We start from the raw sequence: 144,179 nt of genomic DNA, 5'->3' as shown, positions 1-144,179 counted from the left end.
ATTATACAAATATTCGCTAAGTACTGATTTCAGTGATTTGTTCTTCTATATTTCCAGCTCAGAATTATCTAATCATGTATATTATAATTTTTAATTGCATTGCAATGAATTTTACTGAGTACTTTAAAGTTTTTATTTTTAAAGAAATATTTACAATCTGTATTAAAATAAACAATGAGTAAAAAAAACCGATGTTTATTTACAAGACTCGATAATAATATTGAAGGTTTTTTTTTAACAAGATGTTAAGTTGATAGGCCATTAATTTTTAAAGTGAAGTAGAAGATTTTTGGGAAGATTAATGAATAAGAGTTTAGATGTGTGTGATAATGGGTGTTAAAAATAGTGTAAGTTTTAATACGTGTGGGAGGTCATATGTCGTTGACATTTGTAAATTGTTATATAACTCACATACTTACAACTTACATACCATGAAGCATTAGAGATTAGATGTATTCTTATGAAAATAACGGAACATTTTGATGTTAGAAGTTTTAGCTACCTATTCCCTTTAATTGGATGCCGTAAGTGGTTATTGTATGAATTATTCATTCATATAACAAAGGTTTAGTGTTAAGAGATAAGTTTTTCACTACATCGTTTTCTTTACCGATAGAGTCTGAAATTAAAAACTTTTCTTTTTAGTTTAATGTAAAAAGCTTATTTTAGTTTTTTGTCTAGATCAGCGTTTCCCAAACTGTAGTCCTCACAAATACCGGAGGAGGTCCGTGAACGTAAATTAAAAATACACAAAGTACCTATATATAAAAACGAATATATTGATGTAGTATTCGTATTACATGCGAAATACTGTTGATAATAAATACATTGTTGAAATAGTTATCGTTGAAAAGCAGTTAAGATTAGAGACAGACTGATCGCGTTGGTTTATCGTTATTTATCATAAAAATATGTGCATTTATTTCAGAAAATAAAACAATCGATTTAGTATTATTATTTATTATTGTTTTTAATTTTTATTTGTATTAAAGGTTCCTTGATCATTTATATTATCTTTAAAGAGTTTGGCGGAACAATAATTTGGGAAACGCTAATCTAAATGAACAACCTAAGTCATTAACCTAAATATCCGGCAACGTTTTTAGTAGGGATTATGTTATTATTCATTTTTATCGAGTAATTTATACTAGGACGAAACGTAAAATTAATGCAATACGAACTTCTTTATATTGATTTTCATCGTCCAGAGTTCAGACCCGTTTCGCAATTAGTATGGTTTTGAAAATACCCAGCAGCCAGAGTTAAATCAGTGTTTGATACGATAATGCCTGTACCATAAAGGAATGTAGTTACTATAGTGTCAGCTGCATGTGATATGTAAGAGGTAAAATGTTGAACAGGGTGTGAACTAGAGGTATGTTTGCCTTATGGTACTATAAAGTTAAAATAAAAAAAATTTCAAATGTTCGTTTCAAGCGCTATCCTTTATCGTTACTCATAATATTATTCATCACTATGACGCTATCCTCGTTCTCTTTACTTCTATAGTAGGTTTGAGCGTTTACAGGAATTTTTTTCGGCACTGTTACGCGCGGCGTCACAAGCGTTCGGCCGGCCCGACGTACAGGTACCGGCCACACGTATCCGATTGCACGTCGTCGTCCTCTACCGTTTCTGTCATGGACGACGGCTGCGAAGTACCACGACGACCACTGCCAGCTCCACCGCAGCCGGCCTTGCCGGCAACCGAAATATTGAAGCCATCATCAGCACCGCGATCGACCACTGTACGATCGGAACCACCATCGACCACCGAATTATCGAAGCGGCCACCAACACCGTCGACCACTGAAGTATCGAGAAAATTACTGTTGCCACCACCGCTCTCCCGCCAAGGGCTTTACAAACACTTGTTACTGGTCACCGGGCAGGTGCACCACGAGTACATCGGCGAGTGTTCGATCGCGGCACAAGTGCGCGACCTTCAAGACCTCGGCTCAATGTTGCCCGTTACCAGTGCCGGTGATTTCGTGCTGGTCCAAGTGGGCACAGGCTGGCGTCTCAACATCCGGCTGCTGGACGTGTTGGTCGACCGGCTGGGAAACGTATCCGTGTACGTGGACAAGAAATACTACAGCAAAACGATGACCAAACACTGCCGGAACATCGGCCCCCGGTGCAAGTTACTCGTCAGTCTTGTGCCCGTGCTCGAGCAGCTCGAATCTGGTGCTGTAGCACAGTCCACATCGGAAGCCGATGACGGTTTCCGCATGTATGACCCCGACTGGATTCCAGTGCCCGCGTTGCCACCCCTGCCTCGCAACTTCACTGGCAACACTGAGAAGCAAATCGAATATTTGACGTGGCGGCTGTGCGTCCGGGACAGACGTCGTAATTTCTACTACAAAATCGATAAAGATTCACCGCTATCCACCCTGAGGTACACACACAAGCACCAGCTGTTCCTGGCTCTCCGCAACCTGTCGCCGTCTCCCTAACCCCGCGCCACTTATCATCGCACGGTCCGTTGGCACAATTAGGTAGTGTGGTGGAGGGATTGAACTCGACCGCCTTCGCCTTAACCCATGTATAACCTCGCACTTTATACAAACAAACAATTCGGTTTAGTCCGAAGCACCACTATTCCATCACGATGATCCCTCGAAATGTCAACCCTATTTGCGCCAATGGTAAACACGCATTTTATACCATGCTATATTGTGTATAGTCGAAGGTTCGCCGGCATTTTCACGTTACAAAACATTATCTCTAATACATAAATACTTATTACTAAGATTTAACGATGAATTCTCACTAGCTTCATAAATTTCATGATATGCATAACGTACAAAATACCAATGACCACGTGTATACAACAATCATATTATTAAATATGAGTCTAGATATTTAAAAAAAAAAAGGAGCGTGCGTGTTACAAATACAAGTGGTGTACGGTCATAATAAGACATAGAAACACCGGGTGTTCATAATTTATACGTATACTTTAATGTACTTATTTAATTTCATTATGTGTTATAATATTGTGCTTAATGTTATCCTGGAGCACTTTTTCCGAGAAATGCATGCTGCGTAATGAATCAAATTTAAAGCAAGCGCATCTACATACGTGCTACAATACGTATTATTTATACATAATATAGAACGTGGATGCACGTGTAACCATACAACATAAAATCGTGCAAAATATTAAAATATTTTATGTACTACACGTTAACATTGAATTGGTCATTTTATTATGTTTTTTACCGCTATAAAGTACGATTTAGAAGAAGCCATTAGCCAGCTGCGTATTCACTTGTTTATGTATAACATTAATACTTATTTGTTGTAATTATACCTTTGTAAACCACGAAACATGGTACTACATTACAACTCCTAAATCGTATACCTATTGGTTACCTGTAATATCTATTTAAGACTAATTTATATAGTTAACATATATTCTTAGATATGGCAGTGCACAACGTAAATATGTTATATGAACTAATAATAATAACATCACAACTATTGACATAGCCGTATATCTTGTATCTAAGCTGCTTATCTGCTTATTGTGTTTAAAGTAAAAATATATGTAAAAATCAATCTGTTTAATTATCCTTCCTAGACTTACGTATATACCATATCTTTCTAATCTGTAACAAATTTTTAATCGACCTACCTTTAGTTCCTTGTAAAATATCTTTACTTCGCCCAAAATAAAAGGCGCTACCTATTTAAGAAAAAATTTATAAATTGTTTTCTAAACATCATGCACATTCATGTGTCACCATGTTACAGTGATCAGAGTGACATTACCGAGAGCGAAAATGTCGTTTTTGAGACTAGCTTGTCGCTCACGGATATATTACCGATCAATCCGAAGAATTATGACAAAAACCGCGCGCCCAAAGTTCAAGGGCAACCAACTATTGTTTACTTTCATGTGACAGTGCTGTCTTTAGATTCAATCAATGAAGAATCGATGGTAAACAAACATTTTAAACGCACAGAGACATTAGTTACAGCAATGCAAAGATAAATAAAATAAATATACCTAAATAATCATTTTTAAAATGGTTGATTATGTTTGATATGGTCATATCATAATAAATGGGTACTATTAATATGATCATAACTATTTTGATAGATATAACATCATTCCAATCACGTGTAATCTATAGCTTGTCACTCTTCTCGTATTATTTAATAGTACCTAATGCAATAGTGTATGGTGTTTATATTGCCCATTTTCAATAGAAATAACTACAAATATATTTCTTGGGTCTGCTTGTCCTCTGTCGATACCACGTAAAAAGACTCTCACATTGCCCCCAATGTTGGCTGGGGAAAACTTATGAATAGATCAAATTTTTTCTAACTTAAATTATCTAATATACATTTTTTTAACATTTTCCGGATAAAGTTGATATTTCTTAATTATAAACGAAAAGTTATACATTAGTCAACATGTAAGGCTAATATTAACATTACCCATAATGTGCTGCAGGTGAGTGAACATTAAATATATTACCAGACCTATCTATTTTTTATGCACTATAACGTTACCAAATTATATTTATATAGTTATAATTATATAGTATAGTTATCTGTAACTATTAAAACAAAATGAAAATATCCATATAAAAATAAATTAGATTTCAAATAAGAATATTTCCACCAATATAAATCGACTAATGCTGCTTGCTTCAATATTTGTCATAATTAATTTCAATGATGTTCCCAACAATTATTTTTGAAAGTATTAATAAATAATCATAAATTCCCGACCATTAAAATTTTATATTTTTCACACCAATAAGTGTAAACGACAACGAATTAAATTAAAGTTCATTATATATGTTTTATATTAGTTCCGTAAAGTATGTAATAAGTATACAATAACATTATATTGTAATAATTTAACATTATTTGGTCAAAATATCAACATACCTCTTTTGAAATAACAATTTTTATTTTCTTAATTAGTTGAAATTTTGTTAAAAAAATAATACTCCGAACCACGTCAGTATCAAAGCGTTTGTATAGGTATATATGTATAATAAATATGTACAATAAGTATACAAAGCGTATCTTGGTTTTAGACATACGTGGCAGACATATTTTTGGCGCAAAGTTGGCGTGACCAGAGACTTCGACTTCCAGAAAATATGAGTGAAGATTATCGTATACTTGATGTCGAATGGTTACACGAAATATGGAGACCAGATTGTTTTTTCAAAAACGCAAAAAAAGTCACGTTTCACGAAATGAGTATACCCAATCATTACCTATGGTTATACCACGACAAGACTTTATTATACATGTCCAAGTAGGTGTCACGTAAAGCGAGGGTAGTAAAAGGAAATGAAAAAACTATAATCAGTATACGTTTTCATGGTACTCGCATTCCGACATTATTATTATAAATCAACTTTACAACTATTTTTAATAAATAAATAATTAATAAATCATAATTACTTATTATTACTTCATAATTAATAGACAATTCGTCCAATTCTTATTTTACTTAATTTAAAAATAGAAGAATAGCGTTCTAAACATATTTTCTATAAAATACATTTATGTAGGTCAGTGGCGTTCTCAGGAATTTTCAATGGGGGGGGGACTCTGAAAATTTACTAGAATACAAAAGTGGGGGCTCTGCCCCCACACCCCCATAATCATAATAATTACAAATTTTGTACTATTTTTAAAAACCACATTATCACAAATTTTCACCAAATTGTTAAATTGATAGCGCGGTCGTGTCATAGAACATGTTCTATGGTCGTGCTCCAATTCAACTTGGTAACTGTGATACTGGTAACTAATGACGTATAAACCACTAAATTATAATCAATAAAATCAATAATCAATTATTAATAAACTATTGAAATAATTTAAAAAAATACGGCCAATGGGGGGGGGGGTTCAAACCCCACGACCCCCCCCCTGTGAGTACGCCACTGATGTAGGTACATTTTCTTTAAACTTGCTCTTACTGCATACATTTTTTTAGACGTTTAGATTTGTGTAGGTAATTATATTAAATAATCGCAGTATTTTTTTTGCTGACTTTAGATTGACGCTGGTATTATCGTGTGCAATGAAATTTGAATCATATCCACATGACACACAAATATGTTCCATGATGATCGAAAGCTGTAAGTGCACAAATAATATATCAACTATAGTGGCGCCGAACACATACTTTTATGGGGCAGTTCGCCCCTTCATTTAGCTATGGTGGTGGGTGTCTGGTGTTTGGGAGGATAAATTTACACTCAAGTAAATCTTAAAAATGTACAAATTAAGAGACAATCGATCTGTAGATGGTAGAATGTTATGATACGATAGAGAAATTCGCCTATCAATCCATGTCTTTATACCATATCAAGTATAAAGACGTACATTGTCATTTATATCTATTTCGCACACATGATGAAGCTAAACGCCTTTTGATTCCCAGTGTTTAAAAGTGATTATACAGCATGCAAATACATGTTCAATATTATTAAAAAAATATTGACGAACATTGACGATGACCATCAATGTACCAATATTATTGAAAAATTATTAAACATAATATCATTATCAAATTACCAGGTCCGTCATCAAATAGTAAATCAGATTTAAATTCGCTTTAAATAATTTATTCATTTTAATTATAAACAATTATGTCTGATAATTTAGATAATACTATAATAGCTCTTGCTCTAGCTATTTCTTTTCTTGATAAAAGGAAGAAAAACGGAAGCAGAGGTTTTGGGCTAATGAGAGATTGCAAAAGCAAAATAAGTATAATTGTGAAAATCTGTTATCTGAGCTACGATTAAACCAACCTGAAGACTATTGAATTTTTTTTAAGAACGAACGAGTCATGCTATGATGAACTTTTAACTTTAGTTATTCCATTAATAAAGAAACAAAATACAATAATGCGAGAATCGATTTCAGCCAGCCAAAGACTTTTCTTGACTCTGCCTTACTTAGCCACTGGTAACACATTTGAAGATCTCAAATTTATTTTATTAATTTATTTTTATTGACAGTGCATCAATAAAAATCAAATATTTTTAATTTGTTCAATATTATTGATCAATCCTTCAATATTGCCAATACACGATCAATATTATTGACAATATCAAATACTGATCAATATAATTGACCGTGTATGGGCCGCTTAAAGCATGCAAATACATCTTTTAAATATTTGAAAGTAGTTACTTAAATTACCAATAGCCCAGTGAAACATTTTTAAATAACAGTTGTTTAAAAAATGAAATAAAGCATTTTTTGTTTCACATTTCTTTAATTTTAATAACGTATTTAATATTTAAATAATTAAATCTATATTTATATACGCTTCAAATTGATATTAAGTGTTTTTTTTTCTAAAACTACTATGAAGTAGGTAAGCAATACGTAAGGTAAATACGAATAAGTAATAATTAATACCTAATTTATAATTATCATTTTCAGTCTGTATGATTATTGAATTATGATAAAATATGAGGCATTTTACTCGATTATAATTTATATTATTATTATTATGTGCTGTTTTAAGTGGCACATTTAACAATAAATACAATCGTATTCTAAAATAGACTTAATAGTTCCGTCTTTCGGTTATAAACCCCCTAGATACGTCACTGCTGAATAGTACCTACCTAATAGATGAAATTGGAGTAATAAATTGCGAGCGAAGTGAGTGACTTCATGATGAAATTAAATTAACAATATAATTATTCAATCATATAACCAGTCATTATTTTGCTCTAACTTTTTAGGTGGTGGTATTAACAAATGTTTATACTTTGCTCCACTAAATAAAATTCAAGTCGGCACCACTGATCAACTATACTTAGATTTAAAAAGTCTTTTATTTATGTAAATACAGCAATATTTGTTATTAACTCTGTAATCTTGTGTTACTTTGAAATCTCAATAATTAATTCAAGTTTCTACGGCATGTTATTCAGTATAATTCAGTTTGTTTTTCAATCATACGAAATGTATTTACGCTTTAATATTAAGTACCATAATATGGAGTAATTTTTTTAATTGTTCTCAATTTATTTAATTTTTTTCGTTTAACTTTTATTACAATAAATAAAGATACCTATTCAGAGACGGATTTCCCATTAGGCATTTTAGCTGCCTAGAGCGGCAAATTCTGTAGTGTTTTATTAAAAAACATCAATCGTATGAAAAAATAATTAGAAAATTAATTACTTTATATTTACGAAAAATAATTCTACGATAATATGTGCATTTTGTTAATATGTTAAAGGAATTTTGGGGGAAAATAAATACCCACACTATTACACTATATTACTAATTTGACTGTAGATTTATAATACTATGAATTTATTATGAAAATCTGTTTTTATTAAAATTTAGTGGATATTTTTTCAAAATAAACAAATTAATAAAATCAAAAAAAAAATAGTCTAAAAATTCAAATGGATATAGGTACATATGTTTATATATTTAATATTTAGATTAGGTATTTTGGAAGGAGTAATATAACTTCTTCACCTATTATAGGGGCGACAAATTGTTGGTGCCTATATCCGTAAAAGAGATAAATCCACCTCTGTACCTATTTTTTTCTAATTAATTAATTTCAGTTAAATTATATATGATTTCCTTTATAGTCTAAAAAAAATTTCTTTCATTATTTTTTTCTTGTAGATTTTAATTACTTAATATAACTAAAAATGTTTTCTTTTGTATTATCTGAAAAAACATGAAAATTAAAATTAATTTAGGATACAAAAATTTGACTTAAAAAAATAATATATTAATTTTCATAACATTAAGGTATATTATTGAATACTAATTATTTTGTGTTATAATTAATCTAATTTTCTTTATAAATATCAAACGCGTTTTTGCATTAGGCAACGCATTTAACGCAATTATTTTACTTTTCAGTATCTCACACAACTCACGATTTGGTTTTTATATGGAATATGACAGATCCATTAGTGGTGAATCCAGAAATTGAATTACCTCAACTCGATATATCAAATAATTTTACTACTGACTGCACAATAGAATATTCAACAGGTACGAAAAATTAATGTATCATATCTACGAGTATATAATAAACGTGTAGGTGCGAGTTATATGCGTTTTAAACACTACTGCATTCTTCAGAACAATTTTAACGATTATTTACGAATTTGTTTTAGATATCTCAGATAAATAATTATGTTTTAAAATAGTTATTTATAACATTTAGGAAATTTCACCTGTTTGGCCGTGGTGTTCAATTTGCGACGACGTTTAGGGTACCATTTGTTCCATACATACATTCCTTCAGCACTAATTGTAGTCATGTCATGGATTTCGTTTTGGATAAAACCTGAAGCTATCCCGGCTAGAGTAACGTTGGGCGTGACTTCGTTACTGACGCTCGGTAATGTTGATCAACAAAATAAAAATTATAACTTTTTAACCTAAAACCAATGATTTTCGATCAGCTACGCAAAACACTCAGTCACAGCAGTCCCTCCCACCGGTCTCTTATGTTAAGGCTATTGACATATGGATGTCATCGTGTTCAATTTTTGTTTTTTTGTCCCTGATGGAATTTGCCGTGGTCAATAACTATATGGGACCAGTAGCGACTAAAGTGATGAAAGGATATTCAGAAGAAGATATTAGAGGAGGAGACGAATTCAAGGTAATATACAGACATACAGTATATTTAAATCACATAATAAAAACTAGAGGAATTAAGTTGTTTTTAATTTTGATGACCAAACTAAATGGTTCCTACAAAATCGATTGTCTTGCTTCAGTATCAATTTCTTCAATACATATAAATTTATATATATTATATATTATATATATTATACTATTATATATATTATAAATATAAATTGAATAAATATGGTGAATAATAACTTAAAATCAAATAAAATTACATGTGAACACTCAGTACCATGACAAAATTTAATAAAACATTGATCACATCTGATTATATTTCGAAAAAACTTAAAATTTTCTAAAAATGCTAAACTATATATCCTGAAATTAATTTACACTTTAAATGGGTTTTGGGACGATCAAAAAATATCTTTGAAACTAATTTCGTAATTCCTCAAGTAAGTTGTAAATTAAGTTTTAACTTATTTATTTTAAACATAAAAAATATACAATTAATTTTACAGCTAAAGTACCTATATGATTATGGTTTTAGGAATTGGACCCTAAAAACCGAAGTCCTATCAGAAGTATGGCTACTGTAGCCACCGTGCCACAGTATCCGACTTTCTGCAATGGTCGCGCAATTGCATTGTACATAGACAAGTTTTCCAGGTTCTTTTTTCCGTTTTCATTTTTCCTACTTAACGTCGCCTACTGGACTTCGTTTTTATAAGTAACTGCTATCTAAGTATTTTTCTGTACATACCCACAGACTTGCACTATATGACGTCAGTTTCACATTGCTGCTATAATGACAATGCACTAAACATTATTCTGATATGAGTAATAGAAAATAAAATGTAGGTACACTACTTGTATTGTTTATTAGTTGATAAGACATGTCATATATTAAGATAATATAATGACAAAAAAAATATCAAATATATGTTAGTATTTATATGTGTATAAGGTTTATAAGTTAAATACTAGACAGTTATTGATAATTTATGTATAAGCCAATAAATGATCTACACTTAAAAAAATGTGAGTTGAACATAAACCTTAAAAAATAATGATTATATCAATGTATAATAATTAGTATATTATACATGTGCATGGTTATTAATTTAAATTTAATTTTACTCGATAATACTATTATGTTAATAGAAAATACACTTATTAAGGGACTACTATTTTAATGAAAAACATATGAATAAATTAATAATGTAGCAATAGTATATTGTAACATATTAATATACCTGCCGATTATTGTGTAAATTAATTAAATTATTATTATAATAATACATTTCGTACTTGATTAAGCGTTTATATATTTTTTTTTTATGGATTTCTCTATATGTTGCATATAAATAAATATACACAAAAATATTATAAGTATGGCTTTTGAATCTATAATTTATTTGTACATAATTATAATATAGTACCTACATTAATTTATAATTACATACCTATATAGGTACCAACTATTAAGTAAAATCAAAATCAAGGATAACAATATCTTATGGACAACTAAACAGAACTATGATTGTAACAATAGAGCTAAAACTTGCAATAAACATAAATGCTGAAAGTATAATTGACATTTATTAAAAATTAGATAATTATTTACGCCATATAACCTTGTAATCATTTTGTTATAATTCATAATAATAAATAACTTTCAGATATATATTTAATTTGTATCAGATTGCTATGTAACGTAAGATATATTGTAAATAAGTAGTTTTTTTTTTTTTTTAATAGAGTTGTAAATTAAAAAATAATGAATTGTAATATATATTACAATATAATAATAATGAGTCAATGTAATATTAAATATTACATTAACTCATTAGTATTAACTACTAGTGGTAAGCTTTATGCAAGCACAAATAACCTGAAAAAAGATCTAGTAAGGCCTATAATACTGCAATAAGCTCTTCCAAGTACAAAAGTATTTATTATATTGGTTTCTGCACTAACAAGAATTAGTTCTGAAAAATATGTTTCCTTCAAATGTTTTAAAGACAAATCTCTTGTTTTTTGTCAGAAACATATAATACATCTATTCTATTTGAATATAATCATAGCCTTAGATTAAATTTACTAAATTGTAATAACTATTAATAAAAAAAATTTAAATTAACATAAAGCAAACTCACAAATTATCAACAAATTAAATAAAATCTAAATAAATTAAAATTAAAATCTAAAGCTATGAAAAGTACATTAGGAATATAGAAGGAAATATTTATCAAAATATGAACTGTTGTAGCTTTGAATATAATATATAATTTTTCTCTTTAAATAACATAATTTTAAAAATTAAACAAGAAAATCTTATTGTAAGTAATTTCCTGTTTAGTAATTAAATTAAATTAAAATAATAATAATAAATAATAATAATAAATTAATGATAAAAGTAATAATAATTATATAATAATAATTAATAATTGACAACGGATAATGACAAAAATTAGTAGTGAGCATGAAACATTAAGAACCAAAAATGTATTAATATACGTATACAATGAAATTGATTATGACCTAAATTCACTAAAATTTAATACAAGCCGCGAAATAGATATTTTAGTTTTTTGGAATAGAATATACCATGTAAATATATTTTTTATAACTAAATATTGCACGTTTTAATGCATATTTATAACACAAAAACAAATTAATTGAAAAATCTACTACGAATTAAAAAAAAAAAAAATTAAAAATGTTGTAAACATCATTCATTAGAATTATACAACATTAAAATCACATAACCATCACCCAAATTATTTTTCCTAATACAGCAATTTCTGGTATAGTTTTATTTATATTTATTGACAAGCATTATATATAAATATATATATATATATATATATTATATACTCACATACATTAATAAAATATGTACATATATGTGAACAGAGTCGTGGTATTTACCTAATAGCCTAACAAAAGAAAAGTGATCACCACTCAAAGACACTCTGTATGCATGTAACCATACATTTTGTAATTAGTTAACAAAAATTACTTCTGTATATTAATAATATTTGACTATACAAATACAAATCTGTACATAAAAAAGTATAATAGTGGTAAGAATTATCTAGTTGTTTTCTTATTACAATGCATAACATTAATATTGTTTTTCAAGAAAACAGTCAACAACATTTGAAATTTATGTAAAAACATAAATTTTGATTAATAAATTTACAATATTATAATTATGTTAACAAGTTTAATTTTCATTACTTGAAAAATAATAATTCATAACATACTAAATGTACGAAATAAACTTGTAATACTTATACAGGGTAACATAAACAAATGCAGTAATAAATATTTTTTTTTCTTTAAGAGTAAGTATTTTTTTACAGTAAAAACTATAATTAAGGCTATTCAAAGACATAAATTATGAACATATGAATAAAATTGTTTTAAAATTAGCAGTGGTTGAAAATATGGTTTTCTTACTAAATACAATTATGATTTTGAATAAAGAAAATAAAATTTTTTTTTAATTATAATTTGTAATAAAAAATTAAACTGACAAAATACTAAACTTAATTAAACATTTTGAAACTTTAATAAACCATCAGTTTTTGTTATTTGAATTTTATAACAGAAAAAACATGTGATTTGTTATTTTTATTTTTAAGTTAAATAATAGTAATTCACTTAAAACCCTTAATATTGATTGACGATGTATTTTTATCTTTAAATGCATATCTTTTTCTTTCCAAACCTATTTTACGTAACTTCTGGGTAAATTTTTGTTTGTATTTAACAAAAGTAATAAATTAAATAAAAATACAAAAATAAAAATTTTACTTCTATAATTTAAAAATAAAAGGAAAACTATTAGATACGATCAGCGAGAGTAATTTAACATACCGTTTTGTACAATTTTTCCTAATAAATCAGTTTAAAGGTACTAAAACTTGTAGATTGGTTTTCTCATATTTTAAATATTTCAGCAAGCATAAGGACTTACCAAATAAGTCTTTTGCATCATAAAAATAAAACAATGACTACTAATAATTTGATTGGTCATTGAGTTTTAAACTCTTTAGCAATGCTGTAGGAAACAATTTTGTTCCAATCAATTTTAGTTCTGGTCACAGGCAATTGGCGACGAAGTGCCTTAAATGTCGTTTCTGACATGGTTTGATAATTTTCTGTGATAGCTATTTGATATTCATTCTCTGCATCTTCTGCTATTTTCAAAACTTCTTTTACAGCTAAATCTTCAGTCTAAATTAAATATTATAATATTAAAATTAAAATTAAAATTAAATACAACAAACATTTTATAAATAAATAAACCATACTGTTAATGGAATCGACTCCTTTATTTCTTTAGATGCCACAAGTTGAACATTACCATTTTCATAATAATGCACATGAATTCGCAAAAATCCAAAAATATCAATATTAGTTGGTCCAACAGTTAATGTCCACTGTGATCTCCAACGGCCATTCCTTAAACCCCAAAACAAAAAAAATATATTTAAATATAAAAATTTAAATTAAATTAAATTTAAATTTACAAACCAAAAATTTTTAGCTTGAAATTCATGATCTTCAATACAAGCTGTTATAACAACAGAAGAATCTTCTTTTTTTGAAAATACACTACATGTACCATGCTTATAATGAAGTGATGTATAAGAAGTAAATTCTGTTTCAAAAGCTGAACGCCAAGTTTCTGTTTCTGAATCTGGCTCCCAACTCTGTAATTTTTTTTAAATTTATATCCTTAAAAATATTTCTAAAACTAATTTGTTACAAATTAATTTGATTTATTTAGTACATATTTATTTAAATATTAAATAACCTAAAACCATAAAAATAACTAAAATAAGAAGTAGTGTAATATATAATATGTTTTTAAATTAATTAAACTAAGTTTAATGAAACAATTCTATAATATCTATTTTAATTTAAACAATTAAATTAATTTAAGTTCTAATATTTTTTAATAAAATTATTCTTTGCATTTTTGTTTAGTAAAATGTTTGATAAGATTATTTTTTAAGAAGAAAACCCATAGTAAGATGTTTATAAAATGTTAATATTTAATTGAGACAAAGTTACAATTCATTAGAACTAAGGAGTGTCAACTCTTTTATTAATTTGTATCGGCTTAATTATAAAAAATTTAAAATCTAATATTTTATAAAGTAAATATAATATAATTAGTTTTAGTAAATTTAAATGATAATTTTTTTTAACAAATAAATTTATTCAATATTTTAAAAAACTTAAATGATTTTCATATTAATTTATTAATATTCTGTTTATATTAAAATATATAAATTTTATATAAGTATTAAACATAATTTGATTTTATTATGGTAGAGAGGGTGTAATAGAATACAATAGTATGAAAGGGGTAACTAAAAAACTTAGTCTGCATTGAGACAACAATTTATTTTATTTTAATTTAATTAAAAAACACAAAATAAAATAAAAAGGTTGTTTAAAATGTACAATTGAATAATATTTAAGAATATTTTAAATAAATGTTTCTTTATTTATAATATTTTCAGTATGGAAAATTCTCACATATTTTAAGTAACAAATAATACTTACATAATATATTACCTTATCAATGTAATGAATAATAGTTAATCGATAATTTATTAGGTGTCTTAAATCTATTTAAAAATAAAATTATGGTTTCATATAGTCTTTTATTTTCTTTATCGTAGTATAGTACATATAAAAAAAATATATCTCATTGTACCCTATCCCATACTGCCCTACATAGTAATTTCTAGTTGATTATTTAAAAACATACCTAAATTCATAGTTTTATATGTATAATAAATCTAGGAATATGTATTTTTTTTTTTTTAATTAATATAATATAATAAATATGTATCATTAAAAATTGATTGGGATTATATTTATTTTGTTTTGATAACAAAGTAGAGGAACTATTAATAAAAATGATCCATGTTATCAAAATTAAAACTCCCTCTCCCATATTATACAAGTACTTGCCTCATAACTTGATGGTTCTTTTCTTAGATGATCAAACTTAAATGACTGTTTTGATCTAGGATCATAAAATCTATTGGATCCTAGATCATTAAACTGCGTAATAAGAACTGGATATTCACTATTTTCTATCTTAATAGGTAATGTCTGTTCTTTATTGTACAAAGCAAATGCCCTAAGTCAACATAACTGTATTAATATAAAATATTTATACATTGCAATATTTATTTAATAAAGTAATTGCAATGATTACATACCAACATGTTCCTTCTTTTAAAAGTGCATCATTATTGACCAAGCCCCGGACATCTTAAATAAAAAACAATTATACAAATAATACTAAATAATATAATTTTTAATAAAATAAATTATATATTACCATTGAATACTTCATTAAATTCACCAGGAGGTGAATGCAAAATGAAATCCGAAACAATTCTGACCTATAAATACCAAAATTGATATTAGAAAGCTTATTTTCTTATAATTAATAGTTTGATAGCTAATATAGAAGTAATAATAGCTAAAAAGGATGAATTACTTCATAGTTATCATCGTGTATTAATTCATAATAAGTAGTACTGCATTAAAGAATAAATTTCAAAAATATTTTTTTTTGTAAAAATAAATAAAAATAATAACAACTATAACTAACATTGATCAACTCATTTATTCTAATTTAATCTAAAATACATTATAATATTAATATACATACCTACCTACATTTTAAAATATATAACTAATATAAATAAATTGTAATTAGTATTACATGATTCATAAAACTATTTTCAAAAAGTTGAGATTTTAACTACAGTAAGATAATTATAGTAATAGCTTGTTATTAAAAATAGAGCTGTAATAAGAAAAATTAAAAATTATCAAATTGCAGGCACAGATTTTTTTTATTATTTTTTTTTTAATTATCTGAACATAAATTACCATTATAGACATCAAATATGTAAAAATATCTAACATAAATATTAATTTCAATATAATATAAAACTAATTATTAGTAATGATTGTAAACACAATTAGATATTAATTATTTGTCGTTATACAAATAATAATACGTGTACAAGTGCAATATTTTCAAATATTAAACATAGATAACTTAAAACTCACATTATTTTATTTTAATATTGGTTCTATGTCAATAAAAATATATAAATAGTATCTAGATAAGTATTTACAATTATACATAACTATCTAAATGTCAATAAAAATATTTAAATAGAATCGAGATAAGTATTTACAATTATACATATTATATATTATATATTAAAAATTATAAATTTTAATTAATATAAAAAAAAAAATATATATATATATATAGAAGTGTTTTTACACTATACATTTGAATTATCTATCTTCGGTAAGCTAGGTAATAAGCTTAAGATAGAGAATTACAGAATATACATATATATCACAGATATTATAATTTTCTCAAAATTTCATAATTTTGAAATAAGAAAAATAAATAAGTTCTTGCTAAATGTGCTGTTCATTATATCACCAATAACAATTAATAAAAAAATTAAAAAATAGGCTTTTTACTCAAAAAATATATTATTAATTTTTTTTAATTGATAAGAAGGTTAAGTAATTATTTTAATTTATTATACTAATAATAATTTATTTATTCAATTAATTTCATTATCATTGCTGACAATACAAAAATTATTTAATTCCATAAGATAACTAATGATTCTAAATAATTAAATAGCAATTTTAATTATAAAATCATTTTACAGCAAACAATTGATAAAAATAACCAGCAATTGTAGAAACCGCAACTTAATAAATTATACGCTGAACAATACATTAATTCCAGGGCATTAAGAATATTATTATTTTAATTGACTACAAATAGTAAAGCATGATATATCTATATGCGCACTTGATAAAATTAATATATTTCATAACCTATTATTATTATACTCATCATTTGTCCATATTATTTAATTAACTTAATCAAAATAACCTTTTGTTATACATAATATAACTACCAAATTTAAGAAAGAAAATATTATCAACCACAAAAAGAGATGTATTTATTATGTCTTTCGATATAATTAGCTTCGAGGGCAATATAAGTAACAATACTGCAAACCGTCAAGACAAATCGCACAGGATTAGAATCTGACTGTCATCAGAACGACCGACGGCATTATTAATATAGTGGTTGGAGTCAAATTGCAAAAACGGTTCTAAAGCGACCGCGAAAAACATACGTCTAAAACCACCCAAACGGGTGGTACATAGTATTTAAAATTTTTCTAAAACCAAACAAAAACCTACCTTCTCTTGGTCTGAGATGAGCTCCTCTGCTTCCATAGCCATAGCGATCGCCGGACGAAAAACACGTAACACAAGAACACAGATAGAGCACAGCCGACGAAAGGCGGACGACGACGGCAGCAACAGCCACCCGTGGTACGACGATAACCCAAATTCCACACGCACCGTCACCGGGCACAGAATCCGTTTATTATCACACACACGCACACGCACACACACAGACACACACGCGCACGCGCGCGCCGAATACACAATCGACACGGGACAACGGGACTGAACTGCGGATTGTGTGTAGGTTAAGATGCGTGTGAGTGTGTTATTCTATATGTAGTTGAATGTATGCGTATATCATAAATATATATAGCTGTACGTATATTTTGTACGAATAAATAATATTGTTAATATTGCAGAATCGTGGATAATTGATAGTGGATAACGCGAGCGTCCGGTCCGCGCGTGCGTATGATAGCGATATTAAAACGAGGAGAAATTATTATTTGTACGGACTGTTCGAAAAAAAATTAAAAACGTTTCGGTGTAATGGAAAAACACACGGGCTTTTAGCGATAACACGATACTAATAATAAAAATAAAATATAACAAAAACGTTGCTTGGAAATACGATACGAAATCGGCGACGACGAATAATCCGTAGGGTTTTATTTGTTTTTTTATTTATTTATTTATTATTATTATTATTATTATTATTCTCGTGCCAGGTTCCACCGAGAGGTTATACTGAGAATGTGGCGACGTGAACGTAGAAAAAAGTAGTAGTAGCAGTAGTAGTAGTAGTAGTGCACGCACGCACGCAACTCATTTGTTATCAACATGCGTATTATATGGCGGCGGCATTAGTAGAAGTAGTGTCGATTGGATGTAAGAGGGGAAAACATCGTTACGGTGAGACGGCGGCTACGATATAAAACGCCGCCCGTCGATTCGAGTATTTATGAATAATAATATACCATTGTAATGGCATTCTCGTTTTTTTTCTAATTTTACCAAATCCAGTCTTCCACCGATTGACGTTTATTAAAATTACAAACGAGCATGTTTTAAGACGGACTAAAAAATATAAAATATTCTACGATTGTGTTTTGTTTTTTTTCCTGTCATTGGATAATAGCCGCAGCTGTATGTAAACATAGTATGTCTGTCTGTACCGCCTATTGGTAGCGGCTGCGACTGACATGTAGGTCAACGAACGATTGCTAACATTATGGGCGTTAAATTCCAAAGTTATTTATCACGTTTTTATATTCTACTTCGTGCGTGTTGGAAAATTGTTTTTTTTCCTCTACGCTTATAATTACCAAGAGAATATTTATACATAATAATATATTAATGATATATGGTTCATAAGTAGGAAATCATTAAATTAACAGATCTTTAACAGGGCCAAATGCTCATGTTACTTAACGTACACGTTGAAAATACTTATAAGTTAAACATTTATAAATAAATAAAATTAATTATTTAAATTATAAATTCAAATATATTTTTAAAAATGGTGAACAAAATGCTTAAGAGCAATCGTATTAAAAAAAAAAAAAAACATGAACGTATAGTTCTCCTAGACAGTGTTGAATACAAATACATAATTATTGATCAACGATGTATTCGTATATCATACATAAGAGCAGTGCTGTTAGTCCTAAAAAAGGCAGAAGGTATACTATGAATTATAATATTAAACATTTATACTATCATTAGGTATCATATCAAGTAGCTAAAACACATAATCGTCTTTCCATTTTCTTTCTAATAAACTTCCCGTTTTTAACCAACTATCCATATTATAACTGCTTATTAAAATAGATTGCAAATAAAATAAACACGTACCTTTTTATTTATCGACTGGACATAACTAATACACAAATATGATATACGAATCACTGTCAACGGCAAAATGAAAAATGAACGAATGTATACACTACACAGTATTATGCGACGGCTGAACGTTTTATATTTATCTTAAATACAAATACTATACAGTTATTTGATTGTTATATTATCTAATCTACAGTACATGCCCGTCAATCGCCCAATATATATAATTTCACTACAACAGAGAATATACGACCTGAAGATATACGGAGTTTATTAGAAATAACCAGAAAGTATACGGCGTTTACCGCCGTATACCCTCCACTACAGCACTGCATAAGAGTACATTATATTATTTTTTACAATTGGTACGCTACTTCCTCCTTTAATATTTAACCTACCTACATAATATGAAATATGAATCATCGTTTCTAATCGTTATAATTCTCATCGTTATATTTATTATCATCAGTAGTCAATAACAATTTTGTAAAAATAATAACTTATGTTACAAACCTGAAAGTTCATTGCCCAGAATTGTATAATTTTATGTAATGGGCAACGGATTTCCATCTTACACGGAGGGGAAGGGTGTTACGATTCCATTGTTACGAACAGTATATTATTAATCGGGTTCCAATCGAATCAATTTGTAAACATTGAACCATTGGTTATAATTACTAGTATGATTGAACATTGTAATTATTGACGCCGGCGATTACAATAACTCTATATTTAGTCGATATAATATATTTAGGTTTATGCCATATACCTATATAATTATATTGTTTATATTAGCCATGGTCGGCAATCGACACTGACAAGACAAAAATCTAATTAATGCTCGCTAATCGCTGTACATTCGGCCTTAATGGCAATAATCAACAGTAACGTAAACATCTACTTATTATTATTAGTTATTGGTATTGTTAGTTGTTATGGTCATAGGGCCCAAAGCGATTAGCATCAAAGTGTGTTGTGGCCTGTGGGGCAGCTTAAAATTAAATAAAATTGAGTCATGAAACCAAAACATCTTAGTGGTGCAAGAGAAAAAGGAAAACGCAACAGAAACAAAATATATTACAAACAAATAAAAAAATTAAAAGCTTTTTTGATAACAATCGGAATGGTAAATTCAAAATACTTTTTTTTCTAAGGTGTATTACGGTCATACGAGAAGGTACTGAGCCCTTGCGGGCTGTTCTCCTCAAGTTCAAAGTACCTAGATAAATTATTATTATTTATTACCTATTTATATTTTATAATAGACAATAGTTGTTTCAGTTTAACCTTTAACACCTATTACCTAGTATTTTTTATTTCATTATTCTTATAATTCAGTTTAATTGATGAACTATGGACATTTTTTTTAGGGGAAAATGTAAATTATATCAAATAGGATTTGACAAAAAATTATAACAATTTAGGTAATTATATTCAAAATAATTACAAACTGATTAAAATTGATCAATTAGCATCTTCTAGTCAAGAATAAAAGAGATTTTTGTTTTAAATAATATTATATTATATATTTTATTTTATTATTTAATCATAAAAAGTATTAATTTAATATTAAATTTATTTATGCATAAGTACACAGAAAATGCAATTACCTTTATATGTTATAAAATTTATAAATTTAAAAAACCTTTTTTTTTTTTTTTTGTAAAGGGTCTATTGAAAATTACTGTGCTGGAGGCTCAATGATAAGCCAAATCGACACTGAATACCTATATTATTATTCACGGAAAAAAAAATTACTAAAATTTTATAGTCACGGAAATGTAGTAAGAATCACTATTTTATAGGTAAAATGACTAAAGCAGTATAGTTATTAAGACTAGGTATATAAAAATAGTTGGTTTCAATAGTGAATATTACTATTTTATTTAATAGTTTATTTTTTTTATATGTTTTAATCAACTATATTTTATAGCTCAGATAATTGAATACTATAGCAATATATCAAATCACTATAAAATATAGTAAGTCGTAACTGTCGAAATGTAATTCGGCGAAAACTGAACACGCGCGAGTAGCTAACACAAAGGAATTAAAATTCTTAAGAATTTTGTCTCTTACAAAACGTATTATGAGTTAATCAAGGCCGGATTAGACAAATTTAGCCCACCGAGTTTTCTGTATGTTATCAGCCCACTTACTAACTGGCGGCCCTTGTCCAAATTTTTTTAATTGCATATTTCAATAGATGCACTGATATTCAACTTTAAACTATTAATATTTTCTGTTAGCGGCCTTTCACAACTTAAAAGGTCAAAAATTGTCGCGGCCCGCCGAGTTTTGCTCGGTAACTCGCCGGACCAATCCGGCCCTGAAGTTAATGGATAGTGGTCACCAATATCCTTTTGTCAGTCGTTTATTAATCATATTTTGCAACACTTCTACAAGAAAGTTCGACGCACGACGAGTCTCTATATTTCTATGAATTCAAGTCAAAACGGTAAGTTTTTAACACTATATACTATATATGAAGTAGATTATTAATGCATACAGTTATTTTCGAGTTTTATTCAAATTATTTAAATAAATATCGACTTACTACATACTCCTTTAGTTTATTCATTATAAAACTTATTACAAAGATGTCCTAATTATTTTAAATCTATATTTTTTATATTATTTATTGTAAAAAAACCCATACTATTTTTCGAATGAGAACGCACCGCGACGCACATGGAAGACACCAAGATAAGACTTGGAACAATTAAATACTCCATCACTTACAATTAATTAGTATTAAATTTGTTGTATAATATACATGGGCTCGACCAGATTTGTGTCCGCCGCCCATGGTGAATTCTAATTTGAAAAAAGTATAAATGTCTTCTTGTTATTTGTTTTTGGAATATAACTGTATACAAAATCTTAAATATGTTGTTATTTTAATTAGTAACCAAATAACCAGTAAATCTGTTACATAATTGAAAATAAAAAATAAAATAATATTTTTTTTACATAAACGAAATTATATTTGGATACCATATTTAACAACGTTCTTTTAAATTTTATAAGTAAAAGCCAAACTTTTTGTACTAGCCAAAAAAATAAAAATTTTAATAGGTACAATTTGAATGAATTAATATTGTAATTTTATAGTAAAAAATACTATACATGACAGCAGGTACTGCTAAATATATAAAATAATTAAATATAAAACTTGGTTATGAATACTTAATTTTATAGTAGTGGTTATTACGGGTTATACTTTGCTCAATAAACTGTTAATTATAGTAAATTAAATTTCTGCTGCAGTGATATGAACTAAACCTCCCAGTTCTAACTATTATAAATTCCAGTATGTACTACTATAAGTACTGTTTGGACGACTAAATTAAAATATAAAGTGAACTATAAAATTTTAGTAAAAATTACTTTATTTTCTTGTAACAATAACTATAATAACTTAACTAGAACATTATAGTAAATATCACTAACATTATAGGTATCCCTATAGCAATTATAAAATACTGTTAAAAATATTATTTTAATAGTGGGTTGAACTATTTTTTTTTCCTTGTTGTATTACTGCGATATTGTTAAGGCAGTAGGTAGAAGAAGTATTAAATGAGTAATATGTTCGTTCGAGCTTGCACAAATAGTATAAGTCAACTACAATAAAAAATTTGTTTAAATATAACCAGTACTCGAATTGGGAAAAATTAAGTAGAGAAGCTCAGTCCAACGATTTGAAAACTGCGTTCCACGTGCGCAATTATTTGATACAGACCCATGGGAGGCATCGTCCCTCTTCCGCCCTCCACCAACCTTAAATATATTTTGAATACCATTTTTCAGCTAAACAAAAATTTAAATTCCAAATATAATATATTTTGAAAGCAATACTAACATCCTATATGTTACAATAGAAAATAAAAATAAAATAATACTTAACATAGGTACAGTACAATCTCGGTAATCCGGCCGTTCGATTATCCGATACATCCAGTAATCCTGTATTTTAACCTATACGTATCAATATGTATTTTTATATAAAATTACTATCGTATTAACTATATAATGTTAGATAAAATTAAGTAATAACAGGTTAAATACGAATAAACCTATTAGATATTTTATTTTGATTCAGTTAACGTTGAGGTGTTGTTCGTGTTCATTGTGTATACCGGTTAAGTATAGTATATTACAAATTACATTAAAATGTCGCAAAATTTATTAATAAATAATAATAATAATTCATTTTTTTATGTGTCAGTAAAAATGTAAAATTCAATAAGTAATAACGCGTTTTTATTTGAAACCTCGTTAATCCGCCGTTTTCGTTAATCCGGCAGTAGCGTGGTCTGATATGTGTCGGATTGCCGAGATTGTACTGTAATTGTAGACGATCAGGCAGTCTCATGAATCGAATGATATAATCATATATTTGGTTTTGTTTTTATCTATTTTTACTCTTAAGTACGGGCCACGGCCTTAGAAGATTAGTCTAAGGTCGTGGTGAGGGCATTTATTTTTTTCCAAAATGACGATATCGTCGATCGCTAATATTAATAACAAACCGTACAATGCAAAAAGTATAATACACCAAATTCACAGACATTACTATTTATATTTTTCCAGAAATGACAACGTTGTCCCTTATCATAACCACCATAAAATCTTTAATTATAAAAATAGTTTTGATATTATAAATCATAAAATTTATTTTCCAATCGACGTAAATTGAAATTTACATAAAAATTATTTTGGACATCAATTAGGATGAACGTGGCATCCCCCCGTTCCGGTGAAAAAATATAGATGGGGTACGCAAAAACAAAAAAATAGTAGAGGGGCTCCGCCCCCCTGCGCACCACCCAATTCGAGCACTGAATATAACATTAAAAAACAATTATGATTAATCTATAGGCACGCTACGTATAGAACACTGTACACGAATTATATAATGATTACCAAAAGTGGGCATTATTAACTAGTTAAAAAGTTAATTGTGTAAAGAAAAACAGAGTTTTTATTGTATAAATATACACATTTATTATTTAAATAATGGTGTTGGAAGTTCGTCCTTAGTCTCTTCGGTCCTCGAACTGAATAATAGTAATAGGTAGAGTTTCCAGATTTTAATACCCCTAAAGATAAACCATCATATTGAATGACTCGTTTTTTATTTTTATATGAAAACAAAATAAGTATATAATTTTGTAATTTAAATATTTATTGGCTAATGCAAAAATACATTATTATTGTTTATAACCTACCGATTAAATTACCTTAATATAATAATATAATGTACAATAATATTTTATGTTTTATTATTAAATAATATAATATTAAAGGTTATTTTCCCTCACTTTCTATTAACCAGGACTAACTGAATGATCGTCCAGGACACCGGGACAAGTAACAAGCCTATTATAAAAATATTGAGTTTTAAAGAAATTATAAGTCATTTCTTTATCAAAACGATTCTGAGCAAAGGTTCAGTATAAGAATTAACCATTTATAAGTATATTATACAATTTTTAGTCTAATTATCGGTAAGTTTTTTTTATTTTTGTATCCACCTGTTTAAAATGTTATTGTTGACGAAGAAAATTTTTTTTAACCAAATATTTATACTTATTCAAAGTTGCATTATGATTGGATGGACCAAATATTTTTTTAATAAACATTCAATGTTAAAAATTGATGTAAAAACAGTAAAATCCGTAAAAATCGCAAGTATAATAATTTACTTAAATGCTTATGAAATAAATTTTAGATTAACGATTTTTACAATTTTTTCTGTATCGGTAAATAAATACTCGAATATAAGTAAGGTGATATTACATTTTCACCAACTTTATTATTTTTAACCAACCTTTATGTAATAAAGACTTTAAAAAATTAGGTATTTTTAAATTTCTATATTTAAATCAAAAGCGCTTTTTGAAAAATTTATCAAATACAAAAAAAAATAAAAATATCTTTGCTATAGAGTAAAAGTTTCAAGTTTCTAGCCACATTAATTTTGGAATTATGATTAAATAACTAAAATCTAAAAAGTAAAAGTCTTATTTACAGCCTATTTTTACTGTTTCAGGATAGTTTTTTCCTGACATTTGGAAAGACTATTAAAGATTTAAAAAAATGACCTATCTAAAGTACCACCGCATGCCAATTTAAAATCTAAAAAGTTCATAGAAAAAACTTTTGGACCAGTATTTCTATTCGAAAAAGTATTAAAAAAATAAAATACAAACATCATTATAAAATCATAATATCCTTCACTTCACTCAGAATCTAAAAGTGATCATGTGATGAAGTATTTGTGTTTACAGACGGGTCCCTAATTCGTTATACACGCTATAAAAATATAAAATCAAATCAAACAATTTAAATTTAGAAATATTCAAATATTTACCAAATATTTTAGTAACTTATTGAATTGTACGCGTTGTGGGTGTCTATAACCATGAAAAATATAGAAGGGCTTCTTCAACACCCCAGTTTTTTCATTGAAATCGCGCCCCTGTTAACTAATTAGTTTATTTTCTAATAAACTTTTTAACTTAACTTATTTAATTGGCAGTTGAAATAACTTAGCTTTTCACAGTTGATTTAAAAATGATCTATTAAATTAAAAAAATTTAAAAAATTTTTGTTTATACGTAAATATTAATATAAAAATTAAATTAGGTAATCCAATACTATAATAACACTTGTTATTTTTCTTGATAAAATAATTTTATATATAGATATATTTTAGTATATTAAATAGATATAAAACCATAAGATGTACACAATATTTTAATATTTTCCAAAGAACAATTCTTTTTCTAAGAAAGGCAAAAACCTGAAGCAGAGTACCCCACTTAAAGCAAAGCAGATAACAATTATCGATAAGATTCGAGAATATTTATAAAAGAAATCGTTATCGATGATTTTTATAAAAAAAATATCTAGCAATATACAATAATTTTGAACTCAGTTCCTTTTCAGATTGCCGTGTTTGTAAATCCTTTTCCTTTTATTTTATTTACTTTTCTTATTTATTGATTATTTTACAAACTATTTTTCTATTTTCTGTGAAAATGAGTAGAAAACGATTAGGTGATGACCAATATAAAAAAAGTCCGTAACTAAAGTGATAATTTGCAAAATGTTTTAAATCAAACACAATTTGATTGATTATTTTTTTTAAATAAAGCTTCTACTACTTCTAATAGTAAAAGTATTGTATTGACTACTAGTGATGGGTAGAAGTGTCTAATTCCTGCAGACTTAGTAGTACTGTATGACTAATTTAGTTTCTCTACGTGGTATAATTAGTCATTAGACTAATATTTTATTCAACTATCTATGATCGTCTCAAACTGATGAAAAAATTAACAATTTAGCATTGTTACCAATAAAGAATGATATGTTAAAAGAATTTAATTTTGAAGATGAAGTGAAGAACACTTTTGCTACAACCAGATGTCAACGTAGACTGATATAATTTATAATTATATACAAGTTTGAAAAATTTATTTTATTTATTTTATATAGTTATTAATTATTAGTAAAAAATTTTAAATTCTTAAGAAATTATGTTTTATTATTTAAATAAAATGTGTTGTTTAATTAATGTATATTTAATAGTAAATAAACAATAATTTAGTCTAATATTTTAGTTATTTAAAGTTGGCAATTCACTAAGTAGGAAATAAAATAATAAAAATGTTTGAAAAAAGTGCTGATTGGTATTCAACAATACGTAGGTCATAAAACGTGACATATCCTGTATTGAAATATTATTAAAAAATATATATTCAAAAAACATTTTAAGCATATAATAGTTTATTAAAATTAAACAAATTTATAATTATCTAAATATTATGATTTTCTAAATAGAAAATTAACTTTTGTGAGGTAACTTGTAAAATTTAACCAAAAGCCAATATTTAAAAATTATTATCAATTTAATAGTATACTACTTTTCTATTTTTAACAATAATATCAATAACCATCAAATTTAATTTTAAAGACTGTATAAGATAGAAAAGCTGTGTGTCATATGCAATGGCACACGCAGGATTCTTTCAAGGATGGTATCATAATTTACATGAATTTATAACGTTTTTTTTTCGCTTATCACTTAAAAAATCTTTTCCCAATATGTTATAATAATATAATCTAAAAAAATAAAATAAATATAATGAAATAAGAAAAAACATTAAAGTATTATATATAGAATCATAAAATAAATATAATGTACATTGTTATAAAATAGTCAGTAATATAAGTTTCATTAGAAATTAGAAAACAAAAACCAAATTCAGAACTTTAAACTATATTTAATAATATTATACACTACCTAGTCAAATTGATAAAACTACCTATACACAATAATATTCAGATTTATTTTGAAAAAAATCCAATAAAGATATTACTATAACAAGTTGTATATTATGTCAACTCAACACATAAATACAAAATCAAACATTTAAAATTGTTGAATAGTCAATTTGTGAAATTTATATGAATATTATAAATTTTAAATATTAAAATTATATAAATCATAATCAAAAATCGAGGATAAGTGTGATAACTTATCTTCAATCGGAGTTCTGTCGATATCGTTTGATTAAGCTCCTGGCCTCATCACGCGTAGGCAAAAACAATGTATTTTTACCGATATTTTTTTTCCCGCACGTTTTCTCATCAGGTTGTTACTAACATCATTGTCATTGGCATCTCGCGGTTTTGTACTTTGTATCCGTAATCGACGTATTGCGATTTGACAATCGTCTTTAGCTCATGCGACATGGCGTCAACTGTGCGTTCAAAAATCTCGATCATTATTGACCCATCGTCGTAATACGCGTCGTGCAATTCTATGGTTATAGCTTTTAATAATAATGCGTTCTTAATAGTTTTCGGTCCGTCGAATCTCCTCGTTTCTTGTAGTAGACTGTCTCGTGATTAGATTAATATTCGTATTGTTTAACAGTTTAGACTTGCCGTCATGTCTGCTTTGAAACCGGTGTTGCAAGTTATCGAATCACACCCTATATCAAATCAGTTGTTTCAACCCGACTCCGACAAGTTTGGTGGCTTAATAACCAACAGTCAATATGCCTGGTTTACTAATGGAGCTGATATTACTCTTTATTCAAAACAATTCGGATCCATTGTTTCATCTAAGTCATTCGCTATTAATCAAAAGGACAAATCTTTAAAGGTATGTAGTTTATTTAACATGATAAACATTATGGGTTAACTAAAATTGTAAATGTATTTACTATAAGTTATTTATGGAGAAAAATAACGAAGATTTTAGTGATTAGTACCAAAGTTGTTATATTTGGCATTGGAAATTTAGATTTCATTTTGCACTCTTTTTAACCCTTTGTCGACCGACGGTACTCATAAGTCCACTAAAATAAAATACGTATAAAATATTAGTGAACAATATATTTGTGATTCTCACTGGTCGGTATTTAAGAGTACCATCTACCGATTAAATAAACATTATTTTAAAATTGGTTGTGCTATTATTAAACATTTTATCGACGATTAATTTCGGGGACTGCAGTATTCAACACATGTATATGACTTGGTGTTTTTCCTTTCTATTTATATATACATATTTTGTAATTTGATCAAAATAAATAGTTTTGTATGTTTAGATATATGTCTAGGTGTATTATATTGTTCGGTTAGCTCGAATTCATTATCGATATAACGAAACACTGACAAATAATAATATGGACTTATAAGTACCATTGGTATATCACAGGAGAAATTTAGTCTGTTCTCAACTCGTCTTTGTCGTGTCGTGTTGCTAACTACCGTCGTGCTTGTGAAATCGTTTTTTTTTACGTACTATATAAATAATTTTAACAACAGCCCGAATTATTTAACCATAATTACTATTATTTTTTAAAATTTCAAATAATAATGACAATGTGTTACTTCAGTGGTTAAATGAAGACAAATATGGAATCATAATTTTTTTCAAATTATTCAACTAACACATAATTCAAAATTGTACCATTCATTCTCACAAAAAAATAAAAAATGTATAACAAATAACAATATAAAAAAAAATTATATTCAACCAACAAAATAATTAATGTGGTGTTGACCTGATAATATTGCATTTTTCAGACTAAAATACTTAATTTACACCTTAGAGCTATTGAGGTTTTTAATTTAGAATTAAATATTTTAAAAAAAATTGTAATACTTATTTTTACAAAAAAATATTATTTAATATTTAAATAAGAGAAGAAATCATTTTTTCTCTAGTTGTAAATTAATATTGTATGTTCCACATGTTAAAAAAATATGGCAAAATGACTGTTGGTACTTCGAAGTACCAATAAAAATAATGTCTAGATGACCAATGGTACTTCCAAGTACCAGGGTCCTAAGTAAAATTTGAGTAAGAAAACAAAAAAAACGAAAAAAAATTAGTCTTATATAGGTCAAATATAACATGTTTATGCAAAAAAAAATTTAAAAAATATCTTAATTCGATGCTTGGTCGACAAAGGGTTAATATGTATATAAGACTTGTATGAAATATTTATTTATTGTATTTGATTTAATATGTTACTGTTGTATACGCCATGCAAAAGGCTTAATGTATATAACAGATATTTTTTGTTAATCGATTCCCAAACAAGTAATTATTGATCCCTGCGGTAAAAGCTTATTTAATTCTCTTTTTGGTGACCACGATAACAACTACCGCATAAAAAGATAATTAAGCAAATTCTCTTAAGATTTATACTTGATAACTTAAAGTTGCTGTACTTTTGAACAACTAACCACAATGACGAGTACTGAATGTTCAAGGGTATTGTACTCTTTTTTTTTTTTTTTTAACTGACCACGATACTAAGTTGTTGCGTGCCGGTATTTGGGTACCGGACAGTGCAACGAGAGATGAGCACACTCAACTGTTAAGCTTCATAATCAATGTAGAATAATAATAATGTTAAAATAAATAACTCAACTTCAAGACTTTAAAATATTAACTTTATTGAAATATTTCTAAGTATAATTTATTTAATTTGTAAAATTATTTTGAGTCCAAATAATTAATTTATAAAACAAACTGGCGTTAAGGTGTATGCATTAACGAGACTAAAACACATCTGAAAAAGAGCCTGTTCGGGACCCCCTTATATCCCAATCTCATGGGAATCTCTAATCGTTTGGTCATTTTACTTGTGTGTACCACCGGATGTATTGATATGGTATTGTTATTTGAATTCCATATATGGAGTTTTCTATGTTAGATAAGAATGTGGCCTAAGTTTAACAATTCATGCGTGTAACTTCTGATTATTTGTCTCATATATATTCTAATATATTTATCCATATGATTATTATTATATACATAATTTATACCTATCATTAACTGGTCCATTCTGTTAGTCATTATTTTAATATATTTACTATTGTCCACTCCTGTGTTTCCCACTTGTGTGTATTCAAGCATTGAAAATAAATGCATTGACTGTAACACCCTTATGTTGTGGTTAAGAGTGCATCCTGATTGTTATATTCCTAACTGTGTACCAAAATGTGTAATTACTATAAATGCCCGCCATAGTGGAATCATTGTTATTGTAATGCAATCGATATAGTATTTATATATATCTGTAACATTATGTAATAGAATGTATGCACATAACAAAGTACTAAAAGAAAATGTAAGTATAGTATTGTCTTGTTATCTCATAGAAAAGTGTTTTCTTGCAGCAAATACCTTAGTACACATTCCAGAGATTAGATACTCAAAAAAAAAAAAATGTTTAAAAGGAAAAACAAATAACTTTTAACTAAAACGAAACTGGAATATAATAAACTCAGTATTATAATAAAAAAATAATTAACTCTTAATCAAAAATATTTGTTAACCATTGCACTTCAAGACTGTCTGATCGTTGTTAAAGGAACAGAAAAAAGTTTGTGGTATCAAAAGATTTGAGATATTAAAGTTTTATTAAAAAAAATGGAAATACCTATTTTAAAATACTATCAATTAGGCGACAAAATAATTTCACTTGACAACATTTGTGTTGCCTGATTCTCAACCTTTGTGTATGGACAATTGAAGATATTTACCCAATTGTCTCTACGACCCTTTATGAAAATAATTTCCAAGGGAGGATCTACCCTTCTACCCCTCTCCTAACTAAAATAAAATATAAGATAATCGTAATTTATAAATTTTTATTATTAATAAAAAGTCATAATATTTATAACATTTTATAAAAAAATAAATATACATTTTTTTCTTTTAATAATATCATTAATTTGTATACAATTTAATGATTGTCTTGGTCTTGATATTGCTCTATCAACAAATTAATTGTTTTAGAAGTAAACCAATATATTCAAATTAGAGTTGATTTGTAAGTGTCAATTTCTCCAATTTCATGTATAATTATTCTGAAAAATCATATATTAAATTATATTAAATTAAAAACATATCATATTTTTTTCACCTATACGCATATTAGTACATTGCCCAATTAGTTGATGCTTAATATTTTTAAACAATAAGTTGTGACGACAGTCTGATACAATTTTTTTATATTTTATTTTATTTTTTTTTATTTTTTACATATAAACGGGCTTGCGCTTAAGTAAAATGGTACATATAACATGATAATATAATAATATTCTCAATACAACAAATTATTAGAAACAGTTTTAAATAATAGTTATAAACTAAAATAACTTATATACTAATGAAGTGGGGATCCTCATTTGCTATTCTTACCATGCGATTTATAGGTTCATTATACATGTAATTAGTTGAACAAAAAGGGACGTGAAATGGAATCGAGTTGCGAGTAAAGCACGCAGGCACTCTAAAATTAATTAATGAGAGAAGTGTTGGAGCGTCGATATCCGAAGAAATAAGTTTAGTGAGGAAAGAAATATTTTGAGAATATCGACGGCTAGCTAATGTGGATAGGTTGAGCTTAGATAGGACAGGGGAATAATCATGCGGGGGGCAAAGAATTTTCAATGAGTAGCTTGCGTAATTGAGGAATTTCCTTTGGACACCCTCAAGTTGACGACAAAGATCAGTACAATGCGGATCCCAAACCACTGAATATATAATAATATCCCAAACTACTTATATAAAGAAAACCTAATTCGATGTCGACAGAATTAATTGGAGTATATTTGAAATAAACCATATAATTTAAAGTTCCTGAATACCATCTCTCCTTGTTGTTTTTTCTCCATCTAGAATAGCAAATATATTTTTTAAAACTTTGAACCCATTATTTTTCAGTTTATTTGGTATTGTTTCTCTGATTAAATTAGGAGCAAGAGAATGTAGTCTCAATTTGTTTTATTTTATTAATAGATTCTAATAATAAGATTCCAAAAGCCTCAAGATTTTTGATTTCTGAAGAAATTGAACCGAAATTAGATTTTTATGAATTAGATTAGCATCTAAACTTGATTTAGATATAAGTTCTTTTGCTTATATTTTAGTAGCCAAATCTTCATGATTCAATTTAAGTAAAACTTTTTTTTACATAAAAAATATTTTCACAATAGTAATATACAGCATTTAGCTAGGTTCCCCATTGCATAAAAACAGGTTTGGGTGACAATGGAATTTCTGGAACAAGAGTTTTAAAAATTGGTGTACGATATGGTGAATTTAAAAATTTTTTTTTTATGTAACTTCTAATTTTATTGACATCTTGATAATTTTATCTTATATTTTCCTCAACTCTATGAATTACTTATGCCACACAGCTTACATGCACCATTTTTGAATAGAGTGCAAATGGCTCTTACGGCTTACACAATATATGGGGTAGCATCAGATACAAAAATGAGGACATTTTCAGGTTTTATTCCTTGAGGCTATCAACATAGTTTTATTGAACGCTTTTGCAATGGTTGAATGATTTTTTTTTTCAAAACATCAGAATGTAACAAAGTATTTTTCCGGGATTTTCTGCTTCCAGAGTACCAATAAAACGATATTTACTAAATAACAGCCTTCAAAATCTATTATTTTATCTAAATAACCCTTTTTAGTGTAGTCATAGTTTCAAGCAAAAATATAATAATCATTGGCAAATGTATTGATCTAGATATTAATATTTCAACAGTTAAAAGAAATAAAGTAAATCTGACATTAGGTGAATATGAATCTAATTAATTTTTTTTGATTCCAAGTATGATGAACTCAGGTGTTCTGTATTTAATCTGTTATGTGGACAGTCAATCGTTTTTAATAATATGTATTTAGTATTAAAAATGTTTACCATTATACCAGTTACAAGTTCTTCATATGAAAAGATATTTTCCAAATTAAGCATTGTAAAAAATAAACTCAGATGTACTATGGGCCAAGATAGACTAGAAAAATCATTAATACTAATATTTATAAAATAAGAATTAGCTTGTAAATTAAATTTTAATGAAATTATTGACGAATTCAAGAACGTTATTGCTTTTAAACATAGATTATTATTATAAGAGATTGTATATCTATATTTCGTTATGTAATATTTATTGCAATGAGTAAAATAAAAATAAAATATTTTTAGTGCATTTTATATAAACATTTTCTTGTACTTATAATGGTTTTCAAAATAATTGTGGGCCCTAATTTTTAGTGTGTACTCTTGGAACCAAAAGTTTGCGCACGCCTATGATGGTCAATGCTAATATTAATTAAATTTTACTATAATAAAAAATAAATAATAATTGTTTAATTTACTCTCTTTGACATTTTGCTTGTATATATCATGAAATAAACGATAGAACTATAATCATGCTACTATTATTTCGTTATTACTATAATATTTAAAATTAAACTCTAATTGTATCATTATTATAAACTAATTAGATTAGTTGAATGGAAATAGTTGAAATAACTAGTTCAATAGTTCATATAACTTTGAACCAAACAGAAGTTAAATAAATTTATTTTATTTTTATATCCTGTGTATATTTTATATTATATATTAAAATAAAAATAACTATTATACATCGAAATTTAAAAAACATGGTACAAAATATCATGATGTATTGGGTATGTTTTATTTTCTTTGTGGTTAATTCAAATAATTTTTTTTTTTTTTTTTTTTTAATAATTATTTCCTGTCTCATTTGACTTATTTGACTATTTTATAATAAATTTTAAATATATTACTATTACCAGTAATTTTTATTTAAAGTGTATTTCTGAGTTTAGCTCAAACAAATATTGGTAAAAATTAAAATTTTTCACAACTCCATTTATAATAAATGCAAAGATAATTAAATTTAGTATTAATTTAACTTGATAAATACCAAACCCAGTATCATAACTAGAGTGTTAAAGACCCAGATGAAGATTATTTTTCTTAAGATACATAAAAAAGTTGGACTGACTTCACACTATGGGCATTTTTTACTCCTCAGATCGGATAGTATTTGTGGATGTATTGAATTTTAAAGAACCAATGGATAATTTTCTCACTGAAACAATTTTGTATAAAGCTTCAACTTAGTAGGTATACAAGATCATAATTGTATATATATTATTTTATTAAAAAAAAAAAAAACTTGTAGAATAAACTACAAAGATAGGTAAAATATATAATATGAATATATGATTATGGATTTTATAAATATGATTTACAATAAAATATAAAATTAATCTATTTATGTCTCTCTAGGCTTAGTATTTTTCCCAATATTTGGATAAATAATTTCAATTAAAATGGACCAGACTTTTACATTTTGTTATATAGAATTAAATACAAGATAATACAATAATTATGAATCAAATTAAATATAATTAAAAAAAAAAAATTGACGACTATCTGCTATGGGCCTTTTGATCCTGCGGGCCTCGGTGCTGTGCACCCCCTGCACCTATGATTGTTACAGCACTGACCAAACCTGTTTTTTTGTTTTGATGTTCATGTAAAATCAAAAAGTTATCAGATAATAGATTTTTAAATTGTATTGTTTTATTTTATTTAGATAACATTTGTTAAAGAATTAAGTAACTGTGAAGAAACATATAATTTTATTTTGGTTGGATGTTCTTTTAAATCTTCTGGAATATTATTTATATGTCAGTTACCAACTTTGACTACAATTCGCTGTATTGAATTACCAAATGCGGTAAAGTTATTATTTATTAATTAGATTATATTAATTTGTTCTATTAAAAAAAAAAAAAATGTGTTTTTTAAATTTTAGATATCATACATCTCCACAATTAATAATAAACCACTTGCTGAAAATCTACTTTGTGATGAATTTAGTGTTATGTCTACTGTATTATTAGTGGGTTTGGCTACAGGTGCTGCTTATGCAATTGATTTAAGACAAAATCACATTGAACAACGTAAGTTTACCTAATAATTTGCTTTTATCAAATAAAATTCAAATAATTATTTACAGAACTGAGGAGAAATGAAATTGTAGTAAATGAGTCAAGGCCTAGTAAAATATTTATTGTAAGAAAAAATGAAGATTGTCAAGAAGTTAAAGAAATGAGTGATGACAGTGATAGTCATTTAGCAATGTTTATAAATGGTATGTAAGCTTCATCAAACTTGTATGATGATTTCTTTTTTCGTAAACTGTTAAGAAAATCAAGTTAAGCTCAGTTTTTGTATCAAAATTATTTAAAGATATACTTTACTCATTGGTGAAATGAACATTAATGTCTATTTACACCATTTGTGAAGTATAAAAAAGGAAATCAATTTTGGTATTTTAATTAATAATAATATTCTTTCATCATACAATAATAAATAAGTACTTTGTCTTATTATATTTTTAAGTACATACTTATAAACTAAAGTTAATATCTTTTTATTTTAGAAAATTTTTATGCGTATTGTAAAAAACAGTACAATGGCAAACTAAACTTAAACGTATCTAGTTTGTTATATATCGAAGAAATCAATACTATTGCTATCGGATATTCTACTGGTCATTATCAACTATGGGATTGTAAAATAATGCGCACCATGTATGTATTGATCATTATCCATTAATAATTAAGTGTATAATGTTATTCTCAAACTCGATTTGATATTTAGTATTAATTAATTTATTAAATAAAGAATGCTTTGAGCTAAATGTAGAATCTTCTTAAATCTTAATCATCTTAAAAAATAATTGAATTTACTTTACGTGCATTTTTCTCGCTAAAATCCAGTATTCTTTGTAAAAATTAAATAAATAAAAAAATTATAATTATTTTCAAATTATTAAATTTGAAAAACTTAATATTTTAAAATTTGTCATATATTTCTGGTATTAACTATTTAACAGTTTAGAGATTAAAATTGTCAATTGACAGTTTTAATTATTTATCAATTTTTTTGTTTCCTTAGTCTGGTTAAAATTGTTGTATTAAAAATTATACTTTCAATTCTTTACCTAAAAATGATCTTATTGTATGATTTAAATTTGATTCTTACAAATCAGTATATATTAGAAGAGTAGGGAATTTAATCCTGATATTCATCCTTTTAGATATATTTCTTTAAAATATGTTTGATTTATTAATTTAATTATAATAAATGATACAATATACTAAATGAAAATTATAATTATTATAATATAATGATTTATATATAATCATACTACATTTATTGAAGTATATTAATTATAATAATTTGGACAAGCTCATTGCTGTGGTATATATTTATAAATTAATAAGTTATTTTTTTACAAACAAAATAAATGTAACTTGGTTTCGGTTAAACAAACATGTATAATATCTAATTAATTAATTTACTTATTATTATATCAACAATTTTTATTTAAATATTATTTATTCATATTTAACACATTTATTCTTTTTAATTCAGATGCTTATTAAAAGAGCCAAAATGTGTTATGCCAGTAACTCATATTAGTTTTATGGAACCATCCGATGACCCAAATAATTTGTGTTATCTTTGGGTTATTCAATCAGATAATTCTAAACTTCCAAATGCAACAATGATTGCACTAACTTATGAAGAGCGAATTGTTATGCCTAATGGTCATTTATTATATAAAGTAAGTATAATGTATTAAAATTTGAAAAATGTGCATTGTTACATTTAATACTATTTTTCTATAAAGACATATAAAGGAAGTGGTGTAAAATTGGAAATGTCATTAAAGAAAGAGACTGGAATTGGACGTTGTATATCTGCATTATCCTTGTGTAATATGAATCTATTTAGAAATGAAACTGGTAAGCACATTTTTTTTACAAAATAATTATTAATTTTTATTAAATTGAAATAGATTTTTAAAATAAAATTTCTAAGTTACACCACTAAATTTAAATTGCATATATTTATTTCACTTCTACTAAAATACTTATACAAGTATTAAAAAATTATGTATACAATGTTCTTGTATATTATTATCATAACTGTCCATAAATGCTTCATAAATATTTTATCAAAATGATAATAAAAATATAACTTTAATGTAAAACCTTCTTGTAAAACATATTGTTGAAATTCAAAATATTTCTACTAAACTTTTTAGTAATTTTACAAATGTAATATTTTTATTCTGCATATATTAAATAATTAAATTTTTTTTCTGCATATATTAAATTAATTAATGTAAAAGAAGTTAATAACTATTAATTTTATTTTTTAGACATAGATGAAGATTGTGAAATAAGATTATTTGCTATGTTAATCGAAATACGTAAAAATGTTGATGCTGATCAAGAATCATATATATTTTTGTTTGATATTAATCAGTGGTATAAAGCTCAAATGCCTTCATATATAAATCATCTTCAAGTATCCAACTCATATGCTAGTTTTGTAAAATTGCCTCATAATGTTAGCTGTTTAGATTTTAAAATTTCTGACAGAACATTGCGTCCATTTGGTTACAATTTTAGAAGTAATGTCGAGGAACTTTATTATCCATCTTCGATTTATTTTGGTAATTAACTATTGTGTTTGGAATTTTTATCAAATTGATTTTTCATGTATTTATTTTTTTTTACTAGAGTGCGATTGTTTAATGAATTCAGAAATTATACAATTTAAGCATGCTGGTGTTCAACAAGAAATTTTAGATCAGTTACTTTTAAAAAATTGGAAATTATTAACAAATCCAAGTTTAGTATTCAGTCAGTGTTTACAAACAAATTTAAGACCATTCTTTTGGGATAATCCAGAAGATTATGTTAATTACAGTTTGGTAAGAATTAAAAATATGTTTAATATGCACATATTACTAATAAAAATATGTTCTTTTCAGCTTGATAAAAGAAGTTTTATAATATCAATTTTAGTAGAAAACAAAATTTTATCAGTTCTTAGTGCTTGTGCTGAAGAATGGAAAAATGGAACATATGTATCTACTGGGGCTACCATTTTACATTTAGTTCAATGTCTTTGGAAGCATGTCATGGTTGTCAAACAATTTGCTGACAAATTATGTTAGTATTAAATTCCTATTAATAAATCATTTTTATGTACAAATAATTATTTATAAATTAATAATTTATTAATTTTAATTATATTTAGGTGTTCCTTTATTTGACTATTCTGGTACTCAATTGGATAAAAAGAATAAAAGAATATTAAATCATTGTTTATCTCAGATGGAATGTGTTAAAAATTTTCTCAAAGATTTACATACTATCTATGGAGTTCATATAATTAATGGTAATAAACTTTGACTTTATGTTAACTTTGGTTAGTTATCATTATTGTTAATCAGTCGTTTTTATAATCAAAAATCATAGATTAGATACTATAATTATATTATAATTTGCTTAATCTCATATAAGTGATTGATTATCACTAATACATTATGTTCATACAATATATTAATGTTTCAAAAAAATTTTAGATTAATGTTATAATTCAAAAATGTATGTAATAAAATGTATACTTAGGAGTATATTATTATCACACGCTTTTAAGGAACAATATTTAGCCAAATTCTTAAACATGTTTCTGTTGTCTGTGTCGTTGTGTTAGTAGTAATAATCATTAGTGTTAGTAACCCGTAAAAAAACAATTTTACTCACTGTCAACCATTACCAACTAGGAATCCTGTACTGTTTTTTCTTATCATATTGTATGTTTTGTTTGTTCCCGGTGTCCTAGATTATTGCCCGAATCAAAACTACTTATAATATTCAATCCTATAAATCTATAGTCACTCATCAAAAACTAACAACATACTTTCTAGAGTGTTAAATACGAATACTTAAGTATTTTTATGTATTATATTTTGTCATGGTATATGTAAATTGCAGGTTTTGTAATTTGTACAATATGTACAATGCATGTTTACATATTATTATACACCTATTATTAGTAATATTAATGACAATAATAATTAAAAGCAAATTCTACATAATTAAAGTTATCATTATCCATTGATTTTAACACAATTTCTTCATAACTTTTTCAAACATGATCATACTCATTTTGGTATGTCTTCTGTTTTAAATTCATTATTTCTATTGCAGACATAATTTCTTGTAACTGATTAAAACCACTTACAATATTTAATATGCTTATAATTGCCGAAATATTTTTAGCCATAAGATTCTTATTTTCAGATGATTAACTTTTTTTGCAACAGTTAAAACTTAAAATTTATTTCAAGCCAAACTTTCTTTCACTGTTAACTATCATTTTTAAATTTACAATCAAATGGTGTTTGTAGTTCTCAATGTTTTTGATTTCTTGAAATAAATATGATATATTTACTACTCTTCTTCCATGAATTTTAATTTTTATACTATTATTTTGGAGTGATACCATACAAATTTTTCTTCAGGTGAACAAGTACCAAATTTATTATTTTCATTTGCAGTTAAATTTGAAATATCATATATGTTATAGTCATTACTCAATAGTATAACCAATTTCATATCATCTGGAGTGAATATATTTAAATATTTTCCTTAGAGGATTTCTATCACATCAGTTGCGATGGAATTATTTGAATAAGCTTAATCAGAAATACTAGCAAACTTAGGTAAAATACTTTTTAAAAGTATTTAAAATAAATACTCGAATATTTACAAAAAATAGTATTCCGAAAATGTATTCAAATACATTATTTAGAATACTTTAAAATTTTTCCGAATACTTTTAAAATACTTCTAATTTTTATACTATGAAAATAATAAACGTTCACTCATCAGAAATATTTGAAATTGTAGACTAAATATATTATTTTATTGTATTTTTATATTACATAACTGTTATAGTTAATGATTTACAACAATAATAAATACCTGATATTAGCTTATACAAGATATGACAGAGTAATAAAATCATTTAAAAAAGAGATGATTTAACGGTATTCGAAATACAGTGTTCAGAATATTCGTTATAAGTATTCAAAATACTTAATTGAATACTTTCAAAAAAAGTATTTTAAAAGTATTCAAAATACTTAAAAAGTATTCTAAATACTACCCAAGTCTGGATACTAGTTATAAAAATTAATATCAATGAATAATCATCTAAAATATTAAAATCAACTATAATTGAGTTAATTGAAAGAAGTAACTATATTAAAAAATATATATAAAATCAAATATTGATAGTATTATATAGACAAACTTAGATTAGGTTTTTAATTACGAACCAACTAAATCATAATTTGGTTTTTGAACTATTTTCTTTTTGATATTAATCACATTACCTAATTTTTTTTTTCATTTCAACAAACATTGTTTCTTAAATTTTACCAATTTTTTTATATTTTTACATAAAACTGGCTCACTCAAATTCAGTTAATCCATTTATCTTTAGCATATTAAATAACTATATAAATATTTGCTACTGAATAAACCATTAACTATAGGTGCATTAAGACCTATGAGTAACGGAATAGCCAATAATATTACTTAAGTAATTGATGTTTATCGTTATATCATGTGTGCAATGTACCACAATGTGTAGATGTCATATAATCAGTCACAGCAGCATTAATTATTTTGGACTAACCTTGAATTGTTTGGGAATGTCGGTAATAATTAGCATTTAATTTTTTCAAGAATAGATTATGTTTAGATTCCTGATATTCGTTACTAGATAAACGCGATTATTCAATAGGAAATGGGTTAAACGTTATATACTCGCATGTCAGAAGACACCTAAAATCAAAATTGTTTCTTAGCGATTATTTTTTAATTATTTCTTAAATCATAGATCTAAATGAATTCCAATATACTGATTTTAATTTTACTCTAATAACAATTTTGAAAACAGACTTCATTTTATTGACAAACAACTTACAATTCTTCAAACCACTATTATTTATATAATAAAAAATAAATTTCGTATTTTTAGAAATTCTCGTAGTAAATATTACAGGTTAAGACAGTTTTTTTATACTTCTACTTCAAATGATTCAAAATGAAATTCATAATAAATTAAAATATGTTTTCATAATAATTATCGGAATAAAACTTAAGTCAATATGCTGAAACTTTTTGCTCCAAAAATCGGTAATATGGAATTTCCTTAAATAATAAAATTTTTAACTTGCTAAATTTATTTTATAACTTATATTTATTTTAAATATATGAAATATAATTTTTATTTTATTTTTCAGTTGATTATTCTTTTCGAGTTTATACACTAAACTTAGTCACTCAATATTTTAAAGCAGTAACATGTTTTCTCAACTATGGTCTTTTACCAGAATCTACTGAAGAAGATCCTACTCAAGGTATTCTACATTGTGATTTTACTTCTTTAATTCAGTATGCTAATAAACGGTGAGTAACTATTTAGTGTAAATATTTTTTTAAATAATTAAATACTTAAACCTAATATAAATATATATATAAATATAATTAATAAAACAATTTATAAAAAAAAACCATTTGTAACTCTCTGCATTCTTGTTCAATATTTTTTTAACATTTGCTCAAAAATAAGTGTTATATAAGCTTTTATATTTTAATTTTTAAAATTTATGAATGAATATCTCTTATAATGTTGATCAATTGTGATTCCTAGAAATTTGATTTTGGAGAATTGTAATTTCATTAATTATTATTTCCATACTTTTATCTTTATGTCTTCCCAAGTTATACATTTTTTTTTTTTTTTTTTTGATAAAATTTATCCTTAAATTGTGTTTAAGTTATAATTTATATTACATATATTCTAAGTTTTTTCTTATAAGTTAAAAAAATATCTTAAGTCTTCTACACCTAAAAGGATATTTAAATTTGACAAAACAAATGTATTTACATTTAGTAAAAAATGTAATTTTTCATCTTTAATATTCACGTATTTAAGAGTTGTGTCCTTTAACTTAATAGTTTATAAGTAAGACTATTATCACTGAGGTTATTTAAAAATATTTTGATTTAAAGTATTTTGTATAAAAATATAAAAATGTATTATTGTATAATTAGATGTAAATATAATAATATTATAAGTCATAACCTAGATAACATTTGTTCAAAATCTAAAAATAATAAATGTCAGCCATTTTTTTACTACCATTTTATAATACTTTAAAAGATATTTCATTGTATCTTATTATTAAAAAGATATAATATATCCTCATAAGATTTATTTTTAGTAGTTAGTTTCACAGTTTTTTTTCTTGTTTTTTGGAGGTTTTTATTCTCAATGATCACAATAGATTTCTCATATTAAATTATTCAATATCTTGTTAAAAAAAAAAAAAATTAATAACATTTTTCAATTTCAATATTATTATAATTTTTCAATATATCTATTGAAAAATAAGTAATTACACTTGATTATAAAACTATCACAAAACATGTGTAGTATATTGATTATTGATTTTTAGGCGAATGGAATTTGGAGATTCACAGTTATATTTAATTGATGCTATTGTTTATAATGAACCAAAAGGAAATAAATTAATCGAGCAATGGCAACATGAAGGCAGTGAAGCTACTAAGGGCATGTATCCACCCTCTACAGTTCAATGCCTGTTGAGAATTTATTTGAATTCAGCACTATCTGATCAAGTGAAAGATTTCATTATAATTTACTTTTTGATTGACGTTTGTTCTTCACAAGAGTAAGTTTTTACTTTAAAATACATTTAATTGATCAAATAATTTACTCAAATATAATTATTTCAGACTAAATGTAATGCTTGCAAATCGTATGTGTAATTTTGCTATTGAATTTGATGTTGAAAATAAAGGATTGAATACACTATGTCGTGCTAGCTGGTTATTTGATCATGACATGTTTGAAGTAAATATTATTTTTGTTATTTATTTCATTTTTATTTTATTTTTAAATTTAATATTTTCAGGATGCTATAGAAATATTGTCAAATAATAAAGAATGGATGATAGACAATGATAAATCATGGGATTGGTTCCATTGGACTGTTTTAAAATTACTTGTATTTAAAACTGAATATTTTTGGGCAAGATTTTACATGAAACTTGTTAACATTAAACCTGAAAATATTAACGATCACAAGTAAATCAAATAAATTGAATTATTTATATAGCTTTAAGTTATTAACTAAATTATGATTTGCAGATTTTATATCAATTTACAAGTTTTGAATAATCAATATTTTGATGGCTTAAACTATATACGTTCTAGACCAATTAAGGAAAAACAAATTTTATTTGAATATTTTTTTGATAGTAAGTTTATGAAACATTTGTGTAATAAATATATATTTTTATTCATTTTATTTTTATTCTTAGGATGCAGAGAAACAAGTAAATTAAAATGTTTGATAGAATATCTTTGGGAGTTGGAAGAAGAAGAATTGTTTTATTCATACTTAAAAAAATTTAATGACCCGGAGTCATTATCTATTCAATTATTATTTTTACTACAACGAGGAAGGTAATAAATATTCATATGATTAAAATAATTTTATACTCAAAAATATATAGTGCATTTAGTCCTTATTTTACATTGTTTTGTAACCGATTCCTGATTTTTATATTACTCTTATTTATCCATTTTACCAAATTGTAAAGATTATTGTTTTTTGTAATTGTAAAAAAAATGTACCAGTATATTCATTATATCTGTTGATTTTATTAATAATGTATTATAAGAGAAACATTTTTACTACTTTATTCAGTGAACTTACATTAGCATAATATTTATTTATTTATTAGGTATATAGAAGCTATTGAACTGAATAAATCATTAGAATGCATAAATAAATCAAAATGTAATGATGGTCTGGCAATAACTAGTCTTTTGGTTAGTGGATTCGATAAAAGTATACCTATGACCATGAAACAAAATTATAATCGTCCTCCTGTTAAAAGTTTATACAAAAAAACAGGTTAGTTGTTAGATACTAAATATGTTAATGTATATTCAAAAAATATAATTTTGATGTTAAGAATTAATTAATTTATATTAGATATTGTGACGAAATGTATGAATAATGACATTAAATTGTTTAATGTAACGGAAAGAAAAACAGATAATGTGGTTAATTTAATAAATTCCCCAAAATCGTCATCTAATTCAATGTAAGTTACTAATCTGAATTATTTTATAATTCATATAATTAATTATATTATATACATTTTTGTAGAAATCTGATTATACCACCAAACAATAGTACACGAAAGCGTTCTCCTTCATATGATATACTATATAATGAGAAACGAAGGAAAATAACTGATGACTATATATTAAGTCCTCCAAAAGTTGTTGATGATGTTATTGAAAGGCCAATTGAAAAACATGTGCTGGAAATTCTAAAAACTCCACTAGTAGAAAAGACATTTACGTCACCTTCTGTAATGAATTATTCATCAATTTTAAAGGTACGTTTATATAACTACAAAATTTAAATCAATAAAATAAGATATGTTTTTATAAATATATCATTAGCTAATTATATTAATAATCTTGACCACCAACAAATAAATAACTTGAAACTATAAATGAAATATTATACATTAATTTAGGTTCATCAAGATTTTTATTTCTATTAACCATTAACATTGTCATAATTGAATAAAAATTATATGCCTTTGTTTTAAAAAATACCTAATGTATATACTATTAGTATTATAAAAGTACAACTGATGTATTTATTATTATCTTTTTATTTTATTGAATTAACGCCTGATAAGCTCGAGTACAGGTTTACATTAAATATGTATTTATTAGTAAAGGAAACTTTTGAAAATCATTTTGATAGATATTCTGTATTATAATTGTATGTATAAATAGGGTGATTAAGAATATTTTATATTAAAATATTTTTATTTTTAAATTTTTTTCTTACATTATTTTTAGACGGGATCTGCAAAAAATTTAAGAATATTATCCTTAAAAGGCGCTGAGAAACCAGCTTCTAAAACTATATTAAGATTTAGTTTACCTGATGATAATAATACTTCAATTGAACAGTAAGTTAGAACGATTATTATATAACAATTATTATTGAATTCTGATTGAAATAAGGCACAAATTAGTTTTTTTGTGTGTGTGTGTGTGTGTGTGTGTGTGTGTGTGTGTGTGTGTGTGTATATGTACACTATTTTGGCCAGAAAGATTTTTCAGTCAACACTAAATAAATGGTAATAAGATCAAATTCATTTTGATTCTTATTTCAAAAACATTGAACGATAATTTGATTTCAAGTTAAATAGACCAATATAATACCAAGAGGTGGACCATAGAGTTAACATATAAAGAGGCCATTACATATATTGCCTGTGTTCAAGTGAAGCCAAATATTCGATCATTTACCTATATCAAGAGTCAACTTATTTTTATCACTATAGTCTATGAATCATAAACAATTTATAGACCATTAAAATGTTATTCTATGATTTACAATTATAGATTAAAGAATTACAGCTTCGACTTTTAATATTATAATAAATGTTGATTTGTTCTTTTTTTTTTTTCATTTTAGTATAATACAATGTTGTACTTGGTACACAGTATTTATGCACTGTATCGAATAGAAATGGCCACAAAAATTGTCACCTAAAAGTGGCTAATTTGCTCAGTATCCATTTGCACTTTACTATATAATTTAACAGCTTCTTTATATTACTTTATTGGATGAACACTTTTAGGCGATAGGCTGATAACAGATAATCAGTCATCATTTTATTTAAGGCAGTTATTTTCAATTTTAACATATAATTAAAAATGCATTCCAAACAATATAACAGTTTGCAAATTTCTCTAACAAAAATTATTTTTACTTGTTGATATTTAAGTTATTCTGTCTTAATACTTCATTGCATTTACTTTTATTTGTGTTAAATTATTTAGAAAAAATATCATGTATAAAATAAAAAAAAATGTTAAAATGTTGTCTCAGATCTCAAAATATTTTCCTGTATTCTATTTTATTAACTTAATCTTCACATAATAGAATAATTTTTTGCAACACGAAACTTAAAAAGTAAATGCAAAGTAAAAACCATAAAATAGAGAATAAAAAAAGATCATAAATCAAATATAACTTTTGCTATAAAAATGGTGGCCGAATTTTTTTTTTTGCCCTATCTTACCATGTATTTTTTTATCAGTTTCTATTCTGATTATTCTATTATATTTATCCAACTTGATCTAGGAATTTTGTCCTTTAGTTTAGTTTAATTTGTTTATTAACATTTTTATTGAACATTTAAATTTGAAAAATTGACTGAAAATATGAGCTATTATTATGGGCATCACCCATTTGCTCTAAAAAAAAATTTATTTATTTTGGATATAGCCCATTCGCGCCAAAGTAAAGAAGGTTATTATTTCCGACAGCTTATAAGCGCTAAATTTACCTGCATAAACATTTCACATTAACGACTTGGTTAATTCATTAATAAATGACAAAATTATTTTGATAAAGCAAAAATAAAGCATATTTATTTTTTTAAAAAAAAAGGAAAAAAACCATAACCAAAAATTAACATTTATTGGTTATAAAAGTGAATAAAGAAAATTGAAAATTTAATTTACATTAAAAAAATTATTAATTACAATGTATTTTGTAAGATTTGAAGTAGTGAAACTGACTTTAGTGTCTAACAGAATGTTTTTATACATAGTGAAAGAATGATCTTAAAACAATCACCAAATTCTAACTCTTAAGTTTTTTAAAATACATTTGTTTTAACTTTTGACATTTTTTTTAAATTCAAACACTAAAATTTATGGTAATAAAATGGTCGATATCGATGTTATAAGAATAGATTATTTGTAAATCGATAAACTATACATTTAATACATTTAACAGTCAAGCCGATAAAGAAAATAATAATAAGCCAATATAACCGTTAAGTCCTTATTCCGGGTTTCACATTTCTTATTAATTAAACAATTTTTTTTTATTATCATTATTACTATAACATAAACATTCAAAAACTCGACAGTTGAAATAACTGAAATAAAGCAATAAAAAATCATTTATACAAAAAAGCAAGCCATAAAAAGCAAAAATTAATTGATTTATATGGAATCAGAATGACATGAAACGAAATTGATGAATAAAAATTAGATTTCTATCTTATATACCTATAACAGGGATGGCAAATCCATGGCACATGAAAAGTTTTACTATTATATATTATAGGACCTATAATATAATATAATATAAATAATTAACAAAGCAATAAAATTATATTAATTATTATTATTTATAATATATTATTGTTATTATTATGTACCTAAACTAACCTTTTTATACTAATACTTCAATTATACAATCAAATTATAATATAACAAAATATAATATTTTTAATATTTTTTTCGTGGCACGCTCCATAAAAAAAAAAGGTAATTTTGGGCACGCACTGTTCAAAAGGTTTGCCATCACCTATAATATACCTATATATTTTTTATGTTTGAAAATGTACATGTATAAAAAATTTTATATGCCTTAAAATCCGAGCCCTAATAATAATCAATACAATTTTATTTAAATAATAATCAACTATAGTAAATTCTACAATTTTTTAAAAATAATAATAATTATATATTTTTTTTTAAACAATAATAAATAATCAGTAGTTAAAATTAAAAAAAATTATTAATAAAATAATTAAAAAATTAAACATTTTTTTGAAAATGATATACTATTATTAATAGTCAATAGAATGAACATTTTAAAATTATCAATCGAATTATCATAATAAAATGAATAAATACATCATACATATCCTATTCTTTATTGTAATTAAATGCAACTATTTTTACATATTAGTAACACGTTATTTTTTTGTTTTTATAATTCGCATTGGCTTTAAAAAAATTTTAAACTTGTTTTAACTTTTGCATTTTTTTGAGGGATAGGTATATTTTTAATACTAATATTTATATTAAAATAAAAATATCTGTTTGAACTGTTTAAATTAAAATTTCTAAAAATGTAAAAATATCAAGTTGAAATTTAAAAAATTGTTCATTTAAGTGAGAACGAAAAGATTCACAGATATTAGTGGTTTTAGTTAAATTAGCTGTAAATCAGTTATATAGTATTTGTCAGTAAATCTGTATATGAATTAACCAAGTCGTTAATGTAAAATGTTTACGCAAGTAAATTTTGTCCCAAACGGAAATAATATCCTTTTTTTTTATTTTGATGCAAAAGGCTGTACTCAAAACAAATTTTTTTTTTTTTGCGCAAAAAGGTAACTTCCCATAATAACTCCCCACATTATTAATCTTGAGCCAAATAAAAATATAGGTTTGAAATTCATCATCTTTATATACATTTTATTTTTTAGGGTTGAGTCTGAAAAAATGATGGACATTTCGAAGCCTGATATTGATAAAAATGATGATATTTTCATTGTTGAAAGTAGTGATTCCAATAATTCTTCTCATCAAATAATTAAAGAATCAATAGACTTACCCAATGATAATTCTAAAAAGGAATCATTAGATTTTGAAACTGTAGTTGATGAAAGAGATGATGAATGTGAACAAATGGATATTTCTGAAGTCTATTCATTAATTGATTTAGAAACGCAAGACACTTCTTTGAAAAAAAGAGATTTAATACCCTCAGATACTGAAGTAAATACTATTTTTTTGCTGTCATCATCAGATGAAGATGAAGTCAAAGTAACATCAGATCCTCAATCAGTGACTGAAAATACAAATTCCATTACATATAAATATAACGAATACGATGATCAAATTGAATACAAGAAAATAACAAGCTCAGCCCCTTCTGCATTTGATATTAAAAACTATAGTTTAGCAACTAATACTGAACCTGTAATGAATGTAGTTCAAAAATCCATATCGCACAGTAATGATGTTAATTCAAATTTTAGATGTTCTTATCTAGTAGGAGATCAACATCTTGTCGAAGAAGATGATGATGACGTTATTATTTTGGATTCAGAAAATGAAGATGAAATAGAAAAAGAATTTTCTCCGGCATGTTCGTCTGGTTCTACTGAAACAATAAAAACATTAGATTGTTCTTCCGAGTCTAATTCATCATGTGATAGCGATTTAGAAAATACAAGATATGGTAGATTTAAATCGCATAAAGAAGAAAAAATCCAAGATAACAATGATGATCAACTAGAAGAGGAAGGTGAAGAAGAAGAAGGCGAAGAAGAAGAATTCGAAGAAGAAGAAGGCGAAGAAGGATTTGAAGAAATAGAAAATGACGTGGATTCATGTGGCATCTCATTTTCAGGAGAAGAAAATAACCAAAAAGAAGAAATGAATTCGGAGCAATATGATGTCATATCTTCCATGGGTGTAAATTATGGTTATTTACAATCGTGCCATGAAGGTAATAATATAGATACTGATGAGAATCATTATAATGAATATGATGTAGATGAACCTAGATTGCAATATAGCAAAGAAAGTAGTGGTACAAATTTAGAACATCATCTGGAAAATTATGATGATCATATAATGTATATCCATCCCAATGAATGCGAAGAAAATAATTTTGAAAATCATAATATTGAATTTGATAATAAATTTGAAGAAAATGATAATGCAGAATTCGATGAAGAAGTTGAAGAAATTAGTTCAGAAAATGAGAAAGTTGAAGATATAAATTCAGAAAATGATAATGTAGAAATTGATGATGAAGTTGAAGAAATCTGTTCAGAAGATGATATTGTAGAATTCAATGAAAAAGTCGAAAAAAAATGTAGTGTAGAATTTAATCAAGAAGTTGAAGAAATCGGTTCAGAAAATGATAATGTAGATATTGATGAAGAAGTTGAAGATATGAATTCAGAAAATGAGAAATTTGAAGAAATCGGTTCGGAAAATGAGGAAGTTGAAGAAATCTGTTCAGAAAATGATATTGTAGAATCCAATGAAGAAGTTGAGGAAATCGGTTCAGAAAATGATAATATAGAAATTGATGAAGAAGTTGAAGATCTAAATTCAGAAAATGAGAAAGTTGAAGAAATCGATTCGAAATATGAGGAAGTAGAAATCTGTTCAGAAGATGATATTATAGAATTCAATGAAGAAGTTGATAAAAAATGTAGTGTAGAGTTTAATCAAGAAGTTGAAGAAATCGGTTCAGAAAATAATAATCTAGAAATTGATGAAGAAGTTGAAGAAATCGATTCGGAAAATGAGGAAGTTGAAGAAATCTGTTCAGAAAATGATATTGTAGAATTCAATGAAGAAGTTGATAGAAAATATAGTGTAGAATTTAATCAAGAAGATGTAGAAATTGGTTCGGAAAATGTTAATGTAAAATTTGATGAACAATATGAAGATAACAGTTTAGAAAAACATAATTTAAAAGATATAGGAAACACTTTGATACAATTTAACGATAAGTTTAATGTTGCACTTGAGAAGGATGTGTTTGATGTACATAAAAAAGAAGAAAGTGAAAATGATATTATAATAACTTCTTCTGATGGCTTGAATTCAAATATGCTAAAAAATACATCTTCGGCATTTGATCCGACTAAAGAAATACCCAGTAATGATATTGAAATAGATGATATTACAAAAGAAAATTATAGTAATATCCTGGTTGAAAATGAAATTGTAGGAAATTCAAGTATAAAAGGTCAAGAAAATATAAATGAAACAGTTGAACATATTAATGACATCACTAATTGTGATGTCTCTATTAAAGTGAAAAATAATAATGATGAAATATTAACAGAAGTTCAGAATGATATGAATACAGCTGTTGAAGAGTGTCCATCTGCTATCAATGATAATAACATTGAAGAATCAATAACCAAGTCGAGTCTAATCCCTGAAAATTGTCCAAATCATACCACAATGACTGAAACTCAATTGAGTCAATTAGGATCTTTTGAAGTTGATGTTAATCAGTCAACTCCATTTTTATTTGGTGATTCATTTTCTGGTCAGCAAGATTTTACTGACCACAAGCCAATGTTTCTTTTTGGTCAAGTGTATTCATTTAATAAAGAACAATTTATTGTAACTCCACATACTGATACACCCACAACACAAGATCTTAATACAAACAACGACGAAATTATGGTTACAAATATCGAACCTAAAAACGTAGAGGTAGTTGATGACATTCAAGACATTTTAGAATTAGAATCATTACCTGAAAGCAATCCTGATGAAAATTTGGTTGTACATAAACGCTCAAGATTAAATAGCTTACAACCAGACTCTAATGAAAATAATGAAACAATTAATATTATTGATCAATTTTCTGTTCCATCTGATAACAATTCTCTACTACAAAATGATATAATTCAAGATTCTGAAACAAAAAAACCAATTTCTACAATAAATACTAATCTACTTATGAAATCTGATCAGTTAGAATCAACAATTAATCATGAAAGTCAGATCCTTCCAATAATGACTGAAAAAAGAAAATGTGAAACAGATCATCTAGCTGATTACTCAGTGGAAAATAATAAAAAAGAAGAAAAATTCACTGAGAAATCATTAATAGTTTCTCATAATACAGAAGATATGAAAACTACTCCAAAGCCTCGAAGAAGTGTTAGAGCTATCAGTGAACAAAAAGAATCAAACATGACTATTATGACCAGATCTAAACGTGCAAAATCTCTTATCCCTCATTCAACTACTGAAAATCTACAAATTTATAATTCCAATAATCCGTTATTAGAATTAAATAACACTTTTAATTTGCCAAAAAGTGAGCAATCTTGTGATAAAATCCCCATAGAATCAATTAATCCATATGTTGTTTTGATTCCATTATCAGATACAATTATTACCACTAATAAAATGGTTAAGAATAAAGAAATAGAACCTTTGCCAGATAAAACTGATAAAATGGAAGATATTGGTGATCTAAATTCAAGTCGACGTACGTCCTTACGAAGTAGTGTAATTAGAACAAAAAGATATAGTACAGTTTCTTGTGATGATTCTGAGTATAAAACCAAACAACCACAATCTTCTGAAGTTGAAGAAAATCAGCTTAGTGTATCAATGTCAAACGTCAATGAAAAAATAAATAATGAAACTAATAGTTCTAGAAAGAGAAGACGCTCTACCAAATCGAGTCAATTACCTGAAACTGAAATAATTAAAAGAAGAACTAGAGCTAAAAGTGAAACTAACCTAAATCAATCAATAGCTGGTTCTTTAAATCTTTTTCGTGCTTCTGAAATGTTAGAAGATGATACTAGACATGTGACAGTTTCATTATCTAGGAAAAAATCAAAAAGTCAAGGCAACATTGTTTCAACAAAACAAGAAAGTGGATGTTCAAAGTCTTCAATTCCTGTGAAACCTGCATTTGCTTTAGAGTTGATTCCTGAAGAAGACTTTTTAAATCATAATAAAAATGTAGAAAGTGAACATGTATCAACTAGGAAATCAAAATTCAATTTCTTAGCAAATAAATCAAATCGAATTGAACCTAATGATACAAATGTTCAACTTAAAACGAAAGCTAAAACTCCAAAAAGAAGAGCTAAATCAGTTGAATCCGGTCCAGCGATAACATTATCTGCTGTTAAACCAAAAAGGCCAAAACGAAGTGCAAGTGTCAATTTATTATTATCAGATGAAGAAAACGAGGAAAATGATCGTATGGAAACTTATAAAAAAGCAATTCAAGTTAAACAAAAACGTTCAACTTCTAAATTTGTTAATAGTAGGAAAAAACCAAAAATTTCTCATCAAAATGAGTCCATTTATATTTCTGAATCCGAAACTGATTCTAATGAATCTAATCAAAATTTAAATGAGCTATTCACTCCTGCAAATAAAAATACCAAAATACCTATGGGTGTTTTAAATTCTGAAAATGATGATAGCTCTGATGATAATTCTGCTATAGTTTTTAAACAAATGTTAACATCAAAGACTTTTCAGTCTTCTTGTTCTGTAGAGCCAATCGTTTATAGAAATAAAAAAAATGAACACAAATCATCTGTTGAGACAGTTGTTTCTAATTCTCCTATAGCTGTTAAAGAAAAAAAGAAACCAAAAGCTGATATCAGTAAACAACGTAAAACTTCTAGCAGTAACACAACTGAAATTCAAAATTCTCCAAAGAAAACAGTTAAGAGCAATACAGAGAAGACTTATGTAGATGAACTGCCAAAACGAAGAAGAAGGAATATTAAGGTTAATATATCTTAAATATTTATCTATTCTTGATTTAAAAATTTTATCAAAGCAATTAATAATAGTATTAGTTATAAACGAAAAATTTTCTAATATTGATATTATTTTTAGGAAACAATACAAGCGCCTATTGACCCATTAAATGATCCATTGTCTGAAAGACGTATGACACGATCTCAACATTTATTGTTAGATAAATCTCTACAATCTACATCATTGATAGTGTAAGAATTTTTATTTTCTTATCTTAAATAATAAAACTAATTGGATTTCACTGATTTAATTTATATATGTATAACGTGAACATTCAATTACTAAAGAAATTTTATTTTAGTATTAAACTATCATAATATGAATTTATTTAATTATATTCTACAAAAAAAACCTGTGAATGTAAAACTCACAAATTTTAATTGAAGTGTTATACAATTTTTCTAACCAACAATAAATCTAAATGTTTTTTTATTTGAGCCCATTCGTAAGCGATTTTTGTCTGAATTGTTTTAACAAATACATTTTACTATTTAACCTATTTGATAAATTTAATTTTTGTTTCAGACATGATGAAACTGCTAATAACTTGTCCGCTCATAAACCAGAAAATAAAAAAACCCCCAAAAAAATCAAGCAAAAAAAGTCTAATAATTAAGTAAAAACTAATATATAATTTTCAATGTTTTTAAACAGGTTAATATTTTTATTTTATACTACAAGTATTGCAGTACTGCTACCAGAATTTTTTGTTTTTACTATTTCATTATTTTTTTCAAAGGACTATACTATGTGTATAATATTATAATTGTATTCATGGATATTTCTGTTGATGTACTATACAATAAGTTTTCACACAATTTCTTGTTATTCTTAAGTTACAGGATGTTAACAGTGTTGCAGTACTATACATAGTTTTATAATTATCAAAAGTTAACTGGAAATGTATGTATTTTATTTAATTAATAAAATTACACTGTATGTTATTCATTAGTTTGTTAACTCAATTAATTTTTAATTTTGTTATGAATATTGGTTAGTATAATGCAGTTTAATATTCAATAAGAATGAAAATTATAATGTGTCTAATTAGCATGACAATATTAGTATTACTCATTATTATACAAATGTATATATTATGATGAAAATAGTTGTAAAATTTAATATTAAATTATTTTTAAACTATACTATAGTGATTTTAAATTTATACAAAATCAATATTAATGTTAAATAAGTTCAGCAAACCATTATTTACTAATATGAAAAAAAACATTACTTATGTAATATTTAAGTAATACACCTGTATTTATTTAAATAAATCTCGTAACTGATCTAGATAGAACAACATTAGTGTTATGTACCAAATTGTTTGCAAAATTATATTACGCTTACCGTTATATCATAAAATATTATAACAATTTTAAAATGTTTAACCGACTAAAAAAAAAAAAAAAAAATAGACCTGAATCAATGTCTACTGAAAATTTGTGTACATTATCTCGATCTAACTGAAATCGAAAACCATATTTACATTTCATCACTTCATCAAACATTTCAATCACAGTTATATTTTTGAAGTTTAAAACTTTAGGTCTGAGAGTACCATAATATATACATCAGTGGCGTGCGGTAATATTTTATCTTGGGTAAGCGCTAAAATAAAATTTCAAATTAAAACAAATAAAAGGTATTTTATTAATAAAAAATAAAAATTACAATCTAAAATTTATTTATAGATAAAATCCATTCGCCTTTCATGTTTTAAAAATTCGTTAATAACTTTATCATAAAATTCTGGATGATTTTTTTCTTTGTGCAGGAGTTCCTTTTCGATTGAAATTAATGATAATGAACTAAGTCTTTCTTGCCCTTGTGTAGATCTTTGATACGATTTGATTCGTTTTAATACCGAAAATATACTTTATACTTTAAAATATAAATTATACTAAATACTATTAGCAAAAAGTATGTTTGTCGAATATCCAAAAAATTGATGAACCCTTGAGATAATACTATCGCTTCATTACCCCAATCATTGGAATTATCTAATACGTGTTGAAATGTGAATTGTATTCATGAACCGTATTTACTAAGCTAGAAGAAAAATTCCATCTAGTCGGCGCATTTTTTGGCATTTTTTTTCTTGTAAAATTAAATAAAATATGTGTACGTTTAGAAGATTTAGTAAAAAATGATGCCATACCAGTTAGTGTTTGAAAAAAAATCTTACAGTCTTTTATATTTGATGCTGATTGTGAAAATACAAGATTTAATGAATGACTAAAACAATGGACAAATAATGCTTTTGGGTAGGGCTCCTTTACTTTAACTTGTAGTCCTCCAACATGACCACTCATAACGGCCGCTCCGTCTTAAGTTTGAGCTACTAATTTATGTTTTAATTCATACCTATTAACTATATCAACTACGTGTTTTAATAAACCGTCTGCTACTCTATCAGCATTAACGTCGACAAATGAGGTAAAACGTTCATGTGCTTCCCCAGTTTCATGCTGGACATACCTTAAAGTTGTTGATACTTGAGACAGATTTGTTATGTCTGAAGTTTCATCTAATAATATTGCAACAAAATTAGAATTTTTTATTTCTGATTCAATGGACGTTGATATGATGTTGCTAATTGAGCAAATAAGATCATTTTGAATTCTATTGGATGTACCACGGAATATTTTTGATGTTTCTAAATGCACGTTTAAAATAGAATCATAAGATGATAATAAATTTAAACAACCGAGGAAATTTCCTTGATTGAAAGAATCAACTCTTTCATTGTGACCATTAAATGGTAATTCATGGATCGCCAAAAAACAAACACAATCAATAAATCGTTTTAAAACGTCTCTATTTTTTTTTACCAATTCATTATAGCGTATTACATCTAAACGTTTTTGTTCATCAAGCTGCAAATCAATTCTAGATTTTCCAAACTTTTTTAATTTTAAAACTGAAGAAATATGTGTTTGAGATCTTTCATGTTTTTGAATACCATTTATTAAATTATTGAAATTAACAAAACCACTATGAGACCAAACATTTTTTTCCCTGGTGAATAAAACACAAGGCAAATAGAACATTTATTTAATTTTGCACTACCAGCCAACCATGAAGTATTAAAATAATTAGAAATATTAAAATGACAAATGTAAACTTTGTTTTTTTCTTTAAGATAAGATGTCAATTTTGGAATTTATGGACATGGTCGACCATTTTTTACAATTGTTAATTTTTCATCAACATTTTTTAAATTAAATTCATTTTCCAAAAGATGCTTGATTAAACAATTGTTTGAATAAGTATTCATTATCTATAAAAACAAATATAAACAACGAATATAATTTGATTCCTCTTAATTATAATAATTTTATTTATTTAAATATTAATTATCTATACTAATTCCATAAAATTATGCAATAGGAATTTAATATACTTACATTAAAAATTTTTGTTCAACAAAATTTAACTATGAAGACTTGTGAACACATTGACGGTTGACGGTTGACGACAAAATAATTTATTTATCATAAGTATAGTATAGTATAATATAAGTAGTATAGTTATAACTTATAATATGTATATTGAAAACAAAAATAATCCGATATGCATTGTAAGAATATTGGAATTTCGTTTTTAAAAATATCGATAAGCGCTCGGCATAGCGCTTTCATCCATCACGTAAAAACGTGTATATCCCCTTCTACCACAACTGATCATTCCTATAAATAACTATATAAGAAAGGCAATCTAAAATACTAACGCTTCTGTAGAGAAATTGCCTATAAAAAAAAAAATCATTTAATTTTTTTCAAAATCTGATACATTTTTTTAAATTGAACACAAAAATAAGAATTAATAAATATTTCTAATTTTAATGTTTTAATGTAAATAAATTGTCATTTAACATCAGAAATATTAATCTTTTTATTTTTTCCTTTTTGGCTTGGCATGCGCCGCTTACCTAGCTTGTCCTGACCGCACGCCACTGATATACATATTATCTTCAAACTTTAGTTCATTTAGCATTTGAATCATAGATTAAACAGAATTTTAATAATGTTAATTAAGTGTTGAGAGTACTACATTTTTAATGAGTTGAGGAGTATAGCAATTGTTTCACAAGTATAGCTATGAAAAAATTGACTGGTATAGAAACAATCATAAGAAACAAAATAGTATTCATCAATACAATCAATAAGGTTTATAAAAAGTACCTATATATAAATGACTAATTTATGAATTCATATTACACAAAAGTGTTGTTTATTTATAATTTCATATAAGTAATAGTTATATAAACATTTTATTACTTAAATTTATTTTTGATAGTATCGCTTATTTTTATTTTCATGCAAAAACAACAAAATATTTTAAAACTAAAAAAAAAAAACAAATATTTTTTTAGAGTTTGATCATAATTCTTTAGGTCAACACAAAATTGTTAAAATAGGTATAAATAAATAATAATAAAATTACTATTATAGTCCATAAAGAAAAATATTACTTGATTAACATTTTTATATTTCCTATAAAATATAATATAATAAGATATAAATTATCTGTAAGGTATGAATAAATAATAATAAAATGACTAGCATAGTACATAGGCAAATATTACTTGATTAACACTTTTTATTTCCTATAAAATTTAAGATGATATAAATTATTAATTAAAAAAATCGAATAATGTCAAATTAATAAATTAAAATATAAACTTAGAAATTGTACAATTTATACAAATGCTTACAAATGCTACAAATGATAAAATAAGATTAACTGTGCAGTAAAAATTCACTTAGAAATTATTACTGCACTTTGTAAAACAGTCTTTAAACAAAATAGTTAAATCAATGAAATAAATTATTGTCATTGAGGAAGCTGAGTATTCATTGCTTAAAGATATGTGTGGACATATTTAAGTACTTATATTGAAAGATGTTTTTTATCATTACTAAGTTGTTTTTTTTTTACATTTTACTGAATTTACAAATGGGCATGTGAAGGTAAACCATTGATTTGGCAAATAACTCCTTGTCGAACATTTTCTAAAGTCTGATATATTAAACGGAAAGTTGGACGTGAATCAGGCTTTCGACTCCAACATTGTTTCATTAAGTCATATGCTAATTTTGGAGTATTTTCAGGACAATTCATAACATTTCCATCTTTTATAAATTTAACGACTTCTTCATGTGTCATACCATAATATGGTTGAAGAGCAAAAGAAAATATTTCCCAAAGACATACACCAAATGCCCAAACATCTGATTCAACTGTATACTTATTATAAAGAATACTTTCTAACGGCATCCATCGAACTGGTATGGCATCATGTTCATCTCCTTTATAATAATCTTGTAAATACATTTTTTGAGAAAGACCAAAATCAGCGATTTTTACAGTCATAGTATCATCAATTAAACAATTTCTAGTTGCTAAATCTCTATGTACAAACTTTCTGTCGGATAAGTAAACCATTCCAGAAGCAATTTGTTGAGCTATTTTCAACATATCCAAGTTTGTTAAGTTTAAATCTCGAAACACTTCACCTCTTGCTTCAGTCGAATGTACAATGTAATTACTAGGTGCACATGAACGAAGAAATTCATTTAAATCACCACGACCCATGTATTCAAATAGTAAACACATAGGTTTACCTAAAGCACAAACTCCTAATAGTTTAACAATATTAGGATGATCAAACTCTGATAATAAACAAGCCTCTCGTTCAAAATCAACTTGGAGATCATTTGATGCTTCATCCTTCAACATTTTTACTGCAACCAATGTAAATTCTTCATCTTTCAACAAACCAGGTGCTTTGGCCTAAAAGTAATAAAAAATAAATAAATGGTTAATTCCTTTTTTGTTTTTAACTATCTAACCTGAAATACGCGCCCAAAAGCTCCTTGTCCTAAGTCTTTAACATATATGATATTATTTCTGGGAAATTCAAGTTTTTCTAATTTTGGGTTGGAACACATTCCATACTGGTGATATGCAGAATTACTTGGCAATTTATCAAGATCAATGTCAACTTCCTGTAATAAAAAATAAATAATGAGAAATTAAATTAATTATCTAATAAAAATATGATAAATATTAAAATCATCATATTATAAAATAATTATTTGAATACATACCCGAGTTTGAGCTGATCTGTATGAAGTTTTATTTGATAATAACTTATTACATAACACTAATATTAAGACCGATACTAAAATTATCAGAACTCCAACAATTACAAGGAATATATGCAAATGTGTTGTTGATGTTTGATCAATAAATGTTTCAATGTAGTTCAAAATCATTGAAAGATTATTGACAATAGTAACATTGTTAATAACATTCATTTTCGTTTCTACTAGTTCAGTCACATTTTTATCTAAAATTATAAAAGAAAAAACAATTAGGTATTTAAGTTACAACTATTATATTAACATTATTAACATTTAGGATTTAATATTAAATTCAGTCTTACCACAAGGAGGTATGTTACATTTCTGCCATCTTACATCAGGATCCATAGTATAACACCAAGGAGAAGTTTCTTCACCTCCAGCATTTCGACAATAATTTTCAGAATTCTGTACTTCTGGAAACACAATCGGTGGTCTCACAAAATCGTGAGGTATTTTAGAATCCCATCTTTGACATGGTAAGCCCGACTTTGTAACATTAACATAGCCTTGATAAAAACGTCCATTTCCACGAATACAATCAACTACATAAATCAAATGATTTAAGTTAATATTTTTAAAATTCACACACAAAAAAATCATAGTAGGAAGTCCTGTGGATAAAGTAAAAAAACCTAAAAAAAACTAATACTAAGTTTTCTTTCAAATAAAATAGAGTAAATACTTTATAAAACTTCATATATTTTAAAATGAATGATTATATTTTTTGTTAATATATTATAAAACAAATTCAAAATGCAATGATAAATGAAAATAACTGAGTATAAATAATTTTTTATTGATTTAATACAAAAAATAATGATGAAAAACATCTAAAATCAATAATCTGCATAGATATATCAAATACACAAATTTAATATTTCTAAATTGATCAAATTTTTAACATGATCAAAAGTTTTTATATTCTGGACATTAAATAAATAACTTCAATGATTTAATAAAATATTTAAAAATATTATTTTGTAACAAATTGATAAAAAATTAAAATATATACCCTGCTATGAATAGATTATAAAATATACTTACAAGTTATTTCATCTTGTTTTAACTCTGTGAGCATAGCATGTGAACATACTGGTTTACCACTATGTGAATAATGTGGTAGACTTTCACAATATGGTAAAGAAAAGTGTCCTTTGGATTTATAAAAAATTCCTCTCTGTTTATTAGCTTCAATTAAAGCCCATTCTTTATAGCAAAATAGTTCTCGTACTGCAATACAATCTTCATAACAAAGTGGAAAGTAAGTATCTTGATTACAATGAGGAAATGCATACAAACATAGTAATTTCTGAAAAATGTAAAACATTTTCAATACGAAACAAAATTATAATTTAGTTAGAGAATTTCGCTTGATGTAATCACTAGATTACAGAATCAACCGTTTATTGGAATCAAAAAAGAAAAACTCAAACCAAATCTTATGTTACTGTTATTAAATTTACTTATTATTGGAATCTTTATGTACAGGGTAATCGAATAACTTTTATGAACATAATCACCTATTTTAAGACCTTATAACAGACGAAATTATAAAATCTATTGTATTTTAGAACTTATTGGTATATCTTTGTTATGTAGCATCTTTCAACTTCATTAATCTTTGTACATTTCATCGCATTATTTAACAAACAGAAAGGTATATCAATAAAAGAAAAAAAAAATATTTACTTATTATTTTTGTTAAGTAAACAAAATTTTTATTTTGTCCTATATAAAATAAAATTTTAAGAATTATTGAATATGGATGAACGTTGAATTGTCGAACGAAATTTGTTTTACTCAAAAACTGATAAGGAATGGATTAAATGTCGACATAGAAAAATGTTTTTACATATATTTCAACAAGTTTAAAATTTAAATGTATTAGCCAGTAACTCTATTATGGAAAAAATAAAAATTTTAATTTAGCATTAAAATTAGATGTAGACAAATTGTAGTCTAACGGTTTGAGTAAAAAGATTAAATATAAATAAAAGATCATTAAAAGTTCGTTTTTTGAAATTAACCAGTATTTAAATTCAAAACATCCAGCACAAATGTGATCACATTAGGCAGAACTCATTATAATAGCTAAATTTGAATAAGTACCTCAGCTGCTGGTTTACATGTTTTTGAAAAAGTTGGTAACATTTCATCCCATAAACCAGTAGTGATAATTTCATTTTGTTCACTTCCTTCATTTTCCAAAGTGTTATTAAACCATATGAGAATTGAAGCATTCAAATATTTTCTACACACTTTTCCAGTATATTGAGCACAATATCCTTTATGATTATCTAAAATAAAATCTTAAATAATTTACAAGCTTATTACCTTATAAAGATTTCTTGATGAAATTTCATAAAAATTTAAACTAAATACTCCTAAATAGTAACAGATAAAACCTAAACAATTTTAACATTTAAATATTACTACCAATCATAATTTTGTAATTTAAACTTTTAATTAAATATGTATAAAAATGGACACATAGCTTTAAATCAATACTAATAAATAAGTACAATGAAAAACAATAGTATATTTAACTATTTAAGTTTTGAAGCACAAATTTTTAAAAATCATATTCAAAATGTTAATTACCTATTTATTTACATTTTTTTTTTTTTTAAATTAATATATTTAATATATATGTATGCTACTATATTACTTATATTATAACAATAAAACAATTATTTAATTAATTACAATAGTAGTTTTTTCTAATTATTTTTGATTACTAAGTAGTATGGTCTATCCCAGTGATCTTCAACCTTTTCAACTCACGACCCACTTTTCTTACCATATATTTTTTGTGACCCATGTAAACTTCATTAGCCATGAAAACCAAAAAAAAAATTAAAATTACTTAATGTAAGCTATTTTAGAAGTGCTTTTATAACTGAATAAACTAAATTTATATTTTTTCTAGGTATTAAGGTAATAACTGGCGGCGTCGCGGAAGTATTGCGCAAGCAGTTCCCGCAGCGTCGTCGGTTATAAACTGAAAAAAAAAGGTATTAAAGCAATATTTAAATTTTATTATAAGTAATGATACAAAAAGAAAAAAATTTGTGTGATATTTTTTCATTACTGTTTTCACACAAAATACCTCTACATTGGCTCAATATCATGCAATGCAGTTTATAGATAATTTACATATAAATTAGTTTTATAGATTAAATCGGACCATCACTATACCATTACTTAATTTGATAGTTCATTCTATTTTTTTTTTTTTTATTTGAAAATTAAAGCTTCAACAATAAAAGTTATTAGCCATTAAATTATATAGTACATGCTTAAGGTATTAGCTTATAATTACAATATTACATATTTTATAGATAAGGTTAGATTTAAAATTAATATTTACTATTAATATTTGTGATACTTAAGAATGTGATCATTTTCAGAATTTGGCTTTCACCAAATACTTTTATTGTGTTGGATGGCATGTACAGGTCAGTGCATATTTAGGTATATTGTATACACTCTTACACTGATAGACAGTTAATAATTTGTGGCATATGTCGCATATTGATTGAAGTTTTTTTCTAATCAAGTACGAGTGTCAGAGAAAAAAGTGTTCATTCTTATCTTCTACAATTGTAAAATAGTACTGTTTCGGGTTTATTTGAAAAAAAAATTATCTGAATCATATGGCATAAATAATATAATATATATGAATATTAAGTTTTCAAATTTTAAACAGAAGATGTAACGCGACCCCATTCTTAAACACAACCCACCGGTTGAAGACCACTGGTCTATCCAACTATCTAATAGGATAGTATCTACCCTGGTAGATTTTATCTCTTTAAGTACATAAAAATCATTAATAGTATGATTAAAAACTTATTTATTAAAATTTTTATTTATTGATTAAATATAAATAATTATAATTATTTTAGTTAATAAAAATAAATATAATTAATTGATGTTGTACTTATGATTTCAAAAATAAATTTTATTTTGTAAGACTTAATTTAGCTTTTATGTTTGGATGTCGTGAACTCAATTTCAAACAACTAGCTAACCAAACCTCAGTAATAGTGATTTTTACTAATTTTATCAAACAGTAGTATTGTTCAAGTGGGATACTAACTAGTTTGCGTCGATTGCTTGATCAATATGAACCATATTACGAATAACAATGATGTCCATTTAACGAAATCCATTAGTTACTTGGTATTCGAATGTAACTGCATATCAATCATATAAAAGGGTTTAATACGGCATTATTAGAATAGTCCCGATGTAACGCACATCCAATGCGATCACGTTTCCTCGTCTACAGCTTGTATTTCTATAGATTTCAAAACATCGAGTACATACTCGTCGGAAATAGTTTGTGTCGGTAACACAACAAACGACGATGATTATTGTTGAACTTGGTGAACATCGTCGTCGCCGGGTTTATATTAAAAATATCAAACCAATTAGACGGAGCAATTATCAAGCGATTGATTTGCATCTAGCACTGTAAATCAAACGGGCCCGGGCAGCACCATGAAAACATTATTGTTACATCAATTGTTAACACCAATTAATAGTAATACATCATACAACACCGATAATTGATTGATAAAAAACACAACAAATCATTTGGCATTTGGATGATAAGCGGCCCGTATTGATAACGTTTGTAGAGCTGCTGACCATAGACATATAAAAGAATGGACCGTGCATATCATGGATGCGTTCGTCTTGGACGCTTACGCGCTCACAGCGCTAACGTTGACGCTCACGCTTATGGACCGTTAGTCTAGGGAATAAGCACTTCTACTCGCTTCGCTTGGTTCAAGCCGAACGAGTGTAAGCGCGTGATACTGTGTTATCAAAGATAATATTGATAACAAAATAAAATAAATGTTTACTTGTTTTAAAATATTTACTTTTAACTATTTGTCCATATTAAAAATAATGGATATCCAATTACAAAAAGTTGCTTTACAAAAGGTAATATAAATATTATTTTCTTCTTCTGAAAATGATGTTAGTTGATTATACCAATGATATAGATGATATAGATGATTATACCGAATTTTTTGTGGGTTCAACAGAAAATATTCCATTTTCCTCGAACCGTTCCGTCGACCTAAACTCCATGATTATGTAGAATTAGTCGTGAAGTTGGTTTACAGTAATGAATAATTCAAATTACATTTCAGGTAAATTTTTATCCAATATTTATTAAAATTACAGTGTTTATTATATCAAAAAAACTATTGTTATAGAATGTTTCCCAAGACTTTTGAATTTATACTTCAAATAATTTCACCGAAATTAGTTAGAATAAAACCTGGATTTGAATCAATTTCTCCGAAAACTTTAGAAAAAAAAATTTAAAAAATGTATGAAACTTGTAATTTTTGTTTATAATTATCCCACTTGACCCTATGTTTTGTATTACTATTTTATTTCTTATGATTATAAATGTTTTCTTTTTAATACAGTAATTTATTAATGTATATACTTTTTGTAATTAAAATAGTATAAGAATAGTATATTTAAAAAATATTTTTATTTTCAGGTCAATATGTGAAAAATTTAATGTTAGTCAATCATCAACATTAAAATCTGTAAGAAGAGTGATCATTGCATTAGCAAATGTAGCTCCAAAGTTTATTGTTTGATCAGATTCAGATAGAGCTTTAGTAGTTAGGAATGGATTTTCATCAATAAGTCATTTTCCGGATGTTGTTGGTGCAATTAATGGAGCCCGTATAAATATTCCAGCTCCACATAATGTTACGAACATATATAGATGTAGGTCCTTACGACTCTTAATACATAAGAGGGACCACATCAATCATAAATAATAGACATCGGGAAATGATTATAAATAATATAATATTCGTATGAATAAAAAGGAATTATTAATTAAAATCGGAAGGTAACACAAACAGTGCTGTCCCGAGGGCAGAGCAAACGGAGCACTTGCCCAGGGCCTTGCGCCTTCAAGGGCCTCGCGTTTATACAATAATATATATATACAACATACAACATACCATGTATAAATAGATTATGGATATATGGATCGAGGACCGCTATTCTGGTGTACCTATGAATTTCGATATAATATTGTAGGGCCTCGAATTCTAATGTTGCCCAGGGCCTCGCAGAACCTAGGAACGGCACTGAACACAAACGCATATTATTTATGAATTTGATGGCTACATTCCAAAATGTAATCTTAAAAAAGCAATTAAAAAAAGCACGAAAAAATATGGGAGATGTGCGAATAGTAATATTACCGAAGTCGCTAAAGTAATAAATCTTATATTCATAATAATCAGGAACAACTTTTACATAGTGCGGCACGATTGATTCCCACAAGACCTCAGTATATAAGGGGGTTACTAACAGACCAATATTTAAATGTGTTTTACGAATAATTGATTGACATATTTCTGTTTTTCTTTTATTGTGAATTATGAAGTTCAAAATAATAATACCAATCCGGTATGATTGGGTTAATGTTGTATTTCTAATATCTAGTTGCGTAGTCGGGGGGGGGGGGATAACGGGTTATACACCCTTCGAAATGTCTTATTTTGTAAAATGTACAATGATTTTAAGACATAAATATAATGCTAAATCATGTCATCATTAAATAATGATCACAGTTACAATAAACTAATAAATAACACGTTTTATATTTTAAGCTATATTAAGTCAATTTATTAAAATAAAAAAATTGTTACTTATATAAAAGAAAATTGGGTAGAAAAAATGTAAAAAACCTGGTATTATATAATTATATTTTCAAAGGCACTAAATATAAGATATGAAATTACTTATGGTGCTATTTATATGATGTGAAAATCATACAAAGACCATATTGAATTATGTATCACTACCATTTATCACAGGAAATATAAATAAAAATTTTTTTGATATAAATAAGTCGAATTTTATTTTTTCCGCAATTATTTTTTTAAAACACACGTACAAATTGTACAAATTGTCTATTTCAGACGTTCATGTTTTACTCAGAACACAATTAAATTTCAACTGATACCCATATAGGTACATCAAACGACTACGATAAATGATCGTGAGATGAATGGTAGTGGTAGATAGTTCCATATTACTTTTTACGGGTTTTACATTATATACAAAACTATAATTTTAAATGTTTAGTGTTTACTTTATCTAACTAATATGGATTATGTGCACATTATCCGAATAGTATGAATTTTAGCACTTTATGTTTCGGACTTAAACCGTAACATATATATATATATATATATATATATATACATATAAATATTTTCACCCTAATAGTACTTCAACGATCCTATTCATGGTGGTAGAATAAAAAAGTAAATTGTATAGCTAATTTACATTAGTTTTAGTAATTTAAAGTTAACGTCTATAAATATATTTTACCAAATAACACACAAAGTGTATATGTACTATTGCATGATTTTGTTTTTTTAATTTCGTGCAGTAAGTTGGTATTAAATATGTGAATTTCGAGCAACAAGCTAATTGTACTCGTATTCAAAATTAAAGTTTTGGTGATAAAATGTTACCTCAATTATATACCTAACTGTTTATTTTACTAGTTTTTTTTTTTTTTTTTTAGTAGTATTTGGTGATGAATTATTTATTTCAAACTTCAAACATTTATATGTAAGCTTTATATTTTTTAAGAATGTATAGAATAAAATACTATATATATAATAATAATTATTATTATAACGGGCCAGATTTAAGGGGGGGGGGGGCATTAGCTACAACTGCCCTGGGCGCAAGTTTTTTGGAGACGCCAACATTTTGTGGTCGAAAATTTACTCACTTATGAATTATTGAACTGTTAAAATTATTATTTTTTTCGTTTTTAATAACAGTATCATAAATTAATGTTAATGTATTTAATTTATTAATATATATATATATATTATTAATATATTTATAACAATATAGCTATCAGCAATCAGGAATATTATTAATATACCTAATATCAGTTCCCAAATTTGTTGTGATAATGTCAATAAACATAAGTTATTTATAATAATACGGCGTATTATGTTATCGCGTGCGGCGTGCGGTGGCGTGCCTACTATACAAAAATAATATTGATTTTAGAATATCTATAAGGTTCATGAGGATCTATCTTCTATATTTTCCGTGAATAGGCCCCCATAAAGGGGCGCCAATTTTTTTTTTCTTTTGCACCGGGGTGCAAAATTACTAAATATGACACTGTAAATTTACATAAAATCCAAATACCATTTAGTCAATGATCGATGTAACTCAAAAACTACGCAACGTACGAACTTGAAATTTTGAATAGAGGTTCTTCTCATATTTTCACCGTGCAATAAAAAAGGATTTTTCGAAAATCGCATATTTATGGATCGAAACAGTTTTGGACTGAATATATAAATTTTTAATTGTTTGGTTACCTAGGAAATATTTAAATTTGTATATGTTGATTTTAATATCGCCGATTAAGAATTATGCAATTTATTAAACTTTATAAATCAATAAAAATCAATAATATTAAATTTATAACATTTTATGCTTTTTTCAACGTAACATTTTTGGGTTAGGGATTTGTGCCAGTTTTATAATCTAAAATCATAAAATGTTCCCCAGGGGAGAACGGGTAATTCAGCTACATAAAAATGAATGTTTGTTTATGTTTCCTTTGTACTTTCCTAAACTACTCATCATGTTCGATGGTTTGTATCAGATGGACTCCAAAACCACAGTACCTATTTTAATAAAATTTAGCACAGAGATAAATTAGACCTTGGAGAAGGACATAGTCTACCTTTTGTTGCAAAAAAAAAGTAAAGGGAAGCATCAGTAGACCTGATAAAGCTCAAACGAGCATTTTTTATCTAGTTGTTGCTATAACAACTGAAAGCGTTTAACCAACTTCCAAGAGCGTCTATCTTCTCCTCTAAAAACGACTTTCACCTCTTCTTTTTGATTTCTGTACATATATATAGGTATAAATATGTACAACAAGAAAAAAAAATGGTTCAACTAAAAATACATAATTATCACAAAAAGCGATTTACTAAAATATTAAAAATCAGTTTTCATTATTATTATTAAATCAATATTAATACAAAACGCATTTTTTTGAAATTATATTTAAATCTTATTATTATTATTATTATTATTATTTTATAAAATAAAGAATATAGTTTTTTGTTTTGAACTTCGATGCAATCATTCATCATTATTAATTGTACTTAAATATATTCAAACAAATAGTCATTTAAAAATATAATGTTCTAATGTTCAATAATATCTACGCATAGTTTGAATTATGTAAAATTATCTTTATTAACCACTTTTTAAAGGAGTAAAATAACACAGACTGTCTCAGAGTTTAACAATTTTTTTGGACGATTGTAAATTTCACCAGTACTATTTTTCTACATGAAAAAAAAATGAAAATTCCACAAATACTTTTTTTTTTACCTGAAAAAAAAAAATTTTAATTCCACTGGTATGTTTTCTTGATCATTATAAAAATTATTAAAATTATTAAAATTAACATTATAACATAATATTATTTATTTATTACGTTTATTTATTATGTGTATTATGATTATATTGACATTAACAAATAAATATATTAAAAATAATTTTTTTTCGTACACAAAGGGATTAACTATAAAATCATATTTGTTTAAAATAAATATAAGTGACTATCGAATATTTAAATTTTTAAATACTTATGAACTCATTATATTATTCTGTCTAATATTTCACCGTAAAACTTTATCGTTATTTTATAAATTTTTATTTTTTTTTTTTTTTTTTGTAGGTATAATTCTTAATAATATGTGTTATAACAGTCAGTTGAACTAAATTATTTTTAACATTACATAAATATTATAATAAGAAACATGTAGGTATGTTTTCTCACGTTATTATATTAGTTTCCCACATGCCATAATTATATCTTGCTATATATTTTAAGCATATTTTATTACTTTTTAGTGGACGTTTTTCTCAAACTAAATTTAAAATTATTCATTCGTATCACGTTGATAAATAAGGTTAACCAACTATAAATCCTCAATAATGTACAAAAATAATATGTTTCATAATTTTTAGAAGTTATTATACTTTATCTAATCAGCTTTTATAATGTCTTATGTTCTCAATTATTGAAGAATAATTAATTTGGACTATTAGTCATTAGATCATTTTTAAAAATTAAATAACAAAATTAACATAAAGTATCATTATTCAATAATTAATACTAATTCTTAACTATTTAAAACTATAATCATCAATCATTTTAATTGTTGTTTATAGATCAACATGTTCTATAACTATATCTATGCTTATTACTGAGTTATTACGAACCATGTTATGTACACACATTTCAATAAATGGGTTACAGACAAGACCATAGAAGTGTTGCTCATTCTATACAATTCTATGTTGTATTATTTTCCTCCAAATAATGTTTGCTTATTTTCGGGTAATAAAAAGGTAAATACTAATGGAATACATGTTATCGTACTAAAATAATACATAAAATCGTATTGCTAAAAATACAAGTATTAATATTAATATCGTACTTTAATATTAATCACTAGAGCTCTGAAGTTATTACACCAAAAAGCATTACAATTTATTGCATTATTGCAGTAAAATTTAACCAAAATTACACTAATAATTGCATTATTGTTGTAAAAATACCCAAAGTTGCACTTAAAAAGTGCATTAACTTTTTTATTTATCAAAATAACTATTAAAAAAAAAAATTGTACGAATTTTTTTTTGTTATGCCTATCATATTAAAAATATGAAATATTTTACAAAATATTTCAAAATTAATATTCATATTTATATTTATATAATATATTATTTATATTTATATAATATATTATTTATATATATAAATATTTATTTATATTTATATTAATACTGGAATAGTGATTTTCGTCTAGTCCTCCAGGAACCTACAAACAAAATTATCAATATTTAAAAATATTTTATTTGAACAATTATAGTGCACAAGGGTGTATTTGAGAGGGGGCGAAGGGAACATTCGCCCCCCATGTCTCGTATTTTTTTTGAATATAATAAATTGATTTATTTAAAAAATGTAATGTATAAATAATTAAGAATATAAATTATCATTATAGTATGATAACACATTCAATAATATAATATGTCAATTAGATCACTGGTATCAATTTTTGTTTAGCTTCTAATATCATAACATTTTTGGTTGTGGAACGAATTGTGGTATTATCTTCAACGAATATTGCTACAGTTATAGACATTTACAACCATAACCGAGGTATTTTTTCAGATAATATAAAGTAATTTAAAGTAAGTAACACTTTTTTTACCACATATTTACTAGTTAGTCATTTTTGGGTGCATTTATGTATCAGTGACGTAGCTAGGATTTTCTGAAGGGGGGTGTTAATTATAATTATTAAATATTATATATAATACATAATGTCTGTACTAGAGATATAATGTATAATCGAATTCGGATAGCTTTACCATAAATTATTCGAATATTTGACTATTCGAATATCAGTATTCGATGCCACGATACCTATTATTATTAAACGTTTTGTGTAACACGAAAACGTAAACGAATAATTTTCGTCATGTATTGTCGCAATAGCGATAATGTTAACCTGTATATATGTAATTAGTATTGTGCATTATTTTATATTTCATATTATATTATCGATTTACCTATATTCCTATAATAATGTAATACAGTGGTTCCCAACCCATGGGCCGCGGCTCACAAGTGAGCCGCGAGCAGGTGGTACTGGGCCGTGAACCATATTTTATTAACATTACTTACATATATTTTTAAAATATTAAATATCAGCAAGTGAAGAAGATTCGTTGATTGAACTCTAAAGTGATAAGACTCTAAACTCGTTTTTTAAAACTACACCATTATTACCATTATACTTAAATATTCGGCGAGACTCCAGCAATTTCTAAAATTTTACTTAGAAATTTGTTGGGCTATATTTCGACAACTTGTGTGTCTTTGTGAACGAGCTTTTTCTACTTTTTAAAAAATAAATGTAGGAATAAATTGAATTTTGAGTGATTTAAGGCTAAAACTTTTCATTTTTAATCCAAATATTGATTCTCTCATTGGGAACAATCCAAAATTACATTAAATTGTTTAACTCTTGAATAATCTACTTCAATGAAGTTCTATTTTTTGATAAACAATTGTTTTTTAATAAATAAATTGTAATAACTGACGTATGTGCATATTATACATATATAACTATTGGTGGGCCTCAAACATTTTCTACGAAATTGGTGGTCCGCACTACTAAAAAGGTTGGTAACCGCTGATGTAATATATGATACGACTCAAGAGGGGTGTTATATCTACCAAACACCCTCCTTGTATATGCCACTGTTATGTATATTGTATATTTTTTGTATTTATTAGAGCTATATAAGTCTTTAATAATTTTACTTGTATAATTTTTTTTGTATAACATAATATCTGGTAGTACATTTATCTATTATGTATATGAATTCTTGGAGTCACCTAGCATTAAACATTAGCAAAAGTTAATTTATTACTAATTTGCAATAAGTTTCATTCTTTAAAATCGTAATAAATGCTTAAAATTTCTTAATATTAAGTTTAACCGAACATAAATCACGTAAATTATCTACTAGTATTCATGTAAGGACACAAAAGAAGCCGTTTTTAAGATAATATCTAGAAAAGGGCGGATAAAAATGTTCATTGGCCATACATTGGCTATATATAGTTCGAGTAATTCGTATTACGATAGCGGAGTACACCCATGTGTTTAACAACTAACTAATAAACCTGTATACGATTTATATTTTAAAGAATATAGTTTTACCTGCTGCGTGCGCAGCACAGTTGTAGCTTGGCGTATTAAAATGTAAGACAGCAAGACACTATACGACGACGATACCTTACGATAGCTGTATAACAATTTAAATGTAAATAATAATGTGCGTACGGACGCATTTCAACTTTCATGCATTGGAATAATAATAATATTATTTCTCGACCCGAGCTGAGTACACGCTCGCGTCTAATTTACATAGTAATTTTACCATCTAACAGGTATTTCATACGCACGCACGCACGCACATATACAAACACATATACATATTATAAGAACATGCACGTATACACACACACACACACACACACACAAACACACACACACACACACACACACCAGGGGCGTATACAAGGGGGAGGGGTCAGATCCCCCCTTAGGTCTTTTTAAAATTGTATAAAATAGTGTTCTTAATGTAAGGAAATTATAAGGAAACAAAAAAATATTGCAAGGATTTATTGTAAATTATTATTTTGACATATTCAATATATATATATATATATCTTTTATTATTTATTATTGAAATGTGCAGGTACTTAGGTTTAGAAATTTTCCTTTCAAAATAATTTTTTTGCAACTGATCCTCCTCCCACACAAAGTTATGTATACGCTCACACACACATGCATGTACACACACAAATACAAAAACCCGGACGCGCGCCACGCGGCGACACCGACGGTCGAACGCCATCGCCACCGCCGCGACCTATTGGACCGGTTCGCCTGGCAACGTTTCGTTAGGCACCTGTTGAGCGTGCCAGTCGCGCCGTTTTATTTCATTGTTGTAGTTTTGTTTTGTTGTGTTGTTTTTTTCTTTTCGTTTTCATATCGCTGCGGTTGTTAACGTTATTCAGTTCTGATAACAGCAGCTGCGCGCATAGATTGTAGTGAGAACGTCATTCGCTAATGGCTCGTAAGATAATGACGCGAACGTAACATAATATAGTTTGCCAATTGTATCGCCGGCCGAGAGTCTCCCGTCCTCGCGAACCGTTCCCCCGTAACCCGTGCAAGCACGATCGGGCATGCTCGCGACTAACGCCATCCGACGGTCTTGAGCCTCAAGCCAAACCGCGGTGTCCTTTGGTCGTCGGTTTAGTTTTCGAAAAACTATGATGCAGGCGGACAAGTATGAATCTTGATGCCGAAAGCTCGGTGAGTTCCGACATGACTTTTACTGGCCATCTCTTTGGCATGGTGAACCTAGTCTGTTTTTTTTTAACGTTATTGAGGTGGTACCATGCAACCATAAGTGGGCCACCCTCTTTTTTAATTTATTCAATTGGGTCATGTGATGATTTGGCAGGAACCAATTTTTAGATGAGAAAGCTCTGCTGAATCGAAAGTACCCTTCAGCCGAGAAAGATCTTACCTTAAATTAATGTTGAATTCATAAATAATGGCTTATTCTATTTTTTTTTTCAAACTCTTTATGTTTTATTGTCAATCAAATTTCTTCGACTCATCCGTAATATGGATAATATTTCTTACTGCTCATTCTCTTTGAGTCATACAAGAAACTTAACAATTTTCATTTTTCTTCTTATCGGTGTAATTGATATTTACATTCTAATACTGTTCACTGTTATATTATATAAAGTTTATTAGATAGATAAATATTCTTGTTATACTATTTTTGCTTTGATAAAACACTTAAAATTAACTATGAATGAATACTTATATTTCTAGCAGCCAACATGGAAGTTATGGGGTGAAGAGAGAGATGAAGGTGCAGTCTATACAATTTATTTAAAAAAAGTGCGCTATCAAAATCCAACAAAAACATTATTATTGGTACATTTTATTTTTGACATACATTTTTCAAATATTTGTTCTTAATGCTTGTATAATGTGATGTTTTATTTTATTACAGGAATCTGACGATGAACGATCTCATTTGGAATGGGAAACAGTTAGAGTTAAATTCATCAAAGCTGGAACTATTGAAAAATTAGTTAATAGCTTAGCATCAGATGATGGCGAGTTGGAATCTACATTTGTGAATATATTCCTGGCCACATATAGAACTTTTGCATCTCCCCATCATGTTCTGTCATTATTAATTGAAAGGTAATTAATACTTATATAATAATTATCTTTACAGTTAAAACGTGATTATATTTTTATACTTATTATTCCAAAAATACATCTGATGAAAATTATTATATAACACAAATATATTCATATTTTATCTAGTTAGTAATTATTATTTTTAATTAATACTCATTTTTAACTGACTTCTTGTAACTTATATATTCTTATTTTATAATATTATAGATATGAATACTTAGTTAACAATAAAGAAGACTTATCAGAGTCAATGATCGATTCACATAAAAAGTAAGCTAATTATTTTATTTTTTCTATTTGATTTTATTTTATTTACATAAACTACTTTGACATACTTTACACACTTTGACTATTACTTGACATTATATTTAATGTCAAAACTAACTCTAGGCCTTAACTCTTTAAATTTTCTGGTGTAATTTAATATTTGAAATTTAAATTGATAATATTCTAATGATATTATTTTTAAACTAGAAATTTTAATATGAATTTATCAATAAAATGTTACCAAATTATATTTTATGATAAAATAAAGTAACCACTTACAAGCCTTTTATAATTATAAAGTTGCAACTACATTTTTTATTTTTAGGACTGTTGTATCTGCATTGCATGTTTGGCTGGACTCATATCCTGAAGATTTTCGTGATCCACCTTTACACACTTGTTTACGATGTTTACATTCCTTCACTTTTACATATTTGCCCAAAACTGAACTTCACATTAAAGCAACCTATAGACTTGATAGATTTCTTAAGGAATGTAGACAATTAGGTTGGTAAAATGACCAATACATTTATTAGTATTAAATTAATATCAAAATATATTTTCAGATACTACTACCTATATAAGTGATGATTACGACGTAGTTATTACCAATTCTCCACATTCTCTTTACAATTTTCCCAACATAGCAGAAAGACATTTTGCTGAGCAGTTGACTCGAATGGACCGTGTATGTAATTATATTCTATTATCCTATTCACTTTTAATTTTTTTCCAAATTATTATATTTTTTTTAGGATGTACTAAAAGGAATGGTTGCTCATCAATGCCTCGGTGCAGTTTGGTCCAAGAATAAAAGAGCAGGATCTGCACCCACAGTTCTTGCTACAATTGATCAATTTAATGCTGTATCACTTAGAGTGATAAGTACTGTGTTATTAGCAATAAATTCTGACAGACCGCATGTTATTGAAACTTGGATTGATATTGCTCAAGTAAATGAGTAAATGTATAATAGCTTATAATTAAATTATCAATCTACATTTATTTTATTTTTATAGGAATTAAGAGTGCTAAAAAATTTTTCTTCATTAAAAGCAATCATATCTGGTCTACAATCTAATTCGGTATTTAGATTAAAAAAAACTTGGCATGCAGTTCCCAGAGACAAGGTATTGTTTGAGTATAATATTTCTAATAACAAAAATAATATAGAAATAACTATATAAAATAATTAATTTGAGCTATAGGTGGAATTATTTCAAGAACTTGCACGAATATTTAGTGAAGAAAATAACCAGTGGGCGCAACGTAAATTGTTAATTAGAGAAGGTACAGCCAAATTTGCAGATACATTTGGACACAATGATAGGCATTTGCAAAAAATAATTCAAAAACAGCAAAGTACAATGAGTGTGAGTTATAATTATAATCTAATAATATTCATAAATTAAAAATAAAGCTACTCAAATTAATTTAGAAGTTAAACATTGGAACTATTCCATACCTGGGAACATTTTTAACTGATTTGACTATGATTGATGCTGCTACTCCTGATGTTCTACCTGATGGTCTAATTAATTTTGATAAAAAACGAAAAGAGTTTGAAGTATTAGCTCAAGTGTGTATTATATTTGTTCTTAACATATTACAATATTTTTCATTATGATTTTGTTTTTAGATCAAACTTCTTCAAGGCGCAGCTAATTCATACAGTATACCTGAAGATACAGTATTTGATCAATGGTTTCATTCCATCTTAGTTTTAGATGATAGAGAAGGGTTCAAAATATCTTGTCAGATTGAACCCCCAGATAATATACCATCATCGTGTGCTAACTCAATAATAGGAATTGGAAAAAAACAAAAGTATATTACATTTTTGTTTATACATTTCGAAATTTTAAATTAGAACTTTTATAATAATTCTTGATTTACATTTTTAGTTATGAACACAAAAAAAATGATTCAATTTCCAGTAATTGTAGTAGTAAAAGTTACTATGGTTTATCGGATGATGGACTACATTCACCAAATAACTCTTTAGATAAACAGGTAGGTTAACATTTTAAATATTATTTTGAGTTATTTTTCTATAGCTCGTTTAATAATTTTAATTCATATCTCATTGATTGCATAATAAACTTATATTTTGATCATATTATTTTATCCTACAATAATCAATTTCTAAATTGATATTTCAAGTACAAAGTATCAAATTTTTTTTAACAAGTTGACTGGCAAGCCATTTGGAGTGAAAATGTTCCAGATGCTTTGAGAGTTAAATTTAATACTTATATATATCTCTGTCTGTTTTTTTTTCTTTAATTCAATTATTTATTTATTTATTTTATTTTTTTATGCCATGACAGGCATTAATTTAAGTACAATATTTGTTTGTAAAATTAATTATAACAAAAACAGTTGAATAATAGTACCAATGAGAAAGAAAAAACTATAATATAATAATATTATATTATAGTTTTTTCTTTTACATATTATGTGAAATAAATATCTGATAAAAAAAATATGGAAGACTAGGCCGAGTTGAGACTGCATAATATGTAATAAAATGAGAGTTAAAATCAACTCTCGTACATTAAAAACCAATAAATAAATGAAAATTAAATATAACTCTTTTAGCGTAAGATTTGAATGATAGTTAAATATAATGCTCAAGCCAGTCAACTTGTTAAATGACTTATAGGTTTAAAAGTATCATATATGTTTCAGGATTCATTATTGGACTTGTCATCTTCTTCCAGCAGCTATTCGTTACAATCATTTGACATGTCATTAAATGGAAGTAATAATACTAACCTCTTGCTTAAAAATAATGTTAATAATTCAACATTCAACACTTCATCTGATTTTTATATTATTCGAATTACTGTTGATGCTGATAACGTTGAGACTGATGGTATGTTTATTTAATTATTTTTAATCTGTATATAAAACAATTATTTTATGAATTAATTGAAAAATCTTTAAAATAATTTTATGTTATAAAAATCATTAAATATTTGATTGAAAATATTATTACATTATTACTATTATTTATTATTATTAAAACAAAAAATGTCTAACAAAAAACTATTATGATTAAAACTTATTATAAATAATGTGATAATAGTAAACATAATACAAAATACTTCTGGGTTAATACAATTTTTTTTGACAAAAAATATTTAATTTACTAGTATTAAAAAATTTCTTGAATGTTTTTCAATTTAATGTATATTTAAATTTGCATTTTAACTACATTATCGAATTATGTTCAATATTTTAGGAATAGTATTATACAAAAGTATTATGTTAAGTAACAATGAACGAACACCACAAGTTATAAGAAACGCGATGTTAAAATTTTGCATTGATGATGATCCAGAAAACTATACTTTATCTCAAGTCTTACCTGATAAAGGTTTGTTATTTAATTATTTTAGTTCATCATTATAAAGAAATCATTTTATCATTCAGTAAATAATTATTCTTTATAATCAGTGTTTTAGTTAGATATATTGTGTAATTATTCTTAGCTAATTAATCTTATTTTTTATTTCAGAAATGGTTTTACCGATGACAGCCAATGTTTATTATGCAGTTAATACAGAATATGATTTAAACTTTTTACTACGTAAAAAAACATGGAAAAACAACACAATTGTAAAAAAATAATTATTTTAACTTAAATCTGATCAGTGATATCAAGTTGAACACTAACTGTCATTAAACGAACTGCATTTATGTAAAAAAAAAAAAAAAAAAAAAAAAATAGTAAATTGAAAATATTTTTGTTTTGAATCAATCTGCTATGGGTTTATTTTAATTTGATACATTATTTAATGTTTATTATAATGCAAAATTTAAAATCGATATAATAATGTATTTACTATAATTATAAGAGCTCCCTAATTCACGTGTACACGTTTTTAAGTATTCACGTGAAATTAAAGTTAAATTTCTATGATCCGTTACTTAGAACTTCTATTTATCATTTTATTCACGTGAGCCCAAGAATTTATAGGGTCACCGACTACCTGCTCTCTGTCATATACTCAAATAAATATATTATTTGATTGATTTACGTACATCGGTAATCGCGAGAATCGATTTGTACTATTAAAATTCATTAAAGAAATTAGCTTTTTTTAAAAAAAAGAGAAAGCAAATTAAATAAAAATATAAATAAATTTAAATTACGTATAATAAACTAAACAGAGGAAAATAAATACATGATCATTAGTATTTATTAAATTAATATTAGATAAATGTCTTTGAAGTCGGATGCCCTCAGTTGTTCAACAATAATAATTGAACTATAACTGAGACAGTACATTAAGAATTCGTCATAAAAAAGTATATCATGGATATAGGTTAGAATAATCAGTAATACTAAGTATAACTGTTAAAGTACGCTCAGTAAATAATGATAGTAATAATAAATGTTTTATACGTGGCATTAATAATTTAATATTAATTGATACATATAGAACTACGTGAAACAAATATAAACAAATAGATAATGTATAAATAAATAATAGATTAACAAAATAATTAACAAAAAAGAGATCTTACTGATAATTTATAATTTAATAATGGGCTTGCATCTATGTGATGCTCATGTAAACTTAAAAACATATTTAGTGCAACAATTTTCGATTTCAGTTTAAAAATGACTGCATGTTTCCATTTTTAGTCTGTATTTAATACTTGTTGATGATTTTATATAACTTGTAATGTTCAGTCAAATTTGTCCTGTCAGTTTCAAGTTTGAACATTAGTGTGTGTATAAATACTATTTACTTAATGTCTGTTCACATGTCCACGTGATTAAGCTTTTTTAAATTTGCGGACAAAAATGAGACATCTAATAATATATATATATAAGATCTATTTCTTAAATTTATTTTATAAAGTTCAGTGGTGATAATAGTTAAGAAAATAATTACAATAAAATAGTATATAATGAATACTATGGCTCAACTTCGATATTGACGATTTCTTCTATTTTGTGAATTACAAAATATTAAATTAATTGAAAAGTATTAAAGCCACTTCAAACTGATTGAATATTTCAAAAATAATATGAAATAGTTTTTCTATGGAGTGAATCAGGCATGGGTAATTTAATCTATAAAAGTGCTACTTAATGAACTTTTATAATTATTAATAAGTATATATACAATTAAAATAATAGTAAGTAGAAAATTATGCCACTGTATTTCTACTAATATAAAGTCGTTTTATTTTAATAAATATGAATAATCAAAAATATTATTTCCAAGTTAATTAATGATAAATTTATATAGCTGAAATTAGCGCTTCCTAGTTATTTAGTTTCCACAATAATTTAATATTTTCGATTATTTACAATATGTTATTTAATTATTTAACATGCATTAAAAAGTATCACACAGAAATAATAGAATATATATCAATCATCATAAATGTGTACATTACAATTTAATTTCAATTACTTGTAATTGGGATATTCAATATTCATAGTTCAAGGTAAGCCATATTTTAAGATATAAAACGAGATTCAGATTTCTACACCAATCATCACATTGTAGAAATGGCTCATGGCGATTTTGTTAGTATTTAAAAGAGCATTATGAAATATTACTACAACTTGATTATCATTTCATTAGATTCACTTTTAAAAATTAGTAAAACTTAGTAGTAGTATAAAAATATGAAAATTTAAAAAATCAATTTTCTGATTTATGCACTAAAACGAGTCTATCAAATATACAGTTATATAATATTTTTATTTACAATAGTATACGAGTACACATATTATAAGTCATCAAAACGATTTAAGAAAGCCCATTCTACTATGCTTGCTTCATTTCTGAATGCATTTCAAACAATAAACTGACTACACATATAATTTAAAAATAATTGGAGAAGCTGTATTCAAACTCATCATAGAACTTATTTTCAGTCTAAATGAAATACTCATACTTGATAATTTAAAATAATGTAATATTGGTTAGTATGACAAAAATGTTGTCATAATCAAAAATCAAAACTTTGCATTACTAACAAATAAACAAAACTTGTAAAACTAGAACTCCACACATTTAATATTGAGTTCTAGGTTTATATTTGGAAACCTAGATTTAATATATAACTAACCAATTATGATAAGTATTCATTAAGAATTCCTCATAAGAAACATGTTTCATCCATGAATAATATGCTTACACATAGTAATTTTACACAATTTATGGATTTTAGATCCATGCAGTCTTAATAATAAAATAGTCCAATAATCATGAAGTACAATATGTAAATTTTTTTAAAATATTAGATATATTTTTAAAATATTAGATGCTTGTACAAAAATATGTCAAGTAATAGGTCATAAAGTAAATCATAAAAATACTGCAAACAATCAGAATTTTAAATTTTATGGAATGAAACGAAATGAAATATTACAGATTAAGAATAAAAAAAGATCATTAATTACTATATGTAATATATATATTAAGTTAAATAAAAAAAAAAAAAAAAAAAAAAAAATGAAGAAAAAAAAAAATAAAACTTTATGTTTTAAAAATGAAGTTATTAAATACTATTACAAAATTACAAGTAGTACAGTAATTCATCCAAACCAGTATTAGGAGGATTACGGAGAGTTTGACCAGTAAGAAAAGCAAGTTTGTGTGCCAGCTGGCAAGGAGCAGGAACGCGTACAGTACCCTGAAAAGTTGAAATAATGGCAATTTATACTTAGGCAATACTAATATTTACACTCCTTTTAAGAAAAATACTTACAGACCAATTGTAGTACATATGTGTCAATTTGTACGTAAGTCGTTGCATAATATCAGGTGGGAGTTTAAGGGTATCTTCAATAACATGATAATGGGTTGGTGTAACAGTACCTTGTCTAACATGTTGGGATACTAAATAGAAATCGTATCTGAAAAAAATAAATTACAATTAAAGATTGCATTATATTAGATGTTTAATAAATATATATAAATAAATAGAACATCTATTCAAAACGTTTTTCACAGAACTGAAAACTGACAAATAATTTTATTTTTATTTCCAGTTGAAATATTTTCCTAAATTCTTAAGTTCAAAAGATCACATCTTATGCAGCTTCATTGTGTCAGTATTACAAACGTACACCATGCTAAAAATAGTTTTGAGCAGCAAGGATTAACCTAACTCAGGGGCTACGGTCAACTAAATTTTAATTACTTCCTCAAATACATAACAAATATGTCTATGTTTAACTTAACAAACTATATAATATTTATAAGTGGGCCAATCCTAGAACTAAAACCCATACTTGGTATCGGAAACATTAATATCAGTTTACTTTCAAAACCGATATTTGAACAGATATCGCAAAAAACAATATTAGTATCAGTTTATGGTTTTTGCTAAGTTAATTTTTTTTTTATGTATTATATTAAAAATCAACTTAGTTTTAACTTGTGATTATTATATCGGGTATTGGTAAAAATTAGTATTGGCCCATCGTTAATAATATTGTATTAAGTATAAAATGAAACAAGAAGTTAGAACTATTATAAAACAGTATTAAAAAACTATTGTTTGAGTGGTTTTTAAACTATAGAATATAAAGTGACAATACTCTAATGCTTCAATTATCAAAAATACTTATGGAAAGACTATCTAACAGTTCAAACAGTTGATAGAGCCAATCACTAAACACAAGGAAGAAAAATTGTTTTATTTTAATTTGCAACAGTACTTTTGTAACCCAGCAAAATTTGTTTATTAGCACTCACTTGGTTGGATCTGTAACAACACTATCAATAACAGTTCCAGGTTGAGGATTTTGAGGACTTTGTTTGCAATTAGCAAAAAATCTGGTACTTATACGTTTTGTAACAATAACAAATGCCAAGGGAACAGAAGTGGGACCATAAAATTGTTCACAAGCAGTCTGAAAAATGAAAAATACATTAACTTACTTAGTCAAGTTAAAATTAAAATTTTTCAAAAAATTACCTTCAATAATTTTACTTCAGTCTTATGAACATGAGATATTTGCCCTTCTCCTACTCCATCTCTATAAATAACAATAGAAGTCGGATATGATCCATTTTTACTTCTGTATTTTGTTAAAGCCTCTGAAATTTATAAGATCCATATTACTTGTTAATATTATAAACTATCTCCAACTTCAGCGGGGTTAGTTTTCAATTATTTGTAATGATTGTTTTTACTATAACTAAGTACTAATAGGAACACAATAATATTTTAATTTAACTATCTTTTGCTAACAAATAGATTTGATGGGCATATTATCATTATGCCGGAAAATATTAGGTTTTCGACCCCATATGAAAAATTAAATTGGAGCAGCTTTTTGTAGCTCTCAAGTGTTTTTCGGAAAACATTTTTTTCAGCGAAATATGCAAAACCACGTTGACAGTGCTGACAAAGTGTTTACAGATTTACATGGTTATATTCTGTTAACACACTACCTTTTTTCTTAATGTTAGTTACCATAGATGACTCAATCAGAACTGAAGGGTCTGGTACAAGAATCAGCAATCTTTTTAATTTTAGAAATTGTTCAGTAGAAATAAATAACGAAATAAATATATTTATAATTGAGGTATAAATATAATATATACATAATTGAATTCTCCGTATGAAGAGCTATCTAAATGTATATATAAATTCACATTTTACATTATTTAAGTACATTAATTAAATAATAAAAAATAAACATGGAGATACCTGATTATTGCACCAAATTAATTTTTTTTTTCGTTTTTTGACCTAATATCAATTTAAGTTGACAATATAATTATAAATATTAAAAAGTTGCAAAATTTTAATACTATGTATTATAATTATGTTTTACAAAACTGTAAATAGTAATACAACATATTCTTATATATAATAATAAATTCACTAAAAAAAATGTAGAGAGCTGGTTATTGCACTGAATCTTATGATTTAAAAAAATGAAAAAAAAGTATTACTGTCTGGTCTACCCTTAATTTTGACCTTTATTAACATACAAATAATAAATATTATAAATAATATAAATAATATTATGCTATCATCTCGCGCACTATTATACAGTGTTGCCCATGTCTTAGTGCAATAACCGGATATCTCCGGAGATAGCCGGTTGTTGCACCGTAACTGTATACCAGACATCTCCATTTGTATGATATTAGGCTATCTAACGGACATAGCCGATTATTGCACCGAAATGTAGACAAAATTCTTCGTTATCAGATAATGTAAAAACATGCATTTTCAAAAAACATTGGAGATAGCTGGTTCTTGCACCGGACCCTTCAATTCTCTCCGATTCATCGAGTATATTTCTTATCTTCATTTGATTGGCCAACTGAGTTCTCATACTACATACGATTGCATTATGCCTTTTGAGTACTCAGATTGTGGAGAAAAGATTTTTTTGGAACATTAAATAAAAAAATCGTAACTCGAAAATTAGACAATTTCAAAACATAATTAGGACGAAATCAAATACATGGAGTCACATCGAGTATAATATAAATAAAATCGTGAGGTAGTTTAGTTAAAGTTAGTTAAAGTAGTTTAGAATTTTTTTTACAATTTTTGAGGCTTTGAAAAGCTCTTATGTCGCTAATTTAAATTACGAAAAACATTCACCTTAGGTGCTGATCTAAATTATGCAGCCTCTTTGGGAATTACATTCCACTGATAGACATTCTCTGGTTACTTTTTTGCCCTATATATTGTTACGGACATACATAGGTATAGGTCCTTACGACTTTTACTACATAAGAGGGACCACATAAATCGTAATAATAGAGATCGGGAAATGATTATAAATATAATAATCGCAACAATAGAAAGGAACTATTAATTTAATTAGAGGGTAACACAAGCACATATTATATTGTAGGCTATATTCCCAAGTGTGACATTAAAAATGACTATTACAAAAAGACATCAGTATGATATATTATGAAGATGTAGGTCCCTACTAATTATATGGTAGAGAAGACAATTAGTATATAATAATTAAAAACCATTATAGAAAGGCATCAGTATGATAAATGCAAAATGCGAGATTTACGAGGACAACTGTTACATAGAGGTAATCTTGGGTTGGAGCGCACGAAACACAAGTAATATCAATCTAAATGCCAAGGTGAATCGCATACGAGTGATTTAGCATTCACTAGGTCCGGGTCAACTATGAGAAGCGGGGTATATAAGGGAGTCCTGAATAGACCAATATTCAGATGTGTTTAAGACGTGTTTTAGCGAGCACCTCCATGCCAGATCGTTTGTCAATTTAATTAATTATTTGTACTTGGAGAATTTTCAAACAGTTTAACTTAGTTTGAGTATTTTTATTTGGAATATTCCTAAATCACCACCATCTTTACGATTGAACGGCCACACGCAACAATATTCCTGATAATTGTGCTTTTTTTTTTTTAATCTTTGAAAAAGGGCTCATGTAATTGGTGTAAAAGCATTCCCAAACAAAAACATTTCATATCACGGTCAATGTACATTTTTTAGAACTCGACCTAAGTTATATCTATATTTAACGGGAGCTCCTTGAATTAGGGGTTTCCATTCTCTTGATTTATTATCCCTTGGTACCTCAACATTCATGATGATTCCATTTCCTTTTGTTTTATTATAAATAGGTAGCCTATGTCCTTATCTCCAAGGTCTATTCTATCCTTGTACCAAATTTTATCAAAATCAGTGAAGTAGTTTTGGAGCCCATTTTACACAAATCAAACACCGTCATATATTAATTATATTATAGGAATGTAACTGTTAGTCAATTATTCGACTTATTCAGTACTTTCTACAGATGTATTTAAATAAAAAAACTTGGACAAATAATCATAAATACAACAAAAAATTGAAAAAATACAGTTCAATTTGTTAAGCCATTCTCAAGTTAGGTATTTCCCTTACATTTTCAAATATTTCAAATAGATAAATCGAAAAACTCAAATTGAAAATTAACAAATATGGCAGAAAATATTTTTCATACATCATGAAAAATTATATATATATATATATATATATATATACGAGTATTTACAATTATCTTGTAAGTGTAATTAGTGTAATTTTTAATAAACAATAAATGAAGATTTACATTAATGTAGTGTTCAAACGTAAGAGCTAATTCTAATTATTACAATTTAATAAAAAATATGTCATAATTTTAACAACTTAGTAAGATACACTTACTAGCTATTCCAGATGCAAAGTGATTAGACAATTCTTCACCACTTTCATGTGGTTCAACACAACTAAAATAACTAGTGTGCGCATCATTCATAGTAGCTACCAATGCCCCATAAGACACATTCTTACGTTGACTATCATGGCAAACATCAAATCCAACAATCATCATACCCTTCAAATTTAATTAGTCAGCAATAAGTTAGATGAATATTAAAAAAACAAAGCATTACTTTTTTAGGAATGGGAACTAGCCATGGAGCACCTCCAATTTTACAGTTCAGTTGTATGGCAATTTTTGTACAAACCGATAAGTTGTTCTTTTGTACATTCTTCAACAACACTACTTGTGATGGCACTAAAATCATCATTATTTATATATACTTGGACAATGATAAAATAAATAACAAATATAAAAAAAAAAAAAAAAAAACTTAAAATTTTTACCAGCTCTATCAATGCACAACTTCCTTTTAATTAAACTGTAAATATCACCACGTGCAGAAGGAATAACACATAAAATCAAATTGGGATTTTTTGAATTAATTACGTCCTCAATGGTATTTACAAATGAAAATCCTCGACCATCTTTCATTGTGGATCTAGAAATATTTAAATTACATCAAATAAAAAAATAAATTAATAAAACAACTCATTATTCTCACATAATTGGTTGTGGTAGTGAAAATGACATTCCTTGAGCAGCCTTGTGTAGACTTTGAGCAAATGCTTGTACATCCCTTACATTATCCTGAGGGGTTACAATAACCCAACTTTTCATACTAGCACAAGTATACATTGGCAAAGCTCGTAAATGTTTTGTCCAGTCTGCTTCAATACCAGCGTCATATGCTTTAGAGTTACTTCTAAGTTGTTCAATTGGTAAAACACGCCCAGGGACATCAACGAGTTTATTACTTAATGTCAAATTCCACCTTTTTAATTCAGCCATGGACTAAGATTTAAAAATATATATATAATAAATTATTATGATTAAGAATTTTTTCATTCAATTTATTTGTTGAGAACATAACCTATAAGTCTAGTAAAAGCAATTGATTGGTAAATTAAGATTAATACAATTTTAGAAAATTATTTACCTCTGATGATTTAAGTAGACGATTAGCAAAATCTGTCAGTCTTTTAATTCTTTGATCAGGATTTACACGCGTGTGTATTGCCATATCTTTCATAAGTGTAAAATTGTTTCTAGAACGAAGAATTTAAAACATATATAAGAATTTTTTTTTTACAATCATTATTGATATATGCAACAAAAAAAAAAATATTGCTCGATAATTAATGTCAAATTTAAACATAAATACCTCATTGCGTCAGTAATACCAGTCATCACACATAATTCTGGAACCAGATACACTAGTGTTTCATCTCCAAATCGTCTAGAAGACTTTTTATTCTTAGATATTAACATAGGCTGTTTGTTAACACGAATCGTAACACCCCATTTCTAACAATGTTAATACTTAATTAATATATCACATAAAATACTAAATACTGTTTTATAAATTAAAACGGTTCATACCTCTTTATAGTACTGTATATATGTCATTTTTGTACCATCTTTTTTTGAAAATTCAGAACTTGGAGTAGATGCATCATCAACATCATCAATTCGATAGGTTTCATTATTATAAAGTGTCATAATAGTTGTACCAACTACACCACTTTTAAATATGTCCTACAAATCAAAAAAAAAATTTTAATATAAATATTTTCTAACTTTAAAATAAAATGTATAAATTGACTATATTCAAACTACAACATTAATTTAAGTTGCTAAACATTTTTTTTTTTTTTTTTTAGTAAAATTTCAATTTGGGGTCAGTCACCTTTATCCTAAACCTTTAGATTTTCTACCTTTTACATACACACCAACTGCCCTCAATCATTTCCAACCTTTTTATTTATTATTATTTTTTTTTTTTTTGTCTAGATATTTTCCCTTCGAAGTTTATTATCATAACCACTTTTACTCCTTTAATGTTTCCTCTTGCTTATCACATGCCTAAACCATCTCTAATTTTCAATTTCTTTTCTTTAAGGGCTAACCGCCACTCATCCAATAATATTAATGTCTTCCAGATTTACTACTCTACTAAAACATAAATCAGCAAACATCATATACCATGCATGGTATCTCTTTCATTATTTCATTTATTACCAGAGAACAAATAAAAGCTTAGAGCAGACTCCTGATATACACCAAATCGTACATTAAAATCTGCCACTCCATAACCTACCCTTGACAATAGTCCTATAGCCTATATATATCCTGAAATAAGTTTAAATATTTTTTTGGGACCACCTTTCACATTAATTCCCACTTAAAACTCTGTCAATCTATCTGTCTCTGTTGCACACATTTTCTTTACACATGCATACACAATCACAAATAAACATATATATATATATATATATATATACACGTTTACAATTATATACTTGTGAATAGATTCAAAATTACAAAATTTGTTTCCAAGATTGGGTTGATAAAATAATTAAAATAATAACAAGTGTAAACAATGAAATAAGCAAAATAAAAAAAAACAATAAGTTTCCATATTAAAGATAAATTCATTTACATTCCAGTTTGATCCAGATCTATTTCTATTATCATTATAGCATTGATTTAAAAAATCTAGTACGGTCTCTTGACGCATAACTTTGGTGGATATTTCAGCACATAGCAAAATACTATTTTCATACTTTCCGATGGATGTTTCATAACCCGGCCAAAGTTGAAGTTTATGTTGTGGAATATTAATCTAAAATAAAAATTGTTAAGGTTAGAATAATTTTGTATTTTAACACAAATAACATCAATACCTTAGCATTTGCATCATAGAAATTTCTACCAATTAATTTAAGATCAAGATGTCTCAAACAATTTCGTAGTAGTAAATTAAAAACTTGTATATTGGCATAATCTCCAGTTTCAATAACAGAAGTAAATTTAACAGTTAGTACAACCTTCAAATCATCAGAACGACGTATGGAAACCAAATCAAAAGTCTAAAAAACATTATAAATTATTTAATCATTAAAATTTATAACAATATGCATTAAATAATTGCATATTTATTTAATGTACAAACATAAAGTACATAGAAGCTTACTTCTGGATCAAATCTAGTGCCTGAAAATAACATAGTTCCATCAAATAAATATCCACCAAGCCGTTCTCGATGTTGAGCTAAGAGTCCTCTTTTAGTTCCAATTCTATCTTCTTCAGGATTAAAATCAACTCTGTACTGATATAAACACCAATTTGTATACGATGTAATAGGAAAATAATTGGACAGCAATTGAACAGGTTGACCAGAGATTCCTTAAAGGTTTAAAATAAAAAGAAATACTAATTGAAAATTGGAAATAAAAATAATGAACAAAATGGAATTTTCGTTTTTATGATTTGAAATCATTAGGACTATTTAACAATTTGTTTTAGGAAATTATAAAATAAATAATTTAATTAAAAAAAAAAAAAAAAACTAACTAGTTAAAATAACTTCTAAAGAAACACTAATAATAATTTTAACAGTTAGGATAAAATTAATTTAATATTTTACATTTAATATAGTCTTACATAATTATTTAAGACTCAAACATGTTCAAATGTTATAAACTCTTTTACATATCAATACCTTTTTTTGAAACTATTTCTATGATATATACTCATACTAATGTACTTAAAACATTAAATATTAATAAAACAAAACAATTATTCTAATCCACAAATTAATTATCTTTAAAATATTACTAGCCTAATCTTGCCAATAACTCAGTACTAAACTTAAAGAATTAAAATAAATTAAATATATTTCTTTGACACCCTGTGTCCAATACCTTGGTTCATTTATTCTCAAACTAAAGCTCATAGAAAAACATTAGCCAATAACTTTTTAATAACTTGACCCAAAACTATATAGATAAAACAGCAAAAATGATCAATTTTCCTTAAATTTATATTTTTAATTTAAATGTTAGTACATAAGTCATTAATTAATATAAATACCTATTTAATAATAGTAATTTAAATTATGCTTTACTAATTGCAATTAATATTTTATTTTAAATATATGATTCTTACCTTGTTTTCCAGTAGCACCCATAGAAGATAATGGTCTAGGTGACCTAAAATGATCAGTATCAATTTGTCTTCTACCACGAACAGCTCCACGACCAATTGGTACAAGTCCATCTCCTATAAACAATTTTAATAAAATAAAATATGGTAATGTGTTATCATCTTAAGTACTGGTACTAACCAAATATAATTTATATTATTTAATGATAATAAAATAGAAGAAAGCACTCTTCAGACAGCATCAGCATTTTTAATTAAAATAATTAACATATATATTAAAAGGTAACTGTACCTGTAGCTGTCAAACTTTGAAGTCCTTCTGTAACTTGTTCAATCTAAAAATAAACATAATATGAATCAAGTTAAATTAATAATATTAAAATAAATTCTCAAATGATTTCTTACAGGTGGGTCGATTTTAGAAGCTGAAACTACACCACTACTTGGTCTGGGACCTGATGATGGTCTAGGAGCTCGTTGAAGCAACATGCCACTAGGTCGAGGTGGCATTGGACGAGGTGGCCGATTCATACCTGGCTGCGTAGGTTGTTGAATAGGTTGGGCACTTATTTGGGTTGGTCGAGGTTGAGTGAATTGAGGCCGTGGTGGAATAGAACCTTGTTGATTAGATCCTACATTTGGCAATTGAGGACGTCCACGAGCTTTTCCTCTCATAGGTCTTATAGGATTAGGATCCATTATAAAATATTACTATAATAAAATTAAAATAACAATTATTTTGTCAACATTTTTGAACAATAAATCTGAAAATAATTTTAACAGATATCATAATTTCAGAATCCACAATAAATAAAAACTATTGAATAGTTAAATTTGTTTGTATGAACAACTGGATACTTCTTCAACTTTAAGAGTTTTGCCAACATATTAAAATCAGTGAAAAATTATAAACATGAACACGTTCTATTTTCCATGTCATTCCATAAATGTAAATTGGTAAATTTATAGAACAAATAATTGGAAAAAAATAATTCCATTATTATCTTCATTATGTCTTTCTGAGGATGAATATATTTGAAGTGTAAGGTGTTGACGACTGTATGACATTATCATTATATTATAATTAGTCAATTGGCATATGACCGCCAACGGTTTTATGAAATAGCATGTGATATTTTAATTGTAATTTTACTCTAAGTATGATCTCATGTCCTAAGAGACTTTAAGTAAATGACGATATGGTACTTCAATTATTAGAATAAAGTATTACTACATTCTGCGAACCATAATATGCTTTATATTATAAATCGTATAATGTATAAATTGTATCAATATGCATCACACAAAACTAAGGATTTTCATTATATTTTATATATTTTATTCAAAAAAACATTCTCCAGTTTCTAGCTAGTACTCTGTAAAACCCGACTTATGTGTTATATTAATATGTTAAAAATTATATGAGGTTATTGGTGTGTGCATAGGGAATGTATAGAAAATCGAGACAAGTGGAGGTTTAGGACAAAGGTGGCCAATCTCCAAATAGTTGGGAGAAAGGTAAAGGCAAAGGTGAATGATTTCTTAAGTGTTGTTTGATACAAAAATAAGTTAAATTTCAAACCTGTTTAGTCTTTATGGCAAGATATATTCATCCTGGAAAACTACAGTAACATATTTCTTTTTTCAATTCTACTATTAAACATGGAATTCATAAAAACTTAATAATTCTAGTTGTAGAACTTCAAGAAAAACAAGTATGTTTATAGAAATAAAAATAAAACAAAATCTTTATTTGACATACTTAACTTATCAAATATGAAAGAAATAATCTTATGGGGAAAAAAAATATAACTGAAAAAAATTAAAATTTAACAATACTATATAAACTAATAACAGCTTTACTCAAAATAACAGTCTAATATACAATTCAATTAGTTTAAAAAAATTAATGTTAAATTGGCTACTCAAATTTTTAAACACTTGAAAGGATCTATTATTCAAATATGTGAGAATCTATAGTTGAATAAAAGATTTGCCAAGTCGCATTAATATTTGACATGTCGCAAAATATATTTTAAATAAATTTCATCGATAATATTAGAAATTGTAATCATAGGCATGCAGACTTTTTCCGCAGGAGGAGCCCCTTAAAAAAAGTGAACCAAAGATTCTTGTACTTAAGACTACTAGAATAATTAAATATTTAAAATTGTATAAATTACTTATTTAATTCAATATGCAAATATAAAAATAAATACTACTTAAAATTACACAATCTAAGAAATCCTTATTTACATATTATTATACTATTTACAACTCCATCCTTCTGTCCATGGGAGTAAGGTTTTTTAATGTATCAATTACATCTTCAATTAATATATTATATGCAAGTTCTGATTAGTCCGATAAATAACTAATAACTTTAAAAGATTTATTCACAGATATCAATTCAATACTAGAAGATTAAAACTAGCTTTACTTTATTCATGTAAAATGTAAAAATGTTCGCTATCTTATATAGCAGTGGTGGCCAAACTTTTTTTTCCTCGGGCCATAAAAAACAACTTTTTTTTATCGCGGGCCATAAAAAAATGCATTCTAAATTTTTTTTTTACGTAAATGCAAAATATTAGTTATACAAATAAGTGCTGTAATATAGAAGACTTTCGCGGGCCAGATATTAAATGATGGCGGGCCGGAGTTGGCCCGCGGGCCGTAGTTTGGCCACCATTGTTATATAGTATTATTATACATTTATTAAAGAAAAATCCAGTCCGCAGTTAACCTGTAAAAATAATTTAACCACATTGATTTCTCAGTATAAAAAACGGTCTAACTCGGGGGACAAAAGTTTTAAAAATTTCAAGAAGGAAAATTAAAAAATGACTTAAGACATTTACAAACGATGACCATATTTCAAAATCATAATGATGAAAACAATTATTTAACAAAACCGGATCATGAAAATTGATTCCAGTAAAACACGTGGAATGGACCGAAAGATATTTCCTTAAATGCTTTCACAAAAATGGCAATAATATAACCCCGCGAATCGTCGATAGTGAAACACTCACATAAAAAATAAGATATTTTACAAAACTTTACCTGTGTGCTTCACTAACGCTAATAGTGTGAATTAAACGCTGACGGCGTTGATAAAGTGAACGCCGCAACGAACAACGGAAAACAAATGAGACGTGGTTGTAATACGGATTAACGATCAGCGCAGGCACGGAAAATGACAGAAAGCGCGTGCGCACAAAGTATTTGCACCGGTGTCCGTGTTTCTCTTTACTCCTACCCAAAAACTACCAATCAAAATGGACAGCAGCGCCAAGGCAGCGGCATCACGTCAAAAATTCGAAATTTATCTTCCTTGATAACAAGTAAACGATGATGACTTACACGATGTTGAGAGATAAAAGTACCCATCTATATTGTATTCGGTGATTTTATCATTTTGTTGTATAAAGTACATATAGTTTATATATAGTACATAAAGTACGAATTAGTGCCGGGCAATTCTTGGAAATGACTCGATATTTTGAAACAATTCAAATCTGAATGAAAATAACAATCCAAAAAAGATAGATTCACTTTATATGCGGTTTTTCTTAATGGCATTATTTGCAGTTTTGCCTGTGCTCTATGTAAAAATTAGATGAAAATATAAAATGTGTATTAATTTTTAATTTGTATTACGTAATCAGTTCAACAAATAACATTGAATCGATTCGCATAAAATATCGTATCAATAATTCGGTTCACAAAAATGATTCGATCTTTTAAAAGTCGGATCGTCATGATCTATTCAAAAATAATCGAGACATCGCATGAAAAATTCAATTTCCCATCACTAAGTACAAATCCGGCTTCCATTTTCGTAACGATTATTACTTTGATTAAGTAAATTATTGCCAAACATATTTTATCAAAATCTTAACAACAATTTTCATTTCCATCACTCGTCGTATTTTCAATATATTTAACTCGTCGGTCGAGTTCATGTTGTACAGGTTTACTGATTCTTATGTGAACGTAATATACGATACCGCCCGGACCTCTTATTGTACGCATTAAAGTCAAACCGTGAAAAATCATCTTTTATCAAAATATTAACATGTTTATGTTGTCAACTAAAATTAAATACGCAGTCGATTTCCAACGGCGTTTGCTATTATTTACTCGAATTATATATGTAGTACGAAAGATATAAATTAAAGTGGCTTTTATTGATTATGCACGTAAATTAAAAATCATTAACCGTTCCCTATAATGTGTTTGATAATTGTGTGCATTACAATCCAATCAAATTCACATTCAAAAAGAGAACATCGTGTTTTCCGGAGTGCTTGTTTTATTAGACGTAAAAACGTTTTTAAAGCAATTTTAACGAAAATAATAATATCAATTAGTATATGATTTTAATTCATTTATCAAAATAAAGACAATATATCAAGGGGTTTTAAATGGATAGTCAAATAGAAAATAATAGTGTACATTTTTCGGCTATATGTACTCGTATTAACTGTTGTAGAATTAAATAGATATCCTTGAAACTATCGTTTTGATTCAATTATATCCAAATATTTGGATATAGTATATAATATATCCAATATCTGGATAGATAAATATATTTAATAAATAAAAAATAAAAAATAAATAAATAAAATATTATATTTTTATTATTTGGATCCTTAAATTCAAGTGTAACACGGCGACACTGCCCATTGGTATTGCCCCTTGTTGTGGTCTCACCGAGTTGATTCGTTAACACCAGGTATCGTGAAGTTGGTTTATTCGGATGGCTCTCAAAAAGTAGATGAAAATGTGATAAAACTGATAGGTTTTAATTATACAAATGAAAATATTTATTAAGACAAAATTACTACACACTATTGTAAACTGACGCAGACATACATAGACTTACTCGCCCGTACGTCCTGTACCGTCTCGGTCTTACATCGTAACATGTCGAATGTCGAGTCAGTCAGCGTTCTTTCCTCACATACTATTAATTTTTACGACTATTCATATGGAAATAATATTATAAATATAATTCATATACTAATATAATAGTAATAACTGGGGATCCCTCATAAAACGATCGGTTATAGTACAATCGCATATATGCGAGTACGTGTTCATGTTCGTGTTCGTGGACCTAAGAATAAAATTATTTTCCAACAATTTTTAAGCACAACAACTATATTTTGTCGAACAAAACAATTCAATATAAATTCATAACAATTATTTTCAACTGTAACCAGTCAACTAAATTTTCTATATACGTCTAATAAATAATATTGTACGCATATGTGGGTTTATACGCACGAGTCGATGCAAGTACTATATAAAACATATATTCTGAGCTATTCTTGAAATTGGTGATAATGATGGACGCCGCGATAGCAATACTCCGAATCAAGATAAAGTGGTCGAGTCTGTCGAGAAACGGATGAGACAATTAAAACACCAATGCGTGCATAAATATTATAATTCTTATAGATAGGAAGTAAGAATAAAGTTTGAAGGATCATTACGATAATGGTTTTTATAAGGAATACGGTGGACTAGTCTCAGTCACCAGGTGACCAAGTTAATAATACGTTAATTTGTGTGGCACGTTCTAAATTTACCACGTATTCGATTTAATATTAGTTATCGTTATTCGGTTATGAACGTAGCCGTTGTCATCCACCGCAAACTCAATAGCATTATATATATAGCACATAGGTATACTTATTTAGCATATCGTTCTACTTATTTAGTTCTAATTATCATCTAACATTACAATCATAGGCGTGCGCGCGGGGGTGGCTGGGTGGACCACAGCCCTTCCTGCGGGCTTTGGCTTTTTCTTTAATTAATGTATAACTGTACTGTATAAGATAGTGAACATTTTTACATTTTACATGAATAAAGTAAAGCCAGTTTTAATCTTATAGTACAGAATTGATATCTGTGAATAAATCTAATAAAGTTATTAGTTATTAATCAGACTAATCAGAACTTGCATATAATATAAAAATTGAAGATGTAATTGATACATTCAAAAACCTTACTCCCGTGGACAGAAGAATGAAGTTTTAAATAGTATAATAATATGTAAATAAGGATTTCTTAGATATAAAATGTGTAAGTTTAAATAGTATTTATTTTTATATTTGCATATTGAATTAAATAAATAATTTATAAAATTTAAAATATTTAATTATACTATTAGTCTTTAGTACAAGAATCTTTGGTTCACTTTTTTTAAGGGGCCCCTCCTGCAGAAAAAGTCTGCGCACGCCTATGATTACAATTTCTAACATTATCGTTGCAATTTATTTAAAAAATATTTTGCGACATGTCAAATGCTAACACGGTTTGCATTTGCATACACAGTACACTAAGTACATTGTATTAATGGCCATTTGTCTCAACATCTCCCCAACCTCAATGCTAACGCAACGCCACTGGTAAATAGCATAACATTCTATATAACATTTCTTACTTTTTTTTTTTAATAGTTCGATATGTCGCTCACGGTAGCGGATAATAAATTAATCGGTTCGTACCATGGTGCAAAACTACATTGTTACAAAATTTCAAAATACGTTTCAAAAAAAATTGCTCTCATTTGGGCTAGTCATCGTAGGAATTTCTTAATTAGTCAATGGAAACATGAAAATATTATCTGTGTTCGTGTGTTGGCTTTAATTATCGTATTACATTGTGTTATTAATAGTGGCGATTCCTAGTAATTTAAAATTAGAGGTGCGATCACACTACCATAACTTAGGGTTACTCACGATAACTAAAATATATAATAATATTATCTTATTATTTAATACATATTACTCGTAAAAATGTTTAAGAATAATACAATTTATCAACTCTACTAATAATAATTGTAAATCACATCAACCACGACGCGTCAGTCTTCACTATATTGTGCAGGTCTTTGGTGAAAACATGCGACAATAATTATCGCTCAATCATTATCTGGAAATAACGACTTCACCGGCACGCGTGCAGCTCTTAATTACTTTATACATTAAGGCGCGTAAACATGTGCGAACCGAACCCATCGCGAACCGATAGCGACAATAATTGAGACGGTGTTGACGAACGTCCAGCGAACCGTCCGCGCCGATCCATCGAGAGTCGGTTTTTTTGACGAACCTATCGCGAACCCCAGTGGCGTATACAAGGAGGATGTTTGGTAGATATGACACCCCCCTTGAGTCGTATCATATATTACATTATTATAGGAATATAGGTAAATCGATAATACAATATGAAATATAAAATAATGCACAATACTAATTACATATATACAGGTTAACATTTCGCGATTGCGACAATACGTGACGAAAATTATTCGTTTACGTTTTCGTGCAACACAAAACGCTTAATAATAATAGGTATCGTAGCATCGAATACTGATATTCAAATAGTCAAATATTCGAATAATTTATGGTAAAGCTATCCGAATTCGAATATAAATTATATCTCTATTACAGACATTATGTATACATATTAATTAATTAAAAGTTTTAGTTCGTATGTATTATATATAATATTTAATAATTATAATTAACACCCCCCTTCAGAAAATCCTAGTTACGCCACTGGCGAACCCGGTACAAGTTGGTTCGTTGTCGGTATTGGCTCGCGAGCGGATCGCAAGTGTATACGTGGCCTTAACGATCATCACACGAACCCTTCATAAGCAATTCGCGGTAGGTTCGGCTCGCACACATATACGCACCATTATGATTTCAGTAATAAAGATTACTATTATTATTATATATTTAAAACCCGATATTTTTGTATACTCCGCAGATCTGTCGCGCTAGACATGAAAATACCAGACACCGATTCATTACGATACGACGGACGTTAATATGTTAGTCGGTAGGAAGGTCAGCATTTAAACTATTTTTATTTATAACGTTGAGAAGTGAAAAAGTTAATTTAACACATTTATTTTCAATACATTTTACAAAAATATTTTGTACATTTTTATTTTACCAATTATAATGATTACTAAAATTCCAATTTTAAATTCATTTTTTTTATATATAATATATATAGAACTGTTTACAGAGAGAGATGGCATCATTGCATATAAGTACGACCCGCCACTGGTTATTACAAGTTTTCCATTCGAAGTGAAACGATGAATATTGTATTTTTTTCACTATATGTGTTTTTTTAGTGTCTACATACATGATTTCATCTAAAAGGACTGCTATAATTGTTACAACCATGAAAATTAAAATTTATGAAATGGCTTATAGTTGGCACAAGAAGAAGAGGGGTCATTTTACGAATTTCTTAACAGTTTTTTTAATTATAATTATAAAATGGTATTTAAAAATAAATAAAAATTTGTTTTACCATCATCATCAGAATATAAAATATTGTCTTTGAAAAATTACATTGCTTCAATAACAATTGATGGTTCAACAACGGGTTTTCTATGCATATTGTAAATAGATAAAAACAAATTTATAACAAATTAATTGAAATACAAAATAATGAATTTAAATTACTTAAATAAGAAAATATGAATTGTAGATATATTAAATCAATATAATATTCGTTCATGACATACGAACGTACGATGGTCTAATAACTTAACATAACGATTAACGATAACGATCTGTTTAAATCCGATTTACAAAATATATTGTAAACATACAATTTTTTCTACAAATTAATTAATTTTTAAATTTGTTTTGAAAGTGTAGACTATTTATTTGTTAGGATTAGAGTTTTATAATTGATAAACTCGGCCTCCACCTTGTCTATCTACCATTGTATACAAAAAATATATGTATAATATTAATAACAATATGATCTATTGTTTGTGTTTAATACATAATATGTCTATATTATACATAATTTGTATAAAACATGAAATTTAAAAAACCACACTATTTTTATTATTCATATAATGGGAGAAAGGTTACAGTATGGATATTTAAAATAAACAAACAAATTCAACAGTGACAAAAAATACGATCGTAAAAAAAAAATAAGTTATCCAAAGTATTTAAACTAGTGGGAACATGCACATATATATAGTTACTACTACTAATAGTAATAATTATAGTATTATATAATAATAGCAGTAATAATATTCTACTAAATGTTGTAGTATACCTAAGGACCTTAGACTAAGGTGTTCATACATTTTTCTTGTCAAAATGGGATTAAAAAAAATATCTTTATAATTACAAACAAATTTATTTATTTATTTAATATATATATATATATATATATATATATATATATATATATATATATATTAATATTTATTAATTATTAACAAAATTAAACACTATTATGGTTGGCATTTGAGATTGGTATTTTACTAGGTAATAATTTCTTGATGTAAACAAAGTAACTTTATATTATTGAGATTAAAGATTATGAACGAACTTCATAGTTGTTACAAAACAAAAAATAAATAAGACCCATTTATTCTAAAATATAATCATGGATTAATACAAAATAATTCTGCCCAAAACAAAATTATTACTACATTACTATTTACCTACTAAACAATTAAATTGTACTTTTACGTTCTGTAAAAAAAAATTGCAACTTAAAATAGTACAAAACAATTGTTATAATCACATTTTGAAGTGTACAATATTTATAATACTTTATTATTCATTTATGATTCTAGACAATATAAACAAATATTCTTCATAATATTATCTTCTTTACCAGCATATTTTCGGCATTGACAACAAAATCTTCTAGAATCTCAATGATTTATTTTTATTTCCTGGATAAATATTACATCAATTGACATAGTTTAGAGGATTTTAAGTCTTATCTGGATACAAATAATTTCAAATAACTACAGTTTAAAAAAAATAAGAATATTATAAATAAACAAAGATTATTACAAAATTAGTCACGTGGTTCACATTTGTAAACCACTTGTCATTTTTTGTACTTAAATATACAACACTCATCTACAGTCAGTATGTTATTGATTACGCAGCATGTTAGATAAACAACAGCTACTATAACACAAATGATGACACAAGCAGTTTATAAATACTAAAATCATCAATATTTATTGCTGGTTTACAACTGTAGACGCGCCTAAAGATATGCTTTGGCTAGAACGACCGCGATTGCGACGGAAAAAATAATCGCAGTCGCGGTCGCAGGTCCACAAGCGTTTTCTTTACGTCGATAACGACTATGATTGTAACCGGTTTAAATATATGATACCATATCATATTATTATCATGATTTAAGATATACCTTAATATATATCTTAAATCGTGATTATTATGGTTCCTAATTCCTATCAAAGACATATTTTAATATTTATTATAATATTAGGTTTAAAAGGTATTGAAATGTTATTTTTTTTTGTTTTAAACAAATTACCTATTAATATTGTGTTTAAAATATTTAAAATATAGGTAATTAACGTTGAATGTGTTTCAAAAATAGGTAACTTTATTTAATTTTTGTATAATGTAATAACTAAAGAGCAGATTTAGTTGATATTGCAACTTTTTATTGGTACTCACTAAATCAAATCTGATCAAATATGTATACAAATCAGATTAATTACAGTCTTCCTATTTAATTTAGTAATGCAATTTTTTGCAATTTTCAACGATTTTGCAATTTTTTGCAATTATTGCAATTTTTGTATACTTCATGTAATAAATAAACAAATTATTATTTCCAAAGTGATTTTACAAAAAAAAAATATAACTACGACGTAAATTTTTACGTGTACTTAAATGTAGTTTAGGATTTTTAAATTATATTTATCTGGGTTATCCACAAAACTCACAAGTTCAGAAGAATCAAATAGTAAATTACTTAATAGTTTAAACATATTTAATATAAATACTAAATAAATAAATAAATTAATAAATACCAAACAAATACTAACTAAATAAAAATATTTGGTATAAATATTTCTATAAATATTGCCAGTTCTAATGGAAAAATAGTTAAAGATAAATTAAAATATGTCTTAGAAAAAAATTAAGGATATAAAAGCATTAAAACTTACTCGGAGATTATAACAGGAAATCAAAATGTTTATTTAGATACAACACCCAATTTTTAAACTATTTTAAATATGTATCGATAGCAAGTGTCGACGTTGAACATACTTTTTCATTGTATAAACATATTTTAAGTAACAGATGATACAATTTTCAAGAACACAATTTAGAGATGTATATAATTATAAATTTTAATTCAGAAAAATTATATATTCTGTAAATATTATATAAATGTCCATAATATTATTTAAGTAAGTCATTAATGATTATATATTTGATAAGATTTTACTATGCAATTTTAATGTATTTCATTGCAATTTTAACATATTTATACTGCAATTTAGATACAATTTAGATTTTAATTGCAATTTTGGCATTTTTTTTATTACAATTTTAAGATATTTTTATTGTAATTATATACGGTCTTTAATAATAACATCAATTCCTTGCCACTTACGACTGATTTACTGACTTCAGCCCAAATAGCTTCTTTAATATCCCAGTCTTTATAATCATTATGCAGTGGATTGCATAATGACGGATATATCAATACACTTTCTGCCAGTTTCTCATCCTCTTGTTTTGTAAACTTATTCATAGAGTATAATAATCAAAATTTAATATTTAGAATTCAAAAATCAATACGCTATAATAAATTATTTTAAATTTTAACTTTTGAATATATATATATATATATATTATATACATATATAATATATAATACAATTATATTATTATTTGTTTACGACATTATTGTGGGAAAATTCAAATATTCTATTTTATAACATGAATGGTCGCGGATCGACTGCGATTTGAGTACTCGTGTAGCAACCGAAATTTGTGTCGCCGGTCGCTGTCGCTATAGTTAAACCAGGTACATATTATTTCATTTAGTGATTGGAATAATCGAATGATTAGTAGTCGACATCAAAATAATCGAATGGATTTTTCACTCTAATGATAAAATATTCGACCAGTTTTTTTATCCTACTACCTGTACTACTGACTAGTGACTATAGTCATTGGTTTTATAAGTATAGTCATTGATATAGTGTATTGTGTATTACCAATAATGTAATACAGTTAGGTAACATTCAGTACATTCAGTAATATTAACTATTTTTTTATAATTTTTCGAATATATCATCAGGAATTATCTATTTCATGTATCTAGGTAGAGAATTAAAAATGTACAATGAAGCAAATATTTAATTATAAAATATAAAATAATTATAATATAAAATTAATACCATAAATATATAGTTTACGCTAGAAAGCCTAGATATCAATTTAATATCAAAGCTCTCTAGTTTACGCTATACAGGTAAGAAAAGTGAGATAATAAAATCATTCAATTATTTGTATCATATGAATGTTTCATTCGAATGATTTTATTCGAATAATTATCTCATTCGAATCATTCGTTCGAATGATTAGATTATTTTATTCGATTATTCCCATCACTAATTTCATTGATGTAGTGAAACGCGGTTGCAGTCGCAGTCGCGATCGCTCTAGCCAAAACGTACCTTAAGGTTCCCACACATTGCCGCGGTGGCGATATAAAAATTGCTGACCTAAACACACCAATAGCGGCAACGATTTTTATCCAATATAAATATAATGTATTTATATATTACATACAATAATTGTATAGATAATTAATTAATTCTTATGTATTACAATATATTATTTGATAAATTGACTATTTGCCTATATAGTACGCTAGTACTATACTATGTACTCTTACTATTATACATATTATATTCGTATTATATATTTATACAGTATATAAATCGGAAAGTCAGTAGTTATTACTTCTAATATAATGCAGGTTAGTTGATGTTCGTTTTTTTTAACATAATATGTAACTTATAGCTCAGCTTTTACTATGGTTAAAAAAATCCAAAATTCAAAATCGCTAAAAAATTTTTTTGATTTTTCAAAAAACAATTTTGAAAAATTTCGAAAATAGCTATTTTGTTGAATTACTTATGAATTACTCAGAGAAAAAAAATTTGAAATCGGTTGAATTTTGAATGAACAAAGTACGTGGAACTGGTATTAGTAGTGCCATCTAGTGATATTGGAATGTTACCCAGTGATATTACATATATTGAAAATACGTTCGATAGTTCAGACGAAGAACTTTTACTTTTATGTGCATTAACCGAAAGTCAACACAAGAGGAAGCGAATTATTTATTATTAACATTTATTTATACTCGTATTTATGTAGGTATTCCTTCTTTCGCCATTATCTGAACGCCAAAAATAACGCACTACCGCGTGTAATTTTGTGATTTTGTATAAAGTCGCGTTCTAATACAGCGTCGTGTTAATCACGCTGACAACATATATTTGACATCTAATATGACTTAGAATTGAATACAATGCGACGGTAATTCACGCGACGTTAATAACGTTTTCACGCGCGTTAATAACGCGTTTTGTTTGACCGAACTTAAAGAAATAATTGATAATAAGTGTAAGTTAAAATATCAAACACATTATTGCGCTACCGACCGTCCGTCGGCCATTTTACGAATTCAAAATCAATTTTAAATAAAATTAAGATTGCTTTATTTCATTTTACCAATATTATTATAGTAATAATATGTTTAACTTTTTTAAGATTATGACAAAGGTTTAGTTATTTGTTAGGTTAAAAGTAAAAAATATTTAAAAAGCAATAAATATTTGATCATATGAATTCATAAAATCTAAATACATGCTAAATACAATGAATTTACAATAAATTATATAACAATACAAATTTGGCATTAAAATAAATAATATATAAAAATATACCGTTAGTCCCAACATTATTCGTTATTTCTAATAAAAAAAATAAAATATTTTTCATGAGGTATGTCACATAAAAATAGAGGTAGGTTCTATGTTAAAATAAAAGCTCAATTTTTTTTTTTAGAGGTAACAAAATTTGATTTTGCACTATTCTTGCTTGAGCCAGCCCTTGATAAGCCTCTAACCACCTACCTACTTATTGTTATATATTATTATATTTGTCATAATAAAGGAGGAAGTAGTTTAATATCATTCATTGAAAATACTTTTACTTAAACTTTTATTATTATTAAACTAGAAAAATATGTTATCTCTATGTAAAAATAATTTTCAATTGTATTCTTTCAGTTTATTTTATTTTATATTCAATGCGCTTTTCATACCTGACAATAATTTTTCATTTCTAAATCGGTTGTATTCTTTTGCACTTAATTTTATAATACTCAATGTAATATTTATATTTTATTTTAATATTTATTTACCTTATTAATTGTTGTATATTTTATTTTATTGAAAAGTTAATATGAGCTTGACCCCATCAACTACCATAAATTAAATGCACTTCACTATAACATTTTAGTTAATATATTATTATTAATGTAATGCTTCATTCATAACTATTGATCCCGCTATTTTTGATTCATTACAACTATATATTTTTTTATAGTAAATTAATTTGTTCGCACATGTGGAGCTCCGTATAAATAGTTGCTATTACTCATTAATGAATACTTAGTAATTAAAATAATATGACAATTATGCGTGCATACACAGTGACGGTGCTAGAGTTTGCAAGGCCTTGGGCAAAATTAATGTTGGGTCTTATAATTTATATTAATAAAATATTTTAAGTTCAGTCAAATTAGAATCGCAGGGCTTTAATTATAGTTTAAAGCACGGGGCCCTGGGCAACTGCCCCTATTGCCCACTTATTATTTATTAACTTTTTTTTTATTTTTTATTAGAAACTTTGTGTGACAATTAGTTTCGACGATTAAAAATAGTTGAGTACAATGAATAACAATATTAAAATATAACAAGAAGGATGTTAGTTATTTTACAAAAAAAAAACAAAACCAATACAACAAAAATAATTCAATTTTCAAAGCAGCCTGATTAAAGAAGGAAATTAATGAAATGATAATTAGTAAAATTCTTGTGGAGAAAATATGCTGGGATTTATTAACTTTAATTTCGACTTTTATGTTAAAAACATTCTATATAATTTGATGCTTATGGTTTGTTGTTACCCATAACAGTTTAAGGGTGTACGCAGGGACGTATTTAAGGGGGAGTCCATGGGCCCATGCCTCATATATTTAATACTTTTTTTGTTATTAGAGAGTAGGTACCTATTAACTTTTTTAGGATCTCTCACTATTCACGCAGAGGCACACGATGGTATATCATGAGATGATACAATTGATATTTAATACCACTAATTTATATTTTAAGGGTATTTGTAGGATTACGTATTTAGTGTATTTTTGATTCACCTCTATTAGTTATTTCTAAATTCGCCCCTGGGTGTACATTTGTAAAAGCGTAGTAATATGATTATTCTTTGGTAGAATGATAAACCTAACTCTTTATAAATATTGGTATGTTTATTAAAATATAATAAAAATAATAAATGTAACGAAATATATTAAACATAACACTGCATATTTAAATTGATTTATTAAAGTAATTAAGTAGTATCACGAGCGTGACTCAGCTATTGCTGTCAGATTTGTACTGCCTCGTCTGCATTTGCTCATCGACTACGTTTATTGCGTCGAATGAGATGTTATCGTGGAAGCGATTATGTGACAAAATACCAACGCTAGTTATACATTTATCGCTAGATTAATTAAGTCGCACGTCCGCTTATTACACCATGAAGACGTGACTGTAATATATGGAAAAAGAAGTACAAAGTGTATAATTAATTGTAAGTAGCTATATTTAATTTTAAGTATAAAAATGCATTGTTCAAAAATATTAAATACAATAATAATTTAACATTTTTATTTTTTTTTAATTTGCAAACCTATTAATGCCTTTTTCCATATTTACAATAATATTATTACATGTGTGGAGTAAAGTCAATTCAGTTGGTCTACTTTTGTTCATTCGTGATCTTAACCCTTTCAGACCCCAGGGTCACTTTTGTGACCCAATGTTTCATTCTTCAATTAAAAATAAATTGTTAGTGTACAGCAAACGCTCTGTATACATAACGATGTATAAAATTCTGTAAAATTCACTTATCTAATTATTATCATCTTATTGACTTTATTTTAGTGTATTTCCGTATATTTATAAGAAAAAATAATGTAAAAATAATTGTTCATGTTTTATTTTCATTTTTGATTTATAAATACGAAAATAATAAGAGCGAGTTGTACTTAGAAGAATATTAGTTACGTAATCTAATAATATCGTTTTTACTCTTACATTTCCATTATATCAAATTATATGATTGTTTGAATTTTGGGTCACATTTGTGACCCACCGGTCTGTGTGACATGTTGCGTTTGTTTTCACTGATATTTATTTAATTTATCAAACGGATTGTGCTGTTATCCTAACGCATTTCTATACTCTGCGGTACCGTACGTAAACTAATTAGTGTAATTTTTTATATTGTATTTTATGAATAATTAATATTAAAAAAAAAATGTCTCTTAAACTACTAGAATGTAATATTTTAGAATTATTATCAGACGGTTATAATTCTGATATTGGGAGTATAGATGATGGGGATGAATTTTTTCCCGATGATGAATTTCAGGATTTATTAAATGAATTTGAAAATGAGGATGTTTTCTGTGACTTGCCAAGCGTCTCTGATAGTAATAATACTACTTTTAATTAATATACACTGGAAAATAACTTTCCAATTACTAATAAGCAAAATATAAAATGGTTAAATGAACCTTTCCAAAGTTTAACATTAAAATTAGATAAATTAGAAAATGAAGTTCACCCTACATCTATGACTTCAATAGATTATTTTAATCAGTATTTTCAAGATGATTTTTTTGATAATATAACATTTAATACCACGTTATATACGGTTCAAAATTCAAAATTTTATTATTTTTATATTAAGGTTTTAAAAATTGGTTTTTACTGTTAATAATTTAAAAAGTTTTTATTTATTTTATTAGAATTAAGTATTTTAAGTTGCAGTAATCGAAAAAGAATAATCGATTTTTCAATAAATATAATGAAATAAAAATAATATACCTAAAACCAGGGGGGTATTTAGACTTACTTCTAGGGGGGGGGACTCAAATTTTTTCTTTAATTTAGGCTCAAAATTTACAAGTAAAATTGTTGGTAATATTTATATCAGGTGAATCCTTAATATTTGTGGTTTTTTTTTTTTAATATAATGCCGGATCCACTTAGAATGGTCTTTTGTGTAATTTTTTTTTAACATCTCTCTGTGTTTTGAAAGTTTCGCATGTGTTTTATCTAATTTTTCTCTAAATATGAACTGGATCTTCAATCAAAATAATATATATTATTTATCATTATGGGACATATAAACGTTATAAGCAATTGAGTGTTTGACGATATTAATAATTTAAATGTTATTCAATTTAAGCGTTTAAACGTTATACAAATTTAAACGTTTAAAAAATTTTCCGTTTGCCGTTATTGACAATTAAACATGAAAAATTTAGCGTTTTGCGTTATTTAAATTAGTGTAAAATTTGAAACGTTTTCAAATGTAATAATGCTATAAAATAAATTATAATTTTTGTTTCTTAATAAAATACCTATTACTTATATAAAAATTGTCTTGGTCTAAAAATTCTCGGGAGGAGCGATTGCCTCTATCGCCCCCCCCCTCAAATACGCTACTGTTTACAACATTTGTATACGAAATTTTATTCCGTATAAGCCGATGGGTCATTTATGTGACCCTACTTGTTTTCTTGGTAAAAAATAATTAAAACCCCCTAAAAATTGGTGAACATTATTTTTTTAACCTATTTATACAGTTGATGAAAAAAAAAAACTCAGGTCTGAAAAACCATGTTTTTAATCTACAAATTAAATATAGCTATATAAAAATATTTAATAAATTTGTTATAAAAAAATAAATAATTATAAAAGAAGCCATAAATCCGCCCTGGTATTATAGTAGAGTAAACCAATTATTATTTTTCATTGGTTGTACGCTTGAATATATTAATCTTATATAGTTTCGAATTTGTGAATCATACGGTCAATGAATTGTTGATCCTGTTATCAGTTTAAGCGTTATCTTCGACACTGACCATATAAAATAAATTTTTGTGATTACTAGCATGAGCAATCGTGATTCGTGATAACTAGTAAAATAGTTGACTTAGGTTAAGAAAACAAACCAAATATATAAGTATGTACATGTTTTTTTATACTTAATAAGTTTTATGACATTTGTTTAAAATATTGGAACGCGTCTTATGAAAAAGGTACTCAATCATAATATTGATTTTTTCCATTAATTTATTTATGTTGTATAATATCCATATAAAATTAATGATTATTGTGAATATAAAATAATTTTAAACTGTAGATGCTATTGCAGTACTTTTTTATTTTTCATTTATTAATTAAGACTTCAACGTCTATGGTTATTAGCTTATTTGCATAAAACAAAGTAATAGAAGGTATACAACTTCAATTTTTAGTTTAAATTTACATTTTTACAATATTAATTTATATAAATTAAATTAATTTTTGTGAGGAAGTTTAAGATTTGTTTGCTGTTGTTTTCGCTGAGAGTTTCTTCTATGTTTTGAAGTATGAAAAATTCAAGTCTTGTATTTTGGTTCTTTACTAAGTCTTGGATGAAATGACAAATGGTTAGGATTTCTTGGCATTTGTTGCATGTTGGAGATGGATTTTTACTTATGAGGTATGAAGTTGAGTTGAGGAGTGTCCAATTTTGATTTTTGTTCTGAAAACTTCTTGTCAACTATTGAAATGTTGGGGTATGTACCATTTATTTTGTGTTTTTCTTAAAAATTTTAAGTTTATCGGTGGGTGGAATAGAGTTCCAATAACTTTGCCATATAGCGTGTATTTTTTTTATAGAAGTTTTAATGTTGATCAGTTTCTTGGTTATTGTAGGTAAAGTGATTTTTTGCATTTATTTATTAATATTGTATATTATCACTAAATTAAAAATTAAAAATGATTGCGAATAAAATAATTTGAAACTGTAGGCACTATTTCAATTATATTTTATATTTCAAGTTGTCAAATTCATTAAAATTGGTTAATATATCAATAAAGATTATGTTCAAGGTAATTTATCAGAATTAATTGTAAATTAAAATTAAAATTTAATCGTAAATGCGTTTCTTAACTATTATCATTTGTACATTAATTGTTTAATCATTTTTTTACTATGTTTATTAATACTTTTTATTAGTATTATTCGGAATCCATGTATTACTATAAGAACATATACTCTAATTGATATATATTTTATTAATTGCCATTGTGGCATTGTTATAGTAATTTACTTTTAGTAAGTTACAATTTTTATTTTACTCTCTAAGTAAGCTTGAGTAGCAACAAAAATTATTTTAAAGAACAATTAGAAGTTTATAATTTTATTAATTTTTAAGAATGGCTTTAACTTTATGATACATAATTGCCCAATAGAGCCATTGATATTTTGGCTAAGTAAAATATTCTAAACCTTTTTTTTCTTAAATTCAAATATTTATCATGGTACTCCATTTTTGCATGTATTTTAACCATAATAATGGATACTAATATTATATTAATTTTGTTTTTTTGAATTTGTGATAAACTTAATATTTTTTTTTATTTTAATCAATGAGTTGTATTATTAGATAATTGTAACATGATTGTGTTAACTTTTATTTTTAATAGCCCAAAAGTGTATAAATTTCTTGCAAATTTGATTTTATTATGATTTTGATAAAATGAAAATATTTTTGAAATATTTATTTATTTTTTTAAATCCTTATTGAGTTGTTATTATATATATATAATTTTTATTATAGGTTGTTCAAGTTGTGAGTTTTATAGAAAAAAATAAACTTAAAACATTATTATTAGTGTAATGGAAAAAAGAGACTGGCCACTATTTGTCTATGGTGGTTTATCATCTTGTATTGCAGAACTAAGTAAGTTTTAATTATACTAATGTATTGATTTTATTTTTTATGTATATTTAATGATATTTATTATAATATTTAGTTTTTGTAGCTATTGGTCTCATTCTCTTATCAATAAAAGTTAGAATGTTTAAATGGCATAAAGAATATGGTACTTCTGAATGACTTATGAACATTTCTACATATATTCTTAAAATTAAATGTTAAAATTTGTCCTTGTCAATATTCAGGATTACTTAATCAAATATTTATTAAACTATCTTACTTGATACATTGATAATTATGTGTGTGTGTGTGTGTGTGTGCATTATATATGAATTTATAATAGATTCAATGTTTCCTATAGTTAATTATTGATGTTATTTATAGTAAATAAACTCTTTTAAATTTGCTTGTTGGCGGCATTATTTATATTTTATTTCTTACTGCGGAAGTAATTTAATATCAATATTTTATTTGAATAAGTATATTTTATTGATCAATTATTTTTAAGGTACGTTTCCTATTGATACTACTAAAACCAGACTCCAAGTTCAGGGACAAAAATTGGATGGACAATATAATAAAATTAAATACCGTGGCATGGTAGATGCTTTTTGTCAAATTTATAAGCAAGAAGGATTTTTGTCACTCTATTCTGGGTATACATTTATTTAATTTGTACATTTTTGATTATAATTCCAATATATCTTATGATGCTTCTAGAATTAGTCCTGCATTAATACGTCAATGTACATATGGTTCTATTAAGTTTGGAACTTACTACACATTGAAGAAAACAACTAATGAGTATTTAGAAGTAACTGAAGATGTTACTGTGAATTTTGGATGTGCTGTATGTGCTGGTATTATATCGGCATCTATAGCTAATCCTACAGATGTACTTAAAGTTCGACTTCAAGCTTTAGGCCGAAATAAAATTGAAAACCTTGTGAATTGCAATGTTTTTAAATGCTTTCATTACATTTATGTACACGAAGGACTCCGAGGTTTATGGAAGGTTAGTATTTAATTTAACAGTGAAATATTTTATATACAGGTGACTAGAAAGTGTAAAAACTCAAGTTTTAGTAGATATTACATATTGTATAGTAACAATACTAGTAAAATTAAATATATTTAATAATTAAACTATGTTAATCATATTTGAATTATCATCGATATTTAGGTTTTCTTACATTTTTATCTTTTCTGTATTGTAGGTATATTTTTAATTTTAAGATATTTATTCGTCGTGTATTTATAATTAAAATATTCTTGGATTTTGTTATTGAAGGGTGTTGGTCCAACATCACAACGTGCTGCTACAATTGCAGCTGTTGAATTGCCTGTTTATGATTATTGTAAACACAAGTTAATGGCTATTTTTGGAAATCATATTTTCAATCACTTGATGTAAGTTATATTTAATGCATTAAAATATTAATATCTTTTAAGTTCCATGTTGACATTAGTTAAATAAAAGATACTCACAATTTTAAAAACTTTTAATGAATCAAATCATCTATATACAATACTTATAATAATAATAATAATAAAAATAAAAATGTATGAAGTTCAATAAACAGTTATTTTTATTTTTTTCATTGTTACTCACAACTAATATTTAGTAGTTGTTTTGTGACTATTAATCAGTCATCTAGTTTTATATTGTGTAAATAGTATTTCATTTTTAAAGCTCTTTTTTTGGTGCATTTTAAATAAAATTATAATATTTAGTTTAAACTAAATGTAAATTTTTATATTATCTTTTCAATAAAATATCAACATTCAATGTGAAAATAATAAATTAGGTTACCAACACAATATGAATTTATTGAGTTTAATAAAAAATTTGTGTACAATAACATCAAAATAATAATTTGAATAATTTTTATTTTTTTAGTTCAAGTCTCATTGCAAGTTTTGGAAGTGCTGTAGCTTCAAATCCGATTGATGTTATAAGGGTATATTATTCACAATTATTAATTAAAACATAAGTTATTCTTTTGTATTAATGATTTTAAAAATGAAAATGTATATTATACTACTATTTATAAGAATTATTTTTCCTATAATCTATAGTATTTGACTAATGTCATTAATAAAAGTCAAATAGAAATTATTTATTATAATTATGTATGTGTATATATATATATATATTAGGGTGCCTGTTATTTATATATGAACGATTTTTTTTTCTTCAAAATTTGAGGAGTGCCGCCTGGAAATATTTTTTTATGGGTGTAAAAATAGGATCTACAAAATTTGAGCTTTATATAAGATGATCAACAGGGCGAGTTCTAATCTCTAAGATTAGAAAAAATGTAAAAATGCCTAATTTTTTAGATAGTATCGCACAAGTTTTGGTTTTTTCTAAAAAGTTACAAGAAACTTTTTTTTAGAATTTGTTATTTACTAAAATAAGGGGTTCTTATATATTTTTCGTACAGTTAATATTTTTTTGTAAAAACTAAAAAGACCATATGAAAGTAACATTTTATGAAAAATGCTCGTTTTTATGTTTTTTAAATTATCTCTATGTCACATTTTCTCTAAATTTTGAGCTTAGAGCGTGTCCTGTTAATCATATAATATAAAGCTCAAATTTTGTAGATCTTATTTTTAGACCCATAGAAAAATATTCCGGGCGGTTCTTCTCGAATTTTAAGTTTTCGAAAATAACAAGTACCCTAATATATATATAAAACAACTTTATTAAGTGAACTGTCCACTATGCGGGTTACCAAAAGACACAGTATATATATATTCATTATTTATATACATAGGATTGTTACAAAATTATAAAACAAATAGTAATGTATAAATAAATAGTAAATAATTATATAAATATAATTACGTTAATTATATTAAGATAAAATATCTACTAGAATAAAGATTTAAAAGAAGAAAAAAATACTGATTTTATATAAAATAGAAAAATTGGTTAAAATAAATTATAAAAAGAAAATATTACAGTTTATTGCATAATTAATAAAGTTTTTATTAAAAAAATAAGATTCGCTATTGTATAAAAAATGTAATTATTATCACTGTCATAGATCATAATCATTTTTTAGATTTGAACTCATTCTTTTTTAAAAATATTTTTGTGAGCATCTATGATTGTACTTAACTCTTCTTTTTCTTTCTTAGCTTAACTGTCCTTGTAGGACTTAAGCTGCCACAAGTAATCATCTCCACTTTTCTCTGTTCAATGCCATATCTACTGATACATTCCTTCCTTTCCTTTATGATTGTACTAAATACTTGTTGATTTTATAAACTCAAAAAAAGAATTAGAGTCCTTGGTTTGGTGGATCAGTTTATATTTATAAAAATGACTTATATAATTTAACACAATTTCTTAATGAGATAGATAAATTTTAAATGTTGTAAATTTAACAAAATAAAATAAAAATATATCTATAATTTGTGATAATTGAAAATTTCAAATACCTATAAATAGAAAAAACTTCATTGAAATAATTTGAAAATAATAAATACTTTTAACTAAATAATTAACTTCATCTAAATATCATTTTGTAACATTTATAAATCATTTTTGTTACTTCCCAGTATTTTTTTTATTTTTTGGTTGTTATTATGTATTATAAGAAAATCACATGAAAAATATCATATTTACTTTCCAAATTTTATATTTTAGAGTTTGTTAATGTTTATTTTTAAATAATTTATGATCAGTAAAAAATATTTGAATTATTTGATTTTATCAGATATTCAGATGGTACAATTTTGATGAACATAAAAGTTTACTTCTAAAAACGTTAAACAAAATCTAGAAGTAAAATAAACTTTTAAATATTTTTCTGTACAATTATTAGAAAAGATTGTATAGTTCTTGAATTATTTTAAAATGATTTTCAATAACATAATATCATTTGTTTTTTGAATACTGTGTCCATATTTCAGACTAGATTGATGAACCAAAAACATAATAAAAATACTGCTGGCGTTCAGCAACATAACTATAAAGGAAGTATTGATTGTTTCTTAAAAGTATGTATTCTGACTTTTAAACATTTATAAATATACCTATTAATAAACACTGTTATTTGTTATATGTGTTAGACCGTGAAGTATGAAGGAATTTCGGCACTCTACAAAGGATTCGTTCCTACATTTGTTCGAATGGGACCATGGAACATAATATTTTTTGTGATTTATGAAAGACTGAAAACAATTTAAGTTTTAAGTATTTAAAATAAAATAGTAATCAGTAAAATATAATTCATTTGTATTTATTTTACAAAATATTTCTATTCATTGATTAATCAAATATATTTCACATTAAATTAATTCTACATATTATTTATAAACATAAAATTTTATAAGAAACTATTATGAAAAGTGAAAAAAAAATACTTGTTTTATTATTTGCACAATAAGAAGTATTTGTTTTAAAATATTACGTAGATAACAAGTAATACTATTTGAAAATTATACTTATATTTTACTCATTCGCAAATTAATTTACTTGTGTATAATTATTTCTGATGTAATAAATAGTATATATATATATATATATATATATATATATATATTAAAATAATTTAGAATGAAAATTTTGTACATTAAACAAATATATAAATAAAAACAAACACAAACATCACACCAACACTAATTTATCAAACAATTATGCTAATTCATAGTTTCGTGTTCAGTTAACTTTTTATAAAAAGTGTCATCAAGTGTCTGGACTTATTTAAGACTTATTAGATGATAGAGCTTTACCTCTATGATTAAATATATAAAATGAAGGTGTATTGTGTAATGTCTCCCATGTCTTACATTCTAGTTCTTCAATTGCTCTCACTTCTTTGAACTCTCCTGCTAAGTACAATATTCCATACATTGACATAAAAAGGCTGACAACACCTTGCACAAATATCTGAAATCAAACAATTTAGAAAAAACAAAAGTTCATAAGTAATGAATGACCAATGTGTCAAAATATAATAATTTAATAAAAATTATGAGTTTATAATAATAACTCACATCAAATGGTAATCCATCAAATTCTTGTTCAGTTATTCGTAAATAAGATCGATCTGTAAATTAATAAGAAATATATTAGCTATTTAAAATAAATTAGACAATATTGTTATATTGTGTAATATTATTTGTTATATTTCAAGAGTATTCTAATCATGGTTCTATTATTCATATATCATAAAAATCAAACCAGATCAACGTTATAAAACACAAAAGCAATGAATCAGAAAAGTTCAATCGTTATGCAAAATTTTATCTAAATTTATAAGAAAAGCAATGTATTTCTAGGTAAGGTACCAAGCATATTTAATTAAAAAAAAAAATAATTTATATATTAAATTAACATTTAACAAATTAACCATTGAACAAGTCTAAAAGTAAAACTGTTTATCTTTTATAAGAATATAATAAGTTTAAAAAACAAGTTTTAACAGAAAAAAAATGTACACATAATGACTATCATGGAGATTAATTAAGTTTTTTTTTTAATCTTAAATAAGTTTAAAGATAATAAAATCTTAATTTTACATCTATTTTTTATCACTATTAAATATTATTTAGAGAATATAAAATAAATAAATTCACAATAGATAAACTAAGAATCAAACTGAAGATGGATCCTAAAAATTCAGCAAATAACTGATGACATGGATTTTCTCTATTATTTAATAATCTAATAAAAAATATACAATACTATAGCTGTGTATAATTATTGTGCAAACAGAAATACTATCTTTAAAATATTAATATTATCTTAAGAATCATCAATAGTTGGTTTATTTTAAAAAATGCCTTACTTATTATTAGTAATTCTATGTTGAATATTTGTGGATAATATGTTTAACAAGTTGACTGGCAAGCCATTTAGAATGAAATTGTTCCAGACGCTTTGAGAATTAAATTTAATACTCATATATTTGTCTGTTTTTTATCTTTAATTCAAATACTTATTTACTTATTTTATTTTATCACACCATGACAGGCATTAATTTAAGTACAATAATTTGCTGGTAAAACTAAATATAACAAAAATAGTTGAATAGTAGCAAAGAGAAAGAAAAAAGTATCGTATAATATGTGAAATAAATATCTGGTAACAAAAACGTGAAAGACTAGGCTGAGTTGAGACTACATAATATCTAATAAAATGAGAGTTAAAATCAACTCTTATATATTAAAAACCAATAAATAAATTGAAATTAAAATTAACTCTCTTAGTATAAAATTCAAATTCAGTTATAGTTAAATGCAGTTCTCAAAGCAAAAATGATAAGAATTATATAAAATTATTGAAGTTCTCGTGTTTGATTAGTGAGAGTTAAATATAATGCTGATACCAGTCAACTTGATAGATAGACAAACATTTTTTAATGGTAAAATCTAGAGTTATAATTATGCAATTCACTTTGTGAATAATTGAAATCTTGATAGTTATCAGTAATAATTTAACTTAAAAAACTGATTAAATTTTATTTTACTTTTACTGTGATTATTTTAATTTTTATACATTGATTAATAATTTTGATTAAAAAATAGTTAAATAAAATATATACTTGACATAATTTTTATAAGTTGCAATTAAATATATTCTAATGAACATAGAAATACATTATAATTGTAATAATGCTCATAATTTGATAAAATATATATTATAACTTGGGGAAAATTTTTTTTTTTAAATATTTGTTTCAATTTCAAAGCTTTAAGAAATTAAAATACCAATCACAAAAAAAATATTTATCTGCAGTAATATAATATATACATTTTCATACTGACACAGTATACAAATGTAACGAACATACTTGGATTAGAATATGTTTAATAAATGTATGATGATAGCTTATTCGTTTATATTATAATTGTAAAATATAAACGTTTCTATCAAACATTCAGACACGATTGAAAAGAACATTAAAAGTAAACTTACGTTGAGCCGCTGAATAAGCTGCATGTAATAATGACAGTATACCGAGAACGAAAATTTGCCTATAAAAGTTAAACATGTCCGTCTTTGTTAATATTAGAAAGATAACCAATATTAAATCTTAATTATATTACAAATCCATAGAACAAAATTAAAACGTTAAAATATTTCAATATTTTTGTACACGATTTTATCGGGTCGAGTCACTTTGAAGCCGTTTTCAACATAAATTAGAATATTCGTCTTATCTGTTATCACTCGAATATTGAATTCGAGCAAATGAATGTTTTGCTAGCAATATTTGATAAGGAAGCCCAGTGGTTTTGTTACATTATTGTCGATCATCAAATTGTATGTTAAGTTGCATATCGTAGCCCCAAAAATAGGTTCGTGCGATATTTTATAGTGCGATGCCGACGACATTGGTTATTATCTAAATATACTTAGAAAGTCGAGGACAACTCATTCAAAAAACTAAAACGTAGGTAATTACGTGGTGAATCGAAAACAAGTTTTAATACGAGGTCAGTGAGCTGGCGAAAACGTCCAGCCTCAAAAATTAAGTGTATGTTTTGAGTGACGTTTCACTCTTATCATTTGCTATTTTCGTTTTGCTTCAGTTTCTGTAAATATCAATTATTTACTGATGATCTTAAATTCATACTTATTTATATTCAATTGATAACTATATTAAAATACAGAATAATCTTATCAGTCACAGTATTTGGTGCAATAGAAATTTCTTAAAATGAACGACATTGAAATGTGTCAAACTGTTGTTTTACTGCTCCCAAATTAAACTAGACTTTGAGTACTTTATTCTTGGAGATAAACTCAAAGAAGTCAACAATGGTATAGGTCTTAGAGTGGTATTACAATAGAATCTAATGTTTTCATCTCATAAAGAAAAAAAATCGGTTCTATATCTTAATGAAAATCTTGGTTTTTTAATTAGACATACAAAAAAATTTAATGATGAAGTCCATTTCAAAACACAGTGCCTCAATTATTAAACTATTACTTAAATATTATTCAACATTTTGGAATCCAACGCAAAAGTAATCTTAATATTAAATACCAATACTATCTATATTGTATTTAAATAAGTCTTTTTAAATTAAGTCAAATTATGTTATTTTATTCTTTTTTTTTCACAACATACAGATAGGACCGTATTTAGGGGGGTGGCCGGGCACCGCTGTAGTTTGTAGTCCGGTGTAATATTGTATCAATAAATATTTATTTATTTTTTTTGGAAAGAATTTATACCATGATAAGGCCATAGTTTGATGGCGTCATGTTTTGTCAATCAACCAGTGCTCGACTTGAGGGGGGGACGCAAGGGGACGGAATACCCCAACTAATTTTCAGAAATTTTAGCGTCCCCCTACTATTATTATGTTATAATTATAACGCTTAACAAGTTTTGGGGACGCTCTTTTTTTTAAAGTAAATAGAGTACCCCTTCTTTAATTTTTCCAAGTCGAGCATTTCAGTCAACGATAACTGATAATTACTAGAATTATAATTAAAAATGTGGATCTATTTTTTAGTGGGGGTAGGAGCGTAATAATATGTTTGACCTATGATGCAACATTTTTAATATATATATATATATTATATGATTAAGTAAGTGCTTTCACACATAGACCGGACCGGTAAATTTTTCGGACCAGTGGATGATTTTGGAATACGCAGTCGGCGTTGAATTAATGTATTTTGAGATAAAATGGTCGAAATTAAAAATTAAACAATACTAAATTTCCTCTAAACGTCTAACCCGGGACATATTGACGTTCCGAAATCATTTTTCAGGACATCGGGACACGAACTTCAAAACCGGTGACAATCCCGGTTTTCCGGAACGAATGGCAACCCTAATATATACATTAAACATATATATATATATATATTTATATATATATATATATATATATATATATGTACATTCATTATTATAATATAACTTATGTAAAATATATTTAGTTTTTACATAAATAAATTTTAAAGTACTTAAGACATTTTTTTTTCAATTACATTTTCGTGATAATGTTTCTGAGAGTTCTTTAATTTTTCTTGTATTCAATCATTACCTGGTACTCCAATTTGTACTGTAAGTAAACAACAAATTATGAATATTTTTTTTTTTTATAGAGTTTTTAAAAATACTATTAAGTAGATAAAACATTATAAATGTAAACATAAGTATTTATTTTATAAACAAATCAAAATAATTTCAATCATTTTGAATTAAAAAAATATTATATACAATTAAGATTCTTCACTATCGCTCTCGCTATCACTACTGTCATCAGGATTGATTGTCAGTATTTTTGCAAAATTTTGTCTCTCTAATCTTCTTTTATGAAATCCTCTTCTTGCAGGTTATGACAGTGATCGGTACATTTTTCCCAATTGTTAACAGCTACTGAGCCCAAAGGATCATTTAACAGTTTTTCGACATCATTAAATTTAAAAGTGCTATTATTTTTAGCGAATTCTCCTTTAAAATGTGGCCCATTATAATTCAATAGAGTTGTTTTGGCAGTGGTATGGTGTCAAACGTACAACTTCATGGCCCATTTGGAGTGCAATTTTGTCGATATCGTAATTTTTTTTCTCAATTATTAATGACTTTACACGTTCGCGTAATTCACTAAGCGTTTCTAATGGAGAAAAATATATTATATTTTATCTGAGCCATTGTTGAACACTCGGTTTAATAGAATTTGATTTTGGATAATTGACAGAAAGTAAAGAATGGTAAGATGCGTTATTCATTACAATAATGCAAGGTCTCTCCAAATTGTTTAACATATCAATAAACCATTTCTTAAATAAAGTGGCGTTCATTTGTATGTGGTAATCTGAGTGTGTAGGACTGATTTACAGCGTAATACTAATTTAGATTAATTTACAAAACCAAATTTACTTGAACCAGCATGACAAATAAGCAATCGACATCCTTTCCCAGTCGGTAGCTTTAATCCTTTATTATTTTGAGCGTTTTGCCAAATTTGAACACTTGAATGATTTTGGTTTACCCAAGTTTAATCGAAATAAACTATGGGTTGAGTTTTATAACTAGGGCATGGATATTGTAGTAGTAAAAAACTAGTAATATTGATTGCAGTATAGCATTAAAAAATACTGATATTGCACTTAAAATATTTAAAATTAAACTAAAAAATAATAACGTTTCGTTACAATTTATAGACATTTTGTTTTAATTCTACCAAAAAAATATTTCTTACATTTTATAATAATAATTAATAATCTATGAGTATACTAAAAATATTAAATATTTTATATTTCAAACATCATTGCATTGGACTAAAGTGTTTGTTTTAAATTTTAGAATTCGAATGCTCTTCAATTAGAGACAATATGTTCTTACACCTCGAAAAACTTCGTTTACGTCGGTTGATATAAACGGAGCGTATTTAAAAAAAGGTAAATCGTAAAAAGGTAGTTAACCTCGGCGGCCGAGTTGTGCGCATGGGTGAGGCTTAGTTCTGCGGCTCGATCTGATGCGTCGCCGCCGACGAGAGCGCCGCATTATTCTAGTATCGATTGCCGACAAGTACAAATAATTTAAAATACATTGTTTTGCTATGAAGCGTATTATTTTGTACGACGCGTTACGGTCACCGGTCTTGTTGAAGACGCATGACGCGCATACGCGCAGGCGACCAAAGCATTAGTCGCGTGATGATGACTATGGTGGTGGCAAGCGCCAACGAAAAACTGGTCACCACCGAGATCCGATCTCATTTTGAACAGACTATAGATACCTAGAAAAATAAATATATACATAAATTTATTCAGTTATAAAAGCACTTCTACAATGGCATACATTAAGCAATTTTAACTTTTTTATTCGGTTTTCATGGCTAACGAAGTTGACATGGGTCGCGAAAAATATTTGGTAAGAAAAGTGGGTCGCGGGTCGGAAAAGGTTGAAGACCACTGCTATAGAGTATTATTTTTTGAGGATAGTGGTTTATTTAATCATTTTATTAAATTATCAAGTATAAAAGATTGTTGTTACTATGTACATATCGTAGAATAACTTATCGGTAAGTAATACCATTGATTATAGATAGTACTATCTATAATCAATGGTAATACATTTAGAATTCAAATCAACCGCAAAGATAGTTATTGTACGGTACAAAGAATTATATACAATATTTTTTTCCCCTTGAATTGGTGGTCACACTAGGTTCAATTTAGCTCAAATTACCGTATTCCCACAAGAGCCCGTGTAATTTCTTATCAGTGTTCATTCTGATTTCATCTATTCTGTGGTATCACTTCTCGGCGTTTGTTAACGACTATTGTTGACGATTATTGTCTCTTGTTTACTCTTGCTCGCGGTAACTGTCCGAATAACGATAGGTAACGTGCCGATAACTCTACCGACGAGAGGTATAGTCGTTTCGAGTGTCCGACCCTGTCGTCCCTTTCTAACGTTCGCGTGGTAGATATGGAATACAGAAATATATATTCGGAAATCAGCTTGAGGACATGCAGCTCTGAGGATATGGATGACGGTTCGAATCGAAGGAGGTACGTTTTGTATAATGCAGTTACATGGTAGTGCATTCCCTAATGTAATAATAATTATAACACGAAATTCAGATGTAGGTATACACTTAAAGAATTTTCACTAAAGTGGCAGGACTTGTTTTTTGATCCAATAATATCCCAACACGCTGCATCAGCAATGAACAATTTACACTCGGAGACTATTGAAGGCAAAAATGAATTTTCTATTCGTGAAGAAGACATTTTGGCTACTTTAAAATCTGTATTTACATAATTTCATTTTAAATGTATTTTCAGTAAATGAAGATATTTTTTCTTTATAGAATTCACACCCTACCATTGAGACATTTCAAGAATTGCTTAATCAAAATCCTGATGTATTCCATCGTGAACGCACTGCTAAGATTCTCATGTTTCATTGGCAGTTGATGAAACAATATGGATTGCTATCAGATCAGTATAGTAAGTTATCACTTTTTTAATATTAATTTGTATATTATTGTTGGAAAAATGTTCTTGTTCTTTTATTAAATATTGTTTGACTGTTTTACAGATACTTTGGAAAATCTTATGCCAATAACAGCAGATCGTAACCTAGAACCTGGAGTTCAAGTTCTTGATGATGAAGTAGAAGGTATAGCTTATATTAATATTATTAATTCATCTATGCATAAACGTAACATATTTCACAGATTGTTATCAATTATCTTACCACAATTATCTTGAATTGGATAATATTTTAGTTTGTTCTTTGTAATGGACAACTTATTTTTATCAAAATGTAAATTTTAAATTTTTCTTTAAAAATGCACTATAATGAAATTGATCATATTTTTTTTACATGTTTGAAGTACAGTAAGACTGTTCAGTAATTATATATAATTATATATATAAATACTAAGGTACTGTGATGTATTGAAAGACCTTTTTTTCAGAAAGTTTTGTTAAAAATATTTTAAAGATCCCAACAAAATCTTGAAGATATTCTCAATAATTTTTATAATTATTTAAATTATGTCAATATTATTACAATGAGTAAGATATGGAAAGTATGTAATCTTATAATGTATGTGTGTAAGATAGGAACAGCACATTTTATTGTTCGTCATTTTAAAATCTGAGCATAATAATTGAGTAAATAATTGAATTATTTTTCTATCATTCTAATGTTAAAAGCTAGAATAAAGGTTTTCTATCTTTTTGAATCGGAAATCCTATAAAATGTCACCAAGATTTTGAGCAATCTTTTTATTTTGATAACATTGTGATAACATTAGTGATAAATTAGTATAATAAATATAATGTATTTATTGAAAATCCTAGACATTTATTAATTGTAATACTCAACAATGATTATAATGATGAAATTTATAAAAACACCTAATTAGTTATTTTATATATTGGCGACTCTAAAAAAAAAAAAAAATGGTTGGTGACCCCATCATGTTAAAGCATTTATTGTAAATTGGATATAAGCCATAATTAGAGATTAAATTGTTATATTATACATTTTTTTCAAAATTCTTAAGTTTCCATGATAATTTTCTTTTTTTCAAGAATTAGCATTTTAAATATTTTTAATTCATAAAAATGCATATTTCAAATTTTAAGAAATAGTTTTTACAGTATTATATTAATTATAATTGATGTTTTTTTTTTAAATCATTAAAAATTTTTATTTTCAGCTGTAATTGATTTAAAATTAAATAAAGTATAATGTTTGTGATATAATTTTTAGAAGAAACATTTCGGGTACTATTTATATAACATCACTATTTGTTTTTTCTATAAGTTTTTTTAAAATTTTAAGAAAATAGTTTATATTAAAACTTTTTTATAATAAATATTATTTTAAATAACTTTTTTTTTGTTACCACAATGACTCCAGAGCATATCTCTTTATTTGCAGATTATGAATATTTACTTGATGATGAGCATTTATTGGCTGAAAGGCCAGATCCTGTTCTCGAGTGACATCTTACTTCGAAAAACAAGTAATATATATTTAAGTTTTTAACTAATAATTATTTTTACAAAAATTTGATTTTAAGAAAAGTTACTATAGTATAAGATTTTTGTGTATTAAATAATACAATTATAAATAATATAAATATTATACAAACTATGTGTTTTTAGATTGTTGGCTTAAGATTTCTTTTTCTTATCAATCATCAACTGATAAATACAATTAACACGTTCGCTGCGGCTTGATTTTTATATATGCATTCCTTGTGCTATTCAAATGTACGTGTTTTTTTCTTTATGACGCCTATTGGCATCATCATCGTCACTGAATAATTTTTTATTTAGACGCTGTTTGATACCATCAGGCGTCATTGAATAAATATGTATGTAAAAATAATCATCATTCAAGTACTTTAATACTGTATTACAATATTAGTTATAAAACAATTGTGTACAACTTATCAACAATTTTATAATCACATTTTTACTTCTAATAAAAATCTTAAATACTATTGACATTTTATACTTAATACTAACCTAATCTACTTATAAATTACTTGTACTAAATATTTATTATTGAAGAAAAGTATTGAAACATGATTTTAGACACAAATTGGGTTTTTCTCGGCATCACAAAAATATTGTAGTGATCGTTGTGCAGGATACTACGATCGGTGCCACATTAATTATTTAACGACGTCACACGTTCGTTGTTATCTTGAGACGTGATTGTGAAAGAGATAGGTATTTTAAATAATTAAACACTTGTACTTTAACACTTATAAAAATTACTGTTTTTATTAATTTACCATAAGAAAAATAACAAACAGTGTAACAAAAATAAAGATCGATGTTGTAGAAGATCTGGAAGATTGGGAGTACAGAAATGGAGGAAAGTATTTCAGAACCGTGAAAAATGGAGAGATATTCTGATGGCGGCCAAAACTCTTAGAGAGTATTAAATGCCAGAGAGAGAAGAAGAAGAAGAAGTTTATTCTGCGTAAAAAATTATGTACTCGCCGTACTGATAATGTTAAGTTATCCAAGAATAAAGATTTTCCAATCAGACACTGGTTCTTCAATACTTCTATAAAGTAATTAGTTGTATATGGTTGATACATATTACTTAATTTAACTAACAAATCTAAATTTAGAAATTCATTTGATTTGGGATCACTTGCATGGATATAATTCAATATTTCATTGTTCATATTATCTTAAAAATGGAAAAAGACTTTTAAATTCATTTTCAGTTTCTTTAGAGGATATGTTTCGTGATTCTTTTCTATTAGTACTAGCACCAAGTGTTGAATAAGTTAAACAGTTATCCAGTGTTGATGAAATTCTTTGATCTCTTGTCGAACATAGTGTATTATTAGGTTCAATATTCGAAGTCTAAAATACACTTACAGCTTCATTGTAAATATTGATGAATATTTTTTCTGACCTTAAATTAATCAATTGTTCCGTAATGGATTTAATCAATTTTGCACAATAGTTATAGTCAAGTGTTGTAAGTTTAATGATAGAATATTTACTAAAAATAAAATATAATCCAAACAGAAAAGTAACACAACAGTTTTTAAAGAATTCATTCGATTTAGTAAAGTTTTAGATTTAGCTGCTTCCTTAGATTTTGAACTTTCAGTACACTCTTTTAATGCTGTTAATACTAGTGTAAAGTAAGTAGTATGTATTTGTATGTTCTGAGTTCATTTTTTACAGGGAGATTCAAAATATTTGACCGACAGTCCAACGGTAACCTTTTTTTAGTTACCATGTAAAAATGTACACTAAATATATTTTACACATTTTGTTATTTGACTAAAATAATTTTCACATTTATTTTTACACATTTTGATTTAAAATTTGAATAGACTGTAAAAATTATAAATATATTATGTGATATTGTACTTCTTTTAAAATAAATTAAGCAATCACTTTGGAAACTGCACTTCTTATATCATTTTGAATTATTTTACTAATATATTTTGCATTTTTTGGTAATGCTTCATAAGCTGAACAAAATGTTTAATTTTCGACACATAACAGCTTTACAAGCTCTAAAAAATTTCCTTTATTTTCTGTTGCAATATTATTATTCACAATTTTAGAGATTTTAGTTGTTTCAGAATGTCTTCACAAACCAACAACTTGTCTAGCACAATATATAGCACACCTTATTAAACTTCTTAATATTGTTCAATTTTTAGCAAATTCAACTTTTATTTGTGAGTCAATCATAGTCGTAACACTGTTTTGTATTTTAAAATCACACCACCCTTTATATTTAGCCATTGCTAGTTTGTGTGTGTCACATTTACCATGTATTTTAGCCATACTGCCTATATATTTCCAGTCTGAATGACCATGGATTGTTAAATTGACAGTATTAGGATTACAATGTTGACTTGGTAGTAAAGAATGTTTATAATAATAACAAAAATGTTGATCAAATTGTATTAAGTACTCAATCCATGGATACTATTTATACCAAGTACTATTAAAGGACCGTTTATTTTTACCCATAGATTTGTAAGGAAAAACAATGTTTAGTTGTACAGGAGGTTGATCATGTGTTGTGAACCAGGTTACTTGTCAACACATATGCGGAGATGGTCGTTTAAAGGTTGATTAAATAAGAGTCCAGATGTATAATTAAAGTTATTTAATTTACACAATTACAGTACATACATATATTTTAACATAGAGAGTAAATGAAGACTAAGGACTTGCCAATGACTTGCACAATATGTGAGTCGGAATACAAGTGAAGAAGTCCTTATGTCTTCTAACTTATATACCAAACAGTAATAGGATGTACAGAAAGTTGTCCTCGTTCTGGTAGTAGTACGTGTGTCCATGAAGACCATTTTTCCATTTTTAAGATAATGTGAACGATGAAGTATTGAATTATATTCATGCAAGTGATCCCAAATCAAATGAATTTCTAAATTCAGATTTTTTAGTTAAATTAGGTAATATGTATCAACCATATACAACTAATGACTTTATAGAAGTATTGAAGAACCAGTGTCTGATTGGAAAATTTTTATTTTTGGATAACTAACATTATCAGTATGGCGAGTACATAATTCTTTACACAGAATAAACTTCATCTTCTTCTTTCTCTGGCATTTAATACTCTCTAAGATTTATGGCAGCCATCAGAATATCTCTCCATTTTCACGATCTTGAAATACTTCCCTTCATTTCTGTACTTAAATTTTTTAAATAAATAGGTACAAATGAATATTTCAAACTAACTCAATAAAAAATAGGTATTGGGATAATTATAAATATAACTTATTGTTCTATGTTCACCTGTCAAAATATGTATTTCTATGACTTCCTCAGTGTAAATAAATCCACTGTGCCACTATCAGGTCAAATAAGTGAATCAATTAACTTAATATTTATCAAAAAATATTTCTACACCAATATATATTACCATATCACCATGAGGTATGTTTCTTTTAATTTTTTATTTGATAATAATGTGTTAATTATAAAATAAATACAACTTTCTTTATAGCAAATAAGCACAATATAATGAAAAAATAAACAACATGTTATGGTGATACAATATACTATAATTAGTATATATATATATATATATATATATATATAAAGTATAGTATATTATCCATTTCAATTGACTTTAATTATTTTCAGATGCTATAAAAGAAATTAAAAAGTTTAATTTATGTGATGCTGTGGATATTGAAACTCCTATTTTATACACTTTTTTTTTCAATCCTTTGTAGCTAAACTTTTCAAGTAATACATCTTTAAACAGTTGTCTCATTAGTATACATTCAGTACAGAGCAATGTGCTACATGAAAAACGTTTGAGCTCTGAAACCTGTAGACAATAAGTTATTCAGTAGTTAAAATCTATATAAGTATTATTAATATAAGAATATAGCTTATTCAGAATTTTATTTTTACTAGTTTCATTCTGAATTCTTTATTAGTTGTAAGTTTTTTTTCAAATTCGTTCAGTTCATCCACCGTTTCCAATGAAAGATTTGATAGTTCCATTTGGAATTTATTATCAGTACTTTTTTCCATCAATTAATGTTCAAATCGACTTGATTCCAATATTATATCATATATTTTATCAACCTTCTCATTTAATGAATTGATATCATATTTGATGTTACATATTGTTCAATTCATTTTTTGAAGTAATTCTATAGACATTAAAATTAACTATATTAATACATTTTATAAATTTAATATATTTAAATTAAATTTATATATTACTCACCAAGTATTCCATTGTGTGCGGATATTTGTGATTTATTTGAAATGGATACTGACTGCTGTGTATCTATATTAGATACATAAAAAACCTTAAATGGTGATGTCGATGTGTTGACTACACCAATGAAAGATTCTTCGATCAAATGTGCTATCCCATCCAGATCTATTAACAATAAATTTAATTAAAAATACATGAGTTTGATGAAATTAATTATTGCATTATATTATAGATGTATATATATTATAGATATTTTATTCAAATATTAATACAATTATTAATGTATACATTACCAGTTACTTCTATTGTCTTATCAGGTATAGAAATTAGATTCAACAAATCACTTGTTGTACTGAAATTTTTTTTTTTTTCTGCATCAACAGGACTTAGACAATTGTTAGATACAGATGATCTTGCGGGGAATAGTTCTATAGCAGGATACTTTGCAGTACCTATTGAAAACAATTTTTAAAACAATGCATTTATTTTTAATACTATATAAAATATAGTGTTAATGATTTTCTTTCTTACAATTGCAGGGTTCACATTTTTATATACTTATCAAATATTTTTTTTTTAGAAAAAGTAACAATAATTAAATTATATTTTTAAATATGAAGTATACATCATACATTATAATACTATAAAATACATATTATTTTAATATGAACTTGGTTACAATTTTTTTCATTTAAAATAGAAAAAAAAGAAAAACTAAATTTTTTAGTATTTTATTCAATTTTTTTATTATTACTATTCAGTACTATACTGTTCATTTATTATTTTATTAATAATTATATATTAGTTAATAACTAATATCGCTTACTTTATCAATTACAACTCATTCGACAATACTAGAATATACTTTCTGCAATAGGATTTAAATTTGAATCTTGGAAGGTATAATTATCATCCACTAAAAAATGTATATATACATTTATAATAAAACTGGAAAACAATGACATTTCTTAAATTTAGCAATAACATAAATTAACCAACCAATACAATCACTTGAAGATGGACTCCATAAAACACCATTTTCTTTTTGTTGACATTTATCTTTTTTTTTTAGTTTTTAATATAGATTTCCTTTAGTATATGCATTGTTTTTGGATGGTGTTGTCGATAGATCAGATGTATACTCTGCCTTTTGACCTTTTTCTCTAGCTATTGCATAACTATCTAAATAAAAATAAATATTATTTTTTTCTGAATATTTTAAATTAGTTAAATAAATATATTATAATCTTCTAAACTACAAAAAATACTGATCATATAATGAATAATTTAAATTATATTTAGCTATATATTATGTTAGATATAGAACACACCTGTCTTTTCGCAATTTACGAGCCTTCAAAAAATCAAACTCAATTTCATTAGGTTTGGTCTTTTTCTGAATAAATTTTTTTGAATTTTTTTTAGGCCAAGCACATATGTTTTTGTTTAGTCATTAAATTATATATTCAATCATTGAATAAGAGTGATCCTGATCGAAGTCATTTGGTAAGCCATATTATAATATTTTTAAATTAGCTACCCATAAAAAAACTGATATTGTTTTTCTCCTGACAAGTAACAATATGTTTTGTTTTATGTAAAATTATTTTCAAATAAAATGAAATAATTTAAGTACCTACCTTATCCATCTATGTTTTTTTGTTATTATTATTAATTATATAATATTATACTAGTTAGGTACCATTATTACTAAATATGGGTAATATAAATTGTGTAAAGTACTTTTTTATGTATAATATTATAATATAATATACACATCTCAAATTGAATGTACATTATTTATTTTCATGATATTTACGTACTGTTATTATGTCCGACCCGCGAGGCCGCGACCGTCCATAAACCAGATAAGAAATAACAATGAATTGTAAATTGATGCGGGTCGCGGGTGATGGTAGGGGAGTATACGCACACTAATTATCATTTACTACACACACAAAGACGATCAGTGATTGAAGGAACGAAATAATTGCCTAAACACAACTCCTTAAAAATGACACATTTGCAGGGGCCTTAATAATAATTGGCATTAAAAATAATTAAAAAATAGAAAATAATTTTATACAGTAAAATTATGAGGTTAAACAAAAAACTTTTTACAAGAATACTAAATATTTAAAGTTGAATGGATAATAGGTAATACAATCAAGATATTATTACTAGATGGTAAAAGAATCATTTTTTTTTCAATATCTTTTATATTAAACGTATGAAAATTTTCAGATAAATTTTTTACAACATAAATATCTAATTCACTAGATTTTATAGGTTTCATAAATAACTCATATTTTTGGTCAAATATTTTACAAATAAGGATCACATCTGAATTTTCGTTCATAATTATGTTCAAAATTTTAACTATTTTTTTGTCTTGCGTTAAAAAGTATGAGTATAAGTATCTGGAAAGTACTCTTTCCATATGTGTTTTAATAGTCATATTTTTTAATATCAAAGTGGTAAACTGTTTTCCTTTTATTGAACTTGACATTATAGGACCATGGTTATGAAGACCAGAAAAATAAGGTGCACGATTTATAATTTTAGTGTTGGATTTAAGTGAACAAATTTCATTATATCTTTTGATAATTTGTTCCAAAGGCTTATGTGATTTCCTTAACATTCTCTTTAAGCAACCCATGTAGTTTTCAAAGGGGAATGCTGAGCAATTATCTAGTGGACCAAATGTATCATAATCATCACATAAATGAGTTAGACCATGAATATTGTGAGAAATGAGGTAACAACCATAATCTCTAAATCTTTCACAAAAATGTCTAATAATTGACGTGCAATATTTATGTATTTCGAACGATCAGGACTTAATAAAATAATCATAGATATGCTTAAATTAAAAAAATGATTCCAGTGTTGATCTTTCAATGATGGTTTAGTGACTATAATGCCATAATATAGTAAAAACATACGAAATTCTGTTGCTTTCCATCTATTTACTTCATCTAGGTTTATAAGGTTACTTGCAAACTCAGAGTGCATTTTGTTTTTTATATTATGAATATAACTGGAGATTTTTTTAATTTTCCAAGATGGATAGCGAATTGTATTGGGTCCAGTTAGTTAGTTTTAGTTCGTTCAGTGGCGTATACAAGGGGGGGGGGGTGTTTGGTAGATATGACACCCCCCTTGAGTCGTATCATATATTACATTATTATAGGAATATAGGTAAATCGATAATACAATATGAAATATAAAATAATGCACAATACTAATTACATATATACAGGTTAACATTATCGCGATTGTGACAATACGTGACGAAAATTATTCGTTTACGTTTTCGTGCAACACAAAACGTTTAATAATAATAGGTATTGTAGCATCGAATACTGATATTCGAATAGTCAAATATTCGAATAATTTATGATAAAGCTATCCGAATTCGAATATACATTACATCTCTATACAGACATTATGTATACATATTAATTAATTAAAATAAGTTTTAGTTTGTACGTATTATATATAATATTTAATAATTATAATTAACACCCCCTTTCAGAAAATCCTAGCTACGCCACTGCATTCATCCATAATAATATAAGTTTACGAACAGTTCCTAGACATACTAAGTGCATGTAATCCAAACAGAACCAGGTTGTTATATTAAAATTGGGAAAAGTAGATAAAATAGAGATATTTCCAGTATGATATTCCTCTTGAGTTTTCAAAACATAATTATTATGAGTTGGTATTATAAATTGGTAAACCATCAATTCCAACAACAATCTGAATCACTTCATTATCATTAAAACAATCAACAATATTTTGATTAATTCCATTCAGAATACCAAAATGATGGTATTTTCCTGGTTCCACAACACGTAAATTTGAAGTAGTTAACTTGTTTGTTTTTAAAATGGTTCATGAATCAATAGGTAATGATTCAAAACAATTATGTCGTTTTAATAATTTTAATAATTCATTAAGAGCATTTTGAGAAATGTTAAATGAAACTGGCCACTGAGCAATTAAAGAACTAAATAATGCTAACTGATCAATATCATCATTGAAATAAGTTATGTTTCATTATCTCCAATATCTTCATCAAAAGATGAAATTGACGATGATGAAGAGTGTATCAATTCTTTATATGATTCTTTTTCATTTGCAATAACAGTATTTGTTAAAACTGAATTAATCGCTGTTAAGGAAGTTGATGCCTCATTACTAGTAACAAGTAAATTATTGTTTTTTGGAAAACTGGGTTCAATAACTAAATTAAATATTGCACCCTCTTGCACCCTTCTTCTTTTTGACCTGTCACTTAGGCAATACTTTTTTTTGTAAGACATCCTAACCTACCTAAATAATAAAAATACTATTATTACTGAATGAGGTACCGTCAAAAATATAATTACAATTACATATTATGTATTAGATTTTGGTCATACATATTTGAAAGGTTTATAAATAAAATAAAAAATTATTATTAATATTCATGTATTGGTAATTTATAAGTAAATCAACTAATTAATTTAATTTTAATTTAGATATATCAATTTAATTGAAAATTATGTTTTTTTTTGTAATATTATCAACATTTACCTACATATTATGGATAATATTATGTAATACATTTTTTAAATTAATTATAAATATATTTTAATAATTGCACATATTAAAGTCACATACAGCATACCTATATACAACAAAAAATAGTTAAAAAAAAAATGTTTTCTTGTACATCTTGATATTTTGAAAATATAGGCACAAAATATATATTTACAAAATTATCAATCATTTTTTAAATAGTGAGTACTTTATGCTGAGTATAAAAGCATTATAAATATTAAAAATAAAATATTGTAGGTAAGTAGATAATTTAATATAGGTAATATAGTTATAAGTAATTACAAATAATTATAATTTAACTATATTAATGTATATCTTGCAATCCTTTATATTTTACTGACACCAAAATTAACCCTATTATTATTAGCATGTTATATTACATAAGTAGGTACTACTAATTAATCTAAAATTGATTATACAAATAATGAAAGTGCCTTTTTAAGTACCTATTTACTATTTCAGATTTAGGTGATTCGGTGAAAACGTATAAGATGGAATGTTTAAATAAATAATATATTATTTTACCTATACAATATATTACCTATATAATCAGCAAATTAATGTAGGTATACATTTATTATATTAGTATGTAGCAATAATAATAACTATAATCACATAATTAAAATTTAATACTTAAAATAAAATAGGTATTAATGCTATGTGGTAGGTATTCAATTAGATATTTACTTAACGAGTTTAATAAAAACTTAATATTCATATAAATAGAAGGTAGGAAGAGTAGCTTTGTATTAATCGAGATCGTGGTAATTATTTATTATAAAATTGTAAAAATTAATAGTTGTCCAACTCCAATAAATAGTATTACTCATTTGAATATACGTAGATATCATCAAATTAAAAAATTGTAGGTAGTTACATAAAATAAAATTACTTACCAAAGAAGCAGTTGTGAGTTGAGTATATTGTCAATTACACAAATTGCATAAATATAGGTATACTAACACAATACGAAGTTGAAGAGATATTGAAGTGAAGAGCAAGACAAAAATTTAACATTACCTATGTCTTTTCAATGGCACTAATAAGGCAGAGAATTACAAAATGATAACTTATAGTATGTTGACTGTTGAGGCGACATGAACGGTTATTATAGTTATTACTGGGAAAACCCTTAATCCAAATCACACGCACACGCCGCACTCACATATAGGAGATGGCGTTATATGTATATAGAATTAAAATCGTCGTTAGTTATCGGTATTATCGCAGTTCTATTTTTATTCAACTGAAAAGCGCTGATCAATTTGTTGTGATATGTTTATAATTGTATGACGCGTATATTACTCCGTAGGGTCTGTAGTCTGCACTCTAACGCCGTGTCCAACGTAAATCCGTCAAATGCGTTTAACGCAGTGCGTTGCGGTCAATGCGATGAAAATATTAATCAAAACCGTAGACATGATTCGACGTGTCCTAACTGGACGGCGAGTGCGTCCGATACGACCGATAACGCATCAGCCGTATTCGACGCACTAGTTTGAAAACAAATAATTTTGTTTTCAAACGCAAGAACGCAACGCACTGCGTTTATCAACGAACTCACATAATATTAACGCATACAAAATAAACACCTTGTTGTATAATCATTAATTTATATTATTTATCAATTATTTTAATATATATAATTTAAAAAACACAAATTTAATTTTAATGTATTTTTTATACAAATAGTGTTTAATACATATACTCTCTGCAAGTATAATTTTTTGCTGAATACTAAAAGACATGATTGAAAATATATAACTTTGATCAAAAGGCAAATAGAAATCACTCGTTTAAACTACTCTCGATCACGTTCACAATTATTGTGAGCACTGAAGGCAGGTTTATATTATTTTAAATTAATTCGTAGATTTCTAAATTGTACGCATCGGACGCAAATTGACGTTGGACATGCATGCGATTGTCGCAATAATGTGCGTCGATTGCGATGCGAAAACGGACGCGCCGGACGCAATTCGGATTTACGTTGGACACGGCGTAATGTATTACGCCTTGTCCTTACTGAATCCGTGCGTTGCGTTTATACGTTCGCCCGCAACGCAACGCACGCAACGCAACATTTTGTTGGCAAAATTGACGTCGATGAATTCAGACGTGCAACGTACAAGAGGTTGTGAAGTTGCAGGCAGTTGTACATTTTATTTTCAGTTGTAATATATTCAAGTAATATATTGTAATAAATAAATAACCGATAAATATTGTTGTATATTATAAAAAAAATTTTTTCGCTAAATTTTAAGGAAATTATAAATTACCACGATATAGAACTTTAACCTACCAAATTGTCCAATTTGTATTGCTTATAGGAACTAATTATATTATTACTATCATTATTTTATTTTTGTATTATATTACTGATTACATTATTCCATAAAATATTAATATATTATATAATAAATAATAATATTGTAATAATAATATATTTCTTTAGCTAGTATATTCAGTATACAATTTTAAACTTTTAAACTTACTTGACATTCCAAGTTCTTTGGATACAGAATCCCAATGCCTGTCTGCCACTACCCGATCTTTAAATTTTGGTTCCCATTTATTCCAAAGTACTGATCTTTTTTGTACTTCGGAAATAAGAACATCCATTTTTGAAATACAAAAAAAAATAAATTTAAATAATTGACAATGTGTCTTGACGCACAACGTTGCGTTGGAAAATAGAACAAGCTCTATTTTGTGCGGTGCGTTAAAACGCATCGCACGCATGTTACGGCCAGTTAGGACATGTTCGTACTTTGTTGCAGTTGGTTTTATTTGCGTGCACGCATCGCCCGCAATACACGCAACGCACGCAACGCACGGATTCAGTTAGGACATAGCGTTATTATTAGTAACTTACATTACATTATATTATAATGGCTACAGAACTTGATAGATAAATGAAATTTTATTCATATAAACCAAGGAAAGGTAAATGTCGTAAATGTAATGTTAATAATTATGTTTTTATTGTAAAATCAATACACTCAATATAAAAAAATCATCACACGTTTGGTATCGACGTCGAGGTTTTTCAGAACTGTAGAAATTCTCCTTTTATTCCCATGAACTAAAATATGGGAAAAACTATACCTATTTTGGTATACAGCGGATTTTTGGTAAAAAAGTGCTTGCATACTTAATATAGAAAGGCAATTTGATGACTGCTTTTTAATAATAATCTTATATAATCCCATTATGCATATTATAATATTATTTATTCAACTATTTAAGTTACAAGTGAACATTTTGAAACAGAATAATAAAAATAATACTATATAGTTTTTATAAACCTATTTTATAACATTGCTTTTAGGAATAATTAATAATACAATTTTATAATTTTAAGGTTTTAGAATTCAAACATTTTTTAACTAATTGTTATTTATATAGAATAGATACTATCATTGAACATCAAAAAAATACAGTAATAAAATAGTTATTAGTTATTACAAATAGGTACCTAATAGTTAATTAACAAACTGTAAAAATAAGAAATAGGTAAGTAAAATGAACCCAAAAAATGCATAATTTTTAGTTTAGGTAGGTAATGAAAAACAATAATTGAACAGTAAGTTAGGTTTTTAACATATTTTAGAAATAGGTAAATATTACTCTTATTAAATTTAACTACAGCCAACAAATGTAAACTAATACAGTAATACAACCACTTAGTTTTATAAGTTTTATAAGGAGTCTGATTTTAAACAGATTTTAAGGCCAGGAATTTAGATTTAAAAGTGGCCTCCTAACTGTGGAAGATGGGCGGTCATACTCAGCACGGTACAATATACCGTATTGATATAATGATTATGGTAAAGAATTGTAATAACTTATTACTCATGGTTTTATATCGAGCAAGTCACACTAGTATGATACTATATTGGATATTTGAATTTTACTTAAGTATAATTTACCAAGGTTAAATCTTTTTCCGTCTTATTTCTATCCAAATATGAAAAGTTAAAATCTAAATCCAATAAAATTATAATATACAGTTATATATGTTTTGGACCCCTCCCGAAAAAAATTTCTAGATACGGCTTTGTATACAAATACATATAATAATTAGTTGCACACTATTATCTTCGAGTGGTTATACAAAAATTTAAAATATTTAAGTAACACGCTAGCATGCAAAACGAATATTTTATATTATAGCTTACCTTAGATCTCGATCAAGTTGAAACACAAAACTATAATACTGGTATAAGTATAATACTATAGTGTCAAAGACAACTAAGAATTTTAAAATATTACGTGCACATACTACACTGTACACTTCAATAAGTATAATGATATTAGCGACGGCGATGTCAAATTGGCTAACACAATCAAGTATTCAAGTGTGACTTGACAAATTGACACAGGCACACTGCAAACAGCGGCACCAGAATTACAAATACATCTACAAAATGTTTATAAGAATTAAAAGCCCGTTACTGAAATATATTTATTTATATAATAATAGATAAAAACCATTGGTAGGGTACGTATAGTGAGTTGGAGAGACGATAGACGTGCGACTATCCCGTACGATAAGAGCCCGTTACTGGAAATATATTTATTTATAGAATAACAACAATAGGGTACGTACTACCATTGATTATAGATATATAGATTATATTATCTATTATAGATACTATCTATAATCAATGGTACTACGTATTGCAACTTGGAGAGACGAGTGACTCGCGACGAGCCCGCACGTACATCAAGTGCAAACATAAATTATAAATGCTGATTAATGGTTACTGATTATACACTTATTCAAACACGTTTAACAAAAATTTTTAAAATCAATGTACCTATAAATAGCTAGGTACACTCTTATTCATCTTTATGCGTAGTAATATTTATTATTATGCCTAATCTGTATTTTAAAAGCGACGTATTACACTTTATATATACCCTTACTCAATAACTATGCTAGAGTTTGCGAGGCCCTGGGCAAAATAAATGTTAAGTCATATAATTTCAATTAATAAAATATTTTAAGTTCAGTTAAATCAGAACCCTCCCCTCACGCCGTTACTTCCCTTACTTAATTATAATCCCAGATAGAAAGATTATAACATAATAACATTATTATTTAGATACATTTGTAATGACTAATATTTTTTTATCATTACAATTTGATTATAACTTCTTTAAAATATTGTTTTAATAATATTTTAGTATTATTTTTTGGCCTGGGTTTAATTGTTTTTATAACGTTACATATATAATAATACAATAATAATATAAACGTTATTTTTTTAAGATTTAAAAAATATTATTCAAATATACTTAATATATTATTTTATAGCTAAAAAAACTATTTTTTAATCCACTTTTCCGTTTTTCAAATTAGCTGATAGTTGTAGGACAACTTATATCTAATAATGGAACATAATAAATTATGAATATTTTTTAATATTCATTTGTGATATTGATATATATATATATATATATTCACTATTCACATATTATATAATATTATATACATTACCTATTCATATTAGTTACTTTTTATGATGTACTACTATTCGATACCATATAGTTATTATATACCTACACAAAATAATATAAATGGATATATGGACAAAAGTTAGGTAAGTAGTAAAATTAAAAAAAACTACTTGACATGTAATTATGTTAATACTTGTCTTTATTATTAATTAATATAATATTATAAATTTCTTAGCGAGTGCACTATAATAGTTTTTTTTTCTAAATGCTGCTCCGGCCAAGTAAACTTTCATTGGTGCTTCAATTTCAGCATTTGTTGCATTTTCGAATGCCTTAACTTTTCTTACAGCTTCTAATTTGGAAAACAACAGATATAATTATATATTAATAAAATAATAAATAGTAATAATTTAGTCATTAACAAACATATGTCTATTTATACATATATATATATATATATATATATTAGCCTAGTACAAATATTATATTGTATTCAATTAAATTATATCAAATAATTGTTTAAAAAAATTTTCATTTATAAAATCATTTAACAAAAAATTTATATTTGGTTACAAAAGGAAAAAAAAACTATCAAGTATATTTCTTACCAATAATTATAGAGCATGAACCTAAAGATGAAAAAATCTTTTTTTTTTTCTGTCCAACAAAACTGTACTTTTGCAAAATATCATCCTCAAAAATTGTTCTTAACATTTGCCTTATAGTTGCTGTTAATGTCTTCTTTGCTAAACGTTTGAGACCATTAACCTATGTGACACATAATAAAATAATGATGAATATAAATATTAGTCATATCATTATTACATATTAATTTATAAAAATATATGATTATTTTATATTACAATATTATATAAAATACAAAAGTACTTACAATGTTTTTTCTAAAATGTTTGTTTAACTACTTTGACTCAAATTCATCTAATTGTTCTTCACTTTCAATTGGAAGTAATGAATCATATTCTAATAGTTCTTCAGAAATATTTTCAGTATCCTTGGCTTGAAGCACAGTGTCAGTTAAAGTTTTGTCCATCTGAATTTGATTTTGAGCAATTGTTTCTACATCATACTTGATTTTCAAGACAACTCTTAAAATTTTATTCATTATGTCTGAAGCAAAAATGATATATACTCATTAAATATAAGTTTAATTATACAGAAGTCAATACACTTGGAGTATAAACCATTATATTATTATTGATATTACCATTTGATTCAGAAATTTGTGATAAGCAGTTATTTCTTAATTTGTGTTTGTTTTGAATAACACTAGACACCTTTTTAAAAGATGACTGTAAATTGACATCTAAAAACAATTTTAAACTTCACTTTAAATAATACAATATTAGGAGTATTTTTTTTTGTTTTTTTTTTATATGTTTTATATTTAAATGAATAAAAAATATTTATTAATAACCAAGTTCTATTACCTAAGGCCAATTTACAATTTGGGTAATCACTTGTATCTTGTGTAGCTTCAGAGACTTTAAAAGGAGATGACGATGTGTAGATAATTTTGGTGCTTGAGGCTCTTTTATGCTCCACTATAAAAATATAATTATTTGTTATGTGTTACATTAAAAATTTCTGTTTTTTTTTAAAAAATTATTTAAATTTACCAATCTTTGGACTAGATATTTCAGATTCACTATGAGATAAGTTAAACAAATCATGTTTTTCAGGCGTGATTATAGAACCTAAAAATTCAAAATTTAAATAATTATTAATAGAAATTTATCTTTTGAATATTGTAGATGTGAATTAAATAAACTATAATTTTAACTTTATTTACCTTTGGTAGAAATAACTGACATGGGAGATTTATTTATATTATAATCATGATCATATTTACTTGAAGTATAAATATTATGCTCTTGTGGAAATGCTATAAATATAAAGATATACACAATATTTAAATAAATAATTTCATAGATTTAAACTAAAATAAATCGTTTTTTACGTAAAATTGTCATATTTGAATTTTCTAAAATTTAAGTACCTGCAATAGGACTAAATGAGTTTCTATCAAAAAGTTTTCTTTTTGCTTTTAAAGGTAAACTGTAATTTTGATTATTTGATTTGTATTTAATGTTATGATCTTGCTTGCTTTCAACATCTATAACATTTATAATAACAATGTATATGTACATCAACATATAGTTTTAAATTAATATATACCTAAATTACTAAAAGATGAACAATCAATACTATTTGAGTTTTTCTTTTCTTTAGATGTTACGCAACTTAAACTGTAACTATTTAATATAGTTTCATTCATTATATCATTAGATTTTGGTATAATATCTGTAAATGTATAAAATGATTATAATAATTCATAATATTCAAAATTTTCATGAATTGTGTAAATAAATAAGCTTTCAATACAATTATAATTTTATTTTAGGTTTTAAGTGTAACAAATGAATGTATTAATTTTATAATAAGAATATCCCATGCTCTAATTTAAAGCATAATATAATTATACTTTAACTAACAAATAAAATAAAACTTTTGTCTAAGGAAAAAATTGGAGGATCAAATATTTTCGATTTTTTTGCACGAGATTTTGAAATCTCATCATCACAAGTAGATAAATCTGAAGTATTCTCAGCCTTCTTCAACTTCGCTCTAGCTTCTGCTAGAGTAGCTAAAAAATATTAATTTAAATTAGAAATTATAATATATATTTATAAATAATGAATTTTTATTTTATTTTAATGACAGTAATTAAATTAATCAGTATACCTTTAAGTATTACAAATAATAAATTATAATAGATTTAGTAAAAAATAATAATAGTCAATTTACCAATATTTTTCTTTAATGTTCTCGAGGCAAAATAATTGAATTCAAATTTGTTGGCTAATACTCTACGTTCAATATTTTTTTTTACATCTTTTTTGGGCCAGGCACAAGTATTACTTTTAACCCAGTGTGCTGGAACGACTTCAATAGTATTTTCAGTTTCAAATAACACTATTGACCACATATTTACATCAACTCTAGAAAAATGTGTTATTATTAAAATGAACTACATAATTTATAAGTTATTCATTTAATACTTTATAGTATATAATAGGGAACATTTAATAATATAGGTATCTATATTTTAAATGACTAAGCAAAGATCATACAATTCGTGTTTCCTATCTTCATATTTATATTGTCTTAATTTACATTTAGCTACTAATAATATACGACCTAATTTATTTATACAGATAATTATAAAATTTAAATTTAAAAAAAAATCTATTAAGTTTATCAATACAATTAATAATGATTACATTACATATATTTACATGTTAAAAAAAAAAAAAAATGAAAAATTGTATTACAAATTTTCTAAATGCCATGTAAAAGGGATACAACAACCTGTTCATTTTGTAAGATAAAATCATAACTTTTTTTTTTAACATCTTTAACATTCCAGCACTTTAAATTTTTAGACAAATGTTTAACAGAAAAAATTCCTAGATGTGATGATTTAATAGGCTGAACATAAAAATCTGTTTTTTTCCCTAAATTCTCTGCCAATCAAAACTATATTTCCAGTGTTTGTTGAATGTCCAATATTAATTAGTTTAACAATTTCATTATTATTTATACAAAAATATGAATCTGCATCCACATTGGTTTTTAATTTGTAATTTCCCAAAATTAATGTACTAAACTGTGGATTTGTCACTAAGTTATTTATCAAAGGCCCCTTATTATGTTGCCCTATTAATAAGCCTTCACTATTCTTCATACTATCACATTTTTTTTTTAAATTGCTGGTTGATTTTTCTCCCTCATTATATCGTATTATAACCTGCTCCAATGGTTTATCAGGCTTTCTAATCATACTCTTTAGTACTTTCATGTAATTCTTAAACGAAAATGTACAACAATTATCGAGAGATCCGAATCTATCATAATCATCTACCAAATGAAGTAAGCCATGAATATTTGGTGCCATGTACATTTGGCCATATATTTGTTCAAAGGACTTGACAAAATATTCTAATAAATCACGAGCATATTGTTTTAATGAAACATATTGTGGGCTTAGAAGTATTGTCATTGCTATGCTAAGAGCCTTAAAATTTTTGTAACAATCATCAGCTATAATATCTTTTAAAATAACAAAACCATAATATATTAAAATTGCTCTAAATTCCGTTGCTTTAAATCGAGCTACTTCTTCTAATTTTCTTGGTTTTCTTGAGAAATCACAAGGAAAGTCTGACTTTAAGTTTATAGCTAAATCTGATAACTCTTTAATTTTCCATGAAGGCAAGCGGACATTTAACGGACCATTCATCCATAAAAAAAGCAGTTTTTTGGTCACTCCAAGACATAACATATGCATATAATCTAAAGAAAAGTCGTTGATAATATCAAACATAGGTAATTCAATAAGTATAGAAATATCAGTATTAGGTAAATGATGATCATTTGTTAATTTGTCTGTATAGCCATTATGTGTCCTAATTGGTGGTCGTTTGTCCAGTTCACAATAAGGAAAAACTGTCCTATTTTCTTTACGGTCTCCTTCAATTTCACAACGTGGGCATGAATTATATCCAGTATGAGATTTAATTTTTAAAACAAATGATCTTGCCGGCATATCACAACAGATTACATCAATTTTAACTTTGTAAGATTTATTTTCCAGTTCAAAACCATTCAATATTAAATATTTTGCTTCATCAACAAAATCTTTTAAGTAGTCATTGCTGTCTGAAGGTTTTTGGTTTCCACAGTACAGTCCCACAGGAAAAACAAGATCAGATTTTGGTCGTATGTAAGCCAAAATTGGCCAAAACTCTAAAGAAGTGCTTTTATGAATGGGAAGTCCATCAATACCAATAACAATTTTTAATTCTTGCTCTAAAACACAATTATTATATGGTAAATAACGAACAATTCCATTTTTGAGACCAAAGTGGTAGTATTTTCCAGGATCAACGACCCGCATATTTTCTATTGAAATGGGTTTGGTTTTTAATAATGTCTTGGCGCTTTTGGGTAATGTAATAAAACATTTATGTTGACGAAGAATACTTAAAAGATTATCTAAGGCAATATGAGAAATTTTGTAATGTATTGCCCATTGAGTTAATTCATTATTTATCAAAAATGATGTACTAGATAATAAGTCAGAATCAGAATCATCAGTGTCAGATATGTCTATGGGGGGGAAAATCAATTTTGTAGTTTGAGAAATTAAAATTTTGCGATTCATTATTTAATTCTTCCTGAAGTCTATGTTCTGTTGTAAATGAAACATTATTCTGACAGTTGAGAGAATTTGTATTAGAATTTGGTATTTCATTAAGTAGATAAGATTCCGAAAGTAAATTTTCAGAAATATCATGATTGTAGGTGGGATTGAAATAGTCTAACTCTTCTTTCATTTTCCTTCTTTTTTTTCGACTACTGAGAGGAACCAATTTCTTCATGATAAATGTAAATAGATAATTTATCTGCAA

At 26.2% G+C, this 144,179-nt stretch overlaps 11 protein-coding genes, 2 long non-coding RNA genes and 1 pseudogene across 25 annotated transcripts in view; 6 read left to right on the top strand and 8 right to left on the bottom strand.

The window, feature by feature from the left end:
• LOC112682597 (glycine receptor subunit alpha-4) overlaps positions 1-10,673 on the top strand; it is a 20,252-nt gene extending 9,579 nt beyond the window's left edge. Inside the window, exons 4-11 of one of the 3 annotated variants that reach the window (XM_025553236.1) lie at positions 1,529-2,401; positions 3,763-3,949; positions 5,067-5,293; positions 6,046-6,128; positions 8,905-9,039; positions 9,215-9,391; positions 9,456-9,658; positions 10,178-10,673. In XM_025553236.1, the coding sequence (XP_025409021.1) occupies positions 1,529-2,401; positions 3,763-3,949; positions 5,067-5,293; positions 6,046-6,128; positions 8,905-9,039; positions 9,215-9,391; positions 9,456-9,658; positions 10,178-10,357 (2,065 nt within the window). In that variant the 3' untranslated portion in view covers positions 10,358-10,673. The remainder of the gene's footprint in view (positions 1-1,528; positions 2,402-3,762; positions 3,950-5,066; positions 5,294-6,045; positions 6,129-8,904; positions 9,040-9,214; positions 9,392-9,455; positions 9,659-10,177) is intronic. The other 2 variants (XM_025553245.1, XM_025553252.1) reach the window with 2 other exon arrangements.
• Positions 10,674-13,240: 2,567 nt separating this feature from the next.
• On the bottom strand, positions 13,241-19,309 carry LOC112682324 (F-actin-capping protein subunit alpha). Its single transcript, XM_025552877.1, has 7 exons — positions 17,926-19,309; positions 16,007-16,070; positions 15,885-15,936; positions 15,631-15,802; positions 14,176-14,354; positions 13,953-14,103; positions 13,241-13,875 (listed from the first exon to the last, which is right to left on the bottom strand). Exons 1-7 carry the CDS (start codon positions 17,965-17,967, stop codon positions 13,672-13,674), a joined length of 864 nt encoding a protein of 287 aa, XP_025408662.1. The 5' UTR covers positions 17,968-19,309; the 3' UTR covers positions 13,241-13,671.
• A 9,037-nt stretch (positions 19,310-28,346) lies between these two features.
• LOC112682526 (protein ELYS) lies at positions 28,347-55,238 on the top strand. 2 transcript variants are annotated; one of them, XM_025553164.1, is made up of 25 exons: positions 28,347-28,637; positions 28,709-28,939; positions 35,731-35,874; positions 35,953-36,100; positions 36,157-36,291; positions 36,583-36,733; positions 37,581-37,773; positions 37,840-37,954; positions 38,374-38,670; positions 38,738-38,931; positions 38,992-39,172; positions 39,261-39,401; positions 42,322-42,487; positions 43,540-43,776; positions 43,841-43,958; positions 44,020-44,192; positions 44,256-44,365; positions 44,429-44,573; positions 44,855-45,027; positions 45,109-45,220; positions 45,286-45,520; positions 45,999-46,111; positions 49,445-54,269; positions 54,381-54,493; positions 54,828-55,238. In XM_025553164.1, exons 2-25 carry the CDS (start codon positions 28,724-28,726, stop codon positions 54,916-54,918), a joined length of 8,526 nt encoding a protein of 2,841 aa, XP_025408949.1. In that variant the 5' UTR covers positions 28,347-28,637; positions 28,709-28,723; the 3' UTR covers positions 54,919-55,238. The 2 variants fall into 2 exon arrangements, with proteins under 2 accessions (XP_025408949.1, XP_025408942.1); XM_025553157.1 differs by having other exon boundaries at positions 28,347-28,939.
• A 3,782-nt stretch (positions 55,239-59,020) lies between these two features.
• LOC112682306 (tyrosine-protein kinase transmembrane receptor Ror2-like) lies at positions 59,021-65,206 on the bottom strand. Of its 2 annotated transcripts, none has more exons than XM_025552848.1 (7): positions 64,560-65,206; positions 62,567-62,766; positions 61,502-61,766; positions 60,757-60,999; positions 60,419-60,660; positions 60,161-60,316; positions 59,021-60,101 (listed from the first exon to the last, which is right to left on the bottom strand). In XM_025552848.1, the coding sequence occupies exons 1-7, from the start codon at positions 64,630-64,632 to the stop codon at positions 59,259-59,261; spliced, it is 2,022 nt and encodes a 673-aa protein (XP_025408633.1). In that variant the 5' UTR covers positions 64,633-65,206; the 3' UTR covers positions 59,021-59,258. The 2 variants fall into 2 exon arrangements, with proteins under 2 accessions (XP_025408633.1, XP_025408639.1); XM_025552854.1 differs by having other exon boundaries at positions 62,567-62,754; positions 64,560-65,204.
• Positions 65,207-65,291: 85 nt separating this feature from the next.
• On the top strand, positions 65,292-67,096 carry LOC112682319. 2 transcript variants are annotated; one of them, XR_003148504.1, is made up of 3 exons: positions 65,292-65,413; positions 65,476-65,625; positions 65,988-67,096. It is a non-coding gene; the product is annotated as an uncharacterized LOC112682319 (long non-coding RNA). The 2 variants fall into 2 exon arrangements; XR_003148505.1 differs by having other exon boundaries at positions 65,307-65,413; positions 65,518-65,625.
• Positions 67,097-73,920: 6,824 nt separating this feature from the next.
• On the top strand, positions 73,921-79,399 carry LOC112682453 (ral guanine nucleotide dissociation stimulator-like 1). Of its 3 annotated transcripts, none has more exons than XM_025553072.1 (15): positions 73,921-74,484; positions 75,022-75,123; positions 75,203-75,399; positions 75,607-75,669; positions 75,992-76,173; positions 76,233-76,354; positions 76,422-76,619; positions 76,686-76,796; positions 76,875-77,039; positions 77,105-77,245; positions 77,306-77,493; positions 77,571-77,679; positions 78,358-78,544; positions 78,914-79,048; positions 79,190-79,399. In XM_025553072.1, the coding sequence occupies exons 1-15, from the start codon at positions 74,461-74,463 to the stop codon at positions 79,300-79,302; spliced, it is 2,037 nt and encodes a 678-aa protein (XP_025408857.1). In that variant the 5' UTR covers positions 73,921-74,460; the 3' UTR covers positions 79,303-79,399. The 3 variants fall into 3 exon arrangements, with proteins under 3 accessions (XP_025408857.1, XP_025408851.1, XP_025408846.1); XM_025553066.1 differs by having other exon boundaries at positions 73,924-74,484; positions 75,019-75,123; positions 77,108-77,245; XM_025553061.1 differs by having other exon boundaries at positions 73,925-74,484; positions 75,019-75,123.
• Positions 79,400-82,155: 2,756 nt separating this feature from the next.
• LOC112682295 (piwi-like protein Siwi) lies at positions 82,156-94,170 on the bottom strand. The gene is made up of 18 exons (XM_025552840.1): positions 94,022-94,170; positions 91,361-91,666; positions 91,248-91,290; positions 90,959-91,072; positions 89,985-90,196; positions 89,695-89,880; positions 89,451-89,633; positions 88,391-88,546; positions 88,173-88,315; positions 87,948-88,056; positions 87,513-87,802; positions 87,295-87,449; positions 87,081-87,205; positions 86,854-87,022; positions 83,626-83,747; positions 83,403-83,560; positions 82,411-82,558; positions 82,156-82,335 (listed from the first exon to the last, which is right to left on the bottom strand). The coding sequence occupies exons 2-18, from the start codon at positions 91,652-91,654 to the stop codon at positions 82,219-82,221; spliced, it is 2,724 nt and encodes a 907-aa protein (XP_025408625.1). The 5' UTR covers positions 91,655-91,666; positions 94,022-94,170; the 3' UTR covers positions 82,156-82,218.
• A 12,437-nt stretch (positions 94,171-106,607) lies between these two features.
• On the top strand, positions 106,608-115,124 carry LOC112682013 (mitochondrial uncoupling protein Bmcp). 3 transcript variants are annotated; one of them, XM_025552468.1, is made up of 8 exons: positions 106,608-106,704; positions 110,795-110,917; positions 111,402-111,549; positions 111,614-111,908; positions 112,185-112,303; positions 112,794-112,854; positions 114,821-114,907; positions 114,980-115,124. In XM_025552468.1, exons 2-8 carry the CDS (start codon positions 110,854-110,856, stop codon positions 115,094-115,096), a joined length of 891 nt encoding a protein of 296 aa, XP_025408253.1. In that variant the 5' UTR covers positions 106,608-106,704; positions 110,795-110,853; the 3' UTR covers positions 115,097-115,124. The 3 variants fall into 3 exon arrangements, with proteins under 3 accessions (XP_025408253.1, XP_025408244.1, XP_025408262.1); XM_025552459.1 differs by lacking the exon at positions 106,608-106,704 and adding an exon at positions 109,082-109,225; XM_025552477.1 differs by lacking the exon at positions 106,608-106,704 and adding an exon at positions 109,497-109,747.
• Positions 115,125-115,473: 349 nt separating this feature from the next.
• LOC112682155 (membrane magnesium transporter 1-like) lies at positions 115,474-118,092 on the bottom strand. Its single transcript, XM_025552671.1, has 3 exons — positions 117,831-118,092; positions 115,907-115,959; positions 115,474-115,799 (listed from the first exon to the last, which is right to left on the bottom strand). The coding sequence occupies exons 1-3, from the start codon at positions 117,904-117,906 to the stop codon at positions 115,614-115,616; spliced, it is 315 nt and encodes a 104-aa protein (XP_025408456.1). The 5' UTR covers positions 117,907-118,092; the 3' UTR covers positions 115,474-115,613.
• Positions 118,093-122,161: 4,069 nt separating this feature from the next.
• Positions 122,162-130,126, top strand: LOC112682191 (microspherule protein 1-like). Of its 2 annotated transcripts, none has more exons than XM_025552722.1 (6): positions 122,162-122,399; positions 122,472-122,640; positions 122,702-122,840; positions 122,932-123,012; positions 124,288-124,372; positions 130,036-130,126. In XM_025552722.1, the coding sequence occupies exons 1-5, from the start codon at positions 122,317-122,319 to the stop codon at positions 124,350-124,352; spliced, it is 537 nt and encodes a 178-aa protein (XP_025408507.1). In that variant the 5' UTR covers positions 122,162-122,316; the 3' UTR covers positions 124,353-124,372; positions 130,036-130,126. The 2 variants fall into 2 exon arrangements, with proteins under 2 accessions (XP_025408507.1, XP_025408506.1); XM_025552721.1 differs by lacking the exon at positions 130,036-130,126 and adding an exon at positions 124,515-124,740 and having other exon boundaries at positions 122,163-122,399.
• Positions 126,997-127,883, bottom strand: LOC112682212. The gene is made up of 2 exons (XR_003148470.1): positions 127,668-127,883; positions 126,997-127,558 (listed from the first exon to the last, which is right to left on the bottom strand). It is a non-coding gene; the product is annotated as an uncharacterized LOC112682212 (long non-coding RNA).
• LOC112682641 lies at positions 128,983-137,578 on the bottom strand (annotated as a pseudogene).
• Positions 137,579-138,887: 1,309 nt separating this feature from the next.
• Positions 138,888-144,179, bottom strand: part of LOC112682171 — a 6,864-nt gene continuing 1,572 nt past the window's right edge. The window contains exons 1-12 of one of the 3 annotated variants that reach the window (XM_025552703.1): positions 141,768-141,841; positions 141,514-141,707; positions 141,201-141,352; positions 140,884-141,009; positions 140,705-140,821; positions 140,498-140,590; positions 140,325-140,402; positions 140,136-140,249; positions 139,913-140,011; positions 139,580-139,815; positions 139,296-139,455; positions 138,888-139,039 (exon numbers count right to left, since the gene is read on the bottom strand). In XM_025552703.1, coding sequence (XP_025408488.1) covers positions 139,607-139,815; positions 139,913-140,011; positions 140,136-140,249; positions 140,325-140,402; positions 140,498-140,590; positions 140,705-140,821; positions 140,884-140,983 — 810 coding nt within the window. In that variant the 5' untranslated portion in view covers positions 140,984-141,009; positions 141,201-141,352; positions 141,514-141,707; positions 141,768-141,841 and the 3' untranslated portion in view covers positions 138,888-139,039; positions 139,296-139,455; positions 139,580-139,606. Of the gene's footprint in view, positions 139,040-139,295; positions 139,456-139,579; positions 139,816-139,912; positions 140,012-140,135; positions 140,250-140,324; positions 140,403-140,497; positions 140,591-140,704; positions 140,822-140,883; positions 141,010-141,200; positions 141,353-141,513; positions 141,708-141,767; positions 141,842-144,179 lie in introns of those variants that run through there. The other 2 variants (XM_025552693.1, XM_025552710.1) reach the window with 2 other exon arrangements.
• LOC112682162 overlaps positions 142,060-144,179 on the bottom strand; it is a 4,225-nt gene continuing 2,105 nt past the window's right edge. Inside the window, exon 2 of the mRNA XM_025552683.1 lies at positions 142,060-144,173. Within this exon, the coding sequence (XP_025408468.1) occupies positions 142,190-143,932 (1,743 nt within the window). The 5' untranslated portion in view covers positions 143,933-144,173 and the 3' untranslated portion in view covers positions 142,060-142,189. The remainder of the gene's footprint in view (positions 144,174-144,179) is intronic.

This window comes from Sipha flava, unplaced genomic scaffold (assembly GCF_003268045.1).
Source record: "Sipha flava isolate LNK unplaced genomic scaffold, YSA_version1 103_pilon_pilon, whole genome shotgun sequence".
Classification (NCBI taxonomy): domain Eukaryota; kingdom Metazoa; phylum Arthropoda; class Insecta; order Hemiptera; family Aphididae; genus Sipha; species Sipha flava.
This window is presented reverse-complemented; position numbering and strand designations above follow the sequence as displayed.

Bases quoted from the DNA above. Each gene is read 5' to 3' on its own strand.
- LOC112682526 (XM_025553164.1), top strand. From the start codon at position 28,724: ATGTCTGCTTTGAAACCGGTGTTGCAAGTTATCGAATCACACCCTATA. The intron at 28,940-35,730 runs GTATGTAGTTTA...TATTTTATTTAG, and splicing joins AAAAGGACAAATCTTTAAAG to ATAACATTTGTTAAAGAATT. The intron at 43,777-43,840 runs GTAAGTTTTTAC...TAATTATTTCAG, and splicing joins GACGTTTGTTCTTCACAAGA to ACTAAATGTAATGCTTGCAA.
- LOC112682306 (XM_025552848.1), bottom strand. From the start codon at position 64,632: ATGGATTTCGTTAAATGGACATCATTGTTATTCGTAATATGGTTCATA. The intron at 62,767-64,559 runs GTTAGTATCCCA...AAATTATTTAAG, and splicing joins CAAGCAATCGACGCAAACTA to ATTTTATTTTAGATAATCAT. The intron at 60,661-60,756 runs GTAAGACTGAAT...TTATAATTTTAG, and splicing joins ATGTAACATACCTCCTTGTG to ATAAAAATGTGACTGAACTA.
- LOC112682453 (XM_025553061.1), top strand. From the start codon at position 74,461: ATGAATCTTGATGCCGAAAGCTCG. The intron at 76,797-76,874 runs GTATTGTTTGAG...TTTGAGCTATAG, and splicing joins ATGCAGTTCCCAGAGACAAG to GTGGAATTATTTCAAGAACT. The intron at 77,680-78,357 runs GTAGGTTAACAT...TATATGTTTCAG, and splicing joins ATAACTCTTTAGATAAACAG to GATTCATTATTGGACTTGTC.
- LOC112682013 (XM_025552468.1), top strand. From the start codon at position 110,854: ATGGAAAAAAGAGACTGGCCACTATTTGTCTATGGTGGTTTATCATCT. The intron at 110,918-111,401 runs GTAAGTTTTAAT...ATTATTTTTAAG, and splicing joins ATCTTGTATTGCAGAACTAA to GTACGTTTCCTATTGATACT. The intron at 114,908-114,979 runs GTATGTATTCTG...TATATGTGTTAG, and splicing joins GTATTGATTGTTTCTTAAAA to ACCGTGAAGTATGAAGGAAT.
- LOC112682155 (XM_025552671.1), bottom strand. From the start codon at position 117,906: ATGTTTAACTTTTATAGGCAAATTTTCGTTCTCGGTATACTGTCATTA. The intron at 115,960-117,830 runs GTAAGTTTACTT...ATTAATTTACAG, and splicing joins AGCTTATTCAGCGGCTCAAC to ATCGATCTTATTTACGAATA. The intron at 115,800-115,906 runs GTGAGTTATTAT...GTTTGATTTCAG, and splicing joins TTGATGGATTACCATTTGAT to ATATTTGTGCAAGGTGTTGT.
- LOC112682324 (XM_025552877.1), bottom strand. From the start codon at position 17,967: ATGGCTATGGAAGCAGAGGAGCTCATCTCAGACCAAGAGAAG. The intron at 15,937-16,006 runs GTAATATATAAT...TTTTTATTTAAG, and splicing joins ATTTAATGAAGTATTCAATG to ATGTCCGGGGCTTGGTCAAT. The intron at 14,355-15,630 runs GCAAGTACTTGT...AAAAAATTACAG, and splicing joins AAGAACCATCAAGTTATGAG to AGTTGGGAGCCAGATTCAGA.
- LOC112682191 (XM_025552722.1), top strand. From the start codon at position 122,317: ATGGAATACAGAAATATATATTCGGAAATCAGCTTGAGGACATGCAGC. The intron at 122,641-122,701 runs GTATTTACATAA...TTTTCTTTATAG, and splicing joins TTTTGGCTACTTTAAAATCT to AATTCACACCCTACCATTGA. The intron at 123,013-124,287 runs GTATAGCTTATA...CTTTATTTGCAG, and splicing joins TCTTGATGATGAAGTAGAAG to ATTATGAATATTTACTTGAT.
- LOC112682295 (XM_025552840.1), bottom strand. From the start codon at position 91,654: ATGGATCCTAATCCTATAAGACCTATGAGAGGAAAAGCTCGTGGACGT. The intron at 87,450-87,512 runs GTGAGAATAATG...AAATATTTCTAG, and splicing joins TCACTACCACAACCAATTAT to ATCCACAATGAAAGATGGTC. The intron at 83,748-86,853 runs GTAAGTGTATCT...TATAAATTTCAG, and splicing joins CTTTGCATCTGGAATAGCTA to AGGCTTTAACAAAATACAGA.